Source organism: Lathamus discolor, chromosome 6 (genome assembly GCF_037157495.1).
Source record: "Lathamus discolor isolate bLatDis1 chromosome 6, bLatDis1.hap1, whole genome shotgun sequence".
In the NCBI taxonomy this organism is placed as follows: domain Eukaryota; kingdom Metazoa; phylum Chordata; class Aves; order Psittaciformes; family Psittacidae; genus Lathamus; species Lathamus discolor.
In genome coordinates, this window is record NC_088889.1 from 85840805 (window position 1) to 85962700 (window position 121896).

Sequence of the window (121896 nt, forward strand, 5' to 3'; positions counted from 1 at the left end):
CCTACCCCTCCAAAGACAGAAACTTTAAATGGCTTTGAATTAAGCTATTTAAACACTTATTACACCATTCCCAAGTATTTTCAAACTATTTTGCAAATAAGGCAGGCAAGTAGGACAGATAAGTCCTCCCAACCTGTCATTACTGATGGAAAAACTGATACACAAAGATGTGACATGACTTGCCCCGAAAAAACTCCCTAAGAGGGACTCTCATCACTTGCTTCTCAAGTATGTGATTAACCACCAACCACCTTTCCCTTTTAACAAGTTCCATCAGCTTTCACATTGGAACTGCACAAAACCAGAGATTTTAAGTATTTTTTATACTAAGCTATCAATTAGTCCAGGTTTATGCAAAACAGCGCCCAGGATCTCTTTATAGGTCTATAAACCTGAGAGGACCTATTTGTGATCTTGGTCTGAGACTCAAGTTTTAAAGAAACAGGGAAACTGGGGCCATTTTTTTCATTACTTCAATGTTCATAGTTCTCATATGTGCCTGAAGGGCCTGCATGGAAGGCAACTTGCGGATTTCCAAGGCTTTTTTGTTTCAGCTTTGATGCCAAATTTCAACTGTACTCTACTGAGGCTGGCAGCCCCTCAATGAAGCATTCGTAATACTAACATCACAGATATCATTTGGATTGGACCTATCAAGACACATTAGCAATCAAAGTCCCATTTGCAAAATCCATCTGTAATGTGTATTGCCCCTCTGTCATACCATGGTGTAGGAAAGCAACATAGTATAACAGCAGTATCAAAGCTGGATAGGGGAAACTAATAACAGCAAACAGAACAAGAAAAAATAAATAATAAAAGGATTACCCACTGTATGGAACATAGGTTCACTATGACTGTGGGAAAGAATTCATAATCGCAGGTTTCATTCAGGCCGTTTCTGGGAACAAAGGCACCTGTATTAAGAACAGTTTTGTTGATTTTGGCAAAGTTTGATCAAATAGAATAGAAAAGAATAGAAAGGATAGTAGAAATCTGATTATTCCTGGGCATGTGAGTCTAGGTGCTTCATACATCCTCTCTACCCTTTCCCCATGCACCTTGGCATGACCTGATATTCTTTGGTTTTGCCTTACATCTTTTTTGATTGAGTGAAAGCTTAGATCTGAAAGTAGCCTTGAGATGGTAATAGTATGAGCATGAGAGAGCATTCTGTAGTTGGAGTGAGCAGGCCTCACAGGGGCAGCCCTCCTACCTGCCAAGTCTCACCACAGCCTCCTGTCCCCTGGATCCTTTTGGAACCCACTCTGAGAAAAAAATCGGTCACATGTTCAGTTAATTTTAAACTAAAACCCAACCAGAAGACAACTAGAGTTAATAGTACTCATTTAAATTAGAAGTTCACCCATATATGGGAAAAGTCCTTGGCCGGGTTTCTCAGCAGCTGGAAATGCACATAACTCCCCTCAGTCCATAGACTGTTTTATAGTAGCTAAGCACCTTCCACAGTGCTTCTTGCTAGAGGCATCAAGAAAAATAAGACAGGAAAAAGAATAAATATTGGAATTATTCAGTTAAATATTAGCAAGACAAGAATAGCTGGAGATAACAGTAACTAGAAAGGAGAAATGGGGGACTGACTCAGGATCCTTCCACAGCAAGGTATGGAGTGATTAGGGACCAATACTGTATGGGCACCTTCCCTAAAAATAAAAATGTAGCACCTTAACATGCCCCCAAAGCCCAAAGCATTTTACAAGCAGAAAGAAGTGCTGCCAGCTGAAAGTGTCATTCACTAGTGAACTGTAGCATGGAGTGAAAAACAGCATCTATTCAATAGCTGTTTGGGACAGAAAGTGAAAAACAGCATGACCACTGAAACGGCAGGAGGAATTTCTGGTAGGCAGAGCGTAATTAGCCAAGTTGGCCTGTGGCCAGGACATGGAGGTTAGTCATCTCCTTTTGTGAAAAGTACCATCAGATCTTCAATGACTAAGAGCATTCAGGACCTTGGGTTTATGTCTAGTCCAGAAGATGGATAACGGTGCTAAAGAGGAAACATCAGAGGCGAGTATGATCATAAACAGGGAGGATATGCAAGATAGCTTCCAGATAGAGGGGGAAAAATGGAGTTCTAGGCACTGGCCAAAACAAACAGAAGTCACTATGAGTGGATGGGGGTTATTCCAGGCTACTCTGTGAATTACATCAGGAACCGGCATTGCCCTCCGCATGGCTTCACGAAGTTTGGCTTTAACACTTGAATGTCACTGGCGGAACGCGACAAAAATGCAGCACCCAGGGTCAAAGAAAGCCAAGAAGGAAACTCAAGGAGAAAGAAAATTAGAAATCTGATTTCACTTGGGGGAAACAATTAAGAATAATTTATGAAGGATGAACTAATGGATCTTTATTTTTAGAGGAGAGCTTTGGGGAATTTTAAGAGTTTCCCACTCTCAGCTTATATTTAAATAATAAATAAGTATCTAAGTTCTGGGGAAAGTTCAAGACAGCATTTCATATAGTTGCAACCAGGCCACAAGAACTTGTTTTCAAAATTGAAACAATGAGAATAACCAGCATTCCTGGAGCCAATTCAGATCTTCCACCATCTTTTCAGAAAACACACAGGTGAGTAATTTCACCTAGTGCTATTACTGGGGTCTGTCCTGTTAGGACAGGGCAGTACCCCAAAACATACATTTCTGAGACTACAGAATTAATCAGTGACACATAATTTAGCAAGAGAGTCTGTAACTGTAAAGGATAGATCCTGCAAATGTAATCCTGATGGATTTTCAGCCATTGACAGACTGAGCAAGCCTGGATACACGTGCACTTGTACTGAAATTTGCCTATGGCTTGTGTTTGAGCTGAAAGACAGGTGAAAAATCAAATCTGATGTTTTTCATCTGCTTCAGACTCTAACTAAAATGCGGAGCCACAAATCTAGCCCTAATTATTTACTTGAAAACCATTATGCACTTTGTTTGAAGTACAGCCTTTAACTAAAGCTATTTATAGGGATTGTGTCTTTCTCTATCCATTTCACACACACACACTACAGCAAAAGGTCATTTGTAAGTGTATATCAGAAGTGGAAGACAGTGAAGAGGCATGCTAATCAAACTTGCTCCTAACCACTCATTGTTCAAAGAGTAGAGTAGGGCTAGATACTAATGTATTTGACCCTTCAAAAGCTTAGTGGCCAATTAGCTTTCTAAAGGTTATGATGAACTGCGCTCATTTAGTGTGCATCCACACATTCAACTGTCATGTTTAACAAGCATCAGGACCACCTACAGCTGCCCAGCAAGTCCCTTTGCATACGTAAAACTGAGGCTGCGTACGTAGTTACCAGGAAAGAAAAAAGATGCAAAAAGCACAGCTTGAGATGATTTCCACAAAGCAATGTAATTTGCAAAACTTGAAGATTCCAGTCAGTTCCATAATTTTCCAAAGTTTTCCTTGAATCCTCAGGAATGGCTCCAGAACATCGGTTCTCTTTTCTGCACCAAAGGCAGGTCTTACGTTTCTTTCCTTCCAGAGCACCACAGTCATAATCCATAGAAAACCTAAGGTGTTCCTTGACATCTTCATTGGAAAGATTGTTACTAAAATACCAGACCACATCTGGAGATGCTCACACACTTGTTTGACATGTCTACCTCATGTTTCCCTCTGTTCCACCACAGCACTCTTGGCCAGCACTGGAGCCCATCGTGTAAGAACACTTCATTCCCATCCATAACTCACAAACTGGCAGCGCAGATTTGCTGTTTTTCTTAGATATCAAAGCAAGCTAGCCAGGGTTCACAAAGTAAAGTCAAAGTAGATAAAACCAGAAGCAGATTATCAGAGACTCCTTATATCCCTCCGTGTCCTTCAAACAATGAACACTTCTGAGATCAGCAGGGCTGATAGCACAGCAACCAAACGGTACAGTTGTGAACACCCTTTATCTGAGAAATTACTGCACATACTTAGTCAGCTACTTGTGAAGGGCATTTATTGGTCTGGTACCAAATCACTGAAACACTTAACATATTCTTAAGTCACATATGTCCCACAAGTGAAGTATGTCTTTGGCAGGAAGCTGAATCCAAACAGACTTAAACGCATGCTTAAATATAAGCACATACGTAAGTGTCTCACTGAACTGTGGCTGTGTTGACATTAGTATTACTAGCCAAGGTGTCAAGCAGAATCATAAATTAGTTTCTTCTCTCTCCCCATTTACATTTTCTTTGTACTGGAGCCTTCATGAAGAGAAGCTGCACTTCATACCAGGAGGGCACTACTAATCAGTGTTTTAGAATGAAGAGAGACATTAGGCGAGAAGCACGATGGTGACTGTGAAATTGGAGAGAGATGTTGATGTCTCATTTTTAAAGCCCCTAATTTTTTTAAAAGTGCTGTATTTTAGCCCTTGGCACCAGTGATTATACATACGCACATGCATTCAGCTACTTTGAGCTAAAGTTTTCTTTAAAAATTTCCAGTAAGCCAAACTTAATGGAAAGTGAGGGATGTTTGTTTCACAACTTAAAGGGAAAGTTTCCCCTTTTAAGTAGCAAAGCAAGAGATGGGGAATGTTGCTTTTTTCTCAGTATATACCAGTTATACTCTTGTACTCTCAAAACTTCCTACACTTTTTATGTTTTTCGGTTGAGCTGCCATGATCTGCCTAAAGACATTTCAGTCCCGTGTCGATCTGAGGGCTACATCTAAGGCTCAGCCATAATTCATCAGGATCAGATGGCAGCCAGTCCTGACTGCACCTCCTGAGACCTGGGACACTTCTCACCCGTCATGGAGCAAAAACAATTATCTGAAGCTATCCACCTGCTCCAGGGCCACTTTGTCAAATGTGATACCTCAGGGGGCGATGCCTACCTGTCATACGGATTTTTTGGATGTTGACACAGTGGCTGGAGTGAACATCTGCTGCTGCTACTCCACTGTGATCTCATTTAGGCTCTCCAGAAGCAAAGACGAAAACATGTTTCAGTGCCTCCCTCCTGCCTGCTCCACCTGAAAAACCCTCTGCGTCTCATCTAAGCAGCTGAACAGCTGTGACCAGATGACACCTTATCCCCTTCTTCTTTGAAACATCAGTTTAATTCCCAGCTACTCACTCACTGAATCCTCACCACTCATGGCATTCCTCTGGCTACCTATCTGTGCGTACGGACATTTTCCTGTCCTCTCATACAAATGTCTCAGCACCCAAATCAAGGGGAAATTAGACCATTTGCTCTGTAGCTAATGGAAACTGCAGAGAAACCAAAAAAAAACCCAGAAACCCAGACCTGGCTGCAAATCACAGTGTGAAGCTCCAAGTTTGGTGTTCAGCTGAATGGGAGTGTGCTGAGATACTAGGACAAGATAAGGGACCTAGCCGGTTAGAGAAACGCGATGAAAGCAGTGGGTTACAGCTTGCAGTCCTCTCTGCTATAGCTGCATGCATCCAGTGAACTATATAGAGCAATGCATACTGTTTCTTATCTCTAGGATTTGCTCATTATTCAAGGCTTGTGGCTTTTAGGTGCTTTTTGTACTCTTCCTACCATGTTCCAGTTGTGAAAGCAAAAAATAGCTCCCTTACAAAGCAGCTTGAGTGCATCTAGTTGAGTTGAAAAACGGCACAGAAGACAGGATCCACCACTGTGTGATGCTACTGTAAAAGAGACATAGGCTGGGTCAGGGAAGATAATTAGGCTGGGTAATATAGAGCGAACTGTCTATTTGGGTACCTGCTCACAATTAACCTGTGGCAAGCTGTCAGGATTAGTTCTCACTCTGGATCTCAGTCTAAATGACTCTTCTGGGCTGCAGGAATGAAAACTCAAATTAAAACAGCAGCCCTGTTGGGCTACAGGCTTAGATACGGCGTCAACACTTCTTTTCCAATGCTGACAGCAATTAAAGGAGGATGGCAAATGCTTTCTCCCAGTAGCTTCTTGCTTTAATGAGCACCTTCTCTGCATCTAAGATGTAGCTGCCCCTCTAGACTTGGAGACCCTCTGTGTCATGCACAAAGCTTACACACAGTGTCACTCAGTAAATAATAAATACAGCAATATAATCATAGCTACCTATGGGGTAGACATTTTCTCAGTATGACAGCTTCCAGGAGTTCAAAGCCTTGCCTGAGCAGAATACACAAAGACTGTGTGTGTTAACTAATCAGCGTTTCCATCTCTATGTGATCATTTTCTAAATTGCCATTAAAGAGGCACCAAGAGCACAGAAGATGACACTCTTCTGTCTGGGTGCTGTAATCACACTGAATGCATCTGAGCAGACGGCATAGCAAATGGGCACTGGAGATTTTAAATATCTTGGTTTTCATCATCAAACATCGCAAGCTAGTTCCTGTTTCCTTCTCAGTCACCTCTCCTGACTCCATCAGGCTATTGATGCAATGCTGAGTGATATGTGGCAGCACGTTACTCTCAGTGGAGATTAATGATTTCTTTTTTAAGGCTCTTAAAACCCCCGTTGCCTCTGGGTCTCTCAGTTGGTAAAGTAGCATGTCAAAAACTAATGGGAAAGTGTGAGACGTGACATGACTTTATGAGAAAAGCAAACTTGGGCCATGGGAGACGGAGTTTGGATTTTGACAGCAAACTTTGTTGTTTTGTTTGTTTCTTCTCCCTAAGAATATGCTTCTATTTTTAAAGCTGAATGCATTGCTGTGATTCATGCTGCAATTGCTACAGTAAATCAAGAGTGACTGCACTTGTGTTGGACCATGCAAAAGCACAAAATGATGCTGGTTCCTTCCCATACTGACTAACCCTGTATGTCTGCTGTGCATAAACACCACTACCTGCCTGGAACCCCTTCAGCCCTCAGATTTCCATTTGCAGCTGTCTCCAGCATGTCACAAGAAAAGATGATGGATGGGAAGAATTTTATTTCCATTAAAATGAAGCCAACTAAATATTTTCATCTGCTTTATTAAAAAATACTATTTCTTGCTTTGCTTAATCTTGAAAAATGCAGCATGTTTCTGCAGTTGATTTTGCATTTTATCTAGAAAATGGGTGCCTGAGGTGGAATGATTTTCTCTGGGAACAGAGCAAGCTGCAGTTTTGACTTCCTTCTGATGGGCAGAGGGCACCCAGTGTGGGAGAAGCTGATAGCCCCACAGCTACCATCTCCCCAGAGGGGTCATACTTTATGGTTTGGGCAAGATGACCCCCAAAGTCCAACGATGAAGGCAGTCGGGGGACTGGAGACCCTCCTGTCAACTAAGCCTTGCCATCAGGCTTGCTGCTCCTCTTCCTGACCATGTCCAAGCCCTGCAGAGCATTGCTCTCCCTCCGTGAGGGGTTTCTCTAATTCCTGCTGTTGACACAATTCGTAGTTGGAATCAGTTCCAGAAGATTGCTGGAAGAGAGCACTGAAGTGTTTGGATTTGATGGGATTGGGAGGCAGGGCAGGAAACACATTAGAAGCACAAGAGCTTGGCATCTAACACAGGGGCCTGAGGGTGTCAGATTTGAGTGAACAACTGTTCTATCACAGTATCTATATAACTAAATCTGTCCAAAAAACACAGTTTGTCCAAGGTTCTTCTTTACTTGCATTTTTTCTCCTACTTCTCTCTTGTTTTCCCAGAAATAGAACATGACATTTATTTTTATGGACAGCATGATCTTATGGCTATTCCCCTGTGACGGGGTAATCTGAACACAATTATGTTCTGTTGACAAAAAGTGATAAAAGTGCATTGTGTCAACACTCTGAACTAACAGATTTGTCATCTGCTCTACTCAGATAATAGAAACAGAATTAGAAAATGCTCTGACAGACTCTATTCTCTTCTGTGGTTAGGTAAGCCTGAGCTCTGTGCTTGGATACTGTACCCCAGTGTTCTCCATCTCCCAGCAAAATCTGTCTGCCTGTGTTTTAAATTCAAGTATGAGTTTTGCTTTGATGGACTCCTTTTGTCAGCTTATAGCTTATGTGCTTTGAAGTAATTTGACCTAAGTAAGTTCTCCATTTCACTGCAGTTCTGTCACTCCTATTTGTTTCCATGGTTTTGGAAAATCCAACTTTTTGGTGTATCATTTTTTCTACCATGCAAATTTCCTTCTAGAAAATGTATTTGGCAGTAGTACCTGCATTACAGTCTCCCTCCAGCTGACTTCTTCATGAGTTCATGGATAGCAATCTACTTTTCCTGAGACAGGCACCCACATTTGCCCTGTATGTAGAGCCAGCCCTAAGCTCACACAATTTTAGAGGGAAATATGTGCATACAGCATAACATACAACACTATCCCATCCTTGGTCTGAAGACAAGTCTGCACTTCCAGTTCTTGGTTAGTTGGATGACAAATACTGCTTAAAAGCTAAAAGAATGATGACATCATTGAAGCAAAACAGAAAAGGCTTTTTCATGGCCAAAAAGAAAAGCAATTTCCAAAATTTCTGTAAAACATCTGATTTTGTGCCTGTGCCTCCTGCACTGTCAAATGCCATTAAACTGCATTTCCATTCAAAAGGGGCATGTACGTGCATGTATATTAAGGGTTTCTAAAAACAGGAATCAATAGCCACCAGGTACAAATGTGGAATGAGTCAAGCATGATAGCATTTGGTCACCTGGCTAATGCCTGTCTGAAAAGATCAAGGATATTGCCCCCCTCATCAGAACAGAAGAGATGATAGGTGCCATGAAGATGCTCTTAGCTTACGTATCTGGTCCTTCCTCAGCTCATTCCCTCAGATTCCAGGATAAACACTATGTCAGAATGGGACTCCTAAGAATCAGCTTTTTCAGGACCACAAACATTAGAGTGATCCCAAATCTACTCTAATTTGAGGTGCAGGTTGAACTCCCTCTTTCCTCCAGTCAAGCCACTACAGCCCACTTTGCTCCTCAGCTTCTGCAGTGCCCCAGAGCATCCAGCCACATGGAGCTTGTCCCTGCGTAAGCAACATTTTGCGCATACATTTCCCTTGGTTTGGTACATTTGTTGTTTGAACAGAAAAATGCAATCGGTTTTGACAGCAGGGTGAAATGAACTGAGTATGTGCACATGAGGAGTTATTGTTTACTCCCCTCATCCAGCTCTTGTCAGTGGAATTTTTTTTGTGTGGGGGTGGAATCAAGGCATTTACATCCTGAAATGAGAATAATGGTCTGAAATAGTGGTTTAAGGTGTTTTGGCACCATATTCTGATACCCATAGCAACCTTTGAAGAAAATTGAGCTGGACATTGCAATGGAAACTTAGCACCATCTACAATTTAATTCACAACCCAAATTTCCCAGTAGAAGCCACAGCTCATTACCACACCTACAGAACCACTCTTGAAAGAGAGCACAGATCTGACTCCTGTTCTCCTCCTCCTCTCTGACTGACAGCCAGACTTGGTGTTCAACAAAAGGATGCTGCTGTGAGAAAACAGCTAAGGAAAAAAAAAAAAGGTGCTAAAGTTCTTTTCAGAATTGACTTAAAGCATGAATATATTGTGTAATGCGCAGCTTTGAATAAAATGAAGCAATATCAGTACGGACAAAAGTTTTACTTACCCACCAGGTTGATCCTCTCTGTGCTATTGCCTCTAAGCATTATCAAGTAAATCTTGAATAAATGAATATTTGTCTTGTGCTTTCAGTGACTGTTTTTCTATCCTAATGTATTTGGCCATATCACAACAAGCTATTTATACCTAGTATGATTTATTTTACCAAAGCCACTTGGTCTTAGCTGTAATAATTGTGTATGGTTACACTCAAGATTATTTTTTGGGTCATCATTTTAACACTAGTCCACAGTATCTTAAAATCCAATATACGCAGCTTGTAGCACTTGAGTGTTCCACTGGAGTCAATGAGGCCATCATTCACACGCTTAAAATTAGGCATATGCTTAAGCGCTTTGCCTTTGGGATAAAGAGCCCATTTGGGACTCTTCGGTACTTAGCTCGGATAAAATCCATCAATCTTGCTTAGATGATTAAAACAAAAGCATCTTTCTCAGAACTTCCAACAGATGTTTTCATAAATTTTAACATACTTCTTTTCCCTGTCTCATTCATTTCCAGTACAAGTATTCCCTTAAAAGCTGAATGAGGAAATCTGTAAACTTAATGGAGGAAATTTATTTGGATAGAAAGACATCTAAAGAAATATAACTGTGCTTGCAATGATCTCTGGCCAAATTCTGCACCCATTAACTTTCTTTATGCCTTTTCCCACTGCCAGATGTATCTGTGCAAACGAGATTTTCCAAAGTAACTATTGTCTTCTCTGAATCCCACAAAATCCTTTCTAATAGTCTCTGAGCGGAGTTTTAACAAATCAAGTGAGTGTGTAACTGCTCACTCCATATGTCTGAAGTGTAACTTCCTTCCACCCACCCCATTTCATTCTGTCGACAACATGCATTTTGTCAAACCTCTTACTGCAAATCATTCAGTCAATGGAACTGAAAGACATTTCAGCACATTTTTATCAACAGAATGCAATTTTGTGCAAATCATGCTGTCAACAGGAAAGAATGCCAAAAGAAAAGTGAAAGAACCCAAACTCATTTTGTCCACGAAAAATAAATTACAGTTTGCTTTTACTTTGCACATGTAGACAAAATGGAAATAGGAAAACTTCCCCATCTGTGGACAAAATTAAGATTGATCTCTTAATTTAGGAGACCAAATGGTATTTGGTAGAAAATTACTAACACCATGAAGGACAGCTGAGATGCTGAGTCAGAAGAATTTACGCAGCACTGTACACACTTCACTGTTTTCGTTGTATCAGTGAAATGCCACCTGAAATATTGAATCCATTGTAGAAAAATATTCGGTGATGGGCTTGGTTACAGAAAAGCTGAAGAAAAACACAGGTGCTATTTCATTTTCCAGTTGATGAATGGCTTGGATTGCTCAGCAGGTGCATGTCCAATGGACAGTGGTCTGCAGCCATACAAAGCCTCACAGCTTTGTGCCATAGCTGAGGCCACCATCTATTTAACTCTGTTGTGATGTTTTCATCCCTTTGAGCTTTCAGTTTTGCTCTTATTACAATGCTTGTTCTTTTGGCAATCATCTCTGAACCTCGGAGTCCAAGACAACCTGGCACACTAAGGGCTGGCACCACACAACACAGCCCTGTGGTCACTAAAGCTGGGGCAGGTCAAAGCAAAGACTGGTTTCAGCAACTGCCTTGCAATTGTTCTCCATCACAGGACTGAAAACATTTTCTACTTCCCAACAGTTAAAGGGCGTTTTTGCTGGTCCACACCAGCGACAGGATTCCTCCCTGGCCCTCTGTTAATGCTCTAATACCTAAGCAAAAGATTTGGTTTCTCTAAAGGTAGAATGAAAATTGGCACCTGGAAAAAGAAGATTACAAGAGGACATTAGACCATTTGTTTTCCTACACGTACTCTGGTTTTGACTTCAAGGTATGCTCAGCTGATTTTTAGGTTTATTCTTTATGAGGATTGCTGTTCAATTCTCTTCAATATTTTGATACTGGTTTTCTATGGACTGAAGTTAATTGTTAATGTGGTAAAAAATACAAAAAAAATTACCTTCCTTTGGAGAATTTCACTGTGTTTTAAATCACCTTATCCCTTCCATTTCTTGAGTGAATTGTTCAAATAAGGCCTTGGAGAACTGACAGTCCCAAAGAGTTTGTCTGGGGCTGGAGGAGCAGAGACAGTGGCTGTTATCCTGCATTTTAGAAATCAGAATGAGACTTACCACATGCCATTTTGGTACACACTGTGGGGGACAAGAGACAATTTTCTCCATCAGTCCCCAGTCTTTACTGGGGAAAGCAATGATCCAGCCAAATTCCCCAAGTCCTGCTCATCCGCAAGAGAGGGATGCACAGGGAGAAGGTACGCATTGTGCAGCATTAAAAATGTAACTGCTTTGAGGCACAGGCCAACATGCTGACACCAAAAGCTGGCTGCAAATATGTCAGAGGGATCACAAAGTTGGCATGACAGGGTTTCAGCTAATACAAGAGATTATTTTCAGGGCCTTACTGCTTGCCAAACACAACACAAAGCTGGCCTCAGAGAGCAGCACTTCTGCTGGAGCCGTAGGGGGTGGCAGCGGAGCGGAGCAGACACTCAGGGAAAAACCTGGCTTGGGCTTTTATCTGGGACAGCACTAGGGCTTTGCAGGGACCAGCTACTTTTTGGCTGTGTGTCACTGTTGTGTGTCCTAGCTAGTCTCTATTTGCAGAGGTCTGCCTAAGTGCCTATGGGTTGAGTCATGTTTCTGTTTCTGATTTTTGTGCTCACGTTGGCACAGTATCGGAAGGGGGACTTGGTGCATCCCTTTGGCTCCACCAGGCTGCTCAAGTGAATTTCAGATTTGAGAGCTTTCATTTTTGTCAATATCAAGGACCATCTCCTGTTTAATCCTTACCTGACTTTCTGTGTCCAGAGCAGCCCTAAAGGCAAGAAAGTATTCATTAAAAACGCAGTGTCACTTTAAAAGTGGTAGGTAGATTCAGTGGGAAAAAGTATCCTGAGGAATGAAAAAATAATTTCATAACATTTTGCTGTGTATTTCTTATGGTATCTTCTTGCAATTTTGGTTGTGCTGACAGCGCTGCATATCAAAGGATGGATTCATATCTGTGAGGCACAGACAGCAAGCACTGCAAAGAATTTACTTGTTCTGGATCAACAGAAATTTCCTCCTTTTAAAAGCTATTATGCCAAAACCTTTCTGAATAAGTGACTGAGGGCAATGGCTGCACCTTCAGGTGCAGGCCATTCTTCCCCACTGACATAAAATACCTTTACCCTATTAGTTCTGCTAGCGTGTGGCACAGGGCTTTTTCATAAGCATAGCGGACAGACTGATGGTCATGCATCCTTCTTTGCCAAACACTGTGTACTGTGGCAGTCAGAATCAAGATCTTGCTAACTAACCTGTTCTTTCTTTATATGTTGACTTCAGCTTGGTCCTGTCCTGCCTGTGTCCACACAAGCCCACCTTTTCAGTGGAATTCTGAACAAAAGAGAGGAAATGAAGACCTGGGAATTTCCATGCTTTTCATGGCTATTTCTTGAATGTTACACAATTAACTCACAAGGAAAGCTGGAAATCTTATATCAATATGAAATTACAGTATTCAGCTGTAGGACACCTGGAAATCAAATCAGTAATTATTAACACAGAGGTGGGTCGTACACTCCCTGCTGGAATTTACCCACGTCCTCATTCGTCGAAGACAATAAAATTATGGCAGTGGTGATCAGAAGCAAATATTTAGATTGCAACCTGTGTTGCTTGCCTATTATTCTGCCAGATGCAACCCGTCAGCACCGTAAACTTAGAGTGAAAAATTTGGCAGACAATAGAAGAAAATGGGGAGAGGATTTGAGTGATTACTTCATGGCTCCACAGCAACTGCTGCAAAAGCCATGTCTTGTGCATGTTGCTGGGAGTCAATGCAGCATCTGCATCAGTTCCACCTTCGCTTCAAGGGAGTAGAGGCCCTTGGGTGCTTGAGAACAAGCTGCTTACAGAAACCCATGAACTTTCCATCCAAGTAGCTTGCTGAAGTTCACCCTAGTCCACTTACTGTCCATCATGTCAAGTAGACATGATGCAAGGCCTCCTGGACCATCTTGTGATAAACATGGGAATTAGATGCAAGCACAGCTGGGCTGTTCTAGCCTAATCTGTTGAGTGCACCAAAAATTTTGAGTTGCAGAATGGAACTAAGTCACCCTTGGTACAAGTTTGATAGTAAGGATTGAACTTCTGGTTTAGAGATGTACTTACCTGTCGTTGTAAACATGCCATTGGAAGAAAAAACCTTATTGTTGCTATATGTAATAGCAACAGTGTCCCATACCACTGTGGGTATGCTGCTGTTGATATGCCAAATCATGGCCAGGAAGGAGTAGTAAATACACTGCTTTGCCAAGCTGTACAGAAGTATGTAGGAGTACAGAGAGCATCACCTGTTGAAGACTTTAGCTCACGAACCTTCTGCAAAAGATTACTATTTGTATTGAAAAGCTGCACTCCTGGTAATAGAAACCTGTAAACCTGGTTGTTCGTGTTTAAATAGCAATAGCCAGGTACTGACAACTTCTCACAGAAGCAGAGAACTGTTCAGTTTGGAAGGGGCATCAGGAGATCTCTGGTCCAGCCTCTGACTCAGAGCAGAAATAACACTCAATTCAGCCTAGTTTACCCCAGGCTTTGTCCAGCCCAACCTTCCAAATGCAGCCTCTCTGGGAAACTCTCCTGATGTGGACTGGTCTCATGGTAATGTTTGTTTGTTTCTTTCTTTGTTTTAGCTCTTTTTCTAGTTAGAACCTACCCTTGTTCAGTTTATCACCATTCTCTCTCATGTTCCTCCCATTAACCTCCTCTCTCTTAGTTGGGGCTGATTTTCTTGCATTCATGTTACATGATAGAGACTTTCAGTAATGGGAATCAATCAACACGCCCCAGTAATTGTAAGTACACTATGGAGACACCAAAATGCAACTTTCATGCAGAGGTATCTGTTAAGCAGCTGATTAATAGATAGTGGCATTATGCGATAGCGTGGCCCCATGAATCTTAAGTGATTTACTGTGTTTTGCTGCACATCAGGAATCTGTAAACCCTTTAAATGTCTAACCTTTAAAAATACGTTTATCTTCCAAACATGCAGACCTAGAAAATGGTCACAGGCTTTGATGCTGGCACTTTTCATTGCTGGCTTTTTTTTTTTTTTTTGTCATAATAAAATCAGTTCTGCTAATCACCATTCATGGAATTGAACTTATTTCGTTTGAACTGCAGTTCAGATGAAAAGAGTTCCTGGTTTTATTCCTGTCCCAAAATACCTGCAACTGAATTCAAAGATGTACTTCTAACCGCATCCTTTGCTAAAACCGGAGTTCAGTTCCCTGATGCTAGCAGTTGGATCGAAACCTGATGTCGCATCAGTCTTGGCAATCTACAAATAAACAGTAACTTTCAACCAAAAACCACCTGTATGCTAAACTATTTCTTAAAAAAACAAATCTGGAGCAGGTATCTGAAAGGCTGGGCAAATCAGCAGAGCCTGGCCTCTGCTTTGCTCAAACAGCTGGCATTCCAGGAAAGATGCCAATAAAGGACTATGGGGTGTTTTTTGCCAAGTTGAGATTTTAATTCGTGTAGTTACATGACTGAATGTAACATAGACCTTTAAGGTTCTAAAAATGAGAAAAGAAAATGGAAGTTCACCAAAATCCTGCAAGGTTTATCTGGGGTGCTTTGGTTCATTCGTCCCCTTGGTCTAAGACCTGTAAGCCAAGCTGGAGTGCTATGGAAATGAAATGGAAACCAAGGTATTTTGCCCTGAAGGGCATTAACAGGGGCTGATAATGTTTCCACATGATTTGTAGCTAAATTAAAAGTCTGGGACTCTTCTCTGCCATGTGAAAAGATAAGCCCTGCAAAACTAAGGAGAATGAAGGCAGTGGAAAGGGATGGAGCTTCCAGCTCAGTAGTCATGATGGGCTATTCATTAGAACAGAGCCAGTGAAAGATATTTTGACAGAGCTGAGCTGCCCGATTCTCTCATCACCTCCATTTCATGCTTTTCTCGGAGTGATTTTACTCAGTGATACAAATCACTGCCAGTGCACTTGTGCGTATGATCTTTTCCGGGGGTGCCTCTGGCGTTATACTTGTTTTCAAAGGACAGTGCACAACCTGTGTCCTGCAGAAAGCATTGCCAGTGCTCCTACAGAGCAGGTGTAGCCAGCAAGCTCCCAAGCACAGTATTTTAATGAGCAGGAGGATTTCCTCCCATGTCTCACCCAGGGCTTCTCAAAGGCTCTCACTTCACATCTGAATTGCACTCACTCCTAATGCATCCAGCAGATTTGCACCTGTTTGTGGAGCAAGCCAAGAACATTTTGAAATCACCTGGCCTGTAATTTTGGCCACCCTTTACCTGCTATGCATTTCCCTGATAGATAGAATGAACTCATTCAGTCCAGCATTTGAATACACACCTCTCTTCTCCAAAACTGCTTGGTCTATTTTCGCATAACTTTCAAGACATCTCTTAGTACAGAGAGTCATTGAAAAGTACAGCACCGTTAAAGCACTTGCAACCAGCTGCATTGCTCCAAAACTGATTTATTGAAAGGGATTTGTGGAAAAAGGCGTTTAACATGCCTACTATTCCAATATAAATGACAGTGCAAAGCTGATCTGCTTTCTGGTTTGTTCGACTTACACATTTTATATGGCATGTGTCCCTGGAGGAATTTATTAAAACTCACTCACAATTACACTATGGGAAGAGGTACTGCGGCCTGTTGCCTGCAGCCAGGCATCGGTTGAATTCCAGGTCTGACAGTGCCACATACTTGCTGTGTGACCTCTGGAAGTCACTTGTCCTCCACTAATTGGGTTGCCCAGGTGAAAGGTGACCTCAGGGCCCCTTTCCTCTCCCCGACAGCCCCATGCGCTAAAACACTCACCTAGGTCAGTTCAGCACTGCCTCCCTTGCTGCCTGCACTGTCAATTGCAAACCACTGACATCCAAACACAAGGAGCACCACTTGTCTCAGAGGCATAGGATTAATTAATTTGCATGGACAATGGCGTTTTGGAGATGATGCTGCACTCTGTCTAGTTGCCAGTGACTGTAATAGGTCCCAAGTGCATCTTATTCTCTATAAAAGCGATGCTGCACAGACAAAAACATTTACTGGCCCTAAGACTGCTGCATTATTACTGTGGCAAAAGCTTGTCTGATGACAAGAGCCCTTTGAAGTCAAAGGCTGAATCAGCTTCCAGATATGAAAGGTTTGTTCTGGTTGCTGCAACGTGCAACAGATTTCTGCTGCAGTATCTCTGGGTTAATCTATTAACTGTATTAAAGGTGGGAGCAGAAATGTGAACACCCTAACGGTGAAAGGGAATTTTTGTGAAACTCCTCACTGTGTGTCCAGAAATACTTCAGGCAGGATCCTGTCACTCAGGAAAAATCTGAGGATGAAGATGTGAGAGAGATTTTTTCTGGGGCTGTCCCTCAGGTTCAGCCTGTATTTTCATGTAAAAAATCTTACGAAAGAGACTGCGGGAGGCTGGAGAACAGACCCCTCAGAGCAAAACTAAAATTCAAACGTGAGGTTAGAAAGGGGGAGGGAAATGTCAGGATTTCTCTGGGGATCACATAGGAAAGAGCAGGCGCTACCTGCTGTGGCTGTTTCGAGGCGTCAGGTCCTCTTCACCCACCCTGTGAGACAGAGATTCAAACTGAGGCAAAGAAATACACCTGTCTTCAAATCTGCGGGAGCATCACTTTAGCCTTTTAAATGGTACAGCCGCCCAACCTGCACCGTCTGCACGTCTCTGTGCAAAAGTCTAACTGTGCAAAACACAATAAACCTCCAAGCTGGCACCATGAAGGAAGCTGCAAGGAGTTTACTGAAGCCAGCAAGGAATTCACCTGTCAGAGAAAGGGAAAAAGGAAAAGATGGGGAAAAGGGAATTGCAGTGTCACAGGGGGAGCTGTGACAGTGTGGGGAAATGGGGCTTAGGAAACGCTGATAAAGTAGCATAGCGGTAGAGGACCTGCAAAGGGAGGTGTTAGGGGACAGGCTGTTGGAGAAGCAAAGAGTAAGAGACTGCATTGAGAGTAAGAGGCTGCAAGAGACTACATTGAGAGTCATTCACTGCAAGGAGAAATGTCACCTTCTGCAGGACCCAAGTACTAGAGCAAAGCCCACAGCAGCACCAGAGCTTGTTTAGAGACAGCAGCACCCACCTCCATGCAGACAGGCTGCCTTCGTTACATACAAGCAAGCTGTTTTGTATGGGCTTTCAGTCACACCAGTGAAATTCTGCAGCCCGAAAGCACTGTGTAGGCATTTGTTCAATCATTACCCAAACATGCCCAGCTTTCTTGTCAAATGCCCCACAATTACAGGTCCTCAGTTGGGGGACCTGTGCAAAGCTCCCTATGTATGTTTGGCATCCCTAGTCGCTACCACACTGTTCCCATCCTCTGAGCTCATGCTACTGCTCCAATGATAAACAAGCCACTGGGTTTTGCACAAAAGCAGACCCTTGAGAAACACAGGTGTAGGGCTGGAGTCTTATATGTAACGTAGTGATACAAAATAAAGAAATAGAGCAGTCTGCAGTGCTTTCTCCATTCATTCTGTCTTTCTCATTTCCTGTTGCTATGCTGTTCCCCAGGCAAATACAAAACAAACAGCTTCCTCAGCCACAAAAATGAGATTATTCAAAGACCCCCTCTGTCCTCTCATATTTATTGTGATAGGCGGTGTTAGAAGTGTTTGACAACAACTCAATTATTCGCAATGAATAGAAGCGGGATAGGCAGGCAATTATCCACTTTACCCACGTGAGAGACACCCATATTCAAAATCCACATTCAGAGAGATCCACATTATTTCCAAACCATTTTGCATATTTTTAATTACCAGCTTCAATTTAGCTGGATGGTTATGACTCCAATCAGTGCGCTTTGGAAGGGCTGAGCACTTGGGTTCAAGCCAGGCATGCATTGTCTCATTCACATCAGCACACTAATCTGAATATTTGGACTGGTTTGGTTACATTTTAAGAGGCAGCCTCCAGGATGGTGCACATCATAAGAAAAACCTGATTAAAAATTTTAATCATAATACAAGAAATTAGAAAAAATCCCTCAAATGTAGATTTCAACAAGGTGGAAAGTTTATATAAAAAGATTGAATTACATGGAAAATTTCTATTGTATGGGCTTTTTTTTGAGCATTTAATTCTTTTAATAACTTTTAAAAATACTGTTTTTTTCTATGTAAATTTCTTTAATTTATATTTGAAATATGTCTACTTAATATTGTAAGTATTTTGTGCAACCTGAACTATTCTTTCTGGAGGAAATATTTCCATGGGTTTGACTTTGTTTCTTTACTGAGTGAGAACATTTCACAACTGCATCATAGGAAGCTGAATATCAAGTTTCTACACTCTGAAGTAAATATATGACCTTCTGTATTATTTGCTCCCAAACATGATCTCCTATTGCAGTCAAACTGGAGTTAAAAGGGGAATGACTAAGTGATTTTTACTAGCTTTCAGCTGAATAATAGCATGTTTCTCATGAAAAAAGAAAAGAAATTATAAATCACAGCTTAGGTCGTGGGACTGCTCACTTTTAAAAATAAAATTAGACTTTTACACCCACTGCTGTGTGTGTTATCAGACTATTCTAGCTGTAGGAATCCACATTTCCCTGTGTTTCTAAGTTTCAAAGTATCAGTAACATTCTTAACTCTTTAGCTGCAAAGGCACAGGATTAGATAGGATTCACACATTCCTTTTTTTTTAGGAAAACCTTGATAAATTGAATTAAGCAAAAACTATTATGAAGCATAATTTAAAACCTTAGAACCAGAAGTCAAAAGAATCTCTATTATTTTAAGTGATCTTGTAACTGGGAGAGAACTTTACTCATTGTTTTGAATGCACAACCTTGCAATGCCAGTGCCATAATTTTAACAAGTTATTCCTAATTTGTTGAGACATAACAAGGATCAGAAGTTGGTCCATGGTATTCTTTACAGCTTCTTTAAGCTTTTACCTTATCCAATTCACAATAAAAGCACTTTCAAGTGGTTATGCATCTCAGAGCAACCAGGCTTCAAGCACATAGGTTGTTCCTGAATGCGCAAATCTGACTGCAGCATGAAGTCCTCTTTATGCCAGCTGTGAAGATTGAGTCAAATGAGATTAAAGGATCAAGGGCAAGGAATTCCCACAGCTGCCCCTCCAGAATATAGTTTGTCTGTAGAAATACTAATCAATTCAAGCATCCTTGTTATGTACTTCTTTTCTTCCATCTTATTGCATGCTCATCATCGATATTTGTCAAACTGTTGACTATGCTCTGGATTAAGCACATCTTGGCTGGACCCGGACTTAGGACATCTCCCACATTCTTGTAGGATCTCTGATATTTCTCGTGATCACCAGTTATCCAAGGTGCAAAAACACAACTTCTGGCTCCAAAGGCAACACACAGAGCCTGCCTGCCTGGGTCACACTATAGCCTGGACAGCTGCAGATATTGGGAGCCAGTAGTAGAATTATGTAGGAGATCCCAGTAAAAAATGAGCAGATCTGCTCCATATTTCTCTTTTTATTTCCTCTAGTAGTATGTCCCTAAGGACACATTTGTGGTCAAATGTGACATTGCATTGTCCGTGCAGCACCACTTTGTGATCTCACTGCATGTGTTTCAGGTTTTGCAGCACTGCAAAACTTTTTAAGGTAGTAGAAACAAAACTCCATTAATTCAAAGAGCCTTATATCTGCTCTTAAAAGTTTCAGTGTCATGACTATTATTTAATTTTTATATTCTCATTCTCCCGGAACGCCAATAAGAAAACTTGTTCAGGGAAACCAGGGTCTATATTTGCATATTTATCCATTAACATTGTGGGTAACGTTGGCTCATGTTATACAGTGTGTTTGTTTTCAATGTGCAGACTTCATCTGCTCAGGGGGTTCAGTTATTTGACCTATATTAATATTTAATGATACAAATACTTAAAATAAAAATCCAGGCACAGCCAATGCTTTTGGCAACTGTGCTTTAAACACCCCCCCCTCTTATTAAAATCTGGCTAGGTTTGAAAGGTTTTGATTTCATGCAGGGGTTGAAACAAGGAGCAGTACTTTTAATGACTGTTTCATGACTGAATATTGTCTTGGCTAATATTGCTGTACATCAAGTCTAGATTGTAAGGACCTTTGTACAGTTCTTGATTTACTAAGCAGAAGATATCTGCAAAAAAATTAAAGAGAAAAATTTCGTCTGGAATAATAAAATCGATCATTGTATCAAATCAATGTCTGTTTTTACTTTACAGTCAGCCTAGACCAGTATTTTAGCATGGGCAGTTACTGGCGATGTAATAAAGTGTTGTGTTCCTCTTCTTTGTTTCCCCAAACTAGTAACTTCTTAAGTTTTTCACTGAAGACTGTATAATAATATATTATTTGATTAACTCTGTCCTATTGCAACACAAAGTTATCCTGGCTTGTCTTAGTCTCCTGAATTTCAACCAAAAAGCAATCCTTCCTGGCATGCCCATGAAAGAAAATTTACCCTATGAAAACAGTAGGTTTCTTGGCATTGGGATAAATTACCCGTATAATACAGTTCAGTCAGTATATTTTTTTTCTATGAAGCACTGTGAAAGCAAGTGAATGGCTCGCTATGTATCAACCAGCTGCTTTTCAGTACCTCTTTCATTAATCCAGCATATCTCAGCTTGCCTTTCACTCCTTGCACAGTGAAGATTATCCGTGTGTCTACCTTCCATGAACAAAATGCACACTTTTGCCTCGGGCTAGGGATGTGTAGATAAGTGGAGAAAAAAACATAAACCAAGCCTCTAAAGAAAGAAAAACAATCTTTTTTGTTACACTCTCAGTGTAACTATATAAGAATCCTGAAAGTTGATGACATAAAGAAAGAACTTAGAGCAAAATGTGCAATCAAATTGGATATGATGCAGTTAAAAAGCACAAAAAGGCTTTATAAAAACTAATGAATTGATTTAAAGCTCCACTGGGTGATATACAATGACATATTATTTATGTAACCTGTAGTATACTGTTCACATAGTAATTTTCACCTCCCACTCTGTCAAATAGAAGAAACTTTTTCACCTTAAATCTTAGATGATGATGAGACCAAATAGCAGGAGAGGATGTATAAATGAAAGTAATTTAGTGAAGAGGGTTTGACTGACATGAAAAGACAATAAAAGTTATGATAATGTTAGGGATATCAAAGTGAAAGCCAGGTGGGCAGACGAGAATAGGCAAGTTCCCAAGTCAATCTGAAAGGCGTTCTTCAACACTGGGGAAAATCCAGCCATTTATTTTGCAGCTTATCACTCCATGGGTCAAAAACTATGTATTAAATTTGGAGCACAAAGACCCACCTTGTCTAACAATTGTACTTATTGTAGAGAAGGGCAGGGAGGAAGGCGAAGGGACAACATTTCAAAAGATCTACACATACTCTAGAGAAGATGATTTGGGATTTTCTGTCTAAAAACCAGACTATTTGACTCTCACCTCTCCTACTGTTCAGGGAGGCTTATATTAAAATGCCCTTCTGCAGTGCTAATGATTGCTTTTTATTGGATCGTGTTTGCTGCTGTTTCTCAGTTTGCAGGGTGGTAATCACGGTCTCCATTGAGGAAGCAGCATGGCTCCCTGAAAATGTTCCCACATGGGATTGCAAGAGCTGGATTTTCAGGATAACTTAAGAAATGAAGCTCTGAAAACTATCTCCCAATTTATTAAGCTGCCTACCCAATGCTTAGAGAACACATGGCTTAGCCCAGCGACACAGTTGGTCTTCAGCTGGAGTGATGCAGTTTGGATAAGGCCCTTACAGATAGTAAGTGGCTGAAAGCCAGTGGATCAGTTCCCAAAATCAGAGTGCTGCCAGCTTGTAGAGAAACTGGGCTGCGTGGGTGATGGGTGCCAGGAACAGAAGGGTAACATGTTGGGGTCCCATTGCTGACGTGGTTCCCTGAGAACTTCCTTGCAACCCAATAGTTGGTACACGGACCACCAGCGGCTGTCGATCCACAGATATACATAGTTATACATAGAGGGGTCTTGCTTTTTCTGAGATGAGCTTGACAGATGTTTAGGCATTTTATAAGTATTAAGAGAAAATAAGCAAACACTCCAAAACCCCATGGGCACTTCAGTTGTGTGAGGGATCCTCACTTCAATATTTCTTTTCTTCCTTGGATTCATTGTCCCTTATAATTATAATTGCCCAGAAAAAAAATATGTTTAAAAACAGCTGGGAAGAGAGGCTTTTGCTTGAATCTCTTTCCATTTTAAGTTTCTAACTCCCAAACAAAAGAACAAAAGAAGAAGGAAAGCCCTGCAGAGTAAATAACAGTCCAGTGACTAACTCCTCTCCTTTTAAAGCATAGTCAGGTGTTCTGAGCACTGGACTGAGCCCCTCAGCCAAGCTGGAAGCAAAAAAGGTTTTTTCCATATGCAAGAGGGGAAAAAAAGTGTGAGACATTGTTCTTCAGGACAGAAAGGGCATGAAGATTTCTATTCTGAACCTGCTATTTTTGGGACAAGTCCAGTGAGTCAGCGGAGAGCCCCTCCATGTGCTGACATGAAGGAAATCCCGGCTCTGGGTGTTGCTTCCGAACGTGCTCTGAGCTCAGCTGAGAACAATACAAGTGAGGTGTTTCCAATGGGGGTGGCTCAGCTCAGACTGCTGCGATGGAGGATGGATGGGTAGATGGATGAGTGGATGGGTGGATGGACGGACAGACCAACAACAGGGTAGAAGAGCTGATGCACATTACAGGGCAAGGCACATGGCAGGGATGGAGAGGACAAGATCACATTGTCTGATTTAGCCTATTTACCTACCAACCAGAGGTGCAGCATACAGGACCAAGACCATTTACAGATGCCCTAGAAACAGGGAATTGATGTAGCCACCTCTGTCAAGCCAAATCAGATGACCCAGTGGTACTGGTGCAGCTCCTTAGAATAAAGCACTGGAGAATTGCATCTCAAATCTCTCTCTCTTACTTAAAGGTTATTGCCAAGGGAAACAAACAAAAACACAAACAAAACACAGCAAAACAACTGAATGGCAAATTTCGTATTAGCTGCTTTTAAGTCATTTGAGACATGGCCTCACTGGCATCCTGTCTGGGATAGCAGTGGACAAGGGACACACATGTTTGAACCCGCACCTTAAATTTCTTTTACGCACTTACAAAGTAAGCAAAATTAGCATATATCCTTTACCTTTCTGTTATAATAAGAAATAGAATTGAAGCCTTAAATTTCACACATTACTAAAAGTTGGGTATACATACTGGAAAAAAAAAATCCCTTCATGTAGGGCTGCATACCAGACCAGCCTGTGCCTTCCATCAGTCAGGCAGTTGAGCTAGGATGAGCCTCCAGCAACACTCCCACCTGGAAAGACTGTGCTTTGGTCTTGGAGTTCAGCTTCCAGACAAACTGGGGAGCAACTGCTTGTGTCTAAGGAAACACAAATTCAGATGTTAATCTTGGATTCAATCTGATTTGGTTTCCTTTTGTACCTCTTTTTTTTATTAAGCCAGAACAACATGGAAGTTCTGAGCCAAGAGCTCTCATTCTATGCAAACACTTTAAACACTGGAAATTCAAAGCCTGTGAGTCATCCTGACAGTACAACTAAGGTGTTAATCCTTCGTTTCCTTCCAAGTACTAGTAAGAAGCGGAAATATAACAGGGAGATTGGTTTCACTTTCCAGCTTCCACTTCCTCAAAAGGGTACTGGGTAACTGAAGGTAAGGCCAAGTTTGCCAGCAGGTTAGCAGCATTCAGTCTCTAGCTTTGGGCATCTAATCTTGCCATTCAGACTGAGCTCTTTAAGCAACCACCTTTGAAGATGTTCATTTACTAGTCTGAATTGCCCCCCCAACAACATAGAAAAGCACTAAACAATAGTTTTACAACAGAGCAGACCTGTGGCTCTTTTCTCGTTTATTTAGAGTTTCTCCAGTTCTATTTTAAATACCTATAATGCTTTCTGGTTGTTTGGCTGTATTCTACATTGTGCTGTTGAATGGATCTATTTTCTCATGTGGTTTATTTTCAGCATCTCGGTCAGTGGACCTTCATCTTGACTAAAGAAAGGCAGATTTGGGAACCAGACTCTCCTGTGAAGCAGCACTTTCTGAAACCACTCTCTTCTCACCTGCAGCCCCATTAGGCTGGGAGCAGTAACCAATTCACAAGCCTCTTTATGGGCAAGTGCTTAGACTGAGAAAAGAGCCCTGCCAGGTAAACATAAGCAATTCCTCAGTCCCATGAAAGGAGTCACAGATACAAGTCCTTCTGCAAACACTTGTGTCAATACAAAACTATTGCACCAATGTTCATGAAAAGCAAAGGCACAGGAAGTGCAAAAATAGAAGTGATTCATTTTCAGACACAAATATTTCTCAGGGGAGGGGGAAATGTTACATGTAGCTTAAGGTGAATCCCTAAAATCAAAACAGTGTTAACTGGGAATGTTGTCCTGAAACAGGAAAAGGTAAAACAGAGATACCTGGTTGAGGATATTTAACTGCTAAGCAGATTCCACCTGTATCCTTATAGCTAAAATGAGTATATTCTTGCTTCTTCACCAACTGATGGAGCTCTTTACTGGGCGATACCTAGCAGTGATCAAGGTGATACTGTATCTCTTTGGAGAGGCAGCCCTCTCCAAAGATCTGTTAGTGTCATGACTTGTCAATGATGTATTGCTCTAAAAATGGTGCCTTCTACAAAAGAACAGGTCCTGGAGCAGATTTAGCCCTAATTACAGGAAGGAAGGAATAGGAGAGGTATGCAGATACCAGGAGATTCATCTTGCCAAAATACAAAGTGTGCTGCTGCAAGCTGGAGAATTTAAATGGTGATGCTTTTGGGAAGAGACCTATCTAAACAAATACCTCCTCTGCAATAATCAAGAATTAGGCTAGAAAAATGTAGATATTTGAAACCTTAATGTGTGTGGTTTCTTAGATAAGAGAGTTACTTCTAGCCAGGGAGACTCAAAATTCCTTTTTACTTCATCTTCTAATATAGAACAGCATCTCACATTGAATCTATGACTCAGTACCGTACAATCACATCCTGTTTTTCCTAGGTAATTTAGTCCTAAGTAGCAACTGAAGAAGTCCCATTCCCTTCTCGGTATTTCTCAGATTTCCTCTATTTGTCACCTGAAGATGATTCTTTGATATCCCATGTTACTGCTAATTATCATTATATTTTTATACTAGATTTTGTATCAGATTACCATGTTAGTCTAATAACAAAGATAGTCCCATGCAATGGTACACAAGGGTGCACATCTGAAAGTTTTTCAAGTATTTTCTCCATTTTACAGTGCAAGACATATAAAATGGTTGAAACTATTCCATGGCCTTAGAGAAGTCATTTAAATTAGTAGCAAGCCCAGGAGTAAAAGCCAAGGAGTCTAAATCTCAGTTCCCCCTCTAACCAGAGAACAAGACAAATGTACCTCTGTATTGGTTCATTATTCTGTATCGTATAACCACGAGTACATTGTCTCTGAGAGCTGAGTATAGTACTGATTAAGTTACTAAATGCTCTTATCATAAAACAGATATTGCAGTCCTCAGGTTTCCTCTGTTAATCTGTTTGTTTTGCTGTATCTGGGGGATAAAAAATGTGGGAGTATGAAACATTTATCTGTTAATTAGCAATTATAAAACAGTAAAGGAGCTTGTGCGTTTTAGAATATGTGCGAGACAATGTTTGGTTTTATGCTTCATTTAGAAATATCTTAAGGATCTAGGCATATTCTACAAATAATTTAAAACACTCTGCGTGAGGAGATACATGGAATCAAACGAAAAAGATACAAAGTCCATGCCGAAAATAATGACCTTTTGGTAAAGGTGGGTGTGCTTGTATTAATACAAATGTCTGGGTGCTAGCTCTAGCATTAGTACTCCCTGATTCTTTAAACGTACACAAATGAATACAAGGTGTCAGGCTATGCCAGTAAATTGCACAATGAGTTGAGCATGTCAGCAAAATTTCCTCGCACTATCCTTCCTCTGCTCCACTGATAACAGAACACTGACATACAGAAATACTTGTTCTTTCTGTATAACGAGGGCTGAAATGTTTGGGGTTTCGAGGTGCTTACCTGGTTGGGTGCAACTATCACCTTGTCATCATGAGGGAAGAGGAGCTGGTCCACAGAGCTATTTTGATTGGCGGTTTGTGGGATCATGCATCTAGGGTTTAACCTGGCAGAGTTTCTGCCCCTCCTGAGCCATAAACTCCTGTTAGCTTCACGCTGCAAAGCAACACCAGACAGAAATCCCGGCACTGAAAAATTTACACTGAGCCAGCAGGAAATTGAGCCATTTGCAAGTATGTTCACCAGGGAGAAGCTAAAAAGAAAGGTCATATTCAGAAGAGGATTTCTGTGTCCTGATTTCATTGAGAGCAATATTGCACTGGTAGGGGAAAGGCAAGCCCTGCAAGATCTGCTGGCTGTGGTCAAAGCAGAGATACTGAGCTTCTGAAGGGGTGTGGGCAGCAATGCAATAGTATAAGACAGCAAGAGAAACCCCATTTCTTCTTAAAGGAATATTGGTTGAACTTTATAACCAAGATGTATCCACTTCTTTTATTTACTACTATCAGGTGATAAGACCGCATCTGCAAAATAGCCTTTAAGACTTCTCTCCCAGAAACTTAGAGGTGAGGAAATACATGATAGAAATATAAATGTTAATTTTCTAAATCTGTGCTGGGCCTGAATTCAGAGCACAGAGGAGAGCCCGGGTGGAATTGGGCTTTTCAGCCTAGAAAAGAGAAAAAAAGGGGAGACAAAGAGGACTCGATAATGCCACAGGTAGCCTGGCCCTCCAAACCAACCATGAACTCTGTTAACCCCACTAAAGCTGGTTCACCATGTACGTACAGCAAGATGCACAAAACATCCCTCACTGACATGGGCAGCTCTGCTGTGAGCTTACTACTGTCTCCATGCTTGTAACCTCATCTCATTTATTGTGAGACAGGACTTCTGCAATGCCTTCTTTGTCACTAGCCCATATCTGGGGGCTTTTGTGAAGCACCAAGGGCTTTGCAGCTCAGAAGGGCTTCCTCACAATACAGTGAGGTGCTCTTTATCACAGAAAAACTGCCTTATGAAAGGGCAGGAAAGGTCTGAGTGATCTCTGTGATGTCCAGCTTACTCAAGAGCTTAAAAAAAGGTCAAGATGTTGAGCTGGCACAAGCAGTGACCCTGGGAGGGAGCAAAAGGACACTGAGGAAGTGAGCCACCAATGTCCATTATTTCTGAAACTTCCTTCTTTGTCATTGCCTTAATTTCCAGATTCAGCTAGCTATGAGTTCACAAGGTAGCTTTGATGAATTTTCCAAGCCCACAGCCAGATCCTCACCTACACATAAATGTCACACTTTAATGGCAAGCCAGAAGGAGCTGCCTTTCTTGCCGTTAATGCCACCTGAGGATTGCAAACCACAGGAATAAGTCTAGTAGGATGCCAGCCAAAGCATCCTATTGTTTCAGAAACAATGTGCCTCCCATTAAAGCCTGGCAGGGCAGGGCCCTCATTAGCTCCTTCAGACATTTCTCTCTTCCCATCACCATTTCCTTCCCATCACCACCCTGCCAAATGCCTCTAGAAGTAGATTCTCTTTATAACATGCACTTCTCTCCAGCAGGCTTAGTGTTATTTGTATTAATCCCAATATTAATTATCATTATTAATCCCAGGGTAGCTGGGAGGGCTTCTATCAAGCTGTGTGCCAGAGCAATGCCAACGGCATCTCATTTGTGCAGGAAGTTTCATGTCGATCCATCAAAGGCAACACAAAAAGAGAGACTTTAAGAGGTCATACATTGTAAAACCATAAAAAGCTTATTCTTCCCTGGAGTACTCTGAACCTTATTCCTCTCCTTACTCTGCACCTTCTCTTGTAACTGCCCTGTACCATGGCAACCAGCTATTGGGACTGTGCATTATTAAAAATAAGCTCTGCAACCAGAAATAACTGAATATTACACATTTTCCCATCTCTGTGACTTTCACAAGCCCTTGCTTTTTTTTTCCTCCCTCTTCCTGCTGTCTTTTTCCTGAGGGTCTCCCAGGGGTTCAGACCCAAGCAAGCTGGACACAGTTTTCAAATAAAAATAGCTAGCTTGTTCATCAAACAGGTTTGGTGGTTTGGTTCTTTCTAAATTGGAGGTTTGGGAGAGTTCTGTGTATGTTGGACTTGAAGTTCAGAGATCCCATTTCACAAACCATGTGTCATGATGACATCCAAAGTGTCCCGGTTCTTTTGTCTTGGAGGAGTTTCCAAGGGGAAGCAAGTCTGCTAGCTCCTTTGAGAGACTTACCAGGGCATATGGGATACCAGTTGTGCTTTACTTCAACACACAAGCCTCTGCTGTCAACAAAACTGTGCACTGCTAGAAACAAAACAAAAAGAGAAGGGAAACAACCTAAATTTAAGTTTTGTGGAAGGAAGTTGCTAGTTAAGAGCAGGTTTGTTGGAAACAGGTGTTAATCTTTACTGGCTGGGTCCCTGCAAGAGTCACACAGGCTTCCCAGCCTCCCAGATGTCCCTATGCTTCTTGTAATGTCATCGCCAGCTGCACCAAGACTGAAGTGACTTCTCCTCCCTTCCCTGCCCTGAGAGACGCAGAAGAAATACAGTGGAAATATATTTGGCATGAAAGTCTTGCTCTGGTAAGTGCTATCCTAGCTCTATCTACCATTGCTCATTACAAACAATAGCAGCAGTGATTGCAGCTCAGCTGCCAGATTAACTCAACACCAAGCTGCTAATACGAATTTTAACCTATTAATGATTTTCTTAGCTCTGGCCATGTTACTTGTCTCAAAGTTCCTTCTCCTTCCACTGCTTTAACACATCATATGAGTTCAGCTGCACTGCCCCACAGTCCTGCAAACCCGCTGGAGATTTCTGTTGTAGTAGAGCATCAGTGCAACTGAAATGCAGCTCTGGCTGGGTGCAGAGCTCCAGCCTCCAGACAGCCACAAAAGGTTCATGAAGCAGTGGTGGGATGGGAGAAAGGTTTCCAGAAACTTCTCTGCATAGTGCATTAGGGCTGTTGCATTGTACTTGATAACAGAAGGAACCTTTTGGCATCATGCTAGATTTACTGCCACTCTTTCTATGCAGGTAATACTAATGCCAAGAATTATATTCCCTTCCCTCTTCACCCACCACACCAGGTGAGTCTGATTTTTCAGGCAATATAGTAGTGTTCACAGTTTCCTTATGAACAGATCCAGTTTGCAGCCATCAGCTGTAACACAGCAGCTTAAGTATGCAGCACACGCAGCTGTAACATACATAGATAGACCAGCCATGTGTTATTCTGCTTCTGGTCTTGGGCAATTAAACATCTGCTTTCCACAGGGAAATCATCTTTTTTGTAGAACCCTAAGGGAAAAGAAGCTGTTTTATTTCATTTTTCACACTATGCATTTACTCTTCATTAAGACGGATTACAATTAAGACAGCACAGCGTAACTCGAACCATTCCTTTCCACCAATAATGATAGGGAGCAATTTTTGATCACTGGCCCCTTCAACTGCCAAACTATCAATCTTTTTGCAGTTACTGCCTGTTTGTTCAAAGAGCCTTTGGGGAGCTACCAGCTGATGTGCTAGCTCTAAAGTCTCCCGTGACATGATTCGCATCCCAGCCTCTTTGACCCACTTCTAACCACTACATCCAAATCATTATTCTCAGATTACACATTTATGAAAAATAACCTCTACACAAGCCAGAAAAGCCAAACTGAAGACAACTTGCAACTTCAAACCATCTCATACTACAGCAATATGCAAGAGCCTGACCAACCAGGGGATAGTTGAAGTTGGATGGTACCCCTGGGTATCATCCAGTCCAATGTGAATGCCTATGGTCACCTCTGCTAAGATACACCGTAAATACAAATCTGCAAGAACAGAGCAGAGAGATGTCACTTAGAATCCCAGCATTTGCAATGGGCTTTTTAAACTTAAATATTTCCTGCGATGTGCACTTGGCTGCAGACTTTTAGAAAAGCCAAGGGTATTATTATTCCTGTGACAATTTGTCCATACAATTTCTTTTGTTACATATCCACATATGAACCTATATGGCAGTCAAGACGTAGGAGCCAAGTACACACACCAATTTATGCCCAGATACCTATTCTCTGTTTACTGCTGCAATAAACTGCATGTAATTGCTCATGTGTTTACCAAACGTGAACACAAATCTGGCTTCTAAACTTGCCTGGTCATTCTGACGCTTCTCTAAACTGCAGTGGCTCCCTCAGACAATCCTTCGCTTTCCCCATGTTTTCCAGGTTTTGCACATTTAGCACCTTTCCATTTGCAATTTTGCACATTTTCCACTGCAACCAAGTGTGTTTTCAAGCAGCTGGGGGTTCACAGATATACACATGCATTTTACACACTTGGAGATTCCTAAGGCAAGTGAAGAAACAGTTTGACTCCTCCTAAGTCATCACAAGGATCTGGAGCGGACCCAAGAAAGGGGGTGTGCATGTGTGAAAGGAAGAGAGAGCACTAACAAGCTCAGGTTGCATCCAAGACAAAACAGTTACTCATTGCCAGAAACAAGCGGCTTTGCCTACTTGAAGAATTCCCATCCCTAACCTTGGCAGATAAAAAAAACCCATCACATTCAAGCAGCCCCTCATCATCCTCTCATTTATCAAGCACAAACAACCATCTCTAACAAGTCAACTAAAGCATACAGGCAAATGCAGTTTTCCCAGCTCTTAAACCTATCGGTTGCAAGCAAAGAGCCAGCGGCTAAACAAATGGAAGAGTAATCTTTCAGAGCCCAATTGGCTTCCTATCTATTCTGAAAGTGCCTGCAAATTCAACAGTGATTTATTAACCACTACTGAAGGACAGAGCTGTTAATGAAAGCTCACCTACAAATACCTCAGAAAATATCAATACGCTCTAATGACAAGCCCCTGAGATTCCCATTTAGCCCCAGATCAGCACAGCACAGTGCGTAAGCAATTGCTTCTATTCAAATAATGTGCTTAAGTCCCATTGGTTTCTTTTATTTGAAATAAATATGTAGACCTGGAGAAAACAGCACTTTTCATGACCTAACTTCTTAAAAGGCACAGCTCACAACTCCATATAGTTAAGATCACATTCAATGTTCCTGAAACAGGATCAAACTCAAACAGAAGAGGTCTACAACTAGTGCCCAGAGGTTCACACTTGCAAAGATCACTCATGTATTAGGGCTTATTTGCATTTACATGAAAACTACAGGTTTGAGGTATTTTTCATGTACAGTGGCCTAAATGTGATGTAGTTTAAATGAGAGCAGAATTTGGCTTCACATCAGTGAAAGTGTTAAGTGTATGATCTCTTAGGGCTTAATATTCTGTCACTATGCTTTTGTGGAGAGCAGGACATTATGCTAAGGGCCCTCTTTGTTAGTTTACAGACTTCTTTTTTAATGCTTGAAACATTTTAACAGTGCCAAGGACCGTAAAGCTGTTGTGGCAATTAAAAAAAAAATAAAATTGGTTACATTTGTAAGTAAGGTACCAAAACTCATGCTATTCATGACTGCCAAAAATAGCAGCTTTGGATTTCTCATAAGGATTTCAGTACTGAAAGGAGGGAAAAATGTCAGAGCAATCATTCCTCACTCTGACAATCAGTGAAAAAGCTTAGTGGTCCAGACTGTGCAAGATCCGCAGCCCAGACTCCCACCGCCGTGTCCCTCCTGTGCTCATTTAGACACGCACAAAGTAGGCACAAATTTCTATTGCGCTAGAGAAATATTCCTGCTTTCGCAGTTTCCAAAAGCATAAATGACAAAACATGTTCTAGGCCCAGGGAGAATCAGCCCCATAATAGCAGCTGTTTAACTGAAACTCCCCAGATTTTTATTTCTTATTTCTTTTTCCCTAGGAAGAAAAATTCCTTGTGATTAGTTTTTTCTTGTATTATTTCTAGTAAATTCTGGTACCAACCCAACGAAAATATGTTGAAAAAAAGCTTTTGTCAGACTTTCCCATGACAATTAAGAAAAAGGATCCAAGTAGGAAAATAGAAGGGAATTTAAAGAACTTTAACTTGAAAAATTGTTTCATTTGGGTTTGAGCTTAAATTAGGGGTAAAGTTTTGGTAAAGATTCCCCCTCACCTTACCTTACCTTACCTTATAGAGTTATTTTTGCTTGTTCTGACTTACAGGTCTACAAGTATTTTCATTGCATTTGTCCCATGTGACAATTCATTAGACTGTCCATTTTCAGTAAAACATGTGAGGCTTTAACCGTGAACTCTATCCAACATATGTGCTGTTTGCAGCATATTAGCAAATATCAGGCAGAATGTAAGTCATTTGTCGTTAAGGAGCCCATAATTTAAGACACCTAAGGAATTCCAGCGCATTGCAAGGCAGTACATGAAGTAACATGCAACTTGCGCTGTCATTATGGCTTATTTGAGAGGTTTAGATAAAGAGGAAAAATGCCAAAAGCAAACTAACACTTCAGAGGCACAGTTAGAAAAATGACATGCTTTTTGGTGGGGGGTGAGGGGAGTTAGTTTTTCCCTTGCTGATTTTTTTTCTTTTCAAATATGAGTAATTATGACATTCCATTTCTTGCACAGCTTAGTACCTCGATGTATTGCCCAGCCTGTGTTGCTCATACATTGTCAAGACACAAGGTTTTCTTTCCTAGGGCACAGACGAAGTGATCTGATCCTCTGCTGTCAAACTACCCCCTTTGTGTCTGGAGCAGGACCCAATGGGGAATACGCAGGAATCCTGCAGATCAGCCAGGAAGCACTCCAGCCCAAGAGAGACTTCCCTAATTCCCTTCTTAGGCGCCAGTGCCAACATAATGTTCTTGGCTTCAAGAAGTGTGAGTTTCTGATTCATTTTTATTTTTAAATGAACTATTGCATGGTGGAAACCCCATGTCTTTCCACTCCAAGAATTGCCATTACTACTAGTGACGAGTAGCGAGGGAACATTGATGGTCACGAAAACCTTTATGGGAGGTCAATATACTACACCAGATCCAAGCTGATACTGCTGGTTTGCATGGGTAACCACTTAAAGAAGAGGTCCTTCTGCCCAAGATGAGCAAGGTGAAGAGCATCTTCTCTATATATATATATGATGCCACTATTGCCCATAGAAGAAGAAAGGCTCCTGTTTGGAGGGCAGCTGTAGAAAGAAAATACGAAGAAACAGACATGTGGAGAAAAGGGAAAGAGTGAAGGAAAGAGGAAGAGAGAAGGAAAAAAAAGTGGTGAACTCCCAATAGCAGAGCAATTGAATATCCACTCCCCCTGGTCCCAGGGAGCTGAGGCTTGCAAACACAGCAAGACTAGGTGCTGCAAGGGGAAGAAACGCTTATATGCCTATTTCCACTGAGATATGAAGCTGGGCTTTTGCAACAGGGCATGCTTAGGAAATAAACTACCATGCAGCAAGGACTGGCTTCTCTGCACCTTGCAGGCATGTGCCCATTTAAGATGGTTTTGTGTTTGGTTTTGACCCTTTGCAACACTCTGATTGCGTGGCTGTAGACTACTGATTAATAGTCCTACGCAAAAGTGAGCTGGTGAGCAGTCCTAGTTGAAGGAACCAGCCCAAAGCTGTGACACAGCTTTGGAAGCTTAATGACATATGGCACTCTTAAGAGAGAAACTCAGGGGAAGAATGGGAATCTCTTCAGAAATTTCCCTTCTTATACACCAGAATTAGCTTCTTCTGCTCATGATAAAGCAGACTGTGCTGGCAAAGTCAGGGTTGGGTACTCAGAGCTTGGGCTACAGTAAGTCTCCCAAGACAATTGATACCAGCCAAAACGAAAAAGTAGGGAGCTGCTCACCATGTCTTGGTTTGGAGTATTGGTCATGTTTTTATCTCCAACAAAGAAGCATACACCAATCAGCAGCTTCATGAGTGCAGTGCATCACCCTATAGTGGAAGAGTGCAAATCTGATTACATCCCTTCCATCGGCTGCTCTGGACCCACAGTCTAGGCTTCGAGGTGTATATCTTGGTCAATGCAAAACCATACTCTTTTATACAGGGATGTTTAAGTGAGTACCTGACAGCTCTCACTTGTATTTTACATTGTAAAGATGGCAACTCTGCAGGCATATCAGAATTTATAACACTGCTGAGTTACTGTATATGTAATGGCTCATATGTTTGTGCCACTGGCAGGTCTGGCAGAAACCCAATATCACTCCTGACTATGTGGCAACCCTGAGTTTAATGATCAAAACTGAAACAAAAAGCTTAGATAACATTAAAGTCACGTTTCAGCTCGATCTCTGTAACTTTGAACCAGTAGGTCAAGGCTGAAAGTTTTCTGTGGAATTCTTCAGAAGGACAGCAATGTAACTCACTTCAAAGCACACAGACTTCAAAATCTCATCTTTTCCAGGGGAAAACTGTACAGTGTTGTTGCAGAGCAGAATTCAGGGTTGAGAATGAAATAAACCATTAACTTTCCAACCTGCTGCAACTGGGTGCTGTTCTGCTGAAGGGTGGGACAAGAAATTCACTCCCCCCAACCCCATCAACATTTTTGATTCTCATTAAGTGCCTCATAGTAATACAAAGGGCCCCCAACGGAGATCAGTGCCTGACACCATAGACAGATACAAAGGGTGGGATTCCTCTCACCTAATTTTAGCTGTCTAAAGATTAGCTATCTAGTTTAAACTAGTCGTCTAAACTCCCTTTATAGTCAATGGAGAGAGACAGGCACCTTTGTGGTAAAATTTGTCAAGGGTCCCAGCTGATGAATTTAATGTGTGTGTTTAGGCCTGAATTCAGCAAAGTACTTAAGCAAATGCTTATCTTTAAGCACATGAATAATCTGATCTCTGTTAAGTGAGGCACTTCAGCATGTTCTGAATTTAAAGATCACCAAGAGCCTGAGTGCTTTGCTGAATCACTGAGCGTGGAGTTGGCCTTGACATGATGAAACATGGCAGAGCAGAAACTAAATACACAGCATTAAGCTCAGAAGAAAGAGGGATTCAGAGAAGGGTGAAGGGAGGGAATACGATGTTCAAGGGACAGCTGAAACTCACAGGTGAATAGAAGAGACTGGAAGGAATACAAAGAGTGTTGTGTGGGTATCTCTGGTATCTGTAAAATTCCCAATAGTCAGGAGTAGGCTCTTTGTGTTGCTGCCACAGAAGAACAAGTTGGCATTCAATGCAATGGAAAAGCAACAAATCCAAAACCAATAAAAGACAACATAACTGAAATCCAGGTGCAATGAATTTATGGACATCACCACCACAGGAAATCACACAGGGCTTAACAGTATCAAACCCGAGGCTGAATGTTTCTGAGGATATCCAGAGAGTGTCAAAAATAATACCAAAAGGGGAAATTGTGGTGTGATTACTCAGTATCCTTCTTTAGGGCTTGAGCCAGTTTCTAATGGCTAGAAATCAAGATCCAACCCACAAGGAACCAGCAAGGGAGGGCAGGTAACCTCACAGCAGCCTATGCTCAGACCCCTCCCATCACTAATGCTTTTGGTACCAACCACCATCAGGTTCCCACTGAACTGGTGTGTGGATCCATCCACATGGTGATACTTTTGAAATCTGGTATGTAAAACTCCTATGACATATCAGCATTTAAATGAACCTCCTGACTTTAACGTTAAAACTCAAGCTTCTCCTACAATTAATGAGTGTTGGTTGGAGCACAGCACTGCATTAGAAAAGGTTGGCTTGGTATTGTAAAGGCAGTGAGACAACATTCATGTCTATAAAATACCCTGAATGATTTTCCCATTCTAAATTCTAAATACCCTGTTCCTTCAAAGTCTCTTCACAATGATAAAAGCAAGATCTTAGTTAACTATGTCCTGAAGTGCAGGATGAAAACAACAGCTAGGAGAGGGCTGTGGAAGGGTGTGCCTTTACGTGGATGCATGTTTCAGGTTTGCATGCATCTGTATCTGTAACCAAACCTGTCCTCATGTCTGTTAAGCTGAGATGTCTTTCCTTGCAGTTATTTTTCTGATCTTGGCATCATTTTGCCTGCAAATTGCAGACAGATAGATGTCATGAAGGTCCCGTGGAAGACGGTGGGGAGAAAGGGGGCAGCAGACACCAAACTCAGTGTAGGGAGAAAAATATTAGAAAAGAGGCAAGTGAGGAAAGCAGAAGGCCCAAAGTAAATGCAGAAATTTATATCCAATAGCAAAAACAACTTTCATTGCACTACGGAGCATTAGGATCTTTGTGCAAGAATGGGTGTTTTACCAATTTGGGTTTGGGACCTTATTTTATAACCATGCTCTTACAGAGCAGTGCTCTGACAGACCTCTCGCTCTCTCTTCCAGGAAGGCCAAGTGATGTAAACATCTGGCAGGCCACCTTGCCTACAGCCCAGATTACAAAAAGTCACAACAGAAGCACAAAAAATACTGCTGCACTTCAAATCAGGCGTCTCAGATACCGGTGGTTGGGACGGCACAAAGGCTGGAGGAATCTGAACTCTGAGGAATAAATTCCTCTATTTTCTTACAGAAAATCTTTGAATGACAGGGTAATTTGCCCATGAGGCTCCAAATGGGAAACAAGCCTGAAAAACATCAGCATCTGGAGATTTTAGCTGTCTTGGTCTAAGAGACAGAGCAGACAAGGAAAGCAAGATGATTTACTTCTTGTGGAAAAAAAGAAAAGGACGCTGAAGGAAAAAGTCAGAGGAATCTTTGCAGAGTCTGATAAAAGCTTCACAATCATCTTCTCTGTCTGTTTATACTATATTCCTTTCCTTTTCTTATGTGTGTGATAGTTACAGGAAGCTGATTGGAGACATTTTACAGTGTATGTCAGGAAATATTAATATCACCTTTTAATTACCATACTACACCCTGAGTGCTTTTACAGGATGTGGTGAGGGGGAGGGTTTTATAGATAACATGAGTAATAGAGCACCTTTCTGTACCGAAGGTCTTTGGAGTGCTAAGAAGAAAATTTAAATTTAAAAAAAAATTAATCAGTTTTTGTCACACAAATACACAAATATATTGCTTCTAAGTCTTTTGAATTGTCCCTCATCTCTTGGTATTTTGTTTTTCTTACATGGTCTCCCTGGAGACAAATGATTGCATGAGGATCAGAGCTTTTCCTCAAAATAGAAGAAACTGTAAGTTTTTAGCTCCTGCTGTCTATGAAGAAAAACCTGAACAATGTATCTAACAACCCAAAGGCTGAATAAAAGGAGTCCCATATTTCTCATTGTGTATTTATTGTCTCTGTTTTTCAGGTTTATCTCACTATATTTGGAGACCTGCCAGATGAGATATGAATATTCATTGTAAATTATCAAAATACAAAGTAACATAAATGGGGAGAATTAACAGGCATCAGACTGGCAGACTTTGGATAAGTATTCCTGCGTTTTGCTGAGCACCAAGGCAGAAACATGCTGGAGCTGCACTGAGCAACCTCACATACACCAGCACACAGGTCAACCCATGGTCATTGATTTTAAATGACTTTGCATAAAGTTCAGCTAGAAATCTCCTGGGGTTTGACTGTTCCTTCAAACTTTACTCCTTCTGCAGAAGGTATTGCCATTGACTGGTTAAAATGTTGGCTCACTGGCACAGGCTCACTCCACTCCCTCATTGCAATCACTATGATAAGTACTGCTTATGTTCCCGAAAAAGAAGTTTCTATTTGTCCCATTATAGAGAGGAAAAAAAAATTGTGCATTTCCCCAGCAATCAGAAATCTACATGGATTTCTAATAATCAAAGGGTTTCTTCTGGTTCAGCAGCATGTTGTGAATTAAAGTTTATAATGTTGAAACAGCAATAAGCGCAGAGACTAATTTCACATTTTACTGTTACCTTCAATAAAAATTAGCATTTAGCTTGTTAGAAAGAGCTATCTCTCATGCCAAGCTGTGTCACAATGTTAAACACTCTACAGTAGTATGCTCCTGTTCAGAGTGTTTCCAGCAGCAGGGCAGCTCCCCAGAATAGAAGAGCCAAGACTCAATTCCTTGTACTTATTGACAAACAGTTCTCAAAATGCATGTGCTTACAAAAAGGCAAGCACAGAAGTAAAGCCCAGGGCCAAGTTTAACGGTCTATCAGTGATAGTCTGTAACCAGTGGACACTTAAAAAATATCTGTACGCTGCCTGTAAAATGAGTGAAAATAGCTTTTTTTTATTGTGCATCAGCTGCGTAAGTTGTTTGCAGCCAAGCCACTTAGAAGCTCTGTGTTGGAATGATCAAGATGAGGGGTTTTGACCTGGGAGCTCTTGAGTTTGGTTGCAACTGTCTTGCCACTTAAGCAAAGCCAAAGCCTTTTCTGGTGGTTACAGCTCACGGTTTTAGATGCTGCTGCCACTGTCACCTTCACATATGTAAGCTTTTTGCTTCTTCCCTCAGCCCTTTGCTGTCCCCCTACACTGCGGTGGTGTGGAACAGTCTCTCAAGGTAAGACCCTGCAGCTAGGCTAGCTACACAGCTCCAGTGACGTGGCTCATTGACTTTAAGAAGGTCAGTTGGACATTCCCAACAACTGCTCAGGTCAGGCCAACTCCCCAAATCTACACCCCACATCATGTTGCCCACCCTGCAGTGTCTCAGCTGGCTATTTTAAATATATCTGCAAGATATTTTGTCACTGCAATTAGCAATGTGAGAGCAACCTGGGTGGGATCCAGCTCATCCAATTTCAGCTGCCTAACACAGAAGCATCTACCCATCTCCATCAACAGAGAGACGTAAGAACAGCCAGAGGGTGATTCATCACACCTCAGTTAAGGGTCAGATACGGTGAGTTGTCTTCTGGAGGAAGGCATTTCTCTCTAAGGGTTATAATGGGAGTCTAGACACCTATCTGCAACCAGACAGGCAATTCTGAGACAGAAAGGTGTGCGAAAACACACCCCATGTACCTGTCTACAGTGGTAGGCACTGATCTCAGCTAAGGGCCTTCAGTGTTACTGAAATGCAATTAGTAAGATTCATAAACATTGACAGGCTCAATGGCGTGTGGAAATGAATTTTTTTTGGCTCTCTGACTTCCTACTATTGCATTCCCTTGCATCACTTCCACTGCTGACTCCATAGCACTTAAATAGAACCAAGGGCGAAAAGGATTTGACTTGATAAAGAGCATGTTTCTGGACATTGCCTGACCATGTCATAAGCTTAGCCTTGCTAAAGTATGGAATTTGGTAACATTGATGATGGGTTGGTGGGTAAAGAACTTCTTCCTTCATTTTCAACTATTTCGCTTTGGACAATCCTTAAGATTAAACAGTACTGAAAACATGATTTCATTCATCTTCAATAGGAAGATCAGAAATCGCTGATCGGACACAACCTGGGGCCATTATTCTGTGCAAAGCTTTATTTGTCCTGACCAAATTCTAAGTTAAGGACTTCAAGACTTGGTCCTCGTGAATAAACCCAAGCGGAAACAACTGTGGTTGAACTAATGAGATAAAGATCACCCTTTCAGAGAGCTTTTAATCAAAAAGATTGTCTTAGTGTCTGTACAAGAGGCTTCTTTATATAAGCCCATTGTTGGTTTCTGAAGGATTTTCTCATGCAAAGAGACTCAAACATCTGAGAGCAGACTACACTGAAGTTTAATCACTTTTCATCCCAAATGCTCACTAAGCCTGTATTTTAGGGAAAACCTAAAAAAAAAAAAAAAAAAAAAAGAATAAAAGAAATAAATAAACAGGGATAACTGCTGCTTATTCTACATCAAGTGACACCTTGTGTAGACTTTTTCTATAAGTTGTTTGAAAAATTTGCCAAAACAATAAGGTTTTGAGAAGTGCTCAGATTTGGCTGAAATCCACACCACTGAAGGAAGAGTAAAACTCCAACTGACTTTAAGAGGAACAGGATTAGGCCAAAAAATGAGTACTTTTGGAAAACCCATACCATTATTTTTATCAGTAATGTCTGAAGGGAATGTGGCAGATGCTCACAGTTCACATTCATTTCAAATGTAGATCCCAAACTTAATATAATGAACTTGATTAATTCCAAGAAAATATAATTAGAACATGTTTATAGGCATTAAGCCATTTTGATGAAAGAAATATTTTCCAGCTTTATGAAGAACAAGTCGTAACAGACTAGTGCAGGTTTGAAAATCTCAATATGATTAATGAATTGGATTGTACTTCTATCCGTAAGGAGAACAGTAATTTAATTCACTGATGAATAGTAAGAGGACAAAAATTAACCAAACGTCTAGTACCTTCAAGTGCAAAAACTTTGGTAGTCCTACAGCACTTGAAGCAGTTGTCCATTTAAACTGTGCTCTGGAAGGAATGTTCTTTGAATATAACTTAAAAATGGAAGACACCCCTTTAAGCTGAATTAATTATAATTCTCACCCTGAGAGAACTATATAGCCTTCAAACCTCAAGGATAAAAATAGTATTTCTATATTAGAGAAATGATCTGGGCTTTCCAGACGTTATTTTGCAAGTTGTAGCCTTCCCTCTGATAGTCTTAAGACACTGACAGGCTGCTTAAGGCATTCTTCCTTGAAATCAGAGACAGCACAGTAGTCCATCCAACACCACAAGTGAAAATCTCTGTGAAGTCATTCCTAGGTTTAAAGCAGTGCTTTGCATCTGGCCATTCAAAGGAAGCAATGGGACTTAGGGATTTTAAAGCTGGTGACTACAAAAACTGGTGAACGTAGCTTTCTGCAGTTGGCAGCAGGGAACAAAAGAAGAGCTACACTCCAACTGGTTCTAGGAATTCAGCCCAGACTTTGACAGACTTTCAGGACTTAAAAGGGAGGAATGGGAAGGGCAAGCAGTTGGATCTGAGCCATCCAAAGGACTTTCTGACCCGGAAGGATTTCTTCAAGCTAGAATAACCATTCTGCAGTAGGCTTTGACAAATGTGCTTAAACAAACAAGATGGCCCCAAAAAATTACACTTTATACTATTTCCTAGAGACAAAAGGACAACCCAGCTGGAAGAAAGACTATCTGTTAGTTTGTCATGGCTGATTCCCTTCAACTCACAAAGTATCCGTTAATTGGGAGGGATTCACAGAAAATCAGTCTTGATTTTTGTATAACAGTGACAATAATGTTGGTGATAAGCTTGGAAACTCTCACCACTTTATATGTTCAAAGCATTGTATAAACGTCACTTAATTAATGGTTACTAAACAGTGCTTCATTCAGGTGCTTCAGATATGACTTTGAAGGGTACGTAAGTACTTAGATTGTATATTGTGAAACAATTCGATATATTTGTTCATTTTAATTAAGTTTTTCCATGTTTACATACACGGTACAAGGTTAACAAAACATGATTGCACAGGTGCTAGAAAGGAGAGGAATCACAGGAGCCCAACGGGGTATAGAGAGGTAATAGGATGAAACCGGAAAGGCAAATCAGGCAGATTATCAGACACTGTTTTCTACTGACTGAAAACTGGAGAACCTCTTAACTGTGCACCATGCTATATTTATGGCCGTAAGTGTATTTGCCAGAACGATGCATGAGAAAACTCAAGGAAAGCAAGTGAATTTCAGACACACGTCTCAGAAATGCCATGGAAATATAGGGTCTTTTCCAAAGGCCATCAAAGTCAATGGAAAGATTGCTACTGCATGCAGAGAGCTCTGGATCCCAGGTTACCCAAGGGAAATCATGAAGGCGTCATTTCTGGCCCGCTTTAAAGCAACAAAAAACTGTAGAAGAGAAGTCTGCACTGAATAGGGGTCACAACCAGTGTCTGAATTCTGCTCTTGCTTAGCCTAGCAATCAAGTAGCTGATGCATCCCAGCCTTCCCCCTTCATTTCTTTTCATTTTCATTAACACCAAGTTAGTTGCATTGAAATCCAACCAGAACTACTCACCTAGTAACAACCTAGTAACACATCTGTCACCAAAAGAAACCACCTCAATTCTACTGCTGTCCTTTGTCTTCTGCATGTGGTTCCCTGAACAGCAGAAGGAAGTTTACACGACTGTTAGAAACTCCAGGAAATGCCCCGGGACTGTGGTCTTTATTCTAGATCTTAATTCTTCCCATATTTTTCATAGCTAATCTGAGTTATGGAGGAGACATAGTTCCTCTCCAGCGTTTCCCCAGAGACTTTGACCTCTTCAGCTCCTGGATTCCACTGCTCTGACCATCACTAAATATGAAGACTATCTGCGAAGTAAGAATGTGGCATATTTAGCCACATTTATTTACAAAGATTTTTTTCCACCCAGTTCCCAGCTTCCAGTATTCCCTCTGATTTTTTTCCTACACTGAAATATCTTCCTGAGTTTTTTGGTTTTTTTCTTTCGTCTGTCCAGCAAAGCCCTGAAGTCTGCCCTTATACACTTACCACAGGAGTTTCTGTAGGACACTCAACTTACTAAAATGTGTGGAATTCCTTAGTCCTACTAGTTAGAACATGATTTGGTCTTCATTCAAAGTGAAAGGCAAATATTTGTCTGGCAAGGTGACTCTAAGCATTTACTACGTGTTACTTATCCAGTTGAGTCTTGGCAGTTCTCCCTACCCTCATACATACTGACTCTCCTCTCCTTTAGTTTTTTTATGCTCAGATACACTCAAGTAAAACTCTTCCTGAGTTACTCTGCTGCTGAGGCTAGCTATGCTAATACTCATTCTCTCAGTGCGGGGTGTAATACTGCACTCCCATTCACGCATTCACTGTCTGAACCACAAACATCAGCCCTTCCTATCCACAAAAATAAATGCATTTAAGAGCTTGACTCGCACAGGGAGGACAGTAATGGGGCCTATATAAGTACTCTGCTGGATAGACAAGACTGAGTCCTGAAATGGGCTAAACTTTCATTTCGCTCTTCACGAGGACAGTACAGCCTTTTCTCTCTATGGGATCTTACATGAAGAAATTCATTCTTGTGAACGTTTCATTTCCTCCACCCTCATGAAGGACACTTGCTGGCATGCTTCCAACCATGCTAGAAGATTGCTGAAGCCTCCTGGAGGTGAGCCAAGCCATGTCACATCCAGGGGGCCCACTTCGCATTTTTGGCTTGTATGTGATTTTTGTTTTCAGCTATGGTGGATAAAGTTTTCAAGTATATGATTCATTGGTGCTCTATGTCAAGCCTACAAATCTTTGCTTCTGAAAGGCTTCCCTTACTCCTAAATTATATGCCAGCCAAGGCCAGGAAAGCAGAATTGTCATTCAGAGGCTTGTGTACAGCTCAAGTGAAAATTACTTAGTAGGGGGTGATGTGACTTTATGATACCTATACTGTCAACTGAGGAGGGCTTTTTTTAGTTAAACGTGATGACAACTGCACCCTATTTATACCAATGAACTTAGGCGTATCAAAATAGCAACATCAAGAGGAATATCCTGGGCAAAAATTTCACACTGCTCAGTTTACGCTTTAAAATAAATATTTCTTTAGCTTACAATTGATCACTGGCTACAAACATGGAGAAGTGTTTTGTGGCTTTGACTCCACCCTGAAAACAAGGGGTTTGGGGCTTGGTTCATTCAGGATTACGGGACTGACCAGGCAGACCCACGTGGGTACAGGTTGCCATCCCTACAACCAAACATCCACAGAACCACTGGATATTTCACTCTGTCTCCAGGGCAATTTGAGCAGAAAACAACCAGCAAGGGAAGAAAACTTGTAATTTTGTGGTTTGCATCACTCTTAACATAATTATTATTAAGGGACTGCAGTCCCCTGTTCTTTGAAATTCTGGAGTGTCCTTTGTAAGCCAAAATCATTGCAGTCTCACTGGCTTAGTGCAGGGTGGAAGGAGTGTATCTGGAGGACGGGCATCCCTTTGTACCATGGAATTTTTGGGGGTGTCTTTAGGCCATGCTGAAATGAGAAGCAGCATTCCCAGCTCTCAGCTTTCACCCTCTCTCCCTAGAGGCTGCCTGAGCAGCTGAGCACACTCAAGCAGTGCAGTGATTTTAAATGCATTTCGTTTAACGGAACACGCGGAGGCTGTGTAGGCTGGTAGGACGAGCACGCTGCTGCTTGTGGTCCCAGACAAGTTATCCACTGCTCAGCCTGCTTACTTAGTTTTATGCTGCAGGATTCACTTTCAGAGGGTAGACCAGACCTGCCTGCATTGCTGAAACAACATTCAACTTTTAATAGTCACATTTTCTCTCTTGTACCCTGTGGTATGATCACCAGAATTCAGTCTGCTCCCAAATCCCCCTTCCCACTAGCTCACACAACTTTGGAACAGTTTAGAGGTCACTCTGCATTTTGCTGTATAGCTCTAATTGCTACTCAGCACTATAATTGATATGTTAAAGCCTATTAAAATATGGAGCTGAGCCACTGCTTTACAGTCACTGCACTTCTAATGCCAAAAATCACTTGCAGTTTGTTTCTGTGCTTCACTTCAGCTACTTTTAAATAAACGTCTCTCCCCAAGACCTGGGTGATACGAAAGGGATTTAGTCTCAGAGTGTGAAACTTGCAGCCTGCAGCACCAAAAAAATAAAGTGCTCTTACAAAGCCATTCAAATGGATTTCCCTCACTGATTCCTTCAGCCAAAAGTAAATTATAAGCCAGACATTATCAAAGAAAATTGCTGTGGCACATTCCAGTTCATTTCACTGTACAGCAAGTGTTTGGAAGCAGAGGTACAGGCCTTCACTCACATTTTCATATTTGCAAGGCAGACTCACACTAGAGCAAACATTATTTTTATATGTACACTTTAACTATCACTTCTGTTATTTATTATGGCAGAGGATGCCTTCAGGACATTCTTGAGGAGATGAGCTGTCTGGCATGCATATAAAAATGAAGCAGCAAAATCAAGTAAAATTAGACTTAGCAGAACTACTGAAAGACTCAGACACCCAGCAGTCAGACGAGGCTACTGCAGGACATTTCTAAAAGCTCATTAATACAAGAGGGGAAGGGGCTGCCAAATGCTAAGGTGAAATGTGTGCTCTTGCATATTATTTCAAAGGAAACACTGGGAAATAGAGGGAAAACAAGAGAACTGAAAGGGCTGATCCACCTGAAAGCACTTGTGTCAGGGCAAAAAATAACAAGGAGAAAATACAAATGACGAAATAAACATAGCAGAAATTTGTTATAGAACAGCATTCTCAAAATCTAGGAAATAGATTTCTCCAGGACATGCAAAATTCCACAAATCCAGTAAGACTAAATGAGCTCTACCTATTTCAAGAGAATTGAATGCTCTGCAGCTAAAACCATTCTGGGAAAACTCCAAGTCAAACTGAATTCTTTATAAGGCCTTTTAAGAAATAGTTTGGTCAAAGTTTCCAAAGGCATCTCAAAAGTCACTGGGCATTTCTGTTCAGGCATATAAATGTGCATGCACAGGATAAAAGGGTTTTTTCTGCCATTATGTTTGCTTCTTCCATCTGAGTCTTTCAAGGAGGGATTACACACATGTAAATAAATCTTCATCTGTGTGGCATTAACCCCACAACATGGGGGACTACCACCAGAGACAGTCAGATGCACCAAATAACATGTGGAGACATCTTCCCAGCCGCAAGACAAATCTCAACGGAAACCCCACAAGACACACAGCTTCAGGGGAGCTTATAACAGCATCTTTGTGTGTTTCTCTGGTGTCACATTCAAGAGAGACAGTGGGAGAGGGGACAGAGAAAAACTAATTTCCAAAATCAGTGCAGAACTGTTGGCAATGACACCTGAGACAGCAAGAAGCTGGACTTTCCAGCACTGTGTTTCTCAGTTCCTATAGCCTTACAGACCTCATAGCAGATGTGGATACGTTTCTTTTTTCAGCCATGACCTGGATTTGGCCACGAGGGAGGAGAACCTGGGACATGCATTGAGATCAGTTTGCTTTTCAGGCTGCCAGGAAAAGCTCTACATCAGCTGTATCTCTAATGGCACAGGGAACTGCCCCACTTGGAGCAAGCAGTGATACCAAAGCGATAGCCACCAAGCACAGCTTTTAAAAAAGAGAAAGCCCCATGGTGGAGGCCATGTGAGGGGTGTGTGGAGTCACCATCCCCATCTCCTGGCTGGTGGGCCACTTGAGCAACAACACCATGCTGCAGATGGATTACCACCCTACTCCTTGCTGACCCCTCAGCAGACTTCCTCCTCTTTACCATTTCACTCCTTGGTGCTTGCAGATACAGCATGGCCTAGAGGCCTGGATTTAACCTGATAGGACATCCCCAGTGACAAAATGATGCCCAGAGAACCTCAGCCTCTTTAGATCTTACTATATTTCAGATGTGATCCTCTACAGCTGTATTACATAGGCAACCTCTGCATATCACACTCAAGCCTCTGATAAGGAAACAGCTGTTTCTGCAAAACTTGCATTTGGCTTTAACCAGTACATTATGACAGTTTGGCTCCCACTAAATTCTCCCTACCCTTAGCACACTTGGGACGGTATCTGACCCCTCTCCCATCTCCTAAAAGGAGCAGGATTTTATTCTGGATCTATGAGGAGATAGGTCTCTGCTTGTGTTTATGGGACTCACCTCAGCTTTATGATGGTTAACATTAGTAGTGTTTGAATACCTAACACTCATCATAGCTCTGGAGTGCATTGGACTGACAGCCTGTAATGTATGCCTTATACATCACCCTGCTACACGGTAGCACTGAGCCAGTCTAAGCCAAAGTCAACAAAGTGCCACGAAGGCTCAGGGTAAATTTTAACTGGAATAGCAGTGTCTGTCACCCTCTGGAGATGTAGAGAAAGCAAAACCCTCTGATACTGTTTAAGCACCTTTATACTGTAGGGCAAATTGGCCATGGAAAATCCTTGAACTTAATGACGTTGTCCCAAGGAGCTGCTGGAGAGCCAGTGGGCAGAAGCTGCACGCTGCAGAGCAACAATTTGTCTCAATTTTGAGATATGCTAAGAGACTTTTCCATGATTACTTCTGAACCAGACAAGAACAAGTCTTTTCCTGCCACCTGAAATGCATTCTACTGGTGTAATACTGGTCTAGGGAAGAAACCAAAAAATGCATTTAAAAAATCCTGCCGTTAAACCATGCCCAGGAACACAGTGTGGAAAACTAATTTTGTCATGTGAGCACTGGAGCAGAGATGGGTGCTTTTAACTAACAAGACAATTGTTGTGCTAAGCTAGCTCTCTTTGTGCTCATCAAATGGATTATGTATTTCAAAATTAGTAGTTAATAATAAAATGTCAAAGGGTGAAGGAAGTGCAGGTTCCTCCACAGAGCTAGGTCCCTGTTTGGCAGTTTCTGAGCAGTTTCCACATCCTTTTGCTATTCAGCCATGCTGCCAAAACAGCCAATAAATGGAGCAGTCACAGTTGTGCTTTTTGTGCTATTCATCCCCGGTCACTCTACATCGAACAGACGCAACTCATTCATTTCATAAGGCCACCAAACAGAAGCCGGGTGGCGAAGGCATCCGGTCCCTGCTGACTTGGCTCAGGTCTTCTTCATGATGAGGGTCTCCATGCACCACTATTGGCCCTTGGAACTGCTCAGCCACTGAAATTTGTGTTCCTTTCTTCCGATTAATGAAACAGAACCACATTGTCAAGGAAACACTCACAGTGATCTAATAGGTCATTCCTATCTTTAACTTCTATCATTCAAAATAGAAGGAAATTATTTTCCAATCATTTGAAAGTTCTTATTGTGAGCAAAATAAAGCAAAGTTCACTAACCTTTCATTTGCTTTGTGAGTTTTTCCTCTTATGGGTATTTAAAGAAATCAGATGTGACAATCCTGGACAATTAAAGTCTTTAAGAAAGGTCAAAAATCTCCCCAAAATAGAGAAAATGTAATGGCTCCAAAAGGCTGCTAAATCCTTTCCAGTAGATTTTGAAATAATAATGATTTTTTTTTTTTTTTACAAAAAAGCCCTCTATTTCTCTGCCAAGTGCCACCAAACAAATCTGTATTAAAGCCAGAGACCTCTTTTACACGCTAGTGCTGCACACGAGAAAGATAAGTTTCCTGATCTGAAAATTAATCTGAGTCATGTCTGCATTTTAGCATTTGTGAGGAGCACTTTTGTAATACTGCTAATTCCCTGATTAGTCTGACAGGACTTTTTTTCTCTTTATTTTTTTGTCTAGATAAAGAGATTCTGTAACACAGCAGACATTACCACATTGTCTTTGTGCTGTTGTAACTGCAGCAGGGAGGAATTGCAGGCTGGGATTTTCAAGGGCACATTAGCCATTCGGTTCCAGCTGAAACTCCACAGAATTGGGCATCTACCCCGTCCTGTAAGCATCACGCTCCAGCTCTCCAACATGTACAGCAGGGATTTCAGCCTCTTCTGGCACAGATTGCTGAGCTAACCTCACCTCTTACGTTAATAACATCAAGTTTTTCCTTCTCCAGCAGAGAGTGGGACTGGGATGCAATTCAGCTCTGGCTTGCTAAAGTCCTATTTTGAGAGCTCACATGAGACTATCCTCCTAGAAAAATCAAGAAAATCTTTTCAGCCTCTGGCTATTGTGCACCTCACAGCAGGTGAAAGCTGTGTCTACAGCTCCTTGCTGGTTTTCCATGCAATCTGTCACAGTGTTGTGTCTCTAGAGGCTTAAGGAATAGTGGGAGAAGGGAGGAGGACAAAAGGATGGCCTATCTACAGATGTTTTGGAAAGGTCATTTCAGTATTTGCTTCTTGAAATTAATGGTCTTGTGTGCATGAGCACCTCCATGAGGAATAAACAAACCCTGCGTGAAGGACTTACTGGGGAATGCAGTGACATGACTTTGTTTTAATACTGATTGCTTACAGTGTCACTCCTGGATAAAATAAAATAAAAGGAGAAATGCTTGGCCTGGGTCAGAAGCAGCTCTGTCCTTAGAGCTACACTGTTATGCTGTGTCCTGGTAATACAAACGTGGCTGACACTACTGGAGAAAAATGGAAATTTAGAACAAAAGGCACAAGCAGACCTATCCGCACACATGAGAAGAGGAAATCAGCACTCGGTCCAGCTGCAAGTCCAGGGCCCCAGGCCCTGACTATTGCTACAACTTTCTAAAAGTCGAGGATCATTAAGGACATTGAGCAACTTAGCATCCCCTTTGCAACACAGGGTCTCTGATGCAAGGGATGTATTTTGGGTTGCAATCATTTTAAGTCTGCTTGCTGCTCTCACTATTAACCACTCATGTTAGAGCAGCACGTAGAGACCAGGCACAAAGGCAGGGACCCACTATGCCTTGGAAGTGACAGCTCTTCACCCAAAGAACAAGCCTGAAGGACAAGGGCCCAAGTGGGCAAGAAAGGGAGTTTTTCATGGTCTCCTTATTAATTCCTGTGTAATGGAAAATTCAAACCTATTCCCCATCTGGAATACTCATGCCCTATCTGCACATAGATTGCCTCTAACCCCACTCCAGTTATTAGGTGGCAAACGAGCTCACTGCACCTACAACCACAGAGTCATTGAAGCCAAAATTTCACTCTGAGTACCCTTTCACAGCAAATTCATTTATGGTAACCTGCTTAATGGCAAACTGGTTTTGACCAAAACCTGCATAACAGAGGTCAGCTCCTATTTGCTCTGATGAGGCCAAAGGGAATGTATTTATACAGTGACTCAGCAATGATTTCATCATAGACATTAGTTAACCACATTTTTTGGAGCGACTGGTAATGTCAGAGGTCCTCGCTGTGATTGTCATTATCAATACTGCTGCTGGGCACAGCACAGCATCCCTGCTCTTTGGTTTCCTGCTTCTCCACCTGACTCTCCCAGGAGGTTTCTGTATCGTGTGATTTGCACTCTGTGGCCTAGATATTGCAGAACAATTAGATAGGTTTCAGCATTTTTTATTTTTTTAAATTATGCTAACTTTCCTACTGTGACTGGATCATAAAAATATAGGCAAGCAATCATTTAGTAGGACACCAACAAATTCACTCCCTGCCTAAGTATTTTTGGAAATGTTATTGATTCAGCAGGCAATTAGAAATTAATAAGGCAAACATATTGAAACATTCACAATAGCTAATGGATAAATAGGCCTTACAAACTGTCCTGGGTTCAGTCGTTTTTCTCCTTCTCAGTAGCTGGTGCAGTGCTGTTGTTTTGACTTTCAGCCTGGGAACAGCGCTGATAACACCGATGTTTTTAGTTGCTGCTCAGTAATGTTTACTCTGACCAAGGACTTTCTGAGTCTCATGCTCTGCCAGGGAGGAGGGGAAGCCAGGAGGAAGCAGAGACAGGACACCTGACCCAAACTGACCAAAGAGGTATTCCATACCACAGCACATCATGCCCACTATATAAACTGGGGGCAGTTACCCAGAAGGGTTAGATCACGTATTGGTCGGGTTGGGTATCGGTCAGCGGGTGGTGAGCGATTGTATTCTCTTCCCTTGTTATTTCCCTTATCATTATTATTATTGGTGTTAGGAGTAGCGGTTTGTGTTATACCGTACTTACTGAACTGTTCTTATCTCAGCCCGTGGGAGTTACATTCTTCCAATTCTCCTCCCCATCACTCCGGGAGTGGGGGGGAGGAAGGGGCGGGGAGCAAGAGAGCGGCTGCATGGTTCTGAGTTGTGGCTGGGTTTAAACCACAACACAAACCCAGTCCAATTGGTTAATTACCTATTTCCATTTTAGAAAAAGCTTATGTTATAATCCATTCTTTTCTTAACCCTGTAAACCTTTTTTTTCTTCTTTAAAGAACTTCTTCTTAGGGGATCAACAGGAATTTAGCCATAGATTTTAAATAAAGAACAATTAGAACTAAATACAATTAAGTCCGAGGAAATGTAGCAATAACTTGTTTAAAAAATGCCAGTTTTATACAAGATAAAATAAAAAAAGTTTATTTGCAATCAGATTATGCCAGTACAAAAATACGAAGAAGGGAAAAAAAAGAAGACCAAGGAAATATTTTAAAGGAAGTAGACCCCTGGGAAGATTAAAGTTCTGTATATTAGGAGAACGATAACAGGATTGGCACAAAATAGGAAAATATAAATATAGACCAGTGGTTCTCAGCCTCTTCTGTACAATGACCCTATACTTCAAGAGAGAACAATCTGGGATCTTATCCATGTAGCCATCAAGAAAAGAAGGGTGGTCGCCTTCTCCCTGGGGAGCTGGAGAATCACAGATCCCACGCAGAGGATACTGAAGCAGAACCCTTTAGAAATCCAGAATTCACTTCAAACAATAGCTGCATTTCTTTGGAGGACTTACCTAGGTAATTTCTTAATCATTAGCAATAATTTATTATCCAAGCTACTACTGTTGCTCAAAAATTTTAATACCAGAAAATAGGCCCTAAGTTATTTAGGTATCTTGGGAAATGATAATGTCTGATCTCAAGACCCATTTTCAAAAGAAGCCTGGAAATGAAGACTGCCTTGCTGAAAACATGATCAGCAGCTGAGAACAGCACAACTCTTCATGCCATACCTCACGTTTCAAAGGCCATGAGAACCAGGCTGCTGACTGCCTGTGCTACTCTAAATGTCATCAATCTCCTGAAGCAATTAGGACCAAACCAATCTAGCCACCCAAGTTTTATCTGTGGCATCTCTATTTCCTTGTCTTGGCTTCATCCTGGCCTCAATGGCAGAGGTAGCTGCTGGCCTGCACCTTAGGGGAACCCCCTCCTTCCATTTGGGAAGGTGGTGGTCCTGAAAACAGCTCAAGCTGTTCCTCTGCTGTTATTTGCCTCCTGATAGAGGAGGAGGTTGACTTAGTCACTAGCATAACTACAAATACGCCTATAGGAACTCATATCCCCTGACCAAATGTTGAACTCATTGGGAGTCTTGCCTGTTGCTTTTTGTTTAAAATGTAAACCGAGCACTCGTTGCCAACAGGTATTCTTCTTTGTCCACCACATCTCATGGTCTCCTGTCTCTGCACAGCTACATGCCTATAGGTAGGGCTGTAGCATTGATGGCTTCTTGGATTTCCCTTTCTGCCTTTGGCTTTGGCTCAGGGAAAGGAGCAGAGGTTTAGCTGGAGGCTGTCACTGACACTAACATCCTTTTCTGACCACCCCAGTGGAAGGGAAGATGACCGTGAAACCACTCAGTAGCTTAGCTCATATTTTAGTTCAGTTCTTCCCTCACATATGCTTCCCTTGTTTCTTTCAACAGACATGGAGGGGTTTCAGTTAGAAAGCTGAAGATGCCATAGGTTGGTTAACTTAAGGGCTTCTGTGGCTTCATATTGACTTAAAATATAAGCCAGCTTGTCCTCACTGGTCTTAACCAACCCACTGAAGTGCCCAGTGAATATAGAAATCCCCTGGGAGGACACTCTCCACCTTGAGAAAAAGTAAATTTGCATTTTGATTTTCATGACCCAGAACTAATAATGTTTATCACTCAAATGTCACAGCTCTCCTTCTGTAGGATGGAAAGACCATGAATATGAAATGCATCTCCTTCCCCTATGAAGCTGTATGAGTAGGGGGAAAAAGGGGTTGCTATTAGCCAGATTGGGAACCCAATACCAAACCCTTTGCAAGACATCTTCTGCAAAGATGGTGCAGCCCTTCACTTGCGCCTCGCCATGCTGCAGGAAATGAATGGGACTGTCTCCATATGAGGCTTCTCAGAAGTGTCCCCAGCTTATCCATAGAGCATGGCGCATAAATGAGAACTTCAGCAACAAAACAGAAAAGCTCATCGAAATGCCAGCAGGGCCCCCCACCCCCACACACAAAACAAAAAGGACTTTCATGCACACAATGATTTTTTTCTTGTATCTGACTCAGACGGCCGAGCACAGAGCAAATTTTCACCGTCTGGCCAGACTTGGGTGGGCTCTGTCTCCTAAAAAGGGAAATGTTTATTGAAGAACAGCCCTTAATGGTGTTGTCTAAGTGGTGTTTGAGTGAACATGAGTTGGGGACAGCTGGAGAGCAATTCAGTGACTTAGCAGGGGGTGCTGGTGACAGCCAGGACTGTTCCTTTCCCAATAAGCTGCTTCAGGGAGATGTCTTAAAACCAGGTGTTTCTGTTACTTGGCTCATCATTGCTCTGAGGGACATTCCTGGCATTTCTGCTTCCTCCTGCAGGCTGAGCAGAGATCACCAAGGCACCCTGTCCAAACACCCACCTGGGATTTGGCTTGCCTCCACCATTGCTTGTGAAAGTCTTCTCAGGCTGCTTATGCTCTGCCAAGGGATGTTGAAGATCTGGGCCCTGGCCTCTAGACTTCAAGCACCCCAGGACCTGCCAGGTGAGGGTCTTTCCCTCACCCTCTTTTCTTCCTCACTCCACTGCTCCACCATGTCTGAACTGCATCAGCATGAACAGGGTGACGAAGAAGAAGGCTACTGGAGGTTTGGGGACTACTTCACAAATGCAGGTGAAGTAATCACCTTTTGCTACCAGTGGGGTGGTGATATCTTACATCACTTGGATGCGATTCACCAAAAGGTGTCTATCACCCTCCTGAAGTCAGTGGGGATTGCCAAAGAGGAGACACTTCCATCATCAATTTTTAAGGTACATTTCTCCCTGGGATCATGACATGGCTGAACAGGTTCTCTAATTTATGTCTAGTCAGAATCAAAAGAGAAACCTAAGCAAATATGAATAAATTATGGTCAGCACACTTAGCTGGCTGTAGACTGTTAATGATTTTCTGTTGCTCTGTTATAGTCATTCATCCATGATGTGCTTTTGTGTTACAATAGAGCCTCCCTCTTCTGTGCTGCTGCAGAGCAACCTCTCCGGTGGATTTGTATAATTCATATCAGTAAAATTTTCATGTGTGCTAATACACGAGACAGCCAGAAAGAAGAAAGAAAGTTTCCTGGGAGAGGGAAGGAAAAAATGCCATCAGCATCAGACTTAGACGTTTCACTTAATAGCTTTCCTGGAATATACCCATCTTGCCAATAGGAGATAGTAGCTTTAGTGAAGCCATCTCATTCACACAACATATGGGAGTGCGGAGTGTGGGGAAGATGAATCCTTAGAGCTACCTTTTGAAATGTAATAGGATCGCCTGGGTCTCTCAGCCATGCTGCCTGTTACCAATTTAATAGTACAAGAATGAAATGCATCTGTGTATCTTTTTCCACTGCAGTAAATACTTTCTCTGCAGCTACCAGTTTAATCAGACCATACACTGTACTCTGCTCCCCACAGGGAGCTCACCGAGTACTCCCAGCCACCCTTTCCTGATCTGCCACAGGGGCAAAAGCCCCAGGATCAACACTGCAGTGCCAACAGGGATGGGGAGGGTGAAATGCAACACACAGCCGTCTTGTTCTTACCTCCCTTCCTTGGGAAACCTGGCTGGGACACAAAATTGGGTGACTCCACACACAGAAAAGCCGCAGCTATAGGGAGAGGCACGCCTCTGGGCCCCTGCCTCCTCCTCAGTTCTGAAACTCCAGGCTTTGCTCTCCTTGCTTGCCATGACTCTGATTGTGGAGTCCCCTCTGTCCAGCTCCTTCTATTGAGGTCTTCCAGCACCTACCATCATTCTCCTCACATGTGGGGTTTTGCTTTCTTCTGATCTCTCCCTTCTATCAGTTTTCTCTCCCTTCACACAATTCCTTCCCTCCTTTCCACATTATTTTTCCACAATTTGTTCCTCCTACCTCACCCACATCATCCTCTTCCAAACTTCACCCCAAGGCATATATTCTCACTGGAGGTCTTGTGCGGGAAAGAACGACTGGGCTCATAAACTACAGCTAAAGGTCTGCTTATGCACATCTTTCCTCTTTCCTCTCCTTTTTATCTCTGCACACTGCAAGCTGTGGGGGCAGAGACATGATTTTCCTGCATATCTGTTGGCATGCATTGTGCAGTATTGTTCTGCTGAGCTGTGAACCTACCCAGTGCTGTAGTAAAAGCAAGTGGCTTAGACAAGGGATACAGTGGATATATTTGCCTTGTTTCTTGGAAACCTGAAAGGCAAAAACCTGCTTAGTAGAAAATGGTTGGACATTTTTTGCACTGGGAGCTGGAGGAGGGAAGAACTTTCAGCCAAAAAAATATCAGTTTTCTAACAGAAAATGGAAATGTAACTAAAGCAGATACTAATAAAAATGTTCAACTAACAATCCAGTTTCCATCTTGATGGAAAAATTTACAGCAGCCTTGAGCACCGTATTTTGTGTAACTGAAATTCGGTCTATAGTAATATGTTTATTGTCTGTGAGTTACTTATGCACATAGAAAAGCAAATGTTTTGTGGGCTCACTCTTGTTATGAAAGATTTTTCCAAGACTAGAAACTGTAGCCAGCCTTCCTGATTAAAAATATTTACTGGAAATCAATAAAAGATCAAAACATGAAGTGTGAGGTCCTGATACTTCATTAGATTTCCAGTAATAATGCTTCCAGAATCAATGTTTTTCCTTGAGTAATAAAGCTTCATATAGTTGTTTTAAATTCATCAGGTCCCGTCCCACCCTCAACCCCCCAAAATCTTGAGAAAATCTCATTTCACAGTTTCCCATAAAACCAGGTGCAAAACAGCTGCTTTGGGCATGGAAGGATTCCTGAAGCACTTCATTGGTATCAGTAGCCAGTGAAAAACCATGAAATTGAAGGGATTTTGATAGGTACATTCCCAGTCCTCCAAGAAGGTGCCATGGAGGATAGTATGGCTGAGCTAGTGTTTCCCACATATGGAGGGAGGACATTCACGCAGTCTAGCTTTCCAAACTCTGAAATTTCACAGTAATGGCTTCATTCGACTCTGTGTTACTGTTGAAAACACCCTCAGTTTGCTCTGTGAGGATGATATATGGGTGACTGCATTGATATTCCAAAGCTCACTGAGACCATCCACTGGAGAGAGGAACTTTCCAGTCTTTCTTTAATGACTGTCACTAAGATAAATGTCTTTAGCTATTTTGTGTAGCATTCATGGGTAGTTTCTGCCTTCCTCATACACCTTCCACTGAATCACTTGTCCATATATACCAAGATCTTAGGTAAGAAGGGAATTTTACATATAACTATATCCAAAGTTAATTAAAGACGAAGTATCTCCGTAATTCATCTTCTCCAGCAATACTTTAATTGATCCTTCCTCTGATTACCTGTCTTACTATGAACCTTGATTTAAAATTATTCTCTCCAGGCAGGTTCTATAGGAGCTGTAATTTAATTCAGCAGTAGTGTCAAGAGCTAGGTGATTCAGTCTTAGAAACAGTTACCACTTATGCCCCATTCTTCCTCTAACAAACTGAGTTCTGTGGCTTCACGGGAAGATTATTTCAATGAACCTGTTTTCATCCACCTGAAGAATGGAGAGGGTGAGAACATGTAATGTAATAAAACCTGTAAAATTAATCCTAAATCATTAAGGAAGCAAAAGAAGCAGCTGCAGCTTCCAAGTTGCTAGCTGTTGGGTGGGTTTTATAATAGAACTCCATTGAACCACTTAGTGTTCAGCACTGATTTAAAAATATGCAGTTCTTAACTACTGGTTAGGCATTTCATTCACTAGGTATGGTATTTGAGGAAGACATAATGATACATGCTTAAAAGAGTCAAAACAGTGGATCAAACATTGATACTCAAAGAATGACAGTTCTTTTTTCCAACCTTACTTTAAATGATCATTTTAAAGAAGAATGCTGAACAAATTACAATGGCTTTAAGAATACAGGTCACCTACTGGGACAAATTCTGACTCCACTGTACTGTAAAAGGATGTTTTCCAGAGCTGGAGGGGTGGGGAGGAGTGGGAGATGGCCATTCCGGCTATAACACTGATACCAGTGGTATTCCTACTGTGAGGAAAGTATTAAATTTTCATCATTTGCTAAAAAAAACGTAGTATTTTGTTTTAACAAACGGAAACATAAATGAAGGATATTTCTGTGTGCTCTGCTTATATGAATATTTCCCAGTGTTTTTATATCTCAGTTCTCTAAGGAATAATGTTTTCAATTTCCTTCTGAAATGTAAAATAAGACCTCTGGGCTTAAGGACTCCATAAACGATAGCTCTTACTCGCTTTCTATTTAATTAGCATGAAACAGATCATGTAATCATTCAAGGATAAATCCTGACCTCTCTGGAGAGGTGAGAAAAGAATAAAGGAATATTTTTCTTTTGTCAACAGCAAACAAATAAATGCAGAAAATGTATGAGGGTGAACTGGCATTTACGATTCCATTGAAAAGTTAACCTTTCATCAGAGTGATGGGCTGGCTGGTGAATGTGTCTTACCAGCAATGGTTGGAGAAGACATTTAGAATACTGCTGCACATGCTTTCTGCCATTACAAATCTTACTCTGTGTAAACAAGAGTTTTCAGCAGCTAAATAAGAGGCATTTACCTTCTACCACCTACATTATCAGCATATTTGAAGTTGATTTTTGGTGAAGAAAAGGCCACAGATGATGAAGAACCATTATATAACTATGTCCATGGGCAAGATAAAACCATGGCCCGGTGCTCTCAAAGCTGTCATTATTAATGACACTTCTCACAATATTCCATTGAGAAACCTACCCATGGAAAAGCAAGCAGCAATGTTAACACAGCCCAAAATTGATTATAGAGACACACAGCTGAGCTTTCAAGCTCACAGGTGCTAGAGACTAGAGCACAAGGACCTAACCCAGGACATTTTCCATGAGCAATTCTCACTTCAAAGCTACATCCATTCTCTCCTTCTCCAAGCAGACAACAAAATTGGTGATACAGGGGGCTTTCTTCACTGCTTGGGTTAGCCTTGAGCAGATGAGATTGAAAAGAAGCTTTGAGATGCTGTTGTGTGTTGAAGGGATTACTTTAAATACTACTGGTACACTTCTCAGATATAGTTTGCTTTAACACTGGATAGCCAGCCATCTTCAGATATGGAACAGGTTTAGCTTTGGCCACAAAAAGGAGGCTACTCCTCAAAGTCTCTGCTTTTGCAAGAGCTCCACACTGGTTTTGGCCCAGGGACTGTTGGACGCTATAAACCTGACCTGCTGTTCTCCTGAACTCCAAATAGCTGTTTGTGCCCATGAAGTGCAAAGCAGGTACAAAGCCAGCCAGCCTGGTGTGCTAGCAGCCTGCATTTATTTTTCCCTGGAGAGGCTACTATAGACTATAGATGCAGCAATAAACATCTGAGGGTAAGGACATAAATGTGTGGAAGAAGCAGGTACTGGAGAAGCAAATTAGACACTTGGCTTCCTGAGGCTAATTTAAATGGGAAATGGGAGTTGTTCCAGGTATTCAGTAAACAGGCTTGCAAATTAGCTTCCCACAGTTTCCTTATGCTGCTGTACATGCATAAAGAACATGTACTGCGGTTCATTGCTTTAACTCACTTTGCTTCCAAAATCAGTGAATTTTTCCATTATTTTCAGTTTACCGCATGAATGTTTTCATACCTGGTTGTGGGCAAATAGGGTGGGAGATAACTGGAAGTGAATGCTGGGCACATAATTACCAGGTAGCCAGATTCTTTATTCGTGAAATGTTTCTTGAGCCTAGTGTTACCAGGGGATACAAAACTGCTTTTCAGTATCTGATAACACCCTGTATGACAGAGAGGGAGGCTCAGCACAGCTTCATATCTTCATCTCCTTCTTTAATTCCATATGAGTTAACTGGAGGCCAGTTCAGGGTTCAGAGGAGAAGCACAGAGGGAAGGGGACTGCTTGCCAGAACTGAGTCAGCTCCTGTTCATGGAGAAAAGGGTTCTGGAAGGATACCTGTTATTTCACAAGGAAAAAAATGGTGTAAACCAACTACTTACTTCAGACTCCAATTTTAGCCCAAGATTAGCTTACCCCAAGATTTATCTGTATGACAACATATCTAACTTCCTGTGCTTGCCCTCAAAATATATGTTCTCTGGCTAAAGACAGCAATGGAGATGGTGTTACTGAGCTCATGATTGATAGTCTTTGGCAAGTAGATACATGTCCCATAAGCTTTAACAAACAGTCCCTTCCTGTGTGCTCCTTACCCTTACACGGGACATAACGCGAAAGTAGAGGAGCACTGTTTCCTTTGCTTTCAAATTGGTCAGAGGCTGATATGTTTTAGCAGTATAATGTCAAACTTACAGTTCTTGGTTGTTGAAGTACCAGCAAATGGGCCAACAAATCTCAGAGCAAGACACAAGAGCACCAGAACTGCACATAAACCATTTTTTGCTGGGAATATTCAATTTGCTACATTGTCCATTTAATTTAAATGCTAAAGTCAAAAAAGAAATCAGCATTTCCAGTTCTGCTCATTCCTTATATGGTGAAATGTTAGATAACTTGCGTTATTTATAACCTGCACATTTGGTATTTTTCTTATAATGGGGGGAGGAGGAGCACACAGTGGGCAAGAAGGCTGGATCTTTTTCCAGTCTAACTGAAGAATTCGGAATTAAACTGTGCCACAAGAGCAGTCAACTTTATACCTATGCCTTGTAGAAGGACAAATCTCAGCTGGGCAATTAAGACTGATGTAGTTCATGACTTTAAAAAATGAACTTACAGGCATACCAGATACAGCATGATAAGAGGTAATGAACATTGATCCTAAAGCTTTGAGCTACAAGGCAGTCATTAAATATTTATATTTTAAGACCTCCAAACTTCCCAACTCAGTAACACTTGTAACAATAAGACATTGGAAATAGATTTTTGGACTTAGAGAGGTGGAAGATACCTCATATAAACTCCCAGCCTTCTCCCTGTGATGACTATGATGCATTTTCAGTCATGATGAGCTGCCTGGCACAGCTGTGCTACTGTTCATTCCCAGGTAAGGTTCTCTCCATCGCTCTTGTCTCTGCTGTCCATCAGTGTCATTGTTCCAATGCTAAATCCTTGCCAAACTACACTAGCATTACTATTTTTTTGCCTGGTGCTTTTCATGCATAGTGCGGAGCAGACCTGTACCGCAGGCCCAGGTTTCACAGACATCACTTGCCTATCCCTCTTCCACACCTTGAGATGCTTTCATTTCAGATGTGAAGTGAAGGTCACAACATTATCCCGCTGCTTACCTAAGTCCCCTGATCAGCATGAAATGACTTTTTTTGCCATATTCATGAACTAGACCTTTAAAAAAAAAAAAGAAAAAAGGGGGGAAACAGGCAATTTTATTGGATAGAAATCACTTTAAGACAAATCACCTTTACCTTAGTGCACATGACACAAAGCTCTTTGAGGTACGGTGCAGGGGGTATGTCATAGAAAACTCAGAGGGCACATAGAGCTGCCATACGTTATCTTCCCAAAATGTCAGCTATTTTCTGCCTAATGGCATTTCACTTGGGGTGAAACTCTTTCCATGCAACAGTCTTTGTCTTAACTCATCACTGAGCAATAGCAATGATATACAAAAGATCAACAGGTTATTTCTAAACTAATACTAAGCCTTAAGCAAAGGTAAGTAGGGCATGACATCTGCGAATCTAAAGGCTGTCTTTAGCTGTGGTTGAAGATTGCTTGCACATGTTGACTACTGATTGGGGAGGGAGTTTTGCCTTGCTCTGCTTCTTAGAATATTGTTTTCAATGTCCTCATTGTCTTATTAGCTTTCCCTTCCCCCTGGATTCAGCGACATGCAAAAGGAATGATGGTAGATGTTACTTTTTCCTGCTCCATGGCAGAGAGGAGTGTAGGGTTTCAGAGATTGTAAACTATTTCTCCTGCACTGAGAGACTGACTGCATGGGTAGAGCCCATTAAATATAGCTATGCTGACAGTATCACTTCAGAGAGTTCTGTGGGAAAAAATCTGTCTGCACTATGTTGGTACCTCCGGCCAGGCAGAGAGCTGTCTTGATAACTCATTCAGATAATGAATAAAATGTGGAATGAATTCCATGCAGGATCAGAGCTCTGTTGATGTGAGAACCGGTTGCAAAACGTACGACAGGATCCTCCTGTGGCTGTTGTTTTAAGCTTGGCAAATACCATGGATTGTATATGCTAAAGTCAGGATATTATTAAAATAAACCTCTCAAAACTCCAGAGAGTTCAGATATGATGTGCCTTCCTTTGAGTTCAGGTCCCCTTATCGCTATGTTGTATGTGAATGCAATTTATATGAAGTTCTTTAAGACTAGAACAGTCTGTTATTTCTACCATGCCCAGGAAAATGAAGAAAGGTATGTAGCAGTAATAAATCAATTATTTCTTACAAATGAGACCAAGATAGCATTGCTTAACAGCAGTCTTCCAGATGGTCAAGATGAAAGGTGGACTGGGCTGAAGGGAAAGGGAGGACTTTCAGATAACCAGAATAAATGGGATACAGTTTAGCAGTAGAGCTGAAATGATCCAGAGGAATGACACCTGTGTGCAAGAAAACAGATACCTGAGAACTTAGGTTATGTCACTAGGTTAGCAGAGCAGGTTTAAACAAAGACATTTCCTAGACATCATCAAGGAGGCAAATTCTTCATGGTGTTGAATTAGGAGTAACCATGGGGATTGGAAATGACAGATTTAAATAAAAACGGGGTAATTTCCAACTATTACAGGCAAAATATACTTCTCCCTAAGAGAAAAGAAACATGCAGGGGAGGAGCGGAAGGGCAGGAGCTCAGACAGGAGGTGGGAAACCAAGGAAATGGGAGGGCAGCTCCAAAGCAGCTGCTCTACTAGGCAGAAATCAGCTGTCATTTACTTCCAACACTGTGTGTCCCTGTGGCCAGGGTAAGGTTTGCGTGTTTTATCCACTCTCCTTGGGTTAATTACCTCTCTGCTGTTATACATGTGGGGGAAACCATTCCCTTGACGTGCAGAGAAGCCTGAGATCTGGTGTGCGTGCATTCCCTCAGTAACCCTCCCTCAAAAGACACAGGACACCTTCCAGCTATGGCTAGATTGGTCCAATACTTCCTCAGAAAAGGATGCTGAAAACAGTAGTAGTAAAAACAACAAGTTTCGATCCTGCACGTCTATTTCAAACGTTAACTCCCAGATGCAGTAGACTTTTCAACCGAGCAAAGCTCATAACCAAAGACATGTGAGGATAGTCAGTTAGAAATTAACATTAACTGATTAATATATGTATTTTAAAATATTAAAATATTAAATATAGGAATACTAATATATTAGTATTAATTATTTTAATGCTTACATGTCCTCCTCATGGGAGTACACCCATTAATGCTTCTGAAGAATAGATATCCATAGGTTCCCAAAAAGCGGCAGTTTGTTGACCCATTTGTTGGCAAGACAGTCACTTACACGAGTCCCTCAAAGAGGTGGAAAGTCAAACCCCAGAAAAGTTCTGACTACCCACCACGGGTGGCCAAGTGGGAGTCCAAGCAGCTGAACCCAGCCTGTGAGGCAGTTTCATATGGCCCCCATGACAAGACAAGCAGATAAAAAGTGTTTTTGCAGGTATTTGTCAGTGAGGACTCAGAGGGCCTGGTGAAACACCACACACAGATGCTGGACCCACCTCTGAACCTCTGGCTGGGAGTGGGAGGAGCTCTGGAGCATAGGAAAGCTGACTGTGATAAAGCAAGTAATCCCTGCTAATTCTGTGTAACAGACCAGTCTCTCCTGGCTAACTCCAAGAGGGAATTAGTTGCACAGATGAACCTGAAGGGACAGCATTTCATTCCATGAGAAGCAAGAAACACTCAATATCATTTTGTTCCTACACCTACTGGTGAGGAAACACATGTTTTACCAGAGGTGTTTTTTCCAGTGTCCCTCAAATCTCTGCCACTTTCCCAGCACTCCTAAGACAATTCTTTAACATTATTCTTACCCCCATCACTGGGTTTGCTCAAGTCTAATTGCACTTGAACAGCTGTTGAGAGCACTCAGTTGCAGAGGCCATGTAGCTTATGGGAGACACCCTCCAAAGTAACAGGGCAAAGACAGACCTATGTCCCTGCTACGTAAAACAGATTTTGGCCTGAACTTGGTCTTGGGGCAACACGGAATAACCTTATACTCTGCTATAATTTAATTACAGCCTCTCCACAGTTGCCTCCAGTATGATGTGAAGATCAAAATCAATGGAGGGCTCTCACTGGCTACTCAGGTCTCAGTCTGCGCTTTGCATTTGCTCTGCCCTTGTCAAAATGGCTGTTTTTCTGTTTTTAAAGACAGAAAACACCCACATCTGCTATATTTGGATTCTGGACATCTGAAAAAAGACTTAACGATGAAAACAGCATGAATGAACCTGCTGAATGGCAAACCACTGCCAGCTAGACAGAATGATTTTTCTTGCAGAGATGTTTTTGCTATTTTCTCCTCTGAAATCCATAGAAAAGGATGGGGGAAAGAGCTGGTTTCTTTTCTCATGCATGCACCCATCGTCAACAGCTTGAAGTCGAAAGAACAGAATTTCTCTTCCCAGTAATGATGCAACAACTAACAGTCAAAATCCTACATGCAATACCCAGAGCTGGCAGGCAGGAAAATGATTTCTGAGTTGTTTTCTGGTTTTTAAAACTCATAAATTCAACAAAAGCGTTTCAGATGTTATTGCAAGGCAATAAATATGGAACCTCCCTACCTCAGAGCCCACAGATTTCAGGGTCAGAAGTATTTAACACACACAGAATGAAACAGAGACATGAATCTCTTTGAGAATGATTCGAGGGAAAACCAGAGAGCAAGGCAAGAGGACGAGGGATTGTTCTGAGGTCTCCTTTGTAAGTGAAGAGGGTGGGTGGTACGAGATAAAATCAGGAATTTGACTTCTCAGGACAGATGGATTTGAAAAGGGGAGAAAAAAAATCTACAGGCCAAACTAAAAATGGTTATCATGGCGAAGTTATGGGCTGTTTCAGCCTGCCAAAGCAAACAGCTTGCATCCCAAAGCAGTAAAGGTTACATGCATGGAAAATGGAGCTATCCCTGAGGACTAACTAATATACTGTAATTATTATTATAATTTTTTTTCAGAGAGTTTTGAGAAAGTCAGGGCATGTTGAGCTACCTACTCTGACTGCATCTACAGAAGTGTTAAGTAGAGATGTTCCAGCCCAGAATGTTTTTCATATTCCTGTCTTGGCTAAAATAAACTAACGCTGTTTGGGAAGCGAAGGGAATATTACTTCAGCAATTAACAAGAACTGTTTGAGGTTACTGATATACTAAAAATGCTTTGAATTTCAGCAAGTTTGAAGTTATTTCCTAAAACAGCTCATTCCATTTCTGCAGGAAATATACACAAGTAAGACGCAATCACTTCTGGAATTTCAGCTAAGTACAGGTTCTACAGGGGAAAAAACCCCACAGTTCTGACAAGGTTGTATCTATCTCCACTTATCTGCTGTTTCGGTAAATCTGTCGAGGTATTCTGATATGTATGGTCTCCATCCTTGCACTTACACTTAACACAGCCTTTCTGCAGGGTTTCCTGCAGGAATAGTTATATTATGATGCAATTATTATAGGTTTATATTAGTCATTATATAATAATATTGCTTCTTTTTGGACCAACCCACATGGTTGTAAGAGAGGATAAATTCCCCCAGGTTCCATATTTCTTTGATGAAAAGAGTAGCCTAATGGTCAGAGGAAAGGATGGGACACTAGGATCTCCTGGGCTTCTCTCCCAGCTGTGCAAACTATTTTGGGATGGCTTCTCTTCCACAGAAATCAATGAAACTCTTTACTGAACTTTCCTGGGAACATGATAAAATCCTTAATCTCTCTTTGCCTTCCTGCCTTATCCTGCAAGATATCAAGCACGCTAGCTCAGCCAGTACAGCAAAGCCCTTAAGCATATGCATGTGAAGTGCAGAACTGCTGTAGCCAAAGCCAGTGCTCGCAGTAAGCATGTCTCTAAGTGTGCTGCCATTTCCAGAGCCAGGAATGAGTGGGGGGTGACTATATTCATCTACCTCCAAAAGATGTTTCAAACATTAAGTAACAGGATTCTTAGAGGCTGGGCACGGGATACAACAGAGTGAGATTACCTTTTCTATCCCTATTCCTAATACCTGTTAATGGAAATAGATGATAGAGTATCTATATACATACAAAACCTCTCCTATCCTGTCAAGGCAGAGCATTATCTGGTAAAGAAGCAGTAGTTTCAGGTTTGAGGAGGGGGACTAAGGAAAAGGAAAAGCTGTTTATAACACATTCAGAAGATACTATTTGGGAGTTTATAATTCTCCACAGGGAAGACAGAACCTACCTACAGGGTGTGTTGAGTTAGTTCCTCATTCCTTTCCTTTTTTTTTATCTAAAGTTCTTTTGAAATCAGTGAGTGTGGAGCATACCTTGCCCCGGGGTATATATTGCTGAGCTGTTACTCACAGTATAAAAGAGTGTCAATGCTCATTCCTCCCTTTCTTTGAGGCCCCATTTTGAGGTGAGGAAAGGCCTGACTGGCCAAATCAGCAAACCCTAGAGCTTATCAACCCTGGGGCACACAGCAGGATAGCTCTGGGGGGCTCAGCCTTGGTGCCTGGCTCTGGGGAGCTGATTCTGGCTGGGAGGGCTCCAGCCTGGAGTCATGGTGGCTTCAAGACTACAGTCTGGAGGTTTGGTGTAACTCCTAAAGTTGTTCTAGCCTGGAAGCTGGAATTGGCTTGGGAAAGAGCTTTCTTGGGAGGGCACAGTCTCCTGTGAAAGACTGTAGTTTTCCTTTCCTGAATGACTGGCTTTAGGCAAGTTAGGGATTAAGAGGAGAAAAAAAGAGGACAGCCTCTGAAATTTAAAGCTAAAATCCCTCACTCTCTGTTTCAGTGGACTTTGCCCCTCTTCTGTTTGCTTTTCCCTCAGCTTGAGCTAGAGGCTGGCCCACAGCTGAGGCTGATGCAGGGTTACATTGATGCCCAAGTGTCAGCAATCTCCAGTGCTTTCCCATCTGTTGCAGCATGCTCCCAAAGCACCTCACAGGCCTCAGGGCTGCAAGAACAAGGAGAAATTCTTTACAGTTTATAAACTTCATGAAGTTCATACATACCCATGAACCTGCAGCCTTCCAGCACCCTAATGCATTGCAACCCAAGCTATGTGAATGAAGAGCAAATCATCAATGTAGTTAGCAACCTACCATGAAATTCACTGATTAAATTACTGGATAAATATTTGAATGGATCTAGCTGACAGGTATGTCATGCATGCAGTCTTAAAATAGGAAGGTAATGGGAAATGAGGGAGAAATGAGCCAGAGAACAGGAACGGGAATGTGATTTCTGGTAATGCAACTTATGTTCATCACTGCCTTTTTAGCAAAATAAAGGATGTGTGTGGTGAAACTGAGAGCAAGGCACCATCATTAAAATAAACAGAGAAATTGCAGCTATGAAGAAACAGAATTAAGCAGCATTTATCCAGGAACAAGGCTGGGGAATGAATTTATGGGGATTTACGTCGGCTGAACATGGCAGGTAATTTTTAACATGCTTGTAAGAAGCAGACATAGCTATTTCCAGTAAAATCTTGGGAAGGTAGGTGTGGACTCGCTGGAGAGGCACAGTGTTCACACCAGCCTTGGACGGTGCTGGCCTTGTGGCTCTGTCTTGGCTCCTCCACCTGCCATCTCTATGAGGAGTTGTTCCCTCTGCAGCCCAAGGATCAGAATCCCAGACTGGTTTAGGTTGGAAGGGACATTAAAGCTCATCCAGTTCTAACCCCCTGTCATGGGCAGGGGCACTTTCCATTAGAGCAGGCTGCTCCAAGCCCCGTCCATCCTGGCCTTGAACACTGACAGGGATGGCGCAGTCACAGCTTCCCTGGGCAGCCTCTGCAAGGGCCTCACCACCCTCACAGGGAAGAATTGCTTCCTAACATCTAATCTAAATCTGCCCTCTGTCAGTTTAAAGCCATTTCCCCTTGTCCTGTCAGTACATGCCCTTGTAAAATGTCCCTCTCTATGTTTCTTGAAAGGAAGAGCTCATCCTATTGTACAAATGTATCAGGGCAGCACACAGCAGCCAGCAAGACTCTGCTCATGAGCTGTTGAAACACACACACATGTGACTCCAGGAAGCACCAGCAAGAGCAGGATTAGGCATCACCACATCCATCAGGTCAAGCCCGTGAAGGTCTCTAAGGATGGGCCAATCATATTTGTGTCATTCAGAGTAAACAGTCTGGAAAGTAATTGCTTTAAAACACATCTAACTCATTTTTGACTGATACTGCAAATGTTTCCCCTTTCCTCAATGCCGCATTGACTGGCCCTGCAAACCATTTGGCATTGGTCTGTGTGGTTTGTGCAGTCGCTTTGCTCCTTGATGTTACCTCATCAAAGAGCAGCTGAAAATGGCATTTCCAGCCAGTTTCCAAGAGTGGCCAGTGAACTCACTCTGCCCTGTGCCCTCTGACTCAAGATTAGGTAGGTTTCCTGTATGTCAGTTCAGCTACAGATGGATGATAAATTTAAGATTGCGACATGCTGACCAAAAAAGAAAATAATAAAATCAAGACAGGCTATTTTTGGTTTCAAAAGAAATTCCTCTTGTTAGGTCCTTTCAAGCCCTCACCTCCACGTACAGCTGCAGCGGGTAAGGAAAACAGGATGCAAGGTTGCAGAGTTGGAGGAATCGAGTATAAATCAAAGAAGACAAGCTGGTCCCTGTGTGTTGCATGGGTTAGACCTCAACCTTTGAGCAAGGTGAGCAGCTGTCCCTTGCTGGGGACTCTCCCAGTAACAGCATTGCCCAGCTGCCTGAGCGTTTATACTGGGCCACAGCCGCATCTCACTTTTTCTTCCCACTGTGTCACCTCCTTCCCTTGTGCTGACAAGTGATTTAGACAGCTTGCCCTGCTGGCCCTGCATTTGAAATGTAAATCAAACACATGGGACATAAAGCTGGGTTTCAAAGTTGACTATTAACTAGGGCGGAAGGGGTGGCGTAGCAAAAACAAACAGTTCCAAGTTCAAGTCTGAAACCATAAGAGCAGGCTGAAAACCTTCCTCCTCTTCCATTGCCAGCCAGCATGAGGGTGAGCACTTTCCCTGCATCAGAATACATTTAGTGGTTCCCTGATCTCCTAACCCAGGTTCTCAGACTCCAGATCAAGTCTGATAACTGACTTCAAGGGGAGGAGGATGCTGGGGTGCTAAAGCTGGCCTTACACAGTAGTATGCAGTGCTCTAGTCATAGAATCATGGAATCAGAATGGTTTGGGTTGGAAGGGACTTTTAAAGGTCGTCTAGTCCAGGGCTTCTTGCAGTTCTTGATGTCCTGAAAGCTATTAATATTTTGCTCCCTAGAATGCTAACTTTACTAGTCGTTGGTGTGGAAAATCTAGTGCTTAGAAGTAGCATTTACTCAGCTGCCCCAGGACAATTAGTGACCAGCTGTACCTAAACCTGGAGCCAGTGGAAATTTTGTCCCCAGAAATATTGGAGACCCGAAGCAAATCAGTATGAACATGTTTTTTATCAAGTAGGAATGTACCTCTATCATTACATGATGTAGGCTAGTATTTCTTTACCTGCCACCTCAAATAATTCTGGAGAAAAAAATAACAACAGCGACTCCTATTTTCTTTGAAATAATTTCTAGCATGACTTAGAAAATTTATCTCTGATAATTCTGTCATGACACCCTCACTATTAAGGTCAGAGACATGAGTAACAATAATATAGAGAGGTTTGAGTCAATTCTGCTAAGCTCACCCATTTAGGTACACAGCAGTTTCCTGGGCTTGGCCAGGCCAGCATCAAATCCTGCCTAGATATGGAATTATATTCTATTGTTCTCAGGACAACCCAATGGGAAATAAAATATTTACCTGAGTTAGTATTAATAGCATATTTGGTACTAGTGGTATTTTTGATGAAAATTCTCTGCCAGTGAGATATGTTGAGTAGCTGTGAGAAGTGCTGTCCTCCAGTGAGCAGCAATGGTCCCAGTGGTGCTGGACACCAAGCCAGCTGAGCAGGCGACAGCTGGAACCTTCAAACACCTTACTCTGATAAATGGTTCACGGCCTCTCATAGGCAGGGGGGTGTCCTGGGACTCCAGGGAGCTCCTCTGACTGTCAGCTAAAGTAACTGCAGATACATCATTGCAACTCTCTGCATCTCGGATTCCCTATTTGTGCAGCGACAACACTTACCACTATTGAAGATTGATTTTTGGGGAGGGAAGCAATGCTGCGGCTAATGACGTGTCCCCATAGACTCAGTTCTCTATTTCTATCTGCAACAGCGGGAAGGACTTTCCATGGGATATAGCCCTAGAGTGAAGGGGGGCCCAAGAGTCTTGGTTGATTTTCAAGGATCACCAACTACAAGCTCAGGAGTGCTGCATCCCAACTAGAAGGAAGTGCAGCAGGAGGGCCAGGAGACCTCCTTGGGTGGATAAGGAGCTGCTGAGGAAACTTCGAAGGAAAAAAAGAGGCTCATAAAAGGTGGAAGCAAGGACAGGCTGCCTGGGAAGATTACAGGGATGTTGTCTGGGAAGCTAGGGACCAAGTTAGGAAAGCGAAGGCCCAGTTAGAATTAAACTTGGGTAGGGATGTTAAGAATAACAGGAAGGGATTCTGTAGTTACATCGCAAATAAAAGACAAACTAGAGACAACGTAGGCCCCCTCCGGAAGCTCTCGGGAGAACTGGCTACCCAGGATTCGGAGAAGGCTGAGGTTCTGAATGACTTCTTTGCCTCAGTCTTCACTGGCAAATGCTCTGACCGCACCACCCAAGTCTTGGAAGGCAGATGCAGGGACTGTGAGAATGAAGACCTTGGGCCCACTGTAGGAGAGGATCTGGTTCAAGACCATCTTAGGAACCTGAAAGAGCAGAAGTCCATGGGACCTGATGAAATCCATCTGTGGGTCCTGAAGGAGCTGGCGAATGAAGTTGCTAAGCCACTGTCTATCATATTTGAAAAATCATGGCAGTCAGGTGAAGTTCTCAATGACGGGAAAAAGGGAAATATAACCCCCATTTTCAAGAAGGGGAAAATGGATGATGCGGGGAACTATAGACCAGTCAGTCTCACCTCCGTGCCTGGCAAAACCTTGGAGCAGATTCTCCTGCAAGGCATGGTAAGGCACATGAAGAACAACAAGGTGCTTGGTGACAGCCAGCATGGCTTCACTAGGGGGAAATCCTGCCTGACCAATCTGGTGGTCTTCTATGATGGGGCTACAGAACTGATGGATAAGGGTAAAGCAGCTGATGTCATCTACCTGGACTTGTGCAAAGCATTCGACACTGTCCCACACGACATCCTTGTCTCTAAATTGGAGAGACATCAATTTGATGGATGGACCACTCGGTGGGTAAAGAAGTGGTTGGATGGCCACACACAAAGAGTTGTGGTCAATGGTTCAATATCCAGCAAAGAGGTGTCCCTCAGGGATCGGTGTTGGGACCGGTCTTATTCAACATCTTTGTCGCTGACATGGATAGTGGGATTGAGTGCGCCCTCAGCAAGTTTGCCGATGACACCAAGCTGTGTGGTCCAGTTGATACGCTGGAGGGAAGGGATGCCATCCAGAGGGACCTTGACACACTTGTGAGGTGGGCAGATGCCAACCTTATGAAGTTCAACCATGACAAGTGCAAGGTTCTACACCTGGGTCAGAGCAATCCCAGGCACAGCTACAGGTTGAGCAGAGAAGAGATTCAGAGCGGCCCTGCGGAGAAGGACTTGGGGGTGCTGGTCGATGAGAAACCTGACATGAGCCAGCAGCGTGTGCTCGCAGCCCAGAAAGCCAACCGTATCCTGAGCTGCATCAAAGGGAGCGTGACCAACAGGTCGAAGGAGGTGATCCTGCCCCTCTGCTCTGCTCTCATGGGGCCTCACTTGTAGTGCTGTGTGCACTTCTGGTGTCCTCAACATAAAAGGACATGGAACTGCTGGAACAAGTCCAGAGGAGGCCACGAGGCTGATCAGGGACTGGAGCACCTCCCGTATGAAGACAGGCTCAGAAAACTGGGGCTGTTCAGCCTGGAGAAGTCTGCATGCAGACCACGTAGCAGCCTTCCATTATCTGAAGGGGGCCTATAGGGATGCTAGGGAGGAACTCTTCATTAGGGACTGTAATGACAGGACAAGGGGTAACGGGTTAAAACTTAAACAGGGGAAGTTTAGATTGGCTATAAGGAAGAAGTTCTTACTGTAAGGGTGGTGAGGCACTGGAATAGGTTGCCCAGGGAGGCTGTGAATGCTCCATCCCTGGCAGTGTTCAAGGCCAAGTTGGACAGAGCCTTGGGTGGGATGGTTTAGTGTGAGGTGTCCCTGCCCATGGCAGGGGGGGTTGGAACTGGATGATCTTAAGGTCCTCTCCAACCTTAACTGTTCTGTGATTCTATGATTCCATAACTGCTGGCATCCTTGTACGAACAGGTGGCTTTTCCGTCTCACAGATCAGCTCCACCCCGGTGCTCTCTGAAGGCAGAAAGCACTAAGTGCAATTCCACATAAGCTACCAACCCACGTATCTGTTAATAATACTCCTTTGTTGATAGCTTGGATCATTTTCAAACAGACTTTGTCATCTCCTCCAATATGGGAAAGCATTGTCTGCAACCATATAGGATTATAATTATGTAGTAGTCTTCCTGTAAATAATGTGTCATTCTAGGGAGGTAAACTACTCTATTCCTCATCAGGCTACGTCGCAGAGCAGGTTGAAGTCAATTTACTGGAGTAGCAGTGAGCATATCATTGCACAATCTTCATTTCCATTAAACAACTGCATCTAACTCTTTTATTTTTAGGCTAGCCATGCTGAGCTTTATGATGATAATGTAGCTTTTAAATGATTTGTCGTGGCTGACCATTTTGCACAAGAAAGTTGCTACTAGCTGATTAGCGGGGAAAAAATCCACCATTGCTTCTTCTATTGCTCAGGAAATTTCAATCCTCAATCTGCAGCTTGAAAAGGATGTTGCCATGGAAATGATGCTTATGCTGTCGTAAATAAAAGTATTCTAAGGTCACCAGGGTCTGCGGCATAAACAGGGGCACAAATACTGCCTGGAAAAGTGGCAGAGTGGTTTAAACATATAGGAAGACAATTTCAGTGATATGTCACTTTCACCATTATCGTCAGAAGGACTGATGAAGGTTAACATGTAGCTATAACCTCAGCACAAAAACAAAGCAGAAGAAGTCTTAGCTATTGGTATTAATAACAGAGTTGTTATGATGATATTGTAGCCCTTCTGACCATTACTTCTCTGCTTGATGGGATCAGTGTGCCTCTCCCATTGTATTTCTCCCACATTCAACAGTGAAATCTAATTTTATACTCATTCAGGGCCAGTTCTATTGAATTCATAAACACAGCACACAGGAGCTTAGGAAAACCAGTTGATGTTACAACATGCTGCATCATGGACTACCTGATCATGCAGCAAATCCCTGGTTCCCGGGCTACATCCCAGCCACTGCCCAGGAGCAATCATGGAAAACTGGTCTGTTCCTTGGAGAGAAAACACTTCTGAACAAGAAATGAGAGAAGGACCCCATGTGCCTTGTGCTGCTCCTGTGCATAAGGTAATGGGCAACGTCTCTACGCAGGACCAAGAAACAGTACTGGCACTGTTTCAAAGGAGAAGTACAGAGACCAGTGACACAGAGGTTCTGGGATGCACTGGTCCATGTGATTTTTCGGGGGAAAGCAGGCAGTTCCTTTTTCTGGTGGGTTTTTAATTGTTCAGTGGACTGCTCAATGGCATTAAATGGGCCATACTGTGAAGCTGCCTTGGGCTGTATCAGATCAAGGATACGTGCTTTTCTCTTAGTATTTTTAATATCCACAGAAGCATTTAGAGCACAGGCAGTCACTTTAAATAAAACTACAGAGATTGCAAATGCCACAGCTTGCTTATTTACTTACTGTCTCTTAGTCTGCCCAAAATGTGGAAATAATGTTTCCAGAGATGCTGGAATTCATGTGCCTGTTGAGGATCCTGGCTCCTGTCCTGGGTGATATTGCATATTCAAGGGATGATTCATTCACTCCTGAGAGGGAGGAAGGACTGCTCCAGCTGTACCACCTCTCCTTTGCTGACTGACAGCATGGTGATGTTTCCACAAGGAAGCCTCATGCCTCCAGGTTAAGCCAGCAATTATGGAACAAACAAAAGAGAAGTGAAATGGAGAGATGAATCATGGAGAGACAAAACAAAAGAGAATTGGAAAGGTGATGCCAAGCCAGACTGACAACAAAAATTTCATTTCTCTCAGCCCAAAATGTGCAGGCAGGATTCTTCATTTCTTTTGTGTGTAAATTAACAATGTCCTTTGCCATCTGCACTGGAGGATCCTGGAGGGAACAGCTCGGTTTTCATGGCTTTGCCACCCCACTCCTGCAGTGTAAAACCCACAGCCAGGACTGTCAGTTATAGACAAGTAAAACCCAAACGGAACATCCATTACTACTCCATAAAGTGACTTAGAAAGTTCAAGAACTGGGTTTTCCCTTTTGTACTCAGGTTTTTACAAAACTTTTATCCCTGCTGGGACAGGAACTGTGTGGGATATGGGGCTGATACCACGCATATTACACACCTCACCATGGATTTATCACGGAAAGGCTGGATGAGGCCTTGAAGGCAGCTGACAGCTCCCAGCTGGCTGGGGGCTCACTCATGTGGCTTCTGCAGCTTCTTAATGGGAACAGGGTGGAAAAACTGGGCTCAAAGGTTGCCCAGAATGACTAAGACAGAAAAAATTCCTGCTGCCACTCCTGTGCTAATCAAAGGGGTGTGGAGAAGTTTCGATCCCTCATATCCCGCACTGCCAAACAGAAGAACATATATATATGTATGTATAAGTTACACAGACAATTCCTATATTAGGGAAGAAGCCTTCATGCTATCAAACTCAGTCTTGAAATTAATCTTGCCTGTGGTATGTGGAAACTGATTCAGATTGTCCAAGGTCCCTTCAAACATCTTTCAAACCCACCTAATCTGTTTACTCCAGGCTTTTACTGCTGGCAGTACCTGGGACTTCGCCTCCAAGATTTCCTACAGCTTGTGATCTTAGCAGGTCAAAGTTTCCAAAGGCAGGGAGAAGAGAGGCAGTCCCTGCCCTGCCTGTGTGCAAGGTATGTGCCTCTGAGCTACCAATTTAGAACCGATAACCTGAAATAAGTAACATAACCATCTAACATTTATGTTTACAGAGCACCTCCTCTAAGCAGACAAAAGCATGTGTCAACAGGGAAACCGCCATGTAGAGCTTGTGTGGCAAGCGGCTTGGCGTATTTAAACAGCTTTTGCAAAGATGTTAACATGTTGCTAGGGAAGCAAGAGCCTGCACGGATATAGGTGCCCTCGTGCACTGAGATCTGCCAGCCATAGAATGGGAAAATGGAGCTGCCCCGGCACTCACAGCTTTTTGTTGTCACCTTTGCAGCTTGCAAAAGGCAGTTCCTCCAGTGGCTGATTAATGGTCCTTCTGCAGAAACTGCATTTTGCACATATTTAAGAATCTTGGGCTAGATAACACTTTGACCTAAAATATAATAGGTTATATTTTCTTTTTTTTTTTTTTTTTTTTTTGTTTGCTGATAAAGGCTGACATTTATAAGTTTTAATACCTTAGTTTTGAAAAAAGCCTTCTAACTTGAAGACCAAAGGCAGGTGGGCTGTGACTCTGCATGCATGTGCACCGCACACACGTCTGTAGCTGCTGGGTGCCCTGAGCACTTTGCTACATCAGCGCTGGAACAGACTAACACGCCTCAGACCCAGCAGGACAGACATCTCAGTCTGGCACCAAGAGGACCTCCCGGCCATGGAAACATGCCTGGTGCGGCTCCCACTCTCATGGTGTAGGGTCCTTGGGATAATCAATGTTATCCCCTGCTTGTAAACCATCCCCCAAACTTTTTTCCCCTTGAGCATTCTGTGTGTGTGATACAAGCCTGGGTTATATTAAGCCTATTGCTCAAAGGACCAGGAACACTGGCTCCCATGGGCACGTAGCAGCTACACTGCAGAAAGAGAGAAAAATTCAGGGAACAAGTGGCACTGTAATATATCTTACCTACCCAGAATATATCCATGTACTGATCTCTATAAACACACCCATTTCTCCATATGGGTGGGTATATATTTATATGTACCAGCCTCAAAATACCACTAAGTTTTTATTAGCCTCATTTGCAGAAGGGGTAATGATGACAGACAAAGTGCTGTGATTCCTTCTCAGGAGGCGAGTTTGCGTCTTCCCTCTCTAGGAGAGGTAAGAGAGTTGAGTTTTCCCCAAAGCCGAGCAGCTCCTTGGTGCTCAGCTCCTGCTTTGAATCATGCTGGCAAATAAACATGAAAGTGAAAACAGTATTGTGAGATAGTTATGCAAGAGCGGGCGGATCCTGCAACTAAGCCATTGTTCCAAACGTTTAATTAACATTATGAAGGTTGATTAAAGGGAAATCTTTAACCTCCAGGGAAATCCCATTTTCCCTCACTTCCCATACTTCTGCAATTTTCACAATGTAAGAAGGAAAGTGTTATTTCAAGGCATGATTCATATCAGCTACAACCTGATCTTTGCCACAGCCGTGTCCTGCAGCTTAAATAATCGCTAGCTGTGACACAAGACCGGGACACTTCTGAGGCAGCATTTTTTACCCGTTATACCATGACCTGAATTGCTATCATAATTTCTAGACTTTGTGTCATCCTGGCACAATGTCAAGTGTTCACCCACGCTCAAGAACTAAAAGTTAGTTCACAAGGACAGCGATACCTTCCCAGACACAGCATATCAGATACAAAGTGCAAATGACACGCCACGGTTCGGCTCTATAACAGCAGGGGCTGTTTGCTTTGGTCACTGCAGCAAATTCCTTTGAAGGCAGGAGACTGAAGCACCATCTCCAGCGACTCCCCATCTAACCTTGAGCAAATCACTTACCCTTTCTCTTCTTCTGGAAGTGTTACCTCTCTTAGGGGATTGCAAACATTAATGAATGTAACCAAGCACTGGGGATGCTTAGGTGGAAAGTGCTATTGCACAATTACATTTAGTGGAGAGATTTGCTTTCAGCTGCAGAGGCTGCACAGGCCCCCCAGAATTCAGCTGTGTATGGGCTGTATATTGCCTTTCTGCTCTCCTAGGCCTATTTTAATTATATGGCACTGCCAGCCCGTCAGAGACCTAATCCCAGGATCTAATATTGGAGGCAACCAGCAGCTGTCTGCACTGTTGACCTGAAGGAGCGCCCTTGGGGCTGCACTGAGGGCGATGCAGCAAATGGGAAGGAAGGACACACACCCATCCAGCACACAGGGCAAGTATCAGCCCAAGGGACACCCAGGACCCTTCTCACCCTGTCTGGCTATGACATCTCACAAGCAGTGATGCCACATGAGTGGCATTGGGTCAACAGCATGGCCCTGGGCCCTCCCCTGGTTAACAAGAGCCTGGGTAGAGAATGTGTGTACAGACCCACAGATGTAATTCTTGAGGATAAACGCGGCATCAGGCTTATATAAATACATATACATATAAATACATGATATAAATACAGCCTCTGGCAGCAAGAACAGTCTTGTATGCAGATCTTCAACACTTCTTTCTATCTGTAGATCTTGCAGGACTCTGGCATTGCAGAACTTCAGGGACCATTCGGAAAAGGAGAAAGTTTATTGTTTCCCACAATTGTCTGCATCTGCCTAATGCAAAAATCATTTCAATTATAACAGGATCATTTTCACTGCTTTGATTATGAAGAACAGGAACCGTTTTGTGCACATACAGACATTAACAAAGTAGAAGCTTTATTTACAGGATGAAATTTCTCCCTCAAAAAGCACTGGAGATAAAGCAAAGGAATATTAATGCAACATCATGAATACCAAATGCATGAAATTCTGACTCAAGAAAAGGCAGACAGCTGGGTATTCTGATAAAAATGGGCCTTTATTTTTTTAATTCTTCTTTACTACCTGGATTCTGTGTTTGTCAGAGCAACAAAATATAGTGTCTTTGATAGGCAGCAAATCTGAAAACAATTCTGCAAGCAGCACAACACAAAAACTCCCACAAAAAGGGAAAGCTATAAAATTTGAGCGGCGACGAGGCTTTCAGAAGTGCCAGTTTCCTAGTGCAGTGACTGGAAGGGTGGCCTGGCCTGGCGGCAGTTCAATCATTTTGTAACGAAGGACAAATACTTTCAACATCCTGAGAAAGAGGGCGGGGGGGAAGGGGGCACGGCTCCCTTGCTTTCCCTCCTCTTGCTATTCTTCCTCCTCCCTTCCCCCACCCCTTGGATTTTCAATAGCTCTTTAGTGTTTCCATCAAAGGCTTTTACCATTCATCCTCCCTTCTGGTGCCTGCTTTCCACCTGTCTATCCATCACAGCCCTAACCCAGGTCCTTTCCCCCCTGCCTCTTTTGCTATTTTTCACGCGGTGGGATTTGTTTATAAGCTTCTGTATTACCTAAACTCGAGGGGAAGAGGCTGCTGGGAGGAAAGTGAGAAAGCAGGATTAAGGAGAAATAATTCAGCTCCATTGCATTTCCAACTGAACGGTCATAAAATGTGCAAATCCTGTTCCTGGGAATTCCATGTCAGAGGCCTTCCCTGCCACTACCCTTCCCGTGCCCCCTGTCTCTCTTGCTCTCATGCAAAAACAAGCATCAGGAAAGATGCTTATGACTCCATGGACACCAAAGGCCACAACGTGTGTGCTGGCAGGGAGAAGGCTCGGACCAGCACATGTGCAGGGCAGATACGCCAGATGTGGCCATAAAATACAGACAAGGGAGGCTGCAGGGATGGAATCCAGCAGAATGACAGGAGTAAGTGGGGAAAGTCTGCTTAATGCCCCAGCTCCCAACACCCCAGCTATAATTAAATACCCTGGTAAAAAATAAAAGTAAGGTAACATTTCAGACTTGTTTGCTCTGTAAGAAAATTATGTAGAAATATATATGGTTCAGACCCCATCAGCTTGAAGAGTTTCTACTATTTTCTTTTTAGCTTATCTGCCATCACAAGGCACCAAAATAGACATGGGCCAACTTTCTGGGCCCGAGAGATCCCCCAACAATATATCTTTGATTAAACTGGAAGACAGAAGGGCCACTGTCATACACAGGTCAATGAACCTTTGTCATTGATTCAAGCAGAGGTCAACGTAGCTGGATGTGGCCTCTGCGCACCCTTGCTACCTGACCAAACACATTCAGAACAGCAAGCAGGGCTAAAAAAGAAGGTGGCCTTTCACCTGTCCCCAATCCCACTGAGCCCACAAACCTTTTCTTGGTGGAACTTCAGGTCATGACTCCTGGACCTGGCAACAAGTGGCAGCTTTCTTCCACTTACATATACATCTGGGAGATACTGAGGATCACCCAACAGGTAGCACATGTCAAAATTAAGTTCCTTTGATTGATAGTTATTTATTATTATTTTTAAATAAAATGAGAAGAGATCGAATGGGTTGCCCATCAGCAGCTCAGTTCTTTGTTTGGCAACTTCTTGGACAATTTGACCATACATATGACAACACAAAATAAATTTCATTTGCTTGCAGTAGCAGTTTGCTATAAACTCAGTCCATCAGGGATTTATAGTTCTAGCAGCAGTGAGATATATGAAATGAGAAGCCCTTTCATCCCTAAACTGCTCAGCAGTCTGGTCAAGATGATGAAAGCCATTGCTTCTAAGGCCAGAGGAGAGGAGGAGTTCATTCAGCGGGTTCGGCTGTGCTAGGAGGAGGCGTGCAAATTAGGTCCAAAGACGAGAGGAGGCCCAGAGAAACAGCAGCCCTTGGTTTTGCAGAACAGTCAAAAAGGAATCCTTAATGATGCTCGCCTTGCTTTGCAGGCTGGAGGGGAACAATATTTCCATCAACTGAATGATCTCAATTCTTTGGCTTCCCTGAGGGCACTGCAACAGGACAGACAGAGATCGCTCTCCAGAGGCACTCTCGGATGTTTGTGTTCTTCCCACCCACCAGCAGCCTCGAACCTGAGCATGTCTTTGGCACAGCAGGTGGTATCCTTAATCCCACGGAGGGCCAGCCCGAAGCGAAGATTAGCAGAAGAATTTGTTTTCATTAAAATCCAACCTACCATTACCATCCTATCTGATGGTGCGGGTTTAAAATGCACATGTCCAGCTATTCTAGCAGCTCTGTTTCTGTGGGGAAAGGGCAGTTCAGCAACCTGCCACTTCACTTTCTAATGTCTTTTCTTTTAATCAACAAGTAACTAAGACAGATACAACAAGGAATGTTAAATGCACTTCCTCCTGTCGAATTTTGCCAGCAGGGTCAATGGGATTGGGATTTCGCCTTCATTATGTTTCTTTTGACCATGGAACTGGTCTGACTTGCCTCACAGAGAAATTTTTTTTATGGGCCCATAAAAAAACAAAAAAACCCAAAACACAACAAAACAGAAAGAGACATACAAATAAACACTAATACGTGCAGGAAAAATACAAACCTTAGCACCATGCACTCCCCTCATTATTAGACAAAGGTTGGGAAGGGTTCACAAGTGTAAAATGCTCATGTGAATTATGAGATTACTGCTCAGTTTTCTTTCAAGTCGTGGGCTGGAAACAGATGGTGGCTGTAGCATTTATGACGGCACAACATGTTACTGCAAGCCTAGCCATCTCTCTCTCTCCTCAAAAATGCAGCTGCAAGGAAAGTTGTGGAAAATCACATTAATAGTCTCTTCCACCACACAGTTTTCCAGCCCTTCATCCCTGGCCAGCACATGGACAGAGCCATCTTGTATCCCAGAAAGAATACTCTTCTAATCCCTGTCCTGAATAGTTACCAATGACTGACTTATTTTACGGCTAGTTAAAATGTGGGGTTTGTTAGCATCATAAAAAAGCCTCCAAAAAGCAGGTCCTTAAGGTCAGAGCAGATGCCATGTGACCCCAAGTGCTCCATAAGGGGAATACTCAGAAAGAAGCAATGAGACTATCCTTCAGCTGTTTATTATTTAAACATTCAGTTCAGGCCAAGCAGGTTGATTTATAGAGAAGGAGAAAGACAGATACAACATTTGCAAAAGCATCTTTGTGACTTAGGAGTCCAAATCTCACTTGCAAGCATGAGTAGAAACTTTCACAAGGGTAAATGGCTCTTGATTTTCACTAAGACAGCCTTCCAGTGACCACAAGTTTAGAAGCATCTGGGTGCCTAAAGATGCAAAGAGCAACCAACCCAATATTTAAATATCTTGCCTGTACATAAGAAATATTCAAGCTTCACTACACGTGTGTTTCAGCCCTGATGGAAATGCCTTGCTGCCTAAAATACGTTCATACATACAGCAAAGCTACCCTTACAATCTGAGTGAAATACAACAGCTGATTACTTATCTGTAGGATCTCTGGGTGCTTTACAAGTATGAAATATTCCTGTCTCACAATACTGAGACCATCAACTCACTAACAGTAAATCCACGTTCCTGCTGTCCTCTTTGCAGCCAGATACATTCAGTGCAATGTTTCTTCCTTCTAAGGTGTAGAACAGGGCAACTGAAACCAAGATAAGACTTTTACCATTCCTTTTATCACTTTTTGTAGCTTGACCAGGAAGTTGCTACACAAACAGTGTACACACTTGAACCTTCAAAAAGCCTTTTTCCACAGGGAGACTCTTTCCAGGTGATATGACCATACACACCCACTGCATATCTACCACAAATGTGAAAACCCTCAGACCTTCCCTCGAAGATACAGAAGGTGCCATTTTTTTTAATTTTGGAAACCTCATCCTGCAGAATTCATTAGTAACCAACAGAACAATGCACTTCCTGCAAGCAAGGAGCTATAAAGTATATTAGAAGTTTCCACTTCTGCTTTTATCTTTTCCTGATCTAGCCTGAAAATTCTTTTGAAGTTGCTCAAAAGTGTTCTTCATATATGCTTGGTTTAGGAAATACCAGATGACTATTGGCAACCTTCTAATTCATTAAGTGAGATATAGGAGTCAAGATTTTATGATCTGTTTAATTCCCCACCTTTTTAAGGTACTATTTTAAGAAAAGAAACATACTGAAGGAAATAAGGAAGAAAACTCAGAATGCCCAGAGAGGGCAAGCACTGCTATGGGCTTTCTAGTGTAGCTGAGCTTGCTGGTAGAAAGCCACTGAATAGTTAAAACTTTCCCTCATTCCTATGGAAGAGTTTACCGAAAGGCTGCAGACCAGTTCTGAAACTAACATTACTCCAGACAACGTGTAAGAGGAAAAGACTAAGCTTAGAATGTGTTAGCACAGTAGGCTCTTCTTCTCAAGCAAACTCAGATCATGCCTAACTTTAAGCACAAGTAACTTCAAAGAAACATCTCACATGCCTCAAGTTCAGCTTTCCACTGTCTTGCTGAATCACAACTTAGGGGAATGTAGGGAGCTAATGGGAAACATTTGCACTCGCTAACCCCAGCTGCAAAGTCCCCAAACCCCTTTTAGATATGCAGACATAGCCTAACCATTTTGGATCGGCCAGCAGGCTCTTCACAACAAATGGATACAAGCTGTTAGGCAAGATCTTTTGAAGCGTATGTCAGAGAAACATATCCCTGAATAAATAGTGACAATTTGATTTAAAAGCAGTATTTGTGGCAATCGGTAAAGTATGCAAGCTGAGCATTAACCTGCAGGACTCCTACGTGGCCTATTGAAGAAACCACTCTATCTGGGATAAATTGCTTCTGTCATTCTTGCTGTGGAAACCCACTGCAGCCAAGGAGAATTCAGATCCTGAACACATTTTTGAGTAGCTTCCTGGCTCAAAGGAGACCTCTGAGCAGCTTATTGCACCATAAACTAGTCTGGACCAAGAAATCTCTTCACTCCCAAGTGCATGAGCACAGACCCCTCAGCCTGCATGGGGATCTTGCTGTTGAGTAGGTACCATGTCTCCTCAACCACACAATGCAGCATGAGACATTCCTCTGCATGAGGGACATGATGGCATCAGGGAAACATCAGCCCTCAAGGAAAAGGGGAAAGGGGGACACTGCAGTGCTTGGTGTCAGCCAGGGAGTATGTGTCCAGGCAGAACCATGTGAGCATGAGGAGGCATTATCTTGGCCTTGAAGTGCTGCAGAATCTCTCCCTCTTTCCCTGGCCCCACACAGCTGGCACAGCTGGGCAACAGGCTCCAGCAGAACAGGGCCCATAGCAGAAAATCTGCCTTCTTGAAACTTCCCTGGTCTTCAGTTTAAACCAGCACCACTTTTCTATAGAAAAGACATGTAAAGCCAAAGTGCTAAGGAAAAGGTGAAGCATGGCTAGCATAAGTAGGACTCCCCATTTCAAATGTTAGGCTGTCCCGGCAGTGAACAGAGCACTTGAAACATCACTGCTGAGAAACACCTACACCAAACAGCAGAAAGAAAACCTAAGGTTTGAGTGCTGCTACGTAGAGAAGGAAGACAGCAGTCATGGTGACATCCCTGGGTCAAAATTAGCCTCTGCAAAACCAAGATAGAGGCGTCCTGAAGCCAAACGAGGTTTCTTGAAAGCCTTGTAAAAATAAATTAAAATGGATTGCCCAAATTCCTTAGACTGATAAAAAAAATACAAAAATAAAAATCACAGCTAGGGATATCCAGCAATTCTGGAAGGATCTTGATACTTCACTGAGGTCTACAAGTTTGAGTCCATACCCCAAAGGGAGCTGAGGCTGCTCAGCACTTCATCCACAGGCCCTCTGTGAACAGAGTCTTCTTTCTTGTGGTTAAACAGGGGATAACTTGAATTTATGTCTTGCTTCTCCCCTTGTGAGCAAACAAAACAATTTCTATGAGTAATTCTACCCGCTAATTGCCAAGGAAAAGTCTGGTAACAAATGCTCTGCAGGTCAGAGGCATCCCTAAACAACGTTGCTGGTTTCTGTTTTCTAACAGCACATATTCACATCCGGGGACCCCGGCAAATTCCAGTGTGGACGAGTCTCTGTGAGAAATTGCTTTTTCAGATTTTCTTGATTTAACTGCCCCAGGAAATGAATCTATTTTTACAACACCACTAAACAGCAAAATATGAAACCATTATCCGCTTCATGGCAAGAGTTTCGGGTCAGTTCTCAGGTAACTGTCACCTTCAGTGAAGTCAACAGAGTTGTATCTATTTATGCAAGTTGGTAATCTGGCCAATTATGTAATTGGTTGATCAGTTACTGGAACACAGAGCTACCAGGGCCTAAGGAGTGTCCCACTTTCATACGTCTCAAAGTTCATCCAAGCCCTGATGTATTGATAAGTGAAGTATTCAAGTATTATGGTCTGTAAAGATGATCATTAACTGCCAAAAGATTTAAGCATGAGCATTTTCTATGAACACCTACTTTGTCTGAATGATCGTTACATGTACAATCTTTCATAGGTTCTTTTTTCACCTGCCAAATAAACCAGGGTGGGATTTTCAGAAGTGTTTAAAATGCTTTTTCTTCTACTAATTTGTGATTGCCTTCATAGAATCAAGATGTTTTCAAAAGCCCCAGGGGATTTTAAGCACTGTGGGCTCAATTGCATTTCCGGGTGCTTCTGGTTTTTGCATACTGAACTCAACCACTACTCTCAGTTTCAAAGATGGACAGTAGAACTAGTCGCCTTCATTATGTGAGATCAAAGATAGTACACAGAGGCCAAAGTACCAGGTCTGATCTTGAGAAGATGTGTGTACAACACTTGTTACAACCTTGGCTCCTCATTTCCCTGTTGGAAGGACTACTCCAGCCTTCATATGTGGATTTCTTTTCTGTTGAAGCACACAAGTCAGCCTTTCTTTGTGTATTTTTGTCTAAGGTCCTGGAAGACATTTGGCATGTACAAGTACCAGTCCAAGCAAACTTTTGGATGCTGAAAACTCAAACCAAGTCAGATCTGATGGCCTGCTAATGAGTCAAATATAATGATTTGATTCCCCTCTAAGGGAATAAGTAACGCTAGAAGAATGTGACACTGAAATCTTCAGTGACAGAAATCATATCACCAGGATGTTGACAGATTTTAACCTACTGATCATGAACAAGGCAACGAGTTGGCACGTCTTTAGTTTCAGGTTGGGACCTATCTATTCTTGACTTTACACCTAACTGAAAAGCTCGCCAAACGTCACTCATGAGACTAGCACACAGAAAACAAACTTAGAGACAATATCTAAGGAAAACAGTACCTAACCTATGACTTGTTCTTTGATTTACAACTCTGATTGCAGGCCCCACCTCACAGTCATATGCCATGATAATAGGTAGCAGTTCACTGAGAACCAACTATAACTTTTTACATGTTGTAGTGATTCTCACCTACTTCAGCACATAATTTAGCCTGATGCAGCAAATAATTAGAATGACTATGGGCAACATTCCACCATTATAAAAGGAATGATCAAGCTTTTGAACCTGTTAATTTTTTTCTCATAATTCACCCCCCCTTTTTTTTTCCTACACCAAAAGTTGCCAAATTTCACATGAAATTTGCTCTCATTATTTTTTCACCATCTCAAATTTGTCTGTTATGGGCATGACTTGCAGAGTTTCAAATTATATTCTCTGAGGTACCCAAACAGATAATCTTAAATGGTCTCATTGGCATTAGCAATTGCAGTCCTGAATCCATCCACACCAAAGAAGTACTTTCCCAAAAAAGAGTAAATACATATTTCAAAAGGGCAACCTCCACAGAAGTAGAAGAGAGTAGAATTCTCCCAGCTGTTTTTCTAGTTGTATATTCTAGCCTTGTTGCTTCATCTCTGGGGTTGCTTACAAAGTACTTCATCATTCTAAGAGCATGAGGACCCCCATCCCACAACTGGAATCCTGTGGCAGGAAGGCACGCCCTAATGCATCAACTCTGCTCCATTTGCCTGAGGTCAATGGGATGTTTGTCCGAAGTTACAAGCATGCTCAGGCACCAGTTTGAAGAAGGGCAAACACAGGCACCTCTTAAAGTGCTTTTCCACGTTAGGGCCTGGGAAAAAAATACAGGATTGGGCCCATGATAAAAACAGTTCCCTTAGGAAATGTTACCCATACCATAAAAGGAATGAATGACACTCAACTAAAGGGAAGTGCAGTGAAAATTGCCTACTGAATTTTTGTAATTTCCCATAAAATCTGAGTCTTGATTTGTTCTAAGTGCATAATTTTCACTGTAAGTCACAGAAGGTTGACTCCTTAGAGATGCAGGAAATTACTAGCTTGTGATAGCATAAAAGGCTGCATAACTGCATGGGCAGAAAGCTGGATTTTCATCAGTCACTACATTCTCTGATGAAGCGGCAGTGGGTTTTATCATGTATCCAATGCACAATAATTAGGCAAAATGACTTACCCTCAATCTTTTCAGTATTTAGCTCTAAGGGTGCAAGGATTCATTCTTGGAAAGGGAAGATGGTCGTGTGATTTAGGGCACTGGATGAGCACTCAGATCTGAGTCCTATCCCTGGTTCTGCCATAGCCTTGCTGTGTGACCTTGCACAGTCATTTCTCCATGCCTCGGTCTCGCCTAAAATGGGATAACAATAGTTCTTTATTTCAGAGGAGATATAAGTACAAACCAGTTCAAGGCTGTGCCGCAGAGATGCTACAGCAAGAGCAGCACAGAAAAGCTCAGACACGGAATAATACCTTGCTATTAAAATGCAGGGAAACACACAGTAATTAAATGGAATCATAAATACAAAACATAAGGTGATTTCTGAGGAATGTAACACTGACAGGCTTTTCTCTGATACCTGAAATTAAAGCAAACTTAAGTGGGATTCTTATGGGTTTAAATGATTTTTACTTGACTCTTTTTTCTCAGCTAGTACTAGAAGCTGTGTATTAGAAACACCAAGAAAAATACTTCATTGAAAATCTCCACATTGTTTGTGTTTTTAAGCAACCATGAGCTCCAGCCCAATAGAGGGTCAGGTAAATATTCAGAGTAAGGTTTTCAAAGCTATGGAAGGGGTCTACAAACACAATTTCCTTCAATTTACAGTAAAATATGAGCATACAAATCCAAGGTAGCTTTGAAACTTCATCTGTGGTTTTGGGTACACTTTCAAATTAAATTGTAAATTGGTCTTAATTGCCCTGTCAGATGTCTGGAACAGCTTCAATGCTACTATTTCAGAGTTATGCTGTAGCTGGAATTGGACAGAGATTTAGCAAGGAGCCTCCAGTAATAAGTCTTTTTCAAATGTAAAGTTGAATCTTTTTGTCTCCACAAACGTGTCTAAATAACGGCATTTGCCTTTCATGTGAGGGGCAGTTATGGGCCTGTAGGCCTGGGAGACAGGATCTCAGGGGACATGCCTAGATAAAGCAATTGATTTGGAGATAAACAGATCAAAGGCTGTTCTGTCAGGCAGGAGAGAAGAGATATACGATGAGACAGATCCTAGGAAGGGAAAATCATTTTTGAGCAACAGAAACAGAGGGATGGGGAAGTCAGGCAGAGAATTGCTAGAAAGCAGACCACAGAAAGGCAACATGGACCCAAGGAGGACAGCAAAGAGAACCTCATAGCCATAATGCTGAAGCCCATCGGAGGGAGGAGACCCATGAGATGCTGTTCCAAGCAGAGTAAAAAGCCTAAGCTCAAAGACACAGAAGTGCTGGAGATGCCTAGGAACCTCCAGGGCTGGAGAAGAGCAACTGCCTGTAGTCACTGCGCACTGTCTAATAAAGCAGATGCCAAGCAGGACGGAGGACAGGAGAAAAGGAAAGCAAATTGGCACGTAATCCTTGATTTCACTCAACAAAAGCAACTGAAGGGCTCTGGAAAGATGAAGCACAGCATTAGATGTAATGAATCAACTAGAGAATCAGTGACCATGCACCGTAACACCAAGATTGTTTGCGGGCAGTCTTCTACACATACACTTTCTGACCAGAAAATACTTCAAAAAAGATGAAATCAGACCAACAACTTCTGAATCTCTGGGCAGAGGAAGCGACTGCAGAATGTGAAATAGAAATGTTTTATTCCCGAATCTCTCCCTAGTACATGCAAGGACAAAAGCGACAAGGTGTTAAAAGGACTGCATGGAAATCTGACTTACAACAACTACCACCTTCAGCTCCTTCATTAAGCCCCCTGCTAGTCCCCCATCCCAAAATCACAGAACAGTCAATCAGGTATCTATCTGGAAACTCCAATTGTTCACCCCCTTCCCTGTGACAGTCCAAATGCAGTACTTCAGAAGTCCATATGGAGTCCACCTCCAATACACAGCGGAAGAAGATATGACACAGCATTCACAAATGCACAGAGAACTGTTTAATTTACAGCCACAATGGTGAAACAAACCATTTCAAAGCTTGGACATTCAAAGTTAAGTCTGACACTCATTCTTATATTCACTTATTGTGCTTAAGTATTAGAGAACACAGGATTACATTAACCATACACAACAATCTGAGATCCCTGCAGGACCAAGTAGCGAAAAGGGATGAGCAAGAATGAGGGACCAGCCCCTCAAGTGGTGTAAGCTGGTACAGCTCCATTGCAGGCAACAGAGCGATGGTGATTTACACCAGCTGAGGATATGGCCCTTGAAATGTCCAACTTAACTTTGAATTAATGTCTCTTGTGTCACAATCTTTAACACTACTCTTCCTTCTGGTTGTATCTGCCACTTTGAAGGACTGATACCATAGCCTGTAATGTTTGAAAGGCTGGCAGCTTATATCCCAGCTGGGCTATAGTAAGTGATGCTCACGTCATGACACTACTCCTCCTATTTTAAAAGCCATGGACTGGATCCTCATCTGATGTAAATTAGCTTAGGGGCGGCTGAAGTCAAAAATATTTGCCAATTTATACTAGCTGAGAACATAGCCCTGAGATTTTTGGTTTCTGCTGCACACTGTATAAACACTGTGCTTGAGAACAAAGACTCATGTGCATTTCGTTCCTGGTAACAAAATTAACTTGAGACTACAAGTCTCAAACAAATGACTACTAGAAAAGACTCCATTCAGTCTTCACTCTCTCCTGGTTTTCTGAATTTGGCATAACACATTTATTTGCTGGCACCAACAAAATGCATGCCTCTCAGCTGGCTTTTTTTTCCAAGACTTTACTGTGGGGCCAGACTCACTCGTGATGTACATCAGGAGAGCTCCATTATACTCAATGGAGTTACTCCAAGGAAGCTGGCCCGCAGATCTGAACGTAACCTTCTTATGCCAGTGCAACCACAGGACTCTCAAGAAGTTGTTTTGCAAATTATTCCACTGAAGTGACTTTTGACATCCTTTCATACCTGCACAGTGTCTGAGTGGGTCACATAATGCCTTTCATCTACATGATTTTAATGGATATATGGGTTTTTTTCATTAGATATCTTTTAGACAAAAAAGGAACGGAGCAACATTATTGGCATCCCACTGAAACATAAATATATAAATTACATTTTATACACTTTTTTTTAAACGCAGACACATACATTCATGTGCATAACATTGTGAACAGTACACTTAGTGGAAAACAAGCACAGACAATCTTAGTTAAATGTACTTCCAGTTTTGGTGCTCAACAAATACACTGGGAAAATGATCACAAAATAGAACGGTGACTAAATCTATCTCTGCATTAGCATCTGAAGCCGATGACTCGTTAGCCAACGCTGCTTTGTTTGGTTGAAATTGGACATAGCTACGGGAAGAGGAGGGGAATGTTTGAACTATATTTAAAGAAAATGAAAGGTTAAAAATCTCTCTTTTGTTGTTTTAAGGTTCTGCAGTTCGTTCACGTTTGAAGATATTTTTCATTAGAGTGGAAACAGTCTTTGAGACAAACTTTTTTGTCGTTCCAAACTAAGACAACTCTTTCAGATCTTTGTAGATGTTTCACAAATAAAAAGAATTCAGTAGCTCGTTTTACATACCCAATGTGATAGTCCAAATAAAACAAAGGGTACATAATCCAAACTACTGGGGTGGGGCAGTGATTTTGGCCAAGTGAGTAGCCATGTCATACCTGGCACAGCCCTACATTTCCAAAGCAGTACAGAAGGATTCAGCCATGTGGCTCCCACTGCCATCCGTGGGGAACTGAACATTTAATCCTTTGGCACTTTGAAAACATAGGAGCTGGTGCCAGAGTATTTTATCTGCCCTGCTATAGTTAAAATAGATTTTGATGTTATAATTTGGGCTATTCTACTACAAAAATATGACCACAAAATGCTTTTTTTTTTCTTTTTTTCTTTTTTTTTTTTTTTTTTTGGTTCAAGAAAACATAGCAGGCTTTCTCAGGTATATAAAACTGTTAATTTTTAGATAAAAATACAAACTTCACCTTTACAAAAACACATATTTCTGTTGAATACACATAAAGCATAACATTATTACCAAAAATAAAGAATTTTAGGTTTTGTTCAAATATTTGCAGCAAGGTAGTTCCCATGCCACCATGACATTATACAATGCAGATACAAGAATTTGTACATTTCACACAGCTCCAACATGTGAAATAAAAGTATCTGTATACTGATAAGAATGACAATTGCTAACACAATATCACTAGTAGGCAACTGGCATAAGTCTTAAAGGAAAAAAAAAAAGGATTTTTGCATGGGTATCCTATGATTTGTTTACGCACATCTCTCTTTTCCCTCTTTTTTATTTTCTTTTTATGTAATGCTTTAAATTACGGGGGAGGTTGGGGAACATAAACCAAGAAACGTCTAGAAAATTATGCATAGGTATACCGTTTTTATTTTAATACATCTCATTAGTTTGCATCCCGCTAGGAGAAATACCATACTGTTTTGTGTTCTGCTTATTGTTATACCAGTCTTTTATATGTGTTATTGGCAAATGTAGTCCAAGAGATAATAAAAAGCTAGGCAAAGAGTAAAAAGAAAACTTAATAATCACTTTATGGTGTAAAAAAAAAAAAAAAAAAAAAGAAAAGAAAAAATCCACTTAAGGCTCCCCAGAAGGTTTTTTTCTGTATAGACTTTTAAAACACCACCAAGCAAGGATGTATTGTTCTATAGTGTTTGCGTGGCATTTGATCATTTCATACATTCCTGCTTTTTTTGTGCCTGAAGTCCACCAGTGTCCATCCATCTTCATCAAGAACGCAGGCACATTTCTTGACGTAAAGCACCGTTGACTGCTCTGACAGAAATCCACTATTCACTTAGATTTTTGTCATGTTTTTGAGTACTTTTGGTATCCTCCATTCATTCAACTGTCTCTTTTTCTTTTCTGTTTTTCTTTTTTTTTTTTTTCTTTTTTGGACAGGGAAGCTTCCTATTGTTTCACAGAGTGCTACAATACTTGCTTTGATGTCACATTAAACAAATGTACATTGTCTCTTTGTTCTCATTAAGTGTTCTTTTGAGCCAGTTTTTTCACACAGGAGAACAAATAAAGTATACAGTCAATAAGCACCATACATAGTAGGTTCAGGAATGTAACAAACCATGTACATCCATGTCCCAGAGAGAAGTTTTTTTCCTAGCTTATTTTCACCTTACATCTGCAGGAGAGAAAAAAGATACAATAACTCTATGATTAGAATCAAAGGTCCTATCCTCTAAGTAGATGACTTTAAAAAAACTGTTCTGCATGAAGAGTCACTAACCTGGGACAAGAAGTTCTAAATGCTGTTTTGATTGAGTTTACATGCTCACTTTTAAGTTGAATTTTAGAAAATCTTTGCTTCTATCATACTACTCCAAATAAATACCTGTTAATCTGAAACAGGATATCAAGTTTAGCATTCTTCAGAAATGATACGTCAGTATAAATGAAAACTCGCCATTGGGAGTTTATGTGCAAAAATAGATGCTTGAAATTAAATTCACCATCATTCAGGCGTTAGGCACATACACCGCAAAATCCAAACCATTCCCACTCCAAATACTAGAACAAATTGCAAGTGCTGCAGTTTATGTAATTTCAAGTCATTAAGAAATGGAAATTACATATTTAATTTGGAATGCATATTGCCATAATCATACATTGCTATATGTTGGCCAAAGGATTTCAGTCAATTTTGCATTGCGAGGGTTTTAGCTTTTCACTACGCTGAAAACCTCATGAATTTTGATGATTGACTATCATCACTGTACTGAGACTGAACAGACCAAAGAAAAAAAGATCTTAATTTTCTGGTGTAAGTAACATAGGGTTCTACATCACACAAAAAAAAATGGCATTTCTAAGCATCTTCCTTGTCAGGTAGGCAGATCATCAGACCGTTTGAGGTGCATGTACAATCAATCCCAGTTCATGCCAAAACATGGGTTTGATAGTCATGCATAAAATAGCGTTTGCTGTATGTACACGCAATCTTTTACAGCCAATGACTGGAAACACAACAATTTGCAACCTGGAAATTCATTCATGCATTATCACGTGATGCTTTGACCTCAGAAATCAATAATAATGAAACAAAAGCAGAGGCAATGGAATTTGAGATTTCAGAAGCTGAAGAATTAGCACCCTCCAAAAAAAAGAACAAAAAAGGCAAGAAAAGGAAGTAGCTGAAGAATGTAAGATGCTGATGGTGATGTGGAGCTTAAAGGGAAAATACCAGCAGGTAGAATTATCAAAGCCAATCAAATCTAATCTCTTTGCAGCCTTGAGGTAGCAAGTGTCAAGATTCTGAACAGTGATTAATCTGAAGTGATGATATTTGATTAAGTTTTCCAGTACTTGTGCTATTAGGGTGTTCAGCATATAGGTCCTACCTGAATATCAAATAGTTCCAGTAGGTTTTATGTTGGATTTAACTTTTTTCGTTTCCGTTTTTTACCTGATTCCCTAGGCCTTCCTGTTAACATAAGGGCAGGGCTGGTAAAAAGCCCTAAGGTAATGCATTTCGTTGAACACTGAAGTAATACTCAAACCGTTTACATTTCAAAGAAATCTCATTATTCTTTGCATTAAAGTAATAACTTTATAACGCCTGATTTGACATTCCGTTTACAAAGTAATTATACAAAAGTAAAGAAATAATAAACGAAGCTGGCATTGCATACGTCATTTCCAAGATCCATCTATAATTACTGTTACCATGCAGTATTCAACATTTGCTTTCAGCTCTGTAGTTAAGCTATTTTCAGCTCACCATCCACTTGCTGGTGCAAGTTTTGTTCCTATCAGTAATTAAATCCTAGAAATATATATTCCTCCATGGCAATTCTACCCCATTTTTCACACACGTCAGAAAGAAAAGTTTTCATTTTATACTCTTAACTGCTTAGTCTTTGGCAATTGAAGACATTTTGGAAAACTGAAATTGATCCAATGAAACTTTTTTCCAAATAGAAGGCACAGAAAAAATGTCAAACCATACACACATAAAAAACATTTAAAATGTGGGTTTTGTCTACTCACAACTCAACCTAGTTTCAGCTAAAACACTCAGCTCAGATTATAAATTGATATTGAATGAAATCACAGCAGAGGCCTAACTTTGCTCTTCTACAAATTCTAGTTCTTCTTCTCTGTACACAGCAACTGAAGTTAACATTTGCTTAGATCAGATTTATATCATCTCCATGCTGGATGGTGACAGACAGAAAACCCTTCCTTACCTAGCCACCTTTGGGTAGCTTTCCTCCTAAATTTACCTGCTTTTCACTGACTAATTTTGAGCTGGGTCTACTGAACCCCTGAATTCCCAGCAGAGGTAACAAAACAAACTTTTGAGGCTGCCTTCAACCAAAATCAGGAGAAAGGGAGGTGCCCTTTCTACTGAAGTGGGCTTCCTGCATATGTGTCAAACTGCACTGATTACACCTTAGTAAAAGGATCTGAATTTTAGGTGGTTTTATGAAAGTCAGATTGAAAGTAAATCTTTTTCCCCATAAATCTTTCCCCATGGTAACTTAAATGTTGTCTTGGCACAGCAAACTTAGGTTTAACTTGACAAGTGACAATAGATTCTTGACTATGTTAGTAGAGAAAACAACAGGAATGGGCAGTGCTGTTTCAAAACTCCTTACTCTTGAATACTGAATGTATTCCTAAGTCCTTTACATTCATTTCATTCATATTTTCCCCAATGTACAGTAAATCTCAGCCTTAGCCCTGTCTCCACAATGCCTAAAGAAATTAGGCAACAGAGTTCACCAGTAACTGCAACATGACAAACTTTAACTTAGTTAAGCAAGACCTGAATACCATTGGGCATTTACATACATTTAAAAGCTAGCCTAATGAGAAGTGATATGCTTTACACTTCAAGTCCAACCTCTTTATACAGCACAAACTGTCCCTAATTTTGCATGCTTCAACAGGCAGCTGGGAGCCTCTCTACTGTGTTCACTGGAAGCAAAGTTTGCTGTACATTCTTTACTAATATAAAAATAAGCACCACATGAAATCAGCATTAATGCAAAAATAAAAGGAAAACATACCAGTTTCTTCTTCTCTATAATCTGAATTAGTATTTGATGATGTACAGGTGCATTCCATATGCTCTTCTAATCTCACCAGAACTTCTTTTAATTTTGGCTTTTTTCTAACATATTCCACTTTTGCCACCTATAAAATACGATGAGGTATGTACTGAGACACATTAACATAGTTATAGTTCAGAACTGAAGACAGATAACTATATACCTCTATTTTTTAATGCAGCCAAACTCATACAACATGTTAGCATACTAATCATCTTTTATCTTAATTGTGCATCGTGTAACTATTTATTGCACAGACTATTTGTTTATTCAAGTTCAGCAGTTTGAAACAATTTTCTCTTCCCCCAAGAGATAAACCAATTTCCCAGTCATTCCAGTCTGAAGTTTGAAGCAAGTCAGTTTTAACATGTATCACAATAAACTTCTACACAGATTCAAATCGGTGGTTGCTCTTGTAGACCGTCCCTTTTAGCATGATCTTCGGTACACGCTGACCACTGAAGGCTCACAGTGAAGGCATTAGGTTAGTTTGTAACGCATTTTACAATTTACAAATTGATGTCTCCAGAGGCCCTTGAAAATAAATTGCTCATCTCTGCAGAACCAGGATCTGAATCAGCTCAGAAAGCAGCAATCTCAATCTTACTCCCTTGCAATGACCTGGGACTTGGTTACAAGAGCTCACATGCACTGTTTTTAGGTTCAAGGGAGCTACCACTTGCAAACTGTATCCAACCTTCGGTTTTATTGTGGATAGCCGGCCGGTAGGCTATTTCTCTCCAGTCCATCCAATTGCTTCCAACTGCACTGCTCCACTTTGGGCCGAAACACTGGCATTCTTAAGAAAAAATGGTCTGGAGGGCAAGGGGAGGTTGAAGGAAAGAGCATGCTGGAGAAGTTCTGGCTACATGCAGGTCTCTCATCTGAAAGGAACCAGTGCAAAAGAGAAGGACATTGGGATGGGGAGATACGGAACATCCTGACCAACTTGGTGCTAGAAGACAGGAGAGGAAGAACAGCACAGGGGGCAGGAACACTGCTGTGCTGGGGTGCTGAAACGGGTTGTGAGACGCTGGGCACTGGCTTTTGCTAAGTGTAACAGGTATGACGGTCATGGCCATACAAGGGAATAGGGCATAAGATGGGCAAAGAGAGTGTGAAACAATACGTAAGGGGTCCAATGTTTAGTTTACAATTGTGTTTGAATACTGCTTGAAATGGAAATCACCAAAATTAAATCATGACTTCTCAGTTCTAAAAGGGAGCTGCACTGCAGCTGTCCCAGCAAACAGGACGACTGCATAGTACAGGTACACATTATGAATAAGATAAGACAGCAGAAGAGGATGGTTATCTCTACAACAGCTACATGACAAAGCCATAAAGTCTGATCCAACCAAAAGCTCCAGTAACTAACAAATAAAGTATCCACAATTACAGTAGACTCCCCTGGTAATGGTGTTTCTGGTGGGGATTTCATGCTCCAAACCAGTCTTCACACTATGAGAATTATTCCCTGGCCCTCCCAAAACTGGAATAACAGAGTCACAAAATGAGAGCGGTGGCTGGAAAAACTATCACATTCCCAGTTCCCAGAACACTTCTGGCTCTGTGAATACAAACTACCACGGGCCGCTGAATGACAGTAACAGAAGCTAGAGCAAAAAAGCCTGGCCTTATTAAAGTCGATGGGAGGCTGCCATAGCTTTCACAGAGCAAGGAGTTCAGATCCACATTTTAGTCACCACCTCTTGTGTCAACAGGATCTGGAGACGATTTTCATTTACCCAGCAAACAAAAGCTGCAGAGACAGATGCAATAACTGAAGTGTCCACAGTAAAAAGTATCTTCCAAAACTGTCAGATCTCCATATAAACAGATTAAAAGCTGGCCGCGACATACTAGAATGCTTTTGCTGAAAGACTAGCTATGGGTTTGAGCAGTATGTTTCAAAATCTCCGATCAGAACTCAATTCCATCAAGCCTTTGAACGCAAAGATTTGAAAACGTATTTTACAACTGAGTCATCTGGCATCAAAGGATGACTAATCCTTAAAATTTACAAAAACAAACAGTAATTAAGACACCTCCATCATCAGAGACAAAGAAAGAGACCCAACAGTCATGAAACAGCTTTCAGATCTGCTGTGCTTATTACAGCTGTTAGAATAAACCAGTCTCATTGAAAATTACATGCAACAAAAATAAACTGTAATCAAGCTTTCTAAAGTCTGTCCTGGTTTCGCTTGGTTTTCCAAACTGCGGCAATCTGGTATTAAACAACAGCTTAAAAAAAATACATATATACTATGAAGAATACGATCATAATGTATTTAGGTACCAATTTACAAACTGGGTTTTACTGTAATATAGCTAAAAATTCTGCATACTTTCCACTGCCCTACTTCATGCTACATAAGTTAAGAAATGTCATTTTGCAAGATGCTGCAAATACTCAAAATGAAGCAGCACAAACCAGATAAGTTGCTGTGGTTGGGTAATCTATTAACACCTACTGCCACACAGGATGATGATCTGAAGTGAAGGTTTCAGGTCAGATTTTCAGTGGGTATAAACAGGGTTATCTATACTAGCAACACAGGATTTGGCCCTATGCTAGCATCTTTTTTCTTCTTTGTATTTTTCATCCTGGTGTTTATTTTGTCCAGTTGCTCTCATGTGCATGGTCCATGGTCTGCAATGGTCAGTCGTCAACAAGCCAAGATCAGCTTCTTTCATTTGTCTCTAATGCAACAGAACTAAAAATCCTCAAATCCTCCCAACCCACAAAATATCACTATATGAAAACTCTCACAGAGAAAGACAGTGAAATAACCAGCGAGTCTGGTTAAATGGTGTATCATCAGTGGCATCATACTTGCATCACTGGAGACTCAAAGTATTATCCTGCGATATGGTGTGGTGGCTAAGTGAAAGTGAGAATAAAATCCAACAGCCTAATGGGAAGCATTATGGGAACACCTCTTCTAGATCGTGGCTGATAGCTAAATACAGGATGGGAAATCAAATCAAAAAGCAACTGAATAATGGTCCTTTTTGGAAACGTCTATTCCTTCTGTATTAAAATAAAACCCATGCTGACACAACGGAGGGAAAAAACCTTTCACCTTGCAACTGTGATCTTTACAGCCCTTAGATCTGTGAGTAAGACGTAAGTCAACAGGGTTTAAAGACACCAGAAGGACTAAGCAGGGATAAGGGATCCTGTGAGACCTGGCAAGCCTCCGGAGCCATGGCTGCAGGCAGAAGACACAGGACTGGCACCGGGCCTTCCAGGACACTCCTCACCAGCTGTGCATGCCTGGGAAGCAGGGGAGGCCTCCGAGCCTGGCAGCCACCCATCCTAATACATCCATTAAGAACATTTACAGGGTACTCCTTTGGCAAAACCCCTACCTCAGGAAAGCCTCATGCACAGATTCTTAGGGTGGAGCAGGGAGATTTTCCCCTGCAGAGAAGCAAGAACCAGGGGTGCTCTTTCCCATCAGCACCTCACACAGCCCAGCAACAAGTCATGGCTCTGCCTGCACCCCGGGCAGGGAGAAGCCCCATCACAGCTCCCCCATACCAGGAGCCACCTCATGGGTAATGTGGCAGTGCCTCAGCAAGGGCTCAGCCTGAGGAAGTGTCAGGGGGCTCATCACTGCTCCCCATAGTGGGGGAATGGCTGATGTGGGGTCTCTGTATTTTCTCCTGGAGCAGGAACAGCTAGACTGGGGATGACAGGGTACCTCTCACACTCTGAGGGCTCCTCTCTGCTTTTCCACCTTGTCAGGGTTGCTCCCATTCTTAAACTGACCTCTGATACCTGTCAGCAGGTCTCACCTGCAAGTCCAACCAGCTGGCAGTAATGTCCTGTTAAGTGCTGTTTATCCTAATGGTAGAACTAGTCACTGAAGAAAAACCTCCTTACATACAGCCATTTTACCTACAGTTTGTCCTGCAAGGCCTTTTTAACCTCTTCAGAGGCTGGGCAGCTCTGCTCAACAACTCATCTCTCATTTCAGCATTGTTTCCCGTCTCTCTTTGGAACCTCTCTGAACAACTCCCAAGTGATAGCTGAGGAGCTGCTCCTGCACTCCCTCCTTTACAGCTCCTTTTCTCAGAGTCTTTCCTTCATATTGATTTACTGCAAGAATACACTAAGTTAAATACCCCTAAACCAGCTCAATGCTGACTATTCAGAAATGGCTAAAGCTGGTATGGCTATGGCTAAAGGCCAAGCAGAAGGCAAAACTGAGGTAGATTGAGTGATTTAGTTCTTGTTTCTTAGCTTGGAAATGAGCATTTCTGCAAACAACCACAATATTCAGCTTGGCTATTCAAAATCAGCAGTATAGGCAGGATTTGCTCTATAATATTAACTGGGTTTTGCTGCTGTGACCAGAAATATCAAGAGCATCATGCTCAACATTATGAGAAACCTCTTGGGAAGACTCTGTTCAGAACCCGACCAAGTAAATTATGGTCTGGTACTTGGTAAACACTTGATCTTGCTGTGCAGAAGCAACAGAATCTGCAGAAGTTACTGAAATGCTTTTGCAGACAGCAGAAGAAATATGTCTGTAACAGACAGCAACACCCTTAATTCACCAGCCCTTGTCACCACTACTCTATCAGAAGAGAAATGCAGTACTTTCCTTCCTATCAAAGAGCAACTCCCAGCCAGCCTTTTCATCTCCTGATTCTTGCAGTGTGGTACAGGTACAACTTGATGAACAAAGATGCCTTTAGGACCAGGAGCCTGTGCTCTCATGGGCTCACTCTGGTACTGTGCAGCGCAAACCTACCTTTTACTAACCCACCCCATGAAAGGGAAACCTTAAAGGACTCATTCCAGGGATGCTGTTCCACCAGCACCCCTGGCTTAGAGCCACCCTACAGATCCAATTCCACAAGCCCATTAATGGTACTTCACTGACTAAAGCTACCTGAAGGCGAAGTAAGGACATCCTTGAACCCTACAGACTTTGAATCATGTCTCAGGAAGGGAATGCCCCAATACAGGCACCTCTGCTACTCCTCCCACAGTGCCAGCGCCGTCTCTTAACCTTGACTACAGTGGCCCTCAGTAAGACAAAGAAAACACCCTTTGCTTTCGCCAGTTGGGTGATGCAAACCCACTTGCTGACCTTTCTGGATGAACATTTTTCTAGTGTGAATGGGCCAGCTATGATCTCACTACCTTGTCAATGAAGGGGAAGTGGGGAAAGCCTTTTCAATGTTCAATCAAAAGAGGGCTTTTATGCAGTCTGACATCAGGGGAAAACACAAGACGGCCTTCCAACTGCACTGCAGGCATAGCTGAGAAGGCTCTCCAAAACCGCTCCCCCCTACCTTTCCAGTGACCCTCACTCTGGGCCAGCTACTTAATGGCATGAGCAGACATTCAGCTCTGAACACAGGATTGGCAAAAGGCTCATAAACCCATCAATTATATCAAAGCTACAAGACGATCTGACTCTGGAGGGCATAAATATGGATTCTGTTCAGAGACTTCTGGTGTGACAGTGGGGTCAGCCTACAACCTTTACAATGAACATCCTGTTCCTGCTTGACCTCTTGTCCTTTTTTTCCCTTCTATTTAATGACTGTTTGGAGCAGTCTTGGAGCTTGGAAAAAACAAAAAGAGTCCTCCGAAGCTGGCTGACGTATATTGATATTGCTGGTGGCAATATATTTACACAGCCACAAAAAGCAGCTGCTCAGCTGCGCCTGCTCTGAGCTTGCACCCTACTAAAATGAGTGCACATCTAAAAGCACTTAAACTGTATCAGCGGATGGAATGAAAAACTAAGATTTCCTTATTGCGGCATTGTGCTGGGAAACAGCCCCAGCAACGGCATCCTGCAAAGCTGCTGCAGCTGGGGAGTCTGCACCTTCTAGGAATCCTCAGTGTCCCCAACAGCAGGGGATTTCAACAGCCAAACCTCCCAGCCTATAATCTTTCCCATCACTCCAGGGGTAGGAAACAAGCACACGGCTGCAGTGTCACACACAGGTATCAACAGCAAGTTCACAATACAGGGCTCTCAACTCTTTGCTGGGCACCTCCAGCTGTTTTGTACATAGCGGTTGCTACACAAAATTAACTGGAAGCTGTACCAAACTCGAAGGCAACAGCACTGTATATTGTAACCTGAAGCACTTTGCTGTTTATCTCCTATTCGGAATGGCTTACTATTGTGGTGCTTCAACTTCCCACGTTTGTTCTCAACTATTGAATAATTATTCATCCCAATTTTTTCCCTAATTTTTAACCGCTTCTGCAAAGCCTATCCCACAAAGGGCAGCAAGTGTAAAAGACTGAGGGAATCTGTTCAATGTTTCTCCAGCTTATTTAGGTGTGAAAACATTTTTCAGATGTTCAGAAACAGAAATGAGAAAAAAACCCTGCTCAGATGTGCGCCTGTGTGTATGAAAAACAGTGAAACAGCTCAGACACCTTTTCTGTTTAGGATGTACAGTAACAGCACCTTTCTCAATAAGAAATCCATTGCAAGCACAATGCTCTGTGTTGTTGGGCAATTCTATGATCAAGAATGTGGGGGTTTTTAATTCTGCTCTTAAAATACTCAGGGCAACAAGAACTCAAGAGTCTTAACAATATAAATGCTAAGTGCAAGTCTAATCTCCTACACGCAGATGTAGATCAACATTGCTTATTTAAATACTGATAAAAACTAGAACACATTGAAGCCAAATGAACATAAGAAATACTTCACGTAGTATTTACTGGAAAATTGCAACAGGGATTTTGTCTAATGAATAAATACAGCATGAAGCCGTTCAGTCTTCTATCCCTGGGGTAAGATAATTTGAAACACATTTTTTCAGATCAAAAGTGTTATGTTGTCAAATATAAAAGCCCAATTTAGGCTGCATAATATTTAATTAAGAAAACAGCATTCCATACTGTGATTTATTTATTTTTTTAAGTCCAATGCCCCTTGAGTCATTTTATCTTCTTAACTTTTAAGATTTGTGCTGTGCAAGATCATGGGAAAGACACAATCAGCTTTATTTTCATTACAGGAGAAGCAAAATCTAAAGGGAATCGTGTGAAAATCAAATCCAAACCCAGGATATTCCAGTGACCATGTAACTTGAAAAAGCCGTCTGTGCACTCAAAATGGAGAGGAGCACTGGATCTGATCCTGCAGCTATGAGGGTGGGTAATACAGATCCAGGTCATACAAAACAGCCTCAAGGATACCTGGAGGTTTTAGACTTAGAGAGGACCCTCCTGGAGCTCTGCAGCCACAATTTGCTCACCTTGACACTTCTGTGATGTATCCGCGAGGGCTGGCATTTCACGCTGCTGGTGTTGCAGCAGCCAGTGCAACGTTTCACTTCCACGCAGGGTGGCCATATCAGGAAGTTGGCAGAGGTGGGATCAATCTGACTCCGAGGTATCTCGTATATAACCGTCCGTGTTTTGCAGACAGCTGGGATAGCTTCCTCTGCGAACACAGGAAATTCACACTTCCAGGTGAGCATCTGCTCGCACCTCAGAGCACCCAGATACTTTACATTTACGAGTGGCACCCTTAGCTGGTGGGTTGAGATGGTGTTCTCAGCTCCCATTGCTTGCTGACAAATCAGTGCTGAGTACTATCTGGCTACCACTAAACTGTGTGGGCTATCCTAGGGAGAAGCTTGACTCACTCCCAGAATCCCAGCCCTAAAATGAGGGTTTACAATGGCCTGGCTCCCAACATAGCTCAGAGTGCATACCATTAGATAAGACAATCCTGGCTCTTTAGAAGTGACAGCAAGCCAGGGGCTTGTCCGGATCAGATGATCCTCTAATACAGCCTCATAGCAACTGCGTAACAGCAGCTGTTATTTTATGACACTGGGGCCATCACTGCACACATATACCACCACGCAAACATGCAATACCTGGCAAATACCATCACAGAAATTGTGTTGAGAGTATTTACACCACACATAAATCGGCTGAGCTGGGAAACAACCCACAGAAGCTTGGAACTTTCACGTCTTAGGTTTCCATTTCCAAGACCTTAACATCCCCACAGTAGGGAGTCTGGTCCATCTGCCATCCCAAAGGGCAAACGTCATTTCTTCTGAATGAAGTTATCAAAGCTTTGTACATGGTGGGCTTGATTTAATTTGTTATTTCTTGAATGAGGCAAATAAACAAGAGAAGCATGACCAAAAACCCAGCAGCTATACCAATATTCTGCTGAGCTCAGGTAAGGTAACCTTACAGGCAACAGCTGTTATAAGGATCATAAAGAGTAGCTCTGTACTGCTACATGATGCTGCAACAAAAAATGCAAATCGAGTATCTTTCTCAGCCTAGGGACTGCCTAAGAAATCAAGCTGGTAATTCCAAACAATCCAGAAAATAATAGGTATTGCTGGGACAACTTGTTTGATGGTACATTCTCTGAAGACAGATTGGATTTTGTTCCTTGCCTTACAGTGGAAGCAGTGATAGCACTGGGTTAGATGTGTCAAGGAACTGGAATACTGCCCGCACTTCTTCAGTTACTGCTGAAGTACTAGAAGTTCAGGCCTGGCCTGTTGCTGTAACATGAAAAACTAGGCTTAGTTTTGAAAGAGATCCATTTCAGTCAGCTAAACAGAATGAAAATTCTTGTTCTCAATGCCATGAACTCAAGAAAATTAATGGATCCAATACTGCAAAATAGCTGGCAACTCCTCCAAGTTATTGAGCATATCCAGTTCCCACTGACTTTTATGGGGAGGCATTCAACACCTTGCAGAGTAGGGTGCCAAGTGTAGCAGACTGTTTCAGAACCGCTGTTCTCTAGAGGCATTCAATGTGACGAGCACGCTTGCCAATTCACACTGCAAATCCATGCTGACAGCATGCTGTGCTATCTCCTGCGTACCACCATAGCTTCAAGTACAAATACACTGACTCTGAATTACCTATAATAGATAAGATGATGTTTCCCATAGTCAAATGGAATGGTAAAACGCTCAGAATTAATCAGATGAACAAGCACTGCATACAAATCCTATTCTAGCCATCTCTTTAAATTTGTATTTGGGCTTTGTTGGATCACCATCATTATTGTTTAATAGGAACAAAATCCTTTGTAAACATGCCTGACGCCCTATGCAGTGATGGAAATCAATGCCCCAGCGTTTCCATCAATGGCTTTTAATTTTTTGGATAAACTGGTTTTTTTCTTGTGAATAAAGAGTCAAGCTGTTTCCTTTTGTGGAGCTTCTGTACTGAAAACTCTACCAACTGTTGATGTTTTTTAAAGCACACTGCTCTGGTTGTTCTCCACACTATGAATTATACATCGAATATCACAGCATTTTCTAACCAAGGTCTAGCTTTCTAACATGCTGCAACAAGAAAGTGAATGTAAAGAATTTGTGCTTGTCTGTCTCCTATGGACATCCTCCAGAAGACAGCTTCTCAGGCAGCGGCTCGTTGTGTGCAAAAAGAAAGGCAGAAATAAATGGCCTTTTTTCCTTTGTGCATGACACATTTTTCCAGTGAAATGTCCCGCCTGGCTGACCAAAAGCACCCCCTCTGGTTTTACTCTCTAAGTACAAATAGCTTGTTTCTTACCAATGCTTCTTTTTCTGCGAATGGGCACAGGACGATTCTCTTGCACATGTTTAGCAGAATGAACACTGTAAGATCTCAAGTTTGTTTCTGAAACATCATCATATCCTAGAACAGGAAACAAAACATTAAACCTCAGCTATGCTATCCGCATCGATATCGCTACAGTGCTGTTCCATACATGTAGATCTGTGCTATTCACATGCACAAGACCGAATCCTGCTGCAATTAGTTTAATGTAACTCCTTTCAATGCAATTGCAAGGGCATAATGCAGGGGAGACACATACATTAAACATCATGTATAAGCATGCACAACTTAATTCTAACATCCATTTTACTGCAAGTCCCCAGAAACAGTGAGCACACTGCAAAACAAAACCGTATCTGAAGTAAAACAATTGCATTTTGATGTGGAAGACATAATACAGCTATTTCTTTCTGGAAAGGTGTAGAAATAAAAAAAAAAAAAAAGATACTTCATGTGAAATGTTTCTTAGAAGATTTTTGACATTTTGGTTTGAGGCTATGGTAGAAAACATGGTATTACACACCCAACAGCAACAATGCTGCCTCTGTCAATTTTCTCTTGCCTGCTTTTCAGGACAGTACTAGGACAGAATCAAAAGCAAAAAGTAACGAGCATGGGTTTCCTTTTAGCCTCTCTGTTGCAGAACAAATCCCCTGTGAAGTATCCTAACCTTTGGAGGGGCATCTGAAGCTACTGCAAACTCTGGGACTGCATCCAGGCTTGTCTTATTCCCTAAATAAGCCTACCACATGGGTTAAAGGGCCATGAGAAAAAGCAAAGATGGAAAACTTGGCATTGCATTTATCATGAAAAACCAACAAAACAACTGCTCCAACTATTTGGTTTTGTTAAGTGAAGCAGTCCAGGTCGTGTCCCATACAGTGGGGTTCTGAAAACAACAAGCACAATCTGCAAACAGGGGATCAGGCAGATGTAAGCAAACCAAGGACTGCATACAGATTTCAGTACACCAAAACCAAGACTTTTAGCACTCTGCTTCTTGGAGTGCCCTCTGTAACGTCACTGGAGAGTTTCAAGGTTTCACTGTTGGCTCCAAAGAAAACTGCGATGTGTACCAGAAAATGTAAACGACTATTACACAATACTCACCCTCTCTACAACACCCTACATTCCTGTCTTCTGCACTGTTAGCTTCCTGCTTCCAGTTCATTTTGAGTTGACTCTGGAGCTTGTTTTATTCTTAGCTTTATTGGTAATACACATCATAAGGGTCTGCTTTACAAACACACCAACTCTTGTCTCCTCCCTCCAGTAAGTCCTCTCCTAAAGAGTATGCAGTCCATGAAATCACCTGCAGAGCTTGGTAAGACATAATGACAGTGCTGTCTTCAGCACCTGAGAAAGAGCTCTGTGCCTCAAGGGTTATCTTCACTGCTTGGAAAATACTACCATAGGTAGCTAAGGGAAGATGAAATGGGAGGTTCAAGAAGTAATGCTAGGATCACCCACTGGTCCTATTTTCTTTATCAGCTGAACAGATTCCTGTCTGAAATAAGCCAGCATGAAATCCAAAATCTCACTTTACCCAAGTAAGTTGGCTCCTACTTCCTCTGTAGAGTGCTTGTTTCCCATTAATTTCAATTGGAAGTTTTGGCACCAAACTGATTAGCTGACAGCAGGCCTTATTTGCAGTCCCATTCCCATAAGGTAACACAGTGATGGCTAATGGATACTATTTCTGCTTTTACTGTATCACATACTCCAGAAAACTCATCAGTGGGGTAAATAAAACGGCTTGCCTGAAACCCCACAGGAAGTTTGTGACTGAGCTGGAGAGTGGAGCCAGGTCTCCTGTACCTCATTCCAATGGCACCAGGCCATCCACCTGTCTCCAAATGGTGTCATCCAAAATGAGGATCCGTTCTGATGTTCCTCCACCCCTGTTCTGCTTCCTAGCACTCAGCCACCCAATACCTTTGTACTGACCTGCTGTTTGGCAGCTTCAAGTTGTCACAATCTCTCCCTCAATTTGAGGCAACGAAGTGATACTCAAAAGAAAGCAGCATGACTTCTGCTCAGCATAAGATCTAAGCTAGGCTCAGAGCAAGAAGCATCTCTGTCCGCATATAAACAGTGTTTAAAAAAGATTAAACACAAAACTAATGCCTCTAATCCGAACTGCTTGGTGGGCTCAGACATCTTGTTGAAAAGAGAAACTGTTGATGATGCCAACTGTACGGCAGGCCTGAGCCACAGGTCCTAATCCCACATTCAACACGCTGGCACAGCTCCCTCCTAACATGACTGAATTCTTGCTGCCTTGTTTAAAGAAACTAGTAAGACTAAAGGAATAGGATGATCAGCTAACCAATATGTTAAGCCATGTGCTTATATATAACTGCTCAACTCCGCTGCAATTAGCCATATTCTATCATCATGTTTATAAAGCAAAATGACATGTCGAGGAGCATGTGTTGCTTATAAGATGATTTCTAAGGTGAGGAAGGCCTCTGGCTCATACCATATCTCACTGTCTCACTACATATCTTAGGCATGTATATCATTTCAAAAGTTCACGTCTCGCTGGGGGGGTTAAAGAAAGAGATCTACACAGCTAGCACAGCAGACTGCAAAATGTGTTCCAGTCAAACCTCAATGCATTATGCATCACAAATTGTATTCTTTCTATTGACACAGCATTGATGTGTTTGTGCTTGGGGTTTGTTTTTTTTAAATAAACACAATTATGGAGCACATGGCTGGAGCCAGAGGATGCTACAATGCTAAAGGGGTTCCCCTGACCCCCACAGGCATTTGGAAGGAATTCCGTTTCCCAGTGAAGCCAATGGGAAAATCACTGCACTTCAAGCAATCTTTAAATCAACAGGAGTCTTGCCTGAGCAGGACTGAAAAGTCAGAAAGTCAGCTTTGAAACCCACACTTGACTCTGGATGTGTGGCCAGAAGGCTCTCTTTTATTTCATTAAAACAATGATGATAAATAGCACTCCCTACTTCGACTTTAAAGAAGCCTGATGCCTAATTTGCACCAGTTTTTCCCCTTAATGTACTGATCTAGGAGCATGCGGGATAAGGATATGCTCTTAGCAAAGGAAATGGGAGTTTATGGGTGCTTAGCGCCTCACAAAATGAGGCTCAAAGCTGAAAGCTTAGAAACGGGTGGTTCTTAGTTTAGAAATTGAACACTGCTTGTCACTAAGTGAAGATGGAGGATGCTGCACGGAGCAGATTAACGCAGCTCTCAATGTTTTAATAATAAAAAAAATGTTTTCATGGCAGCTGATCAAGAAATTTCTCTGTAATCTTTTCTGTACTGACAACATATCAATGATGGGTATAAAAACTCTTGCAATTAGCCTTGGTCAATCCATTAGTGTAGCTGAAATTGTTCTTTTTTTGTCAGACTGGCATTTTTCCATGGGGTCATGGAGTATAAATCACAGAGTTCCTGTGACATTCTGCCAATATGTGATTACTCTTCTCACTAAATAAGCATGTGGAAAGCATCCTAAGACTACTGCTGTTTTCTATTTATCAATTTATCCTTTCACATTGCCATCTCCTTCCCAAGCAATTTTATGTGAGGTACAATCCCCAATGCATGCAGTCAACACAAACCCTTCTAGACATCACTTTGATGTGCATCCAAAAAGTAGAGGTCCAAGACTTCCAGTACCAACAGCAGCAGTTTAGGAAATTATTATCTCTTTTTTTTTTTTTATTTTATTTTATTTTTTATTTTTTCCCAGGAATTCAATGTAAGGTACCATAAACTGAACTGGTCTGTCTTACAAATCAGTCCTAGAGCCAGAAAGCCCAAGGCAACGTCAATCTGTTTGTTTGATCTTCCTTCTGGCTGATGCAAAATATGCCCTTCTGACATCCAACTGCAGAGATAGATGTCATTAAGTTTTCAACTTTGATCTATTAAAGGAAATATAAGTAGCAGCCTGCAAGATCCTGTTTGGTTTAGGGTTTTTTTCCATTCACCTAGATGTGATCAACCAGCTGTAAAGGAAGAGGAGTATTCCCTCTATCTGTCTCAGGAAAAACACATGGCAGATGCCCGCCTCTCATGATGTTTAAGGTGCAAGGAACACAACCACATTGCACTGTAACACCCTTAATTCCAGTGCCACGCCACAAGCCACAGTCTGCAGCAGATTTTCCAATAGACTGAGCTCTGCAGCAATCTAACACTTCTCCCTGAAAGTATACTGTTAATTTAGAACATTTCTCCGCTTAACAAAAGCTGCTCTGCTAGTTCTTAATCACAGGCCGTTAAATTCACATGGCCTAAGGCGACCCTGCGGTTGATGCCCTTAAACCATGCGAAGAAGCACACTCAGCCCTGCCTTTCCCCACGCAGGGAGATGACTGGGGGAAAAATCTGTTCCCAGCGGGAGGCAAACATAATAGGTGATGAAATGAACCCTACCTCCCACAGGACAGATGGGAGAGGTGAAGCGCGAGGAGAAAAACCACGCTGCTAATCCAAAGCACTTCACAGGCGGAACATGGGAAATGCCCCCGTTTCAGTGATTTAGGCTGTTAGTAGTAAAACTGTACTCTGCACGCTACAGCTGCCTACTTCCTGGGATCCTGCACGCTTTCTGTTTTAAATAGGGTCAGACTCTGCTCTCCGTCACGCCAATGAAACTCCGCTGCCAACTATGGATCCCACTCGTAGCAAATTAATACAAGACCCTGTTTTCTGATACAAACAGGGAATGTTCCTATTGCCCTTACAGGGGTTTCTCTTTGCATTGGACACGCAGCGCTGGGCTCTGGCAAATTGGCCTGGATTTTCTTTTTTGAATACAATGATAAGCTCCATGTTGGGTACTGTTTTTCTTTAAGTAATACGCCAGATGGTCTGGGGGTGTGGTTTCTAATTTTATGAAGGGGGTTATCAGTCATCTCTGTGCTACAATATAGAGACCAAATCTGTCAGAATAGAAGAAAAACCTGCCCACTCTGACTTACAAAACTTACTTTTCCAATTAAAAATATATGCTTTGCATCGCAGGAGAGAAAATTACTGTTCTTCCTTCATTTTTCACAGATTCTGCCTTGTTACTCAGGAATATCAGACATTTTTTGCATGCATGCCTGATCCTGCAAACTCTTACCCTACAAGATCATTCTTAATTCTCAAGTCCACCCACTGAGTTTAAACAGGGCTACTCACATGCAAAAGGACTGGCAATACCATGCACTAAAATGAGTGAGAAAATAATCACTGGAGTGTTTGTATTCTGAGCCTCAGTTTAAATCAGTATATGCTATAAAACAGAAATGTATCTACTGGACAAGCCCTCACTGAACCAGCCCTTCCCTAAATGCAATTACAGCCCTAAGGGAATACGTTTCAGAAACACCACCTTACCAGTGACAACTAGAAAACATTTGATTTGCTAATCCAAGCTAATACTAAATATAGTGAACAGGCCTAATCCAGCTTCCTGAAGGAAACATGGTGATTCCGATGTTTGATAAGTCACTCTGATAAACACTTAATCAGAATTACTGATGACACTGAAGACTGAAGGACTGTACCCAGAAAATGTACTGTAGGGAGTAAAGACCACTTACTCCCCATGAAGATCCAGTCCTGCCTATGTAGCCCAGAATAAAGCTTACCACACATGCAGGAAGAGCCCTCACATAAGCAAGAAGAGGATGAAAGGCTGAGTATTTTGGGTTTATTTTTTAATCTTGAGTTCATGTCTTAAGGCATTACTGTTTCATGTTGAAATAGTAAAATATTTATGTGTCTTGTTTCTCTAATGGTTTCTAACCTGACAAGCTGCACGAAAACAGCAAAATGAAACAGTAAACTTGCGGCTGACCTCTTCAGTTTTTGGTCGTGCATCCTCTGGTTAATATCTGCCACGAGGTAAATAATTATTTTCTGGAATAAATTTCTCGGCTACATCCACTAATCTATTCAGCTTCACTTGTCTGCTCGACTCCCTTGCAATGGAGCCATGTGAACTTTTGCTCTCCTTCTAAGTGGTATTTAAAAATGAAGCGCGTGCTTGTTACACTGGGGTATTTGAAAAAATAATGTCTTCTGGTAGCTACAGAGCACTGCCTCACATGCAGAAGCAGCATGCCGTATTTTAAAACACTCAGATCCAGCCCCTCTGCAACGGCAGCCAAGCCTTCCACTGAGTTCACTGGGAAAAGAGATTTTAGCAGTAGTGCACTTGTCTGGTCCAAAACAGTCTTTGGTGGGGAAATATGTATTGCATACCCCCTCCCTGTTGTGAAAGCTTTTTTAATTGCAGTGATAAGCAATAATGATGAAGCACTGCCCTCCAAAAATATGAAACTGATGCCAACAAATCTGGTAATTAGTAATTAGCCTCTATGGTAAACTGTTGTGTAAGAGAGAAATATTCCCATTTTCAGTGTAATGAGAAACCGTTTGCTCCCTAAGCACATGAAAATTGAAAGCTCTGTCGGTAAAGCACGTTCCTAGTGCATTCCTGCCCATTAATACAGCACTACACAAAAAAGCAGCGAGTTAAACTCTAGAAGGATCCTGCAACACTGAATGAAGGTGACTGAACCTGGCACAGACTTTACAAAAATACACAGCATATGGTTTAAAAGGAGATGGCCCAGTACCAACGTAGCAAGAACTCATTCATTTTTCTCCATGTTTGCTCTTCAGAAAGATGCAGGTTTCCCTTGGGCACATCAAAGGTGCCGGGCTTATTCTCTCTCAACTAGGGGAAGAAATCACCAGGAACAAAGTGCAGCAAGTGAAACCAAATGATAAGAAACCCAGTACTACAGTGCTTCTACATCTGATTTACTGCTGCAAGGATCTGCTTGAGCAGCACGTTCTCACTACACCCATTTGCATGCCTAATGATGCAGAAAATAACCCTGCGCTATTTTCTTTTTCGGGGCGAAAAAAAAAGTGTATTTTTAAGGGTAAGCTTCATATGCAGGCTCCTGTTTAAAATCAGCGCGGATGGTTTATTTTCCTTTTAATAAAGCCCAGTGCTTGAAGAGACATTACTTCATTCATAAATATTGTTTCAAATATTTTAAATACCTCTAGGACAGTAGTTTAAAGATAACAGAGCAATGCAAGACCAACAACAAACCTTATGGAAATTCCTCTCCGCTGAGAGACGGGGAGGTCTGAAAACACAGAGGGTCACCAGGTCCCTCTCCACCCTGAGCCCCCCGAAGTTTTTAATTCCCGATCGGCCCCTTTGGCCGCCGCCTCTCTTTGAAATGAAGCTCCCCTGCCCAGGGCAGCCTGGCTCTCGAGGCTGAGTCCCGCACGCCTCTCGTCTCGCAGGGGACGCAGCCTGACGGAGCGGGGAGAGGCGTGCGGGGTGCTGCGCCGCGGCCGCCCGCGGTGCCTCCCCCCCGGGGCGGCGGCGGCCGACGGCGCGGAAGGAAGGAGGACGGGACTAATTTACCTACGGAGTCAATCTCCAGGAGGCGCTGCAAGTCGCGGATGCTGTGGATCTCGCTGTGCGCCAGCCGCTCGATCAGCTCCTGCGGGATCTCGGCCTCCTTCAAAGACACACACACACCGCGGGTCACTGCGCAGCAACCCCTGCAGCACCAGGGATCTGGCGCTTGGGGGCTGGGGGGGGGCTTTACGGAGGGTGCAGGGTGTTTGCCGGACGCGTTTGACGAAACGGGGGTCAGTTCCACACACACACGTTTCCCCCGGCTCCAGCGGGCGCTGGAGCGCTCCCGCCCGCTGAACTGCGCCACGGCTCATGGGGGGGCAGCCCGGCTCGGAGGAGCGTGTGCCCGGCAGAGCTGCGCCTGCGAGCCGCGCTCCGCGGCTGGAAACCCGCCCCGGGCAGCCGCCGCCGGAGTTCACCCCAGCAGGCGTCAATTCCGCGGAGGGCGCGGTGCTGCCCGGACCCGGTGAGAGCAGGGGAAGGAGAGGGGGGACCGTGCCCCACGGGGCGGCCGCCATCCCACCAGCGCCCGCACCGCGGCTCCCAGTGCCAGCACACCCGGTCCCGGGAAAAGTTACGGTGGCCGTGCACCGCGCCCGGCCCGACCGGGGCCACCTGTAGCCACCCCATGAGCGGCTCCTCTCCCCGAGCGGCCACAGGCAGGCCCCCGGCCCTCACCCGCCCTGCGCCCACTGCTCTTCAAGCACGCCTGGGTGGGGGGCATTAAACCAACTTCTGCCCGCGGCACTGACGGTGCCCGCGGCCGGGTGCGTGCAGCGCCGTGCGCCGCGGGGCGGCCGCTGCCCGGCGGCTCCAAGCGCCCCTCTGCCCGCAAATCGCCGCAGCCCGACAGCGCCCGCGGGGCGTGAATACATATGTATGTGATACAGACAGAGTATGTATATAATACGCATACATTTCAAGGGCAGCCAGCAGCCCCGGAGCGGAATGCATGGTCATTATTCCCCTCCGTCGCTGACCCCCCATGAAATGGCAACTCGGTCTCTGCCTCGGCCGCGCCGGGGCTGTGGCTGGGTCGGGGCGGGCGCTCCCGGAGGGCCCCGGGGATGCTGCGGAGCCCAGGTGGGCAGCACAGCCCCCCCACCACCACCACCCCCGTCCGCTGAGCCCGGCCGCGGCGTGCCCCAGGGACCGAGCTCGCAGGAAGCCGCTCTCACCTACCTCGGAGAAGGTAAAGGACAGGTAGCCAAAACCTATCAGCAAAACGCAAGCCCAGGTCCTCATCGCGGTCTAGTGCACTTTAGACACGGAGGGAAGGCAACGCTGATGGAGAGGAGCTGCAGGCCGGCTCCTGCCGCGCAGAGATTCAGTACCATCCCTCAGGGGAAAGGCGGCGGGGCGGCTCGGGGGTGCTCCGCATCCAGGGCGGGTCGGGGCTGCCTCGGGGCGGCGGTGCTTGAATCGCGGCGCGGCCGCTGTTTGTATGTTCCCCTCGCTACGGGAGCGCGGCCGCTCTCCTTCCCGCCGCTCTCGCTCGCTCCTCTTGGCTCTTAGGACTAGACCAGCCGGTACTTCTGCATATTTGCTTAGATCAGACCAAAGTGAAACCCAAGGAGTCGATCCGGAGCGCAGCCGAAACGCCCATCACCTGTCTGGGGCGGCTGGCCCCCCTCTCGGCGGGCGGCGCCGGGGCCCGCCTCCCCCTGCCGCCGCGGCCTCCCGCTCCGGGACCGGGACCGGGACCGGGGGCCGGAGCTGGCTGCCGGCTTCCCCCCACCCCGCTGCGCTCAACCTCCACCCGCTCCCCTCTCTCAAAAAGCGGGGGGGAGGGAGGGGGTAAAAAAAAAATTAAAAATCTTTATTGGTACGGATCGCAGTGTTCCTGCTGCCGGGAATGGCCCCGCGGCCCCCCCGGCTGGGGCGAGGGGAAAAACAGTAATTAATTACGAATAATAGCAATGATAAATAGGAGCGATATTGCGAGATCTCGCGGGCTGCTTTGGTGCAGTTCCTTCTCCACTTTGCACGGGAGAAAAAGGAGGAGGAGGAAAGGGGGTAAAATAATATATATATATATATATATATATATATACGCAAGAAGGTTTAAATCCCAAGGGGATCGGAGACGAACTGCAACTCCTGGCGGAGGGAGGACTCGGGCTCGCTCCGGAGCGGTGGCCGGTCTGGAGCGTGGCCCCGGCGCGGAGCAGCATATACCGCTCCCCGCCATGCGCCTCCCCCGTCCCTCCCCCCGGTTTTCCTGGCACCAGCCCCACAAACAACAAGTAGTGGGGGCTGCCGCCGGCTGCACGGCTGCTGGCGGGGCGCGGGGGCTCTGCCCACATGTCAGAAAGGGGGGGGGAAAGGAGCCGGCAATGGGGAATAGCGGACGGGGGGGGGGGGGCCGGGGCAGCCGCCCCCCGTCCCTCTGCGGCACGGCACGGCACGGCGCGGGGGAAGGGCCGGGCGCTCTGCGCAGCAGCCTCCGGGTAACCAACCTCCCGGGATCCACCTTGTGCCCCTGCCTTTATGTAAGGCGGCGGAGATGGCCATGGCCACGGCGGGGTTGGGTGGGTGGGTGAGGTTTTTAACTGTTATTATTTATCTCCCCCCCCCAACACTTTTGCCGAAGGGGAGGGGCAGAGCGGCGGTGGGTCGTGTTGTGATTTTGCTTTTAACGGAGCTTCTTCGCCGCCGTGGCAGCGCAGCCTTCATTGCAAAGAACGCACACACCCCCCTCCTCCTTAAGAAATAGAAAAGCACCCCACAAAAATAGACGGAAGGCGGTTGGGGGGGGGGGGGGCAGCGGGCTCCCTCCGCCCTGCGGCACCCGGCTGCGGCATGCGCGGGAGCGGGGCTCCCCACCGCGGCCGCGGAGATGCGGCGCCCCGAGGCCCCCCCCCCCCCTCCAGTGCCGGCCGGCGGAGCACCGGAGCCGGGCGGGAGCAGCAGCTCGCTTCCCTGTTGCCTCCTCCCTCCCCGGAGAGCAAATGTCCCCTGTCCCCCCGCACAGACCGGGACAAGGTGCCCGCTGCACCCTGACATCTCCCTGAACTCATTGTGATTTAAATAACAGCCCTTTCTCATCTAAACAAAGCATCTTAATAGCAGATGCAAAGAATTCAGCTCATCTGAAAATCCAATAGCATTTAAGTGGATTAACTGCAATAACACAACTGAGGAGTGATACTATCCTTCATGGAAGACAATAGACTGTAAATGCACAGCCAGGGAGACTTATCCTTTCATCTCTGAATTTCCTTCAGCATTTCAAAAGCGAATGCTTTCTAGAAGCCCTGAAGGGGTTTGCACGCTACTGGCTTGGACATGCTTCTAGGAAACAACCTGTGCTTTAATGGGCACTTTGCAATTGCATAGAAGTTCCCACCAAAACAGAAGTGGCCTTTCAAGTACATTTCATTCTCTCTCATGATGTCATGTAGACTTACAGGGTGGTCTCCAGGACCACAAGAGGGGGAAAAAAAAAGGTGGGGGTTGAAAAGAGAGAAAAGGAAAAGCGATGTAAAAGATTTGGAAGCACTTTAAAAGGGGAATGCTGCTGCTTTTTTTTTTTCCCTTTAAGACAGCAAGTGCTGAGCCAGTGTGGAGCCTTTCTCCAGTGCCTCCTGATATACAATAATGGCCCGAGTGCCACCCTGCAGCGGCCCCAGCTGCAGGCTGCGCAAGCAAGCAGGAGGCAAGGCAGGGCAAGTCACCCTGATACTTGCCATCACTTTCTTCCACGGGGGTTGGTATCGAAGGTGTAAAAAGGGATGACTTCAGTTAGCAAAGAAAAAAAAGAAGATCTCATCTGCACTTATCATTTGCTGGGGTTAAAGAAACAATTCTTATGGCCTGTGTTGTCATAGTAATAACAAAAAAATAATTACCAAACAGTGAAATAGACTCTGACAGTACCGGCGCGTGGAGCATCTACTCCTCTCCTCCTTTCACTGCCTAACGTGTCCCAGAGCAGAAGGGCTGGTATGTGTAGCTTTTTCAAGTGGTTTTCCACTGTGAAAGCCGACGGAGAGATAACTCCTACTTTATCTATTGGTTAAAAAGAAAGAAAAAATCAGTGCAGTTTCGGTTTTTCTTACATTTCCCTCGTTTTCTGAGAGCCGAACTGTATCAGCATCTTTTTTATATCTGTCATTGTGGAGCTCAGATAAGCATCTTTCCTCTGGGTCAAGTTACACTTGGAGTAGCCTTTAACATGAGGCTGTTTATATGGATCATTGCAAATATTTGATAATAATGCAAAATATGTAAGGTCCCAGGAGAAACCAAAGACCAGGAAACATAAGATTCACACACATTCTGCAAACAACTTTATACTTGGGTCGTCTCTCTGCTTACAAAACACATTTTCTCCTTGTCTGTTGTTTGATCTAAAGAAGCATTTGTGCCATGTGAGTCCTTACAGGCATGAAAAGATACATCTGTGTGAAAAACATCACGCAAAGTGCATCTTTACTTCAGCATGGCACCTTCCTGTAGTCCACAAGCCTATTAAACATACGGGCATCGAACATGAAATAGCATCTTTTATATAATACCTGTAAGCTGCACATGTGGAAGGAGTGACAGGATGGTATTTATACGTGTGAGAGAAAATCAGTGCAGAGAACAGAGAACTAGAAAATCAGAGCCTGCACTTTGTCTGAGAGCAGCAAGCAAGATACTGCTTGTCTCATTTGAAGCACGTACTGTTAGAGGTCCCTCAAATGTCTAGAATTATACCATGCCAGAGTGCTGAGAGGGAGGATTCCCAGGGTTTGCACAGCACTTGGCATGGGGGAAGGGATGCAGAAGCTCCTTGACACAAAATGAAACTACTTCAGTGACACCAGCGAGTTCTGCAGGCGGTGACGCATGAGGCCAGGGTGCCCCAGATCAGGCTTCCAGCGCTGGCAACAGAGCTCATTTAAATCTCTGCTGGCTCAGTTTTAGAAAGAGGTCAAGCCATGTAGCAGGACCAATTTGAGTTTCACACATTTGGAGAGGGATTTTTTACAAGGCTGTGTAGGAATAGAACGAGGGGTAATGGTTTTAAACTGAAAGAAGGTAGATTTAGATAAGATATTAGGCAGAAGCTCTTCCCTGTGAGGGCAGTGAGGCCCTGTCACAGGCTGCTCAGAGAAGCTGTGGCTGCCCCATCCCTGGCAGTGTTCAAGGCCAGGTCAGACGGGGCTTGGAGCAGCCTGGTCTAGTGGAAGGTGTCCCTGCTGTGGCAGGGGGCTGGAACTGGCCAAGCTTTAAGGTCCCTTCCAACCCTAATCCTCATATGATTCTATGAATAGAGAAGCATGCCAGGACTGCGGTGCATGAGACCAACCCAACCACAGGAAGAGCCCTGGGAGAGGCATGGTCCAGGGACGGGCAGCAAGGCAGGTGTTGTGGTGCTTGGGAAGGAGCTGGTGCCGCCAAGGGCACAGGGCTGGTTTCAAATGGTACCTGCACCCATGCGACTACTTCGGAGGTCAGCCTGAAATGCTGATGCTTGCTTGGCCCTCCTGACAAGCCTTAAAGTTGCAAGAGGAATTATTTCATTGCAATCACATTCCTGCTGGGGGAGTCTTGGGAAATCCATCTGAAGTGTTTGCCAGGCTTCTTTTTAATGGGGGTTTTGCCTCATTGATGAATATGTTAAAATGAACAAAACAGAATTTGGGTAAGGGTTTCTCGGAGAAGGGTGGCCTGCTTTTATTGTTGTGGCCATTTGAGGCTGGCTAGATTGGTTCCATGTGTTCAGCGGGATGCATCCAGCCACAGCAGCTGAAAAAGGACCTGGCTCCAGAAAGGGACCGCAAGAAATACTGTTAGTGATTTGAACCCATACTGTTCAGCACACAGTGTAATATGAAGGATAAAGGTTCAGAACATAAAACGCAAAAAGCTAGACAGGAAGCTCATCACTTTGGGTGGTTTCTCTCTGGTTTTGAACATTTCTTTGGCCTATAGGTCCAGAAGGCCATTGGTGGGGGAAGGTCATCCTCCCACTCTGCAGCTCTACTGTTGCCTGCTTATAGAAACTAGCACAGAGCTGCTGGAGGCAGAGGTGAAGTACAGGCAATGGATTGCAAATGCAGTAAGGGCTGATGGCAGGCAAAGCAACCCCTTTCCTAAAACCTCACCCATAAAGAGCAATGAGGAAAGCTGCAAGAAGGAGAAGCAAGACAGTTATTATTCCATCTGGTACACCTACAAACATTGTTCCCTCCTTTTCCAGCTCTTCCTTTCGGATCCTTGCACTGGCTCCATCCTGGTTGAGCTTTGTTGTCTTAGAAGCTTTTGTTGGTGCAGCTTTCCAGCTGCTTTCGGAATTGATCATTTTTTTAAATAATGATAAGATACAAATCTGCTATGAAGTTTCAGCTAATTGGAGTGCTCAGAAGGGGCTCAGAACAGTGTTATGATGGTGTGGTTTAGTGTGAGGTGTCCCTGCCCATGGCAGGGGGGGTGGAACTAGATGATCTTAAGGTCCTTTCCAACCCTGACTATTCTATGGTTCTATGTCCCTGGCCCTGAGCACATTGGACAGCCAGGGCCCACGTCACCTTTTTTGACACGTAAAGACAGTATTTCTGGAGATGCTTTGCCCTCCTATGAATGAGGTAGAGTCCCACTAGAGCTGATCCTCCCCCAAAACTGCCCCTTTGACTTCAGTGGGGGTTAAACCCAACTCTTCCTGGAGAAATGGTTCGGTTTAGTAGAGTTAGTAGCAGTCATGTTAATGTGCTGTTCTCTTCCTGCAGCCCAGCTACTTGTCACCCAGGAGGTTAAGCAGCACAGCCGAAAGCAAGGGGCTGTTTGACCTTCCCTGCAGCAGGAGCCACTGCTGAGTGACACACAGTTCACCTTCAGGGCTGGAGTATGAACTGGCAGCCCTGCCAGCCTGGGTAGCAAGATACCATGTTTAGGCATTAAATGAGGGCACTTGCATACCAGCACAGGCCGCTATTTTAGTGGGTATATGAAGTTGCTCCCTGCTCTCCACCCCTATGGGACATCAGAGCTGCTGCGAGTGCAGGATATCCTCTGCCTGGTGGATAAAGCTATTAAAAATGGACTGTGTTCTGTCAGTAATACTTAGTTCATCCAGCTGAATAACTGTAAAAGTACCAGCCCAGCTTAAGATACACTGATACAGGTTGTAAATGCAAGCAGTGCGCTCAGGGCTCAGCCCCCGGGGTCCAGTGCAGGGTGTGCTCATGTCTCTTCAGCAGTGTGGGTGTAAAGCTCTTCTCCTCTGGCTCAAATCAAAGCCAGTCACAGCGATTCTGTGGAGACCATCCAGGATGTAACTCAGCCGTGCTAAGTACCGTAACACTGTGATATTATTCTTCATTGTTCGTAGCTTGGAAGCCTGTAGAGGCCTAGCTTGGAGCAGGCCATTTTATTAAGCTCCATCCAAACACAGTGAGATAGTTGTTCTTCCGAAGAATTCGTATCCTCAAAGTGCAAGCCGCCCCGTTTGTGTTCTTGTATCCATGCAACCTCGTTGCTCCTACAACATTACACATTTGTCCTGTGAGATTCCCTCCCTTACAATAAAAACTCATGAGAATGATACACACATACTCAGCTCTGTACTCACCAGAGGCTGCAGGATCCAGCGGTACCTGAAGGACACAGGAGATGGGAAGGCTGCTGTAGTGGAATTGCAAATTTATATTGAAGTGCAGATGTTTGTAATGGCTGTGAAGTTTCCTAATTGCATTTCTGATCTTTTTCATCACAGAAATCCAGTTAATATAGGCAAAGGAGAAGAGCAAAGAGAAGGATTGGTCTGCCTTTTTTTCCCTTGCTTTTGTTTTACGTTAACTCCAGTGTAGAGTGGTACGTATTTTCTTTCTGTACATTTTTCTTTCCATTTTCTTACACCTAGGAATTCAGCAGCCTGATTTTCACATGGTCTTAGTGTTGTGCGTCATTCAAAGGACAATGCATGAAGTCCCCAGACCAGTGTAGTATCTATCCAGAGGGCTTTGTGGAGCTGACACTACTGAAGTCATGAAACCATAGAATCACAGAACGGCTTGAGATAGAATGGACCTTAAAGCTCACCCGGTTCCAACCCCCTACCACAGCAGGGACACCTTCCACTAGACCAGGCTGCTCCAAGCCCCTTCCAACCTGGCCTTGAACACTGCCAGGGATGGGGCAGCCACAGCTTCTCTGAGCACCCTGTGCCAGGGTCTCACCACCCTGTTAGTGAAGAATTTCTTCCTAATGTCTAATCTAAACCTATCCTCTACCAGTTTAAAAACATTCCCCAAAGTTAAGTTAAAGTCCCCCAAAGCTAATCCTCTCTGAATGCTTCCATCCCTTCGAGGCACGCCGTTACATAGGCACACTGATGGCGGTGGCCAGACCAGAGCAGGCAATCCATGTTGTGGCATCTGTACCCTAGCAGAAGTTGCCAGGGAATTCAGTGCTTTCCAGCTTCCTATTCTCAATACATTTGACTTACGCATTTTCTTACTAAAAGTTGATAAATATCCTCTATGACCACAGGGCACACCAGTAACCAGAAATGCGGAGAGAACGTAATGAAGCTACACAGTGAGCCTGCCATGTGACTGCGGCCAAGTTGAAGATGAGAAGCTGGGAGCAACCATTTCCAAAGCCCTCTTCTCTTGGCCACCCACCACCCATGGGCAATTTTTGCATTGTTCTGTTATGTTCCAGGTCCAACAGACCTCCTAAAAGCACACAACGGTCACGTAATCTGTCTGTATCACATGTAGATGTCTTAGCTTGGTCTTTCACCTGCTTGCCACCATCACATGCTCACTAGAAGCATGTTTTTGCCCGTGATACGCAGCTGGGCTGGAAACGGCAGACATCCCTGCATTTGCACCATAAGTGAACTTCTTGGATCTTGTAAAAGGTGCAGTGCAGAACCATCTTCTCCGTCCTATTTAATGCAGCATCTTTTTGCCTTTAAGCAGTGATTTGTGGTGCTGTACCCATCAGTCCGGATACAGAACGCCTTCTTCCTTGGAAATTAGTGTGAAACACAACGTTAAACCAGAGCACAGGCAATGGCCCTTTAAGCATTGTCTGTTTAACTGTAGCACGATCTCTCCTGCACTCGAGTGCTTTCCATAAACAGCAAGTCATCCTGGAAGGGGAGGCAGAGGATGATAAATAATCCTGTTATTCATGCGGCTGCGTTCTTTCATGAAACTGGGGAAAGGCAAAATAAAGTGGCGACTGCGAGACTGAGAATGAAATGCAAGGCAGTGGGTTGTGTTGCTGCAGTCATTTTGGGCTAGAAGAAAATCTGAGGTGAGCAGAAAAGGTTTAAAATGCCAAGAAGAAAGCCAAAAGGGCATAAAAAGAGCAGCTTTCTCTTCATCCCTGCTTTGTGTCTCGGGTAACTTCTGGGGCTGGCTGTAGCTCTGGCTGCCCACCGCCTGCTCCTGTGCTGTAGCTCCCTGCGCTGGAGGCTTCCTCCTGTGCGTGTACCTTGTGGAGAGGTGGGAAGTGGGAGATGCCAGAGCTCCAGGAAGGACAGCTGGGCAAGGAGAGAGGCAAAAGCAGGCGAAGCCTGGAAAAGAAATTCCACAGAGCAATGGGGAAGCAGAGAAGAAACCTGTTTGCGGAGCATCCTAGCAAATGAGCTCTGATTAGTTTCCCTGGGACATCTATGGTATTCCCTCCATCACGCTTTGTCTCTCTGCCAGAGGTGCCTCCCCAGCTTGTGGCAGAGGAATCAGTGCCCACACTGCAGCCACTCCAGCTCTCCATCTGCCCTCTCCATGCATCCCTCAGGCCTGGAGCTGGGACAGCTGAGGCCCAGGCATCCATCCCATTTGGAATACTCTGCTTATGGGCAGCCTCCTGCAGAGAGCCATGACAGACAGCTGTGGGTGACAGCTTAACCCACTGCAGCTGTCTGCTCCCTGCATGCGAGTCAAAGCCCTCCATCCCTGGGATGCTGCTGGAAGCAGCCTGAGCCCGGTACCAGCCCAGTCTTTGGTTTGTAAGAGGATCTTATGCTGGGAGAGTGCATCAGCTCCTCTAAGACTTCAGGAAGGACACACATCCATTTCAGTGGTGTGGCATCAGGGATTAGGATAAGGCAGACACTTTATTATAATCTTCCAAAAGTGCCTTTTCCCCATGTAACTTCATACAATTCCTTCAGGCTTATGAAAGCTTAAGCCATTGTAAACAAGGTAGCCTTGGAGCGTAGGTATTGCAGAGAGAAAATTCCTCTCCATGTCCTGGATATTTCAGATGGAAAAAAGAACAAAAGGAAAGAAAAACATTTAAGAAGTAAGCTTCTCTGCTGGTGTAAATGGGACCAGCTCCATCTAACTTCAGTCCAGTGTCTCTGTTACACCGTTGTTGCGTGACGTTCCCGTTAGGGCAAATGGGAATTACACATGTTGTGATGAGAAAGCGACAGATACCTTAGTAAATACTGCACAATCACATGAGCCACATGTATCTTCCCTGAGACACGGTGCCAAACTAGCAGGTGGTTTTTACATCAGGCATTATATTAACACACTCCTGTGTATGTCTGGCTGCATCTGCTGCCTTAATGATCCTTCGGTGCATAATGGCTGGGTTAGTTTGTGAAGTTAAATACCGTGGGCAACAGCCCAGCCACAGTGCACACGAATGTTAAACTGCTTGTTTGTATCACAGGGTTTATTACTGCTGTTGCTTTACTATGACTTTTTCCTTGATTCTTCCTCTCACTGCATTTTTCCCTTCTTCCTGCCCATCCTTTTCCCAGTTTGTGGTTTCCGGATCACCTCCATCTCTATTTTCTCCATCTTTTGCCATAGCTTTCCTGTCTCATTTCAGTTTTGTGGATACCAGAGAAGGTGAAAGCTGCAGCCAGACAGCCCCAACTGTTCCGGTGCTCCCTGACAGCCCCGGAGCAATGGGATGTTCCTCCAGCCGGTGCACGTCTGGAGTCTGGGGGTTGCTGGTTGGGGATGCCACAACCCTGGATGCGTTTAGTGGGTGCTGCGACAGTGGAAAAAGGCCGGATCAGGGATGGTTTGAGTGCCTGCTCCACTTGCACTCTGAATGCAGACAACAAACATAACTGGTGGATCTGCG

At 43.0% G+C, this 121896-nt stretch overlaps 1 protein-coding gene and 1 long non-coding RNA gene across 10 annotated transcripts; one reads left to right on the forward strand and one right to left on the reverse strand.

The window, feature by feature from the left end:
• Nucleotides 1-59002: 59002 nt before the first annotated feature.
• On the reverse strand, nt 59003-112987 carry PDGFA (platelet derived growth factor subunit A). 9 transcript variants are annotated; one of them, XR_010613686.1, is made up of 8 exons: nt 112027-112987; nt 110848-110944; nt 103392-103496; nt 101084-101271; nt 93785-93911; nt 85741-85914; nt 79883-80081; nt 77171-79260 (listed from the first exon to the last, which is right to left on the reverse strand). XR_010613686.1 is itself a non-coding variant. In XM_065684424.1 (7 exons), exons 1-6 carry the CDS (start codon nt 112087-112089, stop codon nt 85781-85783), a joined length of 714 nt encoding a protein of 237 aa, XP_065540496.1. In that variant the 5' UTR covers nt 112090-112987; the 3' UTR covers nt 59003-59271; nt 85741-85780. The 9 variants fall into 9 exon arrangements, 5 of the variants coding, with proteins under 5 accessions (XP_065540496.1, XP_065540495.1, XP_065540497.1 ...); XR_010613685.1 differs by having other exon boundaries at nt 77171-79322; XR_010613687.1 differs by lacking the exons at nt 77171-79260; nt 79883-80081; nt 85741-85914 and adding exons at nt 87664-90894; nt 91000-91112; nt 92111-92193.
• Nucleotides 111079-120151, forward strand: LOC136016778 (uncharacterized). Its single transcript, XR_010613690.1, has 3 exons — nt 111079-111310; nt 118550-118647; nt 119326-120151. It is a non-coding gene; the product is annotated as an uncharacterized LOC136016778 (long non-coding RNA).
• The last annotated feature ends 1745 nt before the right edge of the window (nt 120152-121896 follow it).

What these genes read in the sequence shown, in the direction of transcription:
- PDGFA (XM_065684424.1), bottom strand. Translation starts at nt 112,089, where the DNA reads ATGAGGACCTGGGCTTGCGTTTTGCTGATAGGTTTTGGCTACCTGTCC. An exon ending in TACATCACAGAAGTGTCAAG is followed by an intron (nt 93,912 to 101,083) that starts GTGAGCAAATTG and finishes CGTATTTTATAG; the next exon opens with GTGGCAAAAGTGGAATATGT. An exon ending in TTATAGAGAAGAAGAAACTG is followed by an intron (nt 85,915 to 93,784) that starts GTATGTTTTCCT and finishes ATCCCATTTTAG; the next exon opens with GCGAGACCGAGGCATGGAGA.